This window comes from Nuphar pumila, chromosome 11 (genome assembly GCF_984573655.1).
Source record: "Nuphar pumila chromosome 11, dmNupPumi1.hap1.1, whole genome shotgun sequence".
Classification (NCBI taxonomy): Eukaryota; Viridiplantae; Streptophyta; class Magnoliopsida; order Nymphaeales; family Nymphaeaceae; genus Nuphar; species Nuphar pumila.
Window position 1 is genome coordinate 48,357,430 of NC_143259.1, and position 144,179 is coordinate 48,501,608.

The following is a 144,179-nucleotide window of genomic DNA, read 5'->3' on the forward strand; positions in this document are numbered from 1 at the left end:
AAGCTCATTAAAAATCAACAATGGAATTCAGTAAAAATCTGTAAGTAACAATCAGTGAAAAATATGAAAATTCTCTAAAAACCATTGCTAACATTAATCCAATCAGCTGGAAATTACATCAGCAATTCAGAAATCATTAACAGCAACAGAGATAGTAGTTTAGACATTTAACTTGAATCCAGCTATCCGGTTATACCAATCCACAACCCATTAACACATAAATGAACTGCTGTTACCAGATTACCATTTCACGGCAAAAATGAGATGCCGATAGATCAAAATGGACATAATAATTTCCAGAATTTCAGTCATGAATCAGAACTCCACTCCATACTGAGGCTCCATAGAACAAGTGATCAGAATGTTTCTTCACCCAAGCAAAGAAAAAAAATCTGCTGATCCGATTATTGCCAGAATCTCTAGATTATTGCCGGACATTTTATCATTGCCGGAACAATGCTCATCAATCATATGCCATTGATAATCAGATTATTTGCAAATACAACTCTATCTTTCAGAACAAATGTTTTCAACAAAAATTAACCTCTGTAGCTGGAACAATATCCAATGGATTAATATGAGAAAACTATGATAATCGATCAGATGATCGATTAATCTCCACACAAATTACTGAGAAAACAGATTCAGTGCTCGATCATTCAATCCGATTTATCCGTTTCAGCTTATGATGATGTTGATGCTGATCATTAAACTAAAATGTATATAAAAAATCAAGAACAGGATGACATTTAGAATCAACAACAATTATTCTAATAGAATCCCCTTTTTTTTATTTTGATTTTAAGCAACCGATCGATTACTGTAATGAACAATGGAAAAAAAAATTAGGAAAAGAAGATTAGGGGAAGAAAAGAAGATGCAGAAGAAAGGAGAAGAAGATCTGAAGGAGAAGAAGAAGAATCAGAAGAAGAATTGAAGAAGAAGAGAAGGAAACGAAACTTACCGTGATGAAGAAGAAGTTGAAGAAGAGGTGGCGGCCTCCTCCACCACCGCTGTCACCGGACTGAAGATCCACCACTGCTGCCGGCTGGAATGTAGATAGAGAAAGAGGAAGAGATAGAAATTAGGGAAAAAGAGAGCCACCGGCAATGGTGGAGAAAGGAGAGAAGAGAGGAATTAGAGGGAAAGAGGGGAAAGAAAGCTTCAGGCGTGAATGGAAGGAGGCGCCCTTTCTTTCCCTGTGTTTGGGGTTTTTAAAAACAACAAACCGGCTGGAACCGGTTTGAAACAAATGCAAACCGGTTCAAGCCGGTTTGTTTATTTATTTTTTTTAAAAAGCAAACCGGGTGAACCGGTTTGTGTTTATTTTTTTTTTTGCAATTTTCAAAAATCAAAAACTAAATACCAGTTTATTATAAAATTTTCAAAGATTTAAAAACAAAACTTATTTATGAAGAACTAAAAAAAACTATTCTAAATTTTTTTCTCTTTTTTTTAAAAAAAACAAACACTTAAAATGAAAAAAATATTTTTCTATATTATTATTATTTTTTATTTCATTTTTAATTGCAAACTAAAACTAAACTACTATGAATATAACAAAAACTAAAATATGCATAAAATTGTAAAATAAAACTATTTTTCATGCATTTTCTATTTTTTAAATCATTTTAGCACATTTACTCAAAAACTAACATAAAATTGGGTTTTTGAAACATTATTTCATAAAATCATGCATATTTAAATGTTAATAAACCCTGAATTATATGCATGATCAAATACCCCCATGCTTATGTTTTGCTAGTCCTCGAGCAAACTAGAAAAATGCAAGAAATCAAACTATCACCTAACTCACTTTTGTAGGAATCACGGTTGCATTTAGCTCATGCAACAAGCCCTTTCAACCCCTGGGTTACCCTAGTGGACGAGTAAGGTCTCGTGAGGGTTTGCAGTGATGCTACCCACAAACATCTCTGTCATGTATGCATAATCTTACACATCCTTACAAGCAGTAGGTAATCAAAGACTTTATTTTCACAAATATTTCTTATTATTTCAAAATCAAAATATAATTAGAGTCTTTTATATACCACCACAGAAAAGAATTTCTTTCACTTTTCTAAATATCACAATTATTTATGTTTTATTCTTAGAAAATCCAATAAAAACATATTATTATTTACTTATCCTCACTCATATGTTTTCTGCACAGGTTTTCTTAATTACACTTCTAAGCACTGAACTTTTCTTTCTTTTTAAGCTCTTTTCTCTCTCTTTTTTTTTTCTTTTCACGCTTTTTCTTTTTGCACACTTATTTTTCTCATATAGCTTGCGTGTGGTCTGCTTTTGTGCCTTGTGCAATGTCAATATCTTTTATACTTTTTTTCAATACATATCAAAAGATATCAACTAAGACATAAAAGTGACTTCCTTCATTCACCCTTATAACATGAGAGTCAAACATTTCAACTTGTATCTGTTCTCAGTTACTTAGGATCATGAAGTTTTCCACTCTCCTTTTCGAAAATGGAATTAAAAGTTTCAACTTACATCTAAGTTCCATCTACTAAGAATTATGGAATTATCCAAACAACCTAACGCATGCTATATTTTTTCTTTTTAGCTCATTTTTTACGCTTTTGTTCATTTGCTTAGTTTTTCAAAAATAGAACTGTGCATATTCATATTTATGATTCAAAATAAATTCTAACATGTATCTATCATCATTTTTTGAAATCCGCATAAACAACCATAATTTTTAGATCTATGTCAGAAAAATTTTTTGTGGGCCTTAAAAATCCTCTAAAAACATCAGATTTGAAATAACATTCATATAAGTTCAAATTCTTTCTTTAAAAATCTACTTTTCATGAGAGATGTGTAAACATGTGCAAGAACGTAAACAAAAATATCCATGTGTGCATTCTACACCCTCCCCCATGCTTGAATGACACTGTCCCAGTGGCATTCCCCCATGCTTGAATGAAACTAAGTGAATGCACATGAGAGAAATAAATGAGGGAAAAGAGTAGAATAACCTGACATGAATTAAAAATGCACATTCTATGAATGTAATGAATGCAATGTATACATGACAAAACATGAAAACCATGAATGAAACAAAAAGAACATGAAAAACTCATGAATAAAACTAAAAAGTAAAAACAAAATAAAATCTATAAATTCTAAGCAAATCTAATAATATACAAGATATGGGTTGCCTCCCATAAGCGCTAAGTTTCACGTCCCCAGCCAGACGGATCCCTAGAAAAATCTTCATCGTCCATGAGATCAATGGACATGAAGTCAGACTCAACCGGGCTCTATATAGAAAAGAGTGTCATCTGTGACACTACGCACTGTGTTTCCATCCCTTCTACCTCCAACTGTATGATCATAACTCTCTCGACGTGAAGAACGAAGATTAGTCTCATCTGAGAGACTGGTCAAGAATCGAGAGTCTAGGACCGACCGAGTATCAATGAATGCAACTTCAGACAAGTGGTGAATATGATCAGGCTTGACTTGGTCAAGCACCTTCTGCATCTGCACCTCTTGCTTACTCAAAATTGGTGATCCTGAAGGCTGAGAAAATGGGGCTTTATATGATGAAAATGTATTTTGTGAGTAAGGCCCCTTCTGTTGAGGTATCATGGAGATCGACTCGTCAGTAGAAATGATATGGGGTTCATGAGTCGATTTCTGAGTGGGGTGACACGCCTTCCCATACGGAAGGGATGTAACAGATTTGACTGGCTCATGATGTGAAGTAGGTTGCAAGTCAAATGACATGGAATCCTCTCCCTTTGAGACAACAGACTGACTATGAATGTTCCCCTGGCTTTGCCTAGTGAAAGTCTCAACCAACTGTCCCATCTGAGTCTCTAGCTTGGCTATTGACTGCGTATGTGAACTCAAAAGTTGTAATATCCTATCTTGGAAGGATTGACTAAATGAATGCTCATGAAGATGGGGTTGAGTATAAGCATGTTGGGTTGGGGGATGAACCTGTGGAAAAATGGGATGTGAGTAACCTTGTGAAGGGTTACTGGGTCTATACTGTGTCTGGGAGGGCTGATGGGATAAGGAAATAAACTGGTTTCGCCAACCTGAGTTATATGAGGATGTAAATGAATCGGGCATGGGTTTAGCGAAACCTTGGGAAGCATTCACCTGCTCCTGAACGAATTCAGGATATAATGACGCTGTCGGACAATCCGCAACACAGTGTGCAGGGCTAGCACATAGCTCGCACACTCTTTCTACTTGATTTCTCGAAGAATTGGCTAAGAAGTGATCTAACTTCCTAGTCAACTGGTCAACCTTGGTACGCAATTCTAACTCGGACCCAACTTTGGAAATCCCAACTTTCCTAGGACCACTAGACAGAGAAGTAGTCCTATCGAGTCGTGAAGACAAAGCATGATGCATCGTGTTTTCACTCAAGGTCTCGAATAGAGACCACGCTTCGTCCTCACTTTTGAGCATAAAAGTGCCCCTACAAGACGAATCAACCATTTGACGATGCTTTTCAGTAAGCCCGTCATAAAAATACTGCACCAACTGCCAACGAGGCACCTGGTGATGGGGACACTTGCGGAGAAGATCTTTCAATCTCTCCCAAGACTCGTGAAATTTTTCTCCCTCAATTTGAGAAAAACTGGTTATAGCTTTACGCAACTGATTCGTTTTACTAATTAGGAAATATTTTTTTAAAAATTCTTTTTGCATTCCTTCCCAAGTAGTAATACGAACCTTCTCAAGAGATTTTAACCAGTGCTTGGCTTTATCTTTGAGAGAGAACGGAAACAAAGTTAACCTCATAGCATCATCTCCAAAGTTATTGATTCGCACAGTCGAGCAAATTTCAAGGAATTCGTCGAGATGACGATATGGGTCCTCATTGCTAAGGCCATAAAACGAAGGTAGCATTTGAATCACACTGGCCTTAATCTCAAAATGGCTCGCTCCTACATCAGGTTTCGTGATGCAGGAGGTGGGAGTGTACGTATTTGGCATGAAGAACTCCCTCAAAGGACGGATCAAATGATGATCGTCAGCCATTGCGTACACCTTAGAGTAGACCGGTGTAGCACACGTCCTAACTTTGGGTTTTCTACCTAACTAACGCACTAAGCGGCCAAACCACGCAAACCACAAAGCGAGTGAACTAAAAACAGCAAAAACTAAACAAACACCACGCAGTTACACATAACAGAGATTATGCATGAGAAATATAAACTCTATGTGTACGGTACCAATCGTACACAGTCACCTCTAAGGGGGTCCTAGTAGGTGGGCTATGCAGAAAAATAAGCTCTTCTCTAAGATATGCACATACGTGGTTCTAAACCTAAATGCACACAAACACTAGGCAATAAAGCGAATACTAATATTACGCCGTTCCCCGGCAACGGCGCCAAAAATTTGATGTCTTCTTTTAAATCGTTGTAATTTTGAAAAGATTTTTAAATGTAAAACATGTGAAAACCAGACATCAAATAATAAAAACCGGTTCTCACTAGTGGATGAGACCGGGTCGAACTCAGGGAACGGGAATATTTCGTATTCAAGTACACAATTCTAAACTATTCTTTATTGCCGAATTATTTGAAATGTAAAATGTACGAGAAAATTAAAAACAACTAACTATTACAACAAATGAATACCCTTCGCAGAGGGCGTAAAGTGCAATATTTACAAACCCAATTAAAATTCTAAATCTAAACTAAAAAGTAAAAAGACTTTATTCTTCGTACTTCGTGTCACGTAATCGCTTCCGCTCCAATCCTGTGCTATCCTGCACAAGTCAAACGAGACACGAGCAGTACACAATAAAAGAATAAAACTATACTACAAGAATTATAAAATCTAAATGACTCCCCTAAGTAAAAATGATTACTAACTACTAATTGATATGAACTAAAATGCTAACTATTACAAAAGATGTTAATCAAGTCTACTACTAACTAATTGAAGTCTACTACTAACTAATTGATTAACTATTGTTATATTAACTAAACAACTACAAGCTAATGAATTACTAATTTGTAAGATGAAACATCAACAATCAATTCTCAACAATTCTTAGTGAAACTCAAATTTTGCTCCAGCTAATACTTAATGAACATATGCAATGAAGCTCATTAAAAATCAACAATGGAATTCAGTAAAAATCTGTAAGTAACAATCAGTGAAAAATATGAAAATTCTCTAAAAACCATTGCTAACATTAATCCAATCAGCTGGAAATTACATCAGCAATTCAGAAATCATTAACAGCAACAGAGATAGTAGTTTAGACATTTAACTTGAATCCAGCTATCCGGTTATACCAATCCACAACCCATTAACACATAAATGAACTGCTGTTACCAGATTACCATTTCACGGCAAAAATGAGATGCCGATAGATCAAAATGGACATAATAATTTCCAGAATTTCAGTCATGAATCAGAACTCCACTCCATACTGAGGCTCCATAGAACAAGTGATCAGAATGTTTCTTCACCCAAGCAAAGAAAAAAAATCTGCTGATCCGATTATTGCCAGAATCTCCAGATTATTGCTGGACATTTTATCATTGCCGGAACAATGCTCATCAATCATATGCCATTGATAATCAGATTATTTGCAAATACAACTCTATCTTTCAGAACAAATGTTTTCAACAAAAATTAACCTCTGTAGCTGGAACAATATCCAATGGATTAATATGAGAAAACTATGATAATCGATCAGATGATCGATTAATCTCCACACAAATTGCTAAGAAAACAGATTCAGTGCTCGATCATTCAATCTGATTTATCCGTTTCAGCTTATGATGATGTTGATGCTGATCATTAAACTAAAATGTATATAAAAAATCAAGAACAGGATGACATTTAGAATCAACAACAATTATTCTAATAGAATCCCCTTTTTTTTATTTTGATTTTAAGCAACCGATCGATTACTGTAATGAACAATGGAAAAAAAAATTAGGAAAAGAAGATTAGGGGAAGAAAAGAAGATGCAGAAGAAAGGAGAAGAAGATCTGAAGGAGAAGAAGAAGAATCAGAAGAAGAACTGAAGAAGAAGAGAAGGAAACGGAACTTACCGTGATGAAGAAGAAGTTGAAGAAGAGGTGGCGGCCTCCTCCACCACCGCTGTCACCGGACTGAAGATCCACCACTGCTGCCGGCTGGAATGTAGATAGAGAAAGAGGAAGAGATAGAAATTAGGGAAAAAGAGAGCCACCGGCAATGGTGGAGAGAGGAGAGAAGAGAGGAATTAGAGGGAAAGAGGGGAAAGAAAACTTCAGGCGTGAATGGAAGGAGGCGCCCTTTCTTTCCTTGTGTTTGGGGTTTTTAAAAACAACAAACCGGCTGGAACCGGTTTGAAACAAATGCAAACCGGTTCAAGCCGGTTTGTTTATTTAATTTTTTTAAAAAGCAAACCGGTGAACCAATTTGTGTTTATTTTTTTTTTTGCAATTTTCAAAAATCAAAAACTAAATACCAGTTTATTATAAAATTTTCAAAGATTTAAAAACAAAACTTATTTATGAAGAACTAAAAAAAACTATTCTAAATTTTTTTCTCTTTTTTTTTAAAAAAAACAAACACTTAAAATGAAATTTTTTTTTCTATATTATTATTATTTTTTATTTCATTTTTAATTGCAAACTAAAACTAAACTATTATGAATATAACAAAAACTAAAATATGCATAAAATTGTAAAATAAAACTATTTTTCATGCATTTTCTATTTTTTAAATCATTTTAGGACATTTACTCAAAAACTAACATAAAATTGGGTTTTTGAAACATTATTTCATAAAATCATGCATATTTAAATGTTAATAAACCCTGAATTATATGCATGATCACTAAGCTTGGTTGGTGGGGCGTCAACCCTCCACGCCATTTCTTGGAATTTTCGGACCTGCTGCAGCCTTGTGCAGTTGTTGGGCTGCAACTGGGTGAAGGCAGCGGGCCTGCACCCCTTTCCCTTTGGGGCTGGCTGAGCCAGCCTGGGTCTGGACACTCGGTCCAGACCGTGCTCTAGCTTAAGCACGCCCTCCATGGTCTGGACCAATCGGTCCATACCTGGACCAGGTTTTGGGTGGCTGAGCCACATCTGGTTTGGACGCCCAGTCCAGACTTCCCTGCTATTTGGGCCAGCCCGGCGTGTGTCTGGACTAAGTAGTCCAGATCCGGGGCTGTTCTTCGTTTGCTGAGATCCGCACCGTGGCCCTTTCTTGGACCGAACCCATTCGGTCCAGGGTGTTTGGCTCTTGCGGGTTGCGTGACAGCACAGCCTGCTATTTTCATCTTTGGATCGGTTCCAGTGACTTTGTGACAGCATAGCTAGTTGTCTCCTCTTCGGTTCAGCAGCGCTGCCCAAGTCAGGCCTGCTGTGTGCGCATGGTAACCCATGGCACCGGGTGGCCGGTGGTCACAGCAGCTGGATAATTTTCCCTCCCATCATTGCTCGTTTAAGCGTTGTTAGAACACCTCCGAACTGCAACCTATGGGTCTGCAAGCGTGCTTATGATGCGGGATCCAATATCCCAATAAATACATGAAGTATTTTGACTAGTTACAACTTGTACGATGAGTGTGCGTGGTCCAATGCAAAGTTACGTAAATATGGTTATGTATGCGCAATAATGTGATAAACCCATAAATACGGGTAATGTGGATGCCTACTCTTGTGCGTATGTTTGCTTGGCATAGAACACAAAATATTTACAAATGATACCTTGTTAAATGCCTTCAAGTAAAATAGGGTTTTTGCATAACTACGAAACCTAGATGCATGTCATCAAATGAACATAGTCACATGGTTGTGCTTGTTATATTTGATTGCACGAATCACTCTGGCAGATTCGATGTATTTTCCCTAAGTACGAAGGGATTCTCGAGATACATGTTTGGGATTATGGTCCTATCAGACTTATGCGATAATTGGAACTCCTTGGCGAGTTTTGTTGTGGGCGATGGACCCACCTCGCAAGATGAGCTCGCTTATGATAAAGATACAAGTTTGTATGCCTTTGCATGTTTCATGATTCGTTGCTAGAAATGCTTTACCGTGGCAAAATGTTTCTAACTGTCTCATCGAGATGCTCAGTGTTTCGTATTGTCATACTGTTGATACACGTACTTGTTGCATGATGTACATGCTTGTTCACTTATATTTTTGCACAGTCCATGATAACTTATCTGTTCTACATAACATATTGGTTAATTATGTTCCTTGATGCATACCATGTTATTGCGAGTAATTGTCATTTATTGCTCCATGTGTAGATTTGTCACTCTTGTATACTTGCTCCTGTTTTAACTGTTCAATTATTATAAATAAGCATGCTATGTGTTTCATGATAAATTGTGCTTTCGTTTTCCACATATTGGTATATTGTGAATGGTTTGTCTCACCAGCTCGAAAGAGTACTGACCCCGTTCTATGGGGATACGGGTGCTTATTTCTAGGCGTGTGATGGAGCTCGATGTGCGGCAGCGAACATGAACCCACACTTCTAGCACTTCGAGATCTTGGCAGATGTTGTGGTTGTGTGAAAGAGGATGATTTGTACTATTTTGTAAAATGTATTTAATAAAAGCTGTTGCACTTCACTGTTGTTTCACTCCTGCGACCCGCCCAGAGTTCGCCGCTTGTTTTCTCCTTTTTTGTACTTCCGCACTTGCGCAAATGTTTTCAAATGTTTCAAAAAAAAAGTTTACCCAAAATTCCAAAGGATTTTTAAGGATTTTACAAGTCTGGAATTCTGGGGGCGTCGCAATGGGAGTGTGCTGTGACAAATCTGTACCAATAGTTGTGACTCCATCTTTGGCCGTGGTGTTCTTGCCGAGTTGGAACAAAATAATATCCCTATTGTTTGTGTTATTGGTGTTGCTATGAACCCTTCAAGTTGACTATAACCCTTTCTCTTTGTCTACAAATCTGGTTTGATTAAACTTCCTTCTGTTTAAACTTGTTTATGTATCTTGCCTGCTCAAAAAGATTATCTTCTAAGCATTGAATCTTGAACAAAATTTTTTTGCTAGATTGTTTGGTACTTGTGGTTTGTTTATTAATCCTTGCATAGACTAACTAGAGTTGGGGTAAGGTGGAAAGGCTATTCACATTATAGAAATCATCATTGAAGTGTCTGTGTGTGCAGGTTGAACAATAAACTCTCAAAACTAAAAGTGGTTTACTAATCTATTATTTAGAAAGTGTATGACTTTGAGTTTAATTTGTGAAACTCTGTTTGACAGAACCAGTCTACGTTGTTTGCATTATAACTTGTGGTACCAATATCAAAACCTTGTATGTAATAGCTCACTGGAAATCTATTGCACACACCTACAAGTTTGATGTTTAGTGATTTTTTTGATTCCATGACCTTGTCGGGCAAAAAATGTCTCGAAACAGGGAGAACAGTTCTGCGGGTGACTGTTCAGGACTATACCAGTCTAATTCATTTATTACGTTCTTCAATTTACTTGATTTTTGTTTCTCTGCATTCAAAATTAAATTATCTAAAACTTTTGTGTTTGGACCTTTGACCAAATTTGCATGGATTAACTTTGTTCTGGTTTATCCCAATTGAACAGTTCTAGTGATTCCAGCTTGTGGAAACTAGTCCTCTATTATGGTGTTCTTTCTGTTTCTTGACCACCTATGGTCAGAAAATTACAAATATAGATTCGTTGGAAGGGCGAGATCGTCCATACAAATTTCATGTTGACACCTTCTGTCAGTTAGGAACGTAACTGGGTCAAAATGACCCCATACTAAAACTTGTCAGAATCCAAATATTATATCTTTATCTTTCACGCGTGAAGATCCGATTGAATCATGGATCGACCCATTGTTGGATCTAAATTATTTTAGGATTAAAGCTTTATAGTACGATCTATTCTTATTCTAAAGTATCCTTAGGTTTATTTTTTCCATGTCTGTATGATTGAGTTGTCGTGGTCGAGGTGAGCCTAACCTCGAAAATGAAAATCGAGACCTTAGATATGAGAAGCACAACTTGTGGTGACATGTCGAAGAATTAAATAGGAGAATAAAATAATTTACTAGAGAGAAAGGCGATCTAAACATAGCATGTACAAATTTTGAGGAAGTTATGACACTCACATGTATCATTCAAATAGTGAGTTTAACACCGATAGGCAAGCACATGTCGACAAAAATATGAACCAGCCTAGAAGGTCGAATTGAAAATCCAGACTTAAGTTTGAAATTATGGAGTTTAAGGGATCAAGTACCCTTGAAGGATTCTTAGATTGGATTAATGAAGTTAAGAAAATACTTGAATTCAAGTAAGTGCCCGAAGAAAAGCGAGCTCGGTTAGTCGCCCTTAAGTTAAAAGGTAGAGCTACAACCTGGTGGAGGCAACTCAAGCAGAAATACAGGGATCAAGGTCGTGCACCTATCGAGCATTGGGAGCATATGAAACAAAAGTTGTGATCTCAGTTCCTTCCTCTCAATTATCATCGAGAGTTATATCAGAAATACTAGAACTTAACGCATGGTATGAAGTCAGTTGACTAGTACACTGAAAAGTTTCATGATTTAATTGCTCAAAATGATATATGAGAGAGCGAAGAGCAATTAGTGTCCAAATACATTAGTGGACTAAGTTTTCATCTATAGGACATGTTAAATTTTGTTGAGTATTGGGATTGTGCCAGAAGCTTATCAACGAGCAAGACAATGGGAAAAGTCTTCACAAAGGAACACTGTAGCTAGGGTTGGTCGACCAGTATATAAAGACCACTACCTGTGCACCAGTGGTCAGAATAGTAAAACTATCCTACCCTACTGACACCCCAATGCCACTTCACAGTCTAGGATTGCAAGCTAAAATGTGATAGTTTCATCCTAGTCTAGGCTATCTAGTTCAGATATCCCCATTAAGTGTTATACTTGTGGGAAACCCAATGATAAATCCACAGAATGTCATGAGAAAGCTCTATTTACTAAACATATTCATGAGGAAGAAGACTTGGGATTTGATCAAGAGTCTGATCCTGTACATGACATAGAGAACAAAGAATTTGAAGTAAAGGTTGAAGAGGATGAGGATTTGTTGTTGCCCGATAAAGGAGAGACACTTATCTTGAGAAGAGTGTGTTTAACCCCTCGATAGGAAGCAAATGATAGATGACTTAGCACACACATCTTTGAGTCTGCCTATACCATTATTGGTAAGGTTTGTAGATTCATTATAGATTCAGGATGTTGCAAAAATGTTATTTTTATAGAAGCCGTGTCAAAATTAAAGTTGGGTACTAGGACTCATCCTAGACCTTATCAAATGTCGTGGCTCCAAAAGAGACCAGATGTCCTAGTTGACCGACAATGCTTGGTCAAATTCTTGATAGGAAACACCTACTTTGACCAAGTTTGATGTGATGTGCTTCGCATGAATGTGAGTCATCTTATCTTTGGGAGACCCTGGCAGTATGATAGATTGGTCATTCATAATGGTAGGTCTAATACATATTCCTTCACATATGAGTGAAAGAAGATACAATTGTTACCCTCTATGGATTTACCCCCATTGTGTTCGACCTCATCATCATCTGCAGTATCTACTTCTACATCTTCGGTTTCATCTGCCACCCCCAAATCCTACCCTACTTCCACTAAGAGTTATGCGACTAAGATTAAGTTATCTAGTGCGTTCATGGTGAGACATGAACTTCAGAAAGCCTTAGAACAGACCAGTGTCTCTTATGTTTTATTATATGTAGATATACCTTATAATGAGCTTAGTCCTTCTTGTCATCCTTGTTGGAAGAATTCTATGATATTTTTCTTGAAAAGCTTTTAGTTGGGCTACCCCCACTTAGAGATATACAACACCATATAGATTTTCAATCAGGAGCGATCTTACCTCATTATCCACATTATAGAATGAGTCTTACGGAATATGAAGAACTTCGTAGACAAGTAGAAGGACTTTTAGCTAAGGGACATGTTAGAGAAAGTCTTAGTCCTTGTACTGTCCATGTCTTGTTGGTACTAAAGAAAAATGATATTTGAAGAATTTGTATTGATAGTCGAGCTATCAATAAGATCACTGTCAAGTATAGGTTTTCAATTTCTAGGTTAGATGATCTGTTAGACTAATTGATAGGATGTTTTTATAATGATAAACTTTTGATGTTTTTTTAATTATTGATTATCGAATCGTCAGAAAATCCTACATACCCATCATATTTTTACAATTCAAACGATGATCTTTACTTGAGATCATGCGGATGATATTTCTACACTTCAAACAATGATGCAAGTTGTTTTGATCAAATCATGACACAATAAATGTGATCTACATGATTTATTTAGTACATATTGGAGTTTGGATTGAGAGAGTCCGACTTATGCTTTAAAAATAAGAATATTAAAAAAATACAATCCAAAGGCAGATTCTTATCAAATTGAGTAAATTGACCATGCTGAAACCATTTAATAGTCGCATTTAATCATGACCAATGTTGTAAGAATAAGCTGGGACCTTGAGTTGATTTTCAAATCCATTCAGCACAATTTCGATCCAGGATTAAATCGCTTTGAATCAGTAACTTTTAATCACACACATGTAAAAAATATTAGAATAATATTAAAATTATTTTAAAAATACTAAAAAAATATTTTAAGATTTATTTGAAAATTAGACGGTTCAAGTCGGTTTGTTATCGATTTTCTGTCAATATGGCATGAATCCGCCGATTAAGGCCTATACCCAACGATACTGACAACTTTGAGTTAAATCCCGTATAACGGAGGGTGGTGTATGTTCACCCTTGATGATTCACTGAATCCCACATCTGTGTTTGGGGGGTCGAATGAGCACCACGTATTTAGGCACATGGGGCTCGTATTCCCGTGTATGATGACATAACTTTGCATCAGACTCTGGTGCTGTTGCAAAGAATTAATCACCCTTACTTGCGTTTCTTGCCCTGAAATGACGGTTCGAGGAAATGACAAAAATATCCCGCATTCAAAAGTTGGGAAAATACGGTTCGAGCAAAGGACAAAAAACTCCTCCATCCAGAAAGTTTGATGTTAACTATTTAAAGTGGAGACGTTCCCTATTCATGAAACTCCTGCGCCATCTGCTGTAACAGTAGCTTCCATTATCAACCCAAACTTTGCCTTCGTCTCCAGTCGAGGTTTCCGCCTTATTTTTTATCCTGTTTTACAACACATTGTCGCCTTCTCGTGCCTGCCTTGTGTTACAAAATATTCCTGTGTTTTCTCTTCATTTTGTGTTGTCGTTAGGCATTATGAAAGAAAGCAATGATGCACAAACATTCCAACCAGTGCCATTAAGGCAGCGTGAGTAGCTTTCCATCTCATCATGCTATCGATGAAGAAGGCATGTCGTCTTGTGTGCCATTAAGGCATTGTTTGGTTATTGCAGGTAGCTCTTGTTCTTACGATGGTTGGAAACTTATCGATATTTGTAAGACGCTGGGACCTGTTGACAAGAATGCTAGTTTACAAATGCTAAGAAGGGCCTCTACCCCATCAGGTATCCTACATTCACTCATTATATGCATTGTATCTCAAACCACTGTAATAGTAACATACTTCTGTTTTTGTGAGATATATCTTTGTTAGTTAATATTGATTTGTTTGCTATTTTGCTCGATTTCTTCCGTATCGATTTGTAATTTATTGTGCGATATATTTATCGACCTTTTAGATATTATGGTTTTGTATTGTCGAGTTGTAAGTTATTATGCTGAACTGCCGTATCGATTTTCAATATATTATTCGATATTCATATCGCTTTGTAAGATATTATATGTTTTGTAAGATGTATTTCTAAGATATTTGTACATAGACTTTGAAAACGTGTGCATGCAGAAACACATCGTTACATGATTGCGGGGGCGATTTTCGCATTCATACCGCTTCTCTGTCAGCGATTTCTATTGAACTCGCTTTATAACATCGTGGATATAATGAGAGCGTTATCGTCAACACACATGTACGACATGTATCTTTTATTGGTATGGTAAGTAACAACTCGATGGTCAGTATAAGCAAATATCAAACCACACTTGCTTGGATATTGTCATACATTAAGTCGTTGATTTGACTTGCTTAACCTTATGGGTATCTGTTGTTATATGCATCCTGATTAAATCGCAGTAAACGTATGTGCTTGCTAACGCAAATTGATATATTGCTTACAAAATATTCCACTTTCTTCTCTTCTTTTTTGTTGTTGTTAGGCATTATGGAAGAAAGCAATGATGCACAAACATTTCAACCAGTGCCATTAAGGCGGCGTGAGTAGCTTTCCATCTCATCATGCTATCGATGAAGAAGGCATGTCGTCTTGTGTGCCATTAAGGCATTGTTTGGTTATTGCAGGTAGATCTTGTTCTTACGATGGTTGGAAACTTATCGATATTTGTAAGACGCTGGGACCTGTTGACAAGAATGCTTGTTTACAAATGCTAGGAAGGGCCTCTACCCCATCAAGTATCCTACATTCACTCAATATATGCATTGTATCTCAAACCCCTGTATTAGTAACATACTCCCGTTTTTTGTGAGATATATTTTTGTTAGTTAATATCGATTTGTTTGCTATTTTGTTGCAAACACCAATTGATATATTGCTTAAAACTTTGTTGAGCTTATCATCAGGTTGTAATAAAGATGATGTAGCTCAATCAATTGAAAGATCTGGAGAATTGAACATCTGTACTAATGACGCAATTGAAGAATTGAACATCTGTACTAATGATCCACATGAAAAGAAAGGTGCAGGCATTAGACCCACTATTGACTTGAATGTTCCAGTAGAAGAAATGCAATTCAATAATGAGGTAGATTACCATGACAATACACATAATAAAAGAGTAGGCACCAGGAATTTAAATGGAAGCACACTAGACTTGAATGTTCTAGTAGTGGAAATGCAATTCAATAATGAGGTAGATTTTGATGTCAGTACACATAATAAAAGTGTAGGAACTGAGAATGTACATTGAACTACACTTGACTTTGTTCCTGTAGAAGGAATGCAGTTTAATAGCGAGAAAATTGCATATAAATTTTACAATGATTATGCCTTAAAAGTTGGCTTCAATGTGAGAATGTTTTCTTGGTCAAAAAATACACTGGGTGTCTTGGTTAGAAAGACGTATGTTTGTTCCAAGCAAGGTTGGAAGAAATTAATGGGAAATCCAACAAGGAGCATGCCAGAATCAAGACGTGGATGTCAAGCGAGAATGGTTTTGAGAAGACATCTAAATGAGAAATTTGTAGTTCGTACTTTAATTAGTGATCATAATCATGATTTATCTGCATCATTTATGACTCCTATGCTAAGGTCACATCGTAAAGTAACTGTAGCGCATGCTGCAATGGCTGAAATAGCCGATAGCGCCGACATTGCACCAAGAAAGACATACAATTTGTTTGCCCACATCGACGGTGGTCGCGATAATGTGCCATTCACACCTTTGGATCTAAGAAACAACTTGAGAAGGAAGAGGACAAATAACATGAAGAAAGGAGAAATATGTTCTTTGGTTGATTACTTACAGAATAAATCAAGCAATGAACATGGTTTCTTTAGTGCAATGCAAGTGGACAAAGATGGATATGCTGTGAATATGTTTTGGGCAGATTCAAAGTCAAGAGTAGATTATGAATGCTTCAATGATGTGCTTGTATTTGATACTACAGTAAAGATTAATACTGAACAGTGGCCATTTGCGCAGTTTGTCGAAGTGAACCATCACGCACATAGTTGTATATTAGGCGGGGCGTTTTTGTATGACCAGACCAAGGAAAGCTTTGAGTGGTTGTTCAGAGTATTTACACAGACAATGAACGAGAAGCAACCTAAAGCTGTACTTACAGATGGTGATCACATAATTGCGACTGCAGTGCTTCACGTGTGGCCAAATGCACATCATCGCCTATGTTTGTGACATATCTTTCAAAATGCAACAAAGAACATAGGACACAGACGAGATCACCTTTATGTCTGATTGGGAGGAAATGATTCAGACATACGACCTTCAAGATTGTCTGTAGTTACAAAATTTATATGCAGAAAAGGAAAAGTGGGCATTGGCATATGGAAGACAATACTTTTGTGCTGATATGATAAGCACACAAAGAGCTGAATCTATGCATGCCACGCTGAAGAAAACCCTATATTCATGTTTGACAATGTTTCGTTTCATGGAACAATATGAATTATTTATAGACGGTCTAAGATAGAATGAGCTTGAACAAGACGTGAAATGCTTCAACACACAACCTCTAACTTTTGGCATGAAAATATTGATGTGACCTTCAGCTCTGTATACACTAACTGTATTTGAATGGATCAAGAAAGAGGTGTTACATGTCATGAATTGCAAAATAGGACTCGTGCAAACCAAGAATATGCACAAATACCATATTTTATGGCAGGGCAAAAAACATCATGAAAGGCGAAAAGCACATGTCATGTACAATGTTGACAACAGAAGAGTTGAATGTTCGTGCAAAATGTATGAATTCAAAGGTATTTTATACTGTCATGCATTAAAGGCACTCAATCAAGAGAAGATACAAGAAATACCTGAGTCCTACGTAATGCGAAGATTGAAGAGACGTGCAAGGATTGAAACGATTGTTATGGACAATGTGAGTAAATCTGGTGTTGACGAGAAGTGCCACATAGCCTTCCGTTACCAACAACGGTGTAGGTCATTTATGCATGTTGCTGATTTGGCATCGAGAAGTGAAGAAGGCTATTTATGCGTGAGAAAAGCTTCAATGCAGTTACTTGAAAACTTGAAGTTAATTCACCTTAAGTCCGTTGCAGCCAATGAATACCAGTCGAAGATAATGGGATCGAACAACGTAGGTGAAAATCATGTTTCGCTCGACACTTTTGATAAGTTGCGCCGAAGCGTAAACATTATCTTCAACAAGTCAGTAGTGAACATTGTTGATTATGATGGACATATTTATGAAGCGAAGGGTATGAAAAGAAAACAGGCCTCTGATCGCAGTCGTCGGAGGGCAAAGGGTGCACTAGAATTGGTTGGCAAGAAAAGGACTAAGAAACAACCAAGCTGTAATAAAAAACAACAAAGCCCTTCGAATAAACAGGTATTTAAGACATTATATTGCTTTCCATTACGTGAAGCTTGTCAATATCTAACTCGTGTAATGTCCAACATGTAGCAATACCCTATAGAAGTAACACCAAACGTTGAAACCTTCATTCCTCCCGACCAGATTTTCGGCAACGATAGCTTCAATTTTACAAGTCTTTTGGTATGTAATCAATGTTGGGAGAAGGTTTGCATTTCTTGTGAAACTTAATGCAGTGTCTTATATTTTCTATTTCATGACAGGCTCTGATGCATTCTACAGATAGGTATGGGACACAGGAATCTCGTGTGGGCTATTAATTTAGCTGTCATGCCTCTTTGCATGACCCGATTTCCACATTGTCGGATTTGTTAAGAGTTTATAGTGATTTGTCAGTGAAGACTTGTGGTCCGTGGTTGGATTTGCTTAAACTGATAGATAGCGATTTGTGGCTTCTGCAGGAAGTTGATTCATGACATCACTGAATGACGATTTGTGGTTATCGTTGAATAGCGATTTGTGGCATCGCAACATAGTGATTTGCGGGTATTGTTAGAGTGTCAATCCAAGTGGGTTGAGAAGGGTTGTTTCAGTAAGCTTTTTTGGGGCATTGATCATGGTTGCGCTTAATTTTATGATGTAAGAAAGCTTTCACCTGCGTTTTCCAGCTAAGTGGTTGCACAATGTTGGACTTGTGTAATGATAATAAAACGAAATCATTTTATGATCTGAGTTTTTGTGGTTGATTTAAACAAGTCCTTTATTTATTGAATTGTGATTTACATCCAATAAATACAATGTGTCCCAACATAGCTGCCAATCTACTTCCAAGATAGTGTCATGTCCACATGCTACGAGTGCCCTTCTTTTTCTTTATACTTGTGCGTATAAACATCTTGTAAAATTGATTATTATTTTATATATCGTAAATTGTGCTTTAGAAGTCTTTTGGTATATAATCAATGTTAGGAGGAGGTTTGCATTTCCTGTGAAACTTGTAGTATGTGTCTTATGTTTTCTATTTTAATGTTGGAAGTAGATTGGCAGCTATGTTGCGACACATTCTATTTATTGGATGTAAATCACAATTCAATAAATAAAGAACTTGTTTAAATCAACCAAAAAAACTCAGATCATAAAATGATTTCCATTTATTATCATTACTCAAGTCCAACATTATGCAACCACTTACCTGAAAAACGTAGGTGAAAGCTTACTCAGATCATAAAATGAATCACAACCTTGATCAATGCCCCAAAAAAGCTTATTTGAACAACCCTTCTCAGCCCGCTTAGATTGACATTCGAAGGACAACCGCAAATCACTATGCTGCGATGTCGCAAATCGCTATTCAACGATAACCATAAATCGCCATTCAGTGATGCCATGAATCGACTTCCTGCATAAGCCACAAATCGCTATCCGGCTCACAGCACAAACTATCCAGCAATGGGTGTGCCATCCTTCTATCGGCGGCTTGTTGACAAGTATCAAAAGATAGTTGTGGCTGTTAAAGAGGAGAGGACAACAAAGGATGAAAATGGAGTTGAGTTCATAGACACAGACAGACCACTACTATAAATCGTCATTCAGCTGATGATCACTACTACAAATCATTGTCCAGCGAATAGGAAGGACAACCTCAACATGATCAGGCGACACACTTGGAATTCTGCTGCGGAATTGAATAAGAAGGGAAACCAGTCACAAACAACTTTGAATGTAACACCATAATTGTTTTCCATTAGGCGTTGCGTACGGACAACAAAGGATGTCTCGTAAGTTTTTTGATTATTCGTACATTATTCATTTATCACGGTGGTTGAGCAGTAGATCTTTTGGCTCATATATAGTCGCACAAGCACTGGACGGTGTGATTATCTTCTACTTCATGAACCAGCAATAGTCAAATCGACGATACCTTTATAAACCTGGTGTTCTTCCCTCGAACATCTGAGGCAAAGGAAGACAGCTACACGACCAACAATGGTGAATCAATACGATATTGTCTACACATCGTCTCCATTTTCATCAAAATCCGTCTCCATGCCATATTTGCGCTTTGTGTTGTGTACTCTATAATGTAATTTCAATACCGTTCATTGCAATGTGCTTGTTCATTTCAGTAGAACATCCACCGACGAAGTTGGGCGATAACTTAGTCAATCACTCATGCAGGACATCAAAAGAATGCACAATGAATTCGCACAGTGCAACATGATCAGTAATTTTGTTCATATGAAAGTAGTAGGAGTTGTCTATATACGTAAGCCATGTGTACGTACGTTAACAACAACATATTTGCTGCAAACAGACTATATCCAATTTCGTCAGTTATATTAAAAACAACGCTCCAAGCAAGACTATAAGCATCGTCAGCCCGTATTTCATGGTATATCAGTTGTATTTTATGTTGCTTTTGGTTATTGATTTAGTCCAGTTGATTCGTATGTTAACATTGCTGTTAATAAAGTTTTGGCTTGCAGACTATCTTACGCCGTTTGCCATACTCCAGTGGATTTAAAGACGGCCTACCTTATTGGGTTAACGGTAATCATTGCGGAGACCTTTTGTCTAATGAAAAAGTAAGTAAACACCCCTAAAGTGCAAGGTCACAGCATAACAGTGCTAACATCATTTTTTACGATCCATTTGCAAATATTGATTCCTACACTCTGGCATGCTGAAAAGCATTGGGTCTTATACGTGATGGATTTACATGAAAAACAACTATGGTGTTACAATTCATTGGAAGTCGACAGTGGTTTACGGCTTGACATTTCCCATCTCGTAAGATTCAATCTATATGAGTATCGTGTCATGTACTGGGGTCATGAATTTACTTTCGGCCGCTTTATTCTCAGATCGGTTTCGTCAAAGCCATTTTGGAAGTCGACGTTAGCGAGTGGATCTATCGCACTGCATACCATGCTCCTTTACAAAATGATGGCATTGATTGCGGCATATTTGTAATGAAGTACATTAAAGCGATATACAATGGTGCAGAACTCTGTTTCGACGTTGTATGCCATTTCTTGGCCTCTGTTATTAGTGATTAAATGCATGTCTATTGGTTACACATTACAATTTATTTTTGCTGGTTGATACACATGGATTCCGCGAAGAACTCTGCCAAATATTGACGTCTTTTCTAATTGCGGAGTCGAAACTAACCGAGCCGCCACGAGGATGTAAAAGGCAACAACCAGCGGTGCCCAACCCGCATGATTGATAGTCGCAGAATTAGATTGCGATGTATGCAATGAACGAAGCCTTGTAATGTTCGAAATGATAATAGTCAACATCGTTATGAAATGTTTGATGTTTAAACATCGCCTTATTGCTGACACGCACAGAATGAAAATCACAGAAGCGATTCAAGATGAATGCGGTGAACAAGAGCCATTAATGTTGCTTTCGTAATTACAAATAGTACACAACGATAAGGCAGGTTTGTTGTTCAGAAATGGTGGTCTAACGTCAGCTTCACCACTACTACCATGAAATCTTGTGTAAGAATTTGAATTTTTTTTGAATTTTAAACGACTTTTCCTTTAATTATGATATTGCATACATATGAAAAGAGTCTACACGGATACAACAACTGCGTCGAAGCACCTATACACTCGATTCAAGAATAAGTCGCTTTTGTAGGAATTGTCGGTTTGTCGGTTCCTTATTCGCGAAACAAAGTGAAACACATCCTTAACCTGTGTGATGTGTCATTCAAATATTAATGAAACGTCCTATCACCCTCCGTCACTTTTCAAATAAATACGACAGTTTTAATAAACAAAGAGCAAATCTCAAATAAAATACCCTCTGCATTAATGAAATTGAACAATGGGATGTCAGAGAGCTATTCTCAAAACTAATCAATGCGATGAGACCTGGTAGTTCAAATCACGGTAGCACGTAGCGTGTGAGTTTGATTGTAGAAATATTTTTTGGCCTTATATAAATCCACAACTTTGTTTAAAGCGAACATTACGTGCCTTTGTTACTAGGAATCACGGAAATTCATTTCCGCACTTTTCGTTCACGTAATGCGAGCTATACAACGATTTTGGAACAACTACAAAATATCTTTCGCTGTACAATATTTTCAATTACCGAAGAGCAGCATTACCAGCATTGGTTAAGCGCATACAACACAAAACTATGTCTCGATACGATTTAGTTTTCGTAAATGAAGCAGTACAACGATTTACAAGAGTGTGTGGTAATGTTCAAATTATATTTCAACGGAGACAGATTTACAAAATTTGTAGTCTTACAAAATTTGCCTACCGGAAGTCCTCCTATATATCTCCAGTCTATCTCTATTTGTATGTGTCTGTCTCTCTGATTGTGTTGATACCAGTAACCAGACGATTCATATACCGACGAGATGAACCCCCATCACCGAAACGATCGCTCCTCTGAAACCTCCTCCTCGCGAGGGGGAGGAAGAGGATGCGGTGTAGCTCCTGTTGGCCACCCTCAGCGCGCCGACCGCGTCCCTCGCCACCGCTGACGACCGCAAATTAAATGCCCGTGACTGCACCGCTGGCAGTTCCACGTCAGCCAACTCCGCCTCCATCGACCGCTCATCACCATGTTGCGACTGCACCGCCAGAGTTGGGTGAGAACGGTGACGGCAGAGCTCGTTAGGTTGTACAGACAGAGCAATCGATAGGTTTCGTGATGTCTTCTTTTAAATCGTTGTAATTTTGAAAAGATTTTTATATGTAAAACATGTGAAAACCAGACATCAAATAATAAAAATCGGTTCTCACTAGTGAATGAGACCGGGTCGAACTCAGGGAACGAAAATATTTTTTCTTCAAACACACAATTCTAAACTATTTTTTATTGCTGAATTATTAAATGGAAAATGTTTGAGAAAAGTAAAAACAACTAACTATTACAACAAATGAATACCCTTCACAGAGGGCGTAAAAAGCGATATTTACAAACCCAAAATTAAATTCGTAATTCTAAAAATAAAGCAAAAAATCTTCTATCTTCGTACTTCGTGTCACACAATTGCTTCTGCTCCACTTCTGTGCTATCCTGCACAAATCAAATGAACACGAGCAGTACCAGAGATAGAAATATGGAAACTATACTAATCAAATATACAAAATAAATGCTAAAACAAGGAAAGATAATGTGAAAGACATGCGATGACAAAATTGAATGAAAATGATTACTAATTGCTAAATGACAAGTAATAAAATGTTAATGCTAATGTATGCAAGTTAACTACTAACAACATCAAACACTAAGTAATACTATTAACTATATTAAACCTAATGACAAATCACTAATTAAACCTAAGTACTTAATGTAATTTCAAAGCAACTAACAACTAGTTTTAATATCAAAGAATCAATTAATCAATCAACTAAGTAACCTATTATCAACACACTAAGCAATCTACCTACTAAGTAATATCTAAGAAATCAGCTAATTATTAACATCTGATCCAACCATTCAATCAGACATCAGTAATTCAGTAGCTCAAACCGGATCCAGGTATCCAATTAATCTGGTTCAGCCACACAACACCCTTGCCGAAAAAACAGATAGGTTTGGCTTCAAGTATCAAACCAGAAATCAATTAATCGATTTTCTGAACTCCCTCACTCAACAATTAAACAGTTACACACTGGAGAATTGTAAAGGCACGACAATGGGACTTGAAACACATATCCGATCAACTTTTCACCGCAAGGGGTAAAATAAGTTCCGGCAGATCAAGAGAGCTCAGGCAGGAGAATGTCAGATTCCTGGTTTTCAAGGTAAATGTGAAGGGCGTCTGGCTGAAGCAAATCAGGGTTATGATAAACTAGAAATCAGATGTTAATCCAAACTTTTGGCTGATTAAAATCAGATAAACAATAAAAAAAAATTGGATTCAATCTTGATCGCCGGAATCTGATTGATCGGAAGCATACATTTGATTTTCGGACTTCAGTCATTCAGTCCAGAGATCAAGCATTCGATCAATCTGTTGTATCATGATTCAGAGGAAATGTAGCATATCAAGCTCTGTTTGTTCTGATGAACAACAAATCAATCTATGTTGGACCGTTGTAGAGTACTTCACGGCAAAACAAGAAATTCTGGTAAATAAAGAGAAATTCCGTCGGATGAATGATGCTATGATTATGTTTTCACAATTTCTCTAGATTCAATGCAAATAAACTGATCAGATTCGATGATCACAATCAACTTTTTATTAAACTAAAGATCTATGAAAAAAAACACATGTAATAGGATGAAATCAGATAATACAATGAGATAAAATGTAATCTACTGAAAACAAGATATGCGATGAAGAATTTCTGAACATAAGATGCAATAAAAAAAATACAGATCTAACAGAATTAAAATATGTGAGGTATTGATGCACAAAACATAAAATGTCTAACTGATGCTGAATTAAAAAAAACATATAACTCACACTAAATAAAAAAAAAAACAAAAATGAAACTAAAGAACGAAGGGGAAAAAGAACGAAGGAAAAAATTAAGAAGATATGAAGATGCATCAACAGAAGAAGAAGAAGATGATGAAGAAGAATGATTGAGAGATGGACTTACCGTAACTTAAGAGGGATTAGAAGAGAGGTGGCCTTCCACCTTCACGCCATTGCCGAATTGAAAAATCCTCCACCAGAAAAGAGAAGAGAGAAATAGGGAGAAGGGGAAGAAGGAGGGAAGAATGAAGTGGAGGGAAAGGGTTAGGGAAAGATGGCTCTGGCGCACAAGAGGGAGACAATTTTCATTTTTCCCCATTTTCGATTTTTAAAGATGTGCAAACCGGTTTGAACCGGTTTGTTTTATTTTTTCAAAAATTAAAAAAAACTATTTAAAGAATTTTGATTTACTAAAAACCTCAAAACTAACTAAACTACTCTAATCTAAAGATTACTTCTAAAAAATATTTACAATAAACCTCATTTCACTTATGTTTTAAAACTAACTATATTCTCATTTTTGTTATTTTTATTTTATTTAAAAACTAACCTACTACATTTAAGCCAAAAACTAAAAATATGCCTAAAAATATAAAAATAAAGCTATTTTTCATACATTTTCTATTTTGAAATCATTTTAGCTTATTTAACGAAAACTAACATAAGCTTGGGTTTTTAAAACATTTTTTCATAAAATCATGCATATTTTAATGTTAATTCACCTTGAAATATATGCATGATCATTTCGCATTACATATTTTGTCTCCTGTTCTTTTTAAACTCAATCAAATTTCCGCATATTTCCTCGCGTAATTCTGGTATATCTTCCTGCAACAAAAATATGTAATGTGAAACCAATATATAACAGGAATCCCCAATAACAGCGGATACAAAACTCATTCAGCGTCGAAAAAAGGTTCTTCTCCTTTGTATATTGCTTCAATATGCTTCATTACGAATATGCCACAATCGACCCCATTACTTTGTATAGGAGCATCGTCAGCACAGAGCAACATCCACTCGGCAATGTCGACACCCACATAGTCGTTCAGGAATCCCGCCTGTGATAAAGGGAAAATATAGTACAGTCTGGTCCACCTCAAATAGCTACACTTTACCTATGGGCGGAAGCTTACCAAATGCATAGCGTCACGTTCTACACCACTGTGGCAGTCCAATGAGTTGTAGCACCATAGTTGTTTTTTTCACAAAATTCATCTCGTATAAGACCCAATGTTCTGGATTTTGCCACAGCGTAGGAAGTAAAATCTGCGAATCGATACAATAATTTATAATTCCATAGACAGATCCTGATGGGGATGTAACGACTAAACCTTGAAGAAGAGGTTTGTTCACTTACCTTATCAAAATTCGCAAAGTCTACGAACTCTTCACCGCTGTTCCAACAAAATAGTGTATCTGGGAATCCACTGGTGTATGGCTTTCGCCGGACGTACATCTGTTGCACTAAATAGTAAGGTTTAACCACCAAGAAAAGTGAGTAAGTCATAAAAGCAAATAAAACAATGGTAGACCAGACATACCATGAAATAAGGGGTGATGATGCGTATTGTATTGCTCGTTGCGTTGCTTTGAATATAATTGACAAAATCACACATTGTCTGGTTGCAAAAATTTACAAACTTCAAAACATACAAACCGAAGACCTAGAAAATAATAGTGGTTACGTACGTACAAAATTACTGATAGTGTTCCCATCTGCAAATTCATCTTGCATCTGCTCGATGTCATCTACGACCTCGTTAGGGCATTGCCGCCCACCCTTATCTGTGGATGTTGCACTGAGTGCACCATGAGCGTAGTATTCAGAATTCAACATTGAAATTATTTTCTACAATAAACAACAAAAGTAGAAATACGACATGAAAAGGCAAAAATATATGTCTTAAGCGCTAAAGCTGGTACTGTGGGAGTGGTTGTCTTCTTCTTCGGTGTCGTGCCTGGTCGTATTGCTCCCATCGTGCTCTTCTTTGGTGCCATGACTGGTCGTATTGCTCTAATCGTCCTCTGCTTTGGCGCCATGCCTGGTCGTATTGCTCCCATAGTCCTCTTCTTTGGCGCCATGCCTGGTCGTATTGCTCCCATAGTCCTCTTCTTTGGCGCCATGCCTGGACAAAGATATCAATGCCACCTTTGCAACGTAGATACGGAATCGACGTCGTCAGTCAAATATAAAGGAAACATCCTTTAATATGCCACCCTTTTTCGAAAACCGTCCGCAAATTAAATGATTGCATTTTAAATAATTAATAATACATCATTTCACATGTCGCCCTTGCTCGATAAACGCCCACAAATTAAATGATTGCGTTTTAAATAATACAAAATATGTCTTTTCCTATGTCGCCCTTTTTCGAAAACAACTCGCTAATTGAATGATTTCATTTTAAATAATAAAAAAACTGTCGTTTTGAATACCGTCCTTTATCGAAGACAACTCACAACTTAAATGATTGGGTTTTAAATAATTAAAAAACCATCGTTTCGACTTCATATTATAACAATGGTTGAGTGGGAGATTGACCCGAACCGAACAAACCCGTTTTTCAGGTATGAATAATCTTTGACGATTATTCAATTGATTATCAAACATGGATACATCGATATATTCATGCCACATATCTTAGCCCTTATCGGTTTTTAACAACAAACATTCATTGTCGCTTTATACTAGTATCATTTAACACCGCAAATCCTTGTTGACTTACAACATTTATAAAGGGACAAGCCATTGCCGTTTGCGTTGTTGACCTCATGAATTGCAATCCTATTTCGCGGTTTGCATTGAAGGTGTCCCCGCAAATGAATGATTTTTGACAGGGAACAATATCGTACCAATTTTGGCTGACCGGCATCCTATTGCGCGATTGCAATTTACTTACAATTTACTTATGATCATCACTAGCAATTTCTGAACATCAAACTTCTCTGATCGCTATTCACTGATATTATTTACGACTTCAGAACTCGTTAAATTATTGTTCACGACCTACATCGCAAATCCTTTTTGCGATGTATTTTCGAGGGGGAGACAAATACAGCGATTGCTGGGCAGAAATGCTCTATCATAACGATGGCGACCTTATTCAATGCCACGAATTCTGAACAACAGACATCTATTTTCGATTAAAGTTTATTTATTTACGAGATTCACAGACGAAACATGTCTGTTACATGTAATAATAAAGAATTAAACAATAAAAGAATGTCAAGTTACGACAATTAATTATACAATTACAACAAATAGCTATCGTGATAAAAAAGAATGCCTAGGGTTTATTACTAGGCACTTGACGAATCAGAGGAAATATCATACACTTGTCTCTTTGTTTTTATTGGTGGACCGTCTATCTTGGGTGGCCTCTGGGTTGTGTCCATCTTACTAAAAAAGCTGGTCATCATCTCTACCACTGAGTTCAATTGTATCCCCATATTGCTAACTTTTGTCCTTAATTTCTTATTCTCCCTCTCCATAAGATCGAACCTTGCGGCAGAGACAATGTTTTCTTTTGTAGCAAGTGTTCGCTCTTTATCAAGCTTTGTTACTGAGGGAATCATTATTGTACCCAGAGAGAGACGATGTTTTGGTTGTAGAGGCTGATCTGCAACATGAGAGGGGGCAGTTGGGAGGCATGGGTTCCCAATTTTATCAATCACCAGATTTTGGTGCATTGGTTACCAATACCTTTCGAAATAGAATGGATCAAATTGTCTTCCATTAGAATCATACGATACGACAGGAAAACCACCTGAGTTCCAAATGAATAATTCGTCCCTGTAGCGTTCGCGCCAATTCACGTTCCTGCACCCACCACTATTCATCTTCCTTCTCACTTCCAAAGGCTTATTTGTGATAGACTGTCCCAAGCCAGATTGCAGAAGAACTCGACTACCATGCTGCAACTCAGCTTCATAATTGCAAAACAGCCACAAATCGCGGTCAGACAATCTAGCAGCCTCTGCAACAACGTCTTGGTTATCGTCCTCCCCATCTCCATAAGGTCACTACAAAACCTGTACATTGGTAATTCTTTTTAATAACGAGTGACAAATATATTACAATTTACTTAAGCATGATATGGCGACAACGATATATACTACGAAAGACAATCCTGCAGCAATGATTACTTAAGAATGCTAAACATTACAACGATTTATAATACTCAATAATAAATGCTGACACGATTGTAAACAATTTGAGAACGTTTACCTCATTTAGTTGCAGCCCATCTAAAATGGACTTAGCATTATAAACTGTGACATTTATTCTAGCCCAGCGACTGATCTTTGAAAAACCACAACTCGTAGGGGCACCACGTGGACGCAATGGGATAATATGTTCCCACGCCCAAGCCTAACAAAAACAATATTATTAGTAATACTACAACCTTCAATGAAATTAGTCTACAATTACTAATTATGCAATCAACAAATACCTGAACAAATTGTCAAAATTCCCCAACTGTTTTCGTACCATTACTCGCACGGTAGAGTTGACTGTACAAGTGCGCGAGCATAGCGGCACCCCAAGCATAGTTGTCGACTTCGTCTAAGTCTGTCAGGTACTGCAGCCACATGGAACTTATTCTCGAACCAGAACAATCGGAAAATAATATAAGACCAAAAAAATAAAGAAGGAAGCCGCACAACTCTTGGTCAGCTGTTTCAGATGCACAAGTAGCGGAGCGACCTTCCCATTTATTATGGAAAAATGAAACTTTCATTGATGTGGACTTCATTCCACCAGAAATACATTGACTCCATTCGTCCATCGATATTCCTAAAAGGGTCGTGCATTCTTCCCTTGCGTTATAGTTTGAATGCCGTAATAGGACAGTACTGCCATCGCACTTAAGACCAGTGATCCTCGCTACATCTTCTAGAGTCATGGTGATCTCAAAAGAATCAAACCAGAATGTGTTATTCTTATCATTCCACTTATTTACCAGGTGGGTCATGGTATTCCAGCAAGTTTCAAAATATTGCTAGTCCAAAAGGGCACCGAAGTGCATATTTCGTAATCGGTCCTTCTGAAATGCACTCAGCTGACCATACCACGACAGAACTACAGACCATTGACACCGACCTCCGAGTTTTTCACCTGGTGCTCTACTTCTCCTGTGACCTCCCTGTAACACAAAATAACATATTATTCCTACCAATTGTCAATTAGTTCCATTTGTACTTATAAATACTATTCTACTAACTGCTATAAATAATATTGGTTGCACACAGACTACCACAATAATTGCTATACCAAAATCGCTAAACATATTATTAAATCTTCAAAGACAAGACGAATTTATTTACCTTGGTCGCTCTTTTCTCCTGTTCTCTCTCCAACCTAAACCTTTCTGGTGGGTCCACTGCCTCCAACTGCCTTTCTCTTTCCTTCTCTACCGGCTGCACCATCGCCTTCCTTTCTCTCTCCTTCTTTTTCTCGTCTTCCTTCTCCTTCCTTATTCTCTCCTTCCTTTTCTCGTGCTCCTTCTCCTTTTTTTCTCTCTCCTTCCTTTTCTCGTCCTCCTTCTCCTTCCTTATTCTCTCATTCCTTTTCTCATGCTCCTTCTCCTTCCTTTCTCTCTCCTTCCTTTCCTCGAACTCCTTCTCCTTCCTTTCTCTCTGCTTTCTCTCCTCCTCCTTCTCCTTCCTTTCTCTCTCATTTTTCTCCTCCTCCTTCTCCTTCCTTTCTCTCTCCTTCTTCTCATCGTCCTCCTTCTCCTTCTTTTCTCTCTACTTCTGTGCCTTCTCCTTCCTTTCTCTCTCCTTTTTCGCCTCCTCCTTCTCCTTCCTTTCTCTCTCCTTTTTCTCGTCCTCCTCCTTCCGCCGCCTTTCTTTCTCTTCCAAATATTGTTTCTTTCTTTCCAGCACTTCCTCCTCCTGCTTCTTCTTTTCTCTTTCCTTTTCTTCCTCCTCCTCCTTCTTCTGTCACCTTTCTTACTCCTGCTTCTTTCTTTCTCTTTCTTTTTCTTCCTCCTCCACCTTCTCCTTTCGCCGCCTTTCTTCCTCCTGCTTCTTCCTTTCTCTTTCCTTTTCTTCCTCCTCCTCCTTCTCCTTCCACCGTCTTTCTTCCTCTTCCAAGTCTTGTTTCCTTTTTTCCTACACTTCCTCCTCCTGCTTCTTCATTTCTCTTTCCTTTTGTTCCTCCTTGTAACACCCCAGCTTTTTATAGTAAAAATTTTGGAGTAAAATTTTTTTTTTGAAATAGCGGAAGTGCGAAAAACACAAGTCGGGTGCATTATAGGGTAAAACAGAGAAGTACTAAACATACCATTCATTAATTGAAACATTAATCTCATTAATTACATCTCATAACAAAAATGTAAATCTACTAATCAGAGTTCAAGCAGTAAACACTGAAAAACTGAGATCTCTTGACTAATTCCATACGCGATGCCAACGATGCTCCGATTTAATTACTACCTGAAAAATATTTAAAGCAGAAGGGTCAGACTCCCCTGTCTGCGTAAGAAGCATTATATTTATATATGGTGCTCAGTGTCATGTGTACAATTATGTGCAACAACTATAGATATAACCAGCATGAAAATTTATATCATTCTAAGAAAATGATTATGCTTTCTAATTCATGATACAGTGCAAAAGATAACTGAACTAAAGATACATTTATTCACAATAGCATAAGCCGTAGATTCTACAAGTTTTACGAAAGTCATATCAACAGTTCACGATTCTTCAAGAAGGAGTATTTCATTTAACTTAATTTACTTAATGTTTATCTTACTCTTACCCTGTGGGTAAGCACAGGCATAGACCTCGTAGTGGACCGAGACCATACGGGGGTCTATTGTTTAATAACCCGTATGACTAGCCGTACGGATATCCAAAGGGGACGGTCAATGACCGAGAGAGAACTCCCCAGTGGCTAGAACAAGAATTAGGATGCACCCTGTACTTCTACAAAAGACTTGGATCTACCACCTAGGACGCATTGGTAGTCCTGGTCCCCTAACTTCGTGGACTGGGGACCTGGTGAGACGCCTAGCTCTCACGAAAACAAGAATGTCCACGAAGCTTGTACCACCTACCCTCTCTAAGGTAGACCATGGGTCCAGTAACATACACCATCTTTCAGGTGTACCTAGAGCCCAGAGAATCCGGTAACATATACCATCTTTCAGGTATACCCAGAGTCTCAAAGGTTTTATTTGATATTTTTATTTAACCTCTTCTTTATAACTAAGTGCGAGCTATCGCACTACGAGGGGTCCGGTAACATATACCGTCTTTCAGGTATACCCAGAACCACCAAATTTTATATTTCACATTCTTTTCGTTGTTTTTTTTTTCCTGTACGAGTCATCGCACCACAGGGGATTTCCAAAATCCCAAACCCGACATCGGGTTTACACATATTGTCCGCATCTTATAGTCAGGGTGACTTATCCACCACCAAAGAGGGAACCCCCCCCCCCCCCCCAAGCTCAGCTCGACTTAGAGCGCTCATTTATATTTATGTCTTGACCAAGGGTGTACGCACTCATTCCCGCAATATGTCATTCTCGTGGTATGGGTCTCTTAATATATGTATATATATATTGTTTTTTTTTTTTTACAAACCCCCAATGTCCGTGGTGTATTGCCACCCGCAATACCGCAAGTCGTGGTAACGCCCTGGGGTCAATTAATGCCTTCCAATGGCCTGCTCCACCACTACAGCCCATCCACATATGCAGCCCTTTGCTTGACTGACGTTGATCCACCAGAGGCCACGAACCGACTCCTGATAGCCAGGAGTAGTCGGCCAATAGGTTTGACTTGACTCTCGCCCATGGATGTAACCTATTGGCTATAACAGGACCCATACACCCTTGCAACCTGAATTATTAGTGTTCTCTGATGGGGTCCATAGTCTGGCCGTAGTACCTGCATCATCGAAAAAAAATGGTGATTCCCTATTTTGCTTCAACCGCTCTTCATTATCGGTAGCAGGTAGTGTCTTAGCCAAAGCCTATGGTGCCAACATTGTTGGACCTCACGGTCCACCCCAGTCTGACAAGGTGAACTGGTAACTAACTGGGACCAGATTGAACCCAATACGTGTGTTGGGGTTCACTACAAAAAGGGACGGACGAGTCAGCCCCAGAATAACCTTGCACTCATGTGCAGGTCCATTTTGATTTTTAGCAGCAACTATACATCAGCAAAACAATCAAGTTTTTATTTAAAATATTTTTTTTCTTGCAAGTCATGTAACAATAGTGTGTGTGTAACCCATCTGTGTGTTATCATTTAAACCTTTCCTAGTAGTCCGTGTATCAAGGTGACATCTAGGCATATGATAATATGTCTTCTTAGCCATGATTTAGTTATCAGAGTACTTGGAAATGCTATATATTACTCTTACCTCAAGCAAGTAAATAAGATTGGAGATTATATGACCTCTTCAAGCACGTTGGATACCCATCCATCTCAGCCGCAGAGATCACCCATACATGTTACTAATTCCCGTTTTCATATTTTGAACATGGTAAATAAAAGAAAACAATAATAACAGACCATTTTCCTCTATTGATTTGTAGGTAGATTTATCTTCATGGCTGAACCCTATTCTAAATGCATTGATGTAAACTGAGTGCCATGTGTGATGTTTTAATATTCAGTCCATGCACAATACAGTCATGCATCCGATGCATACTTTATTTCCATGCAGTTAACACTCAACATCTACAAGTGTTGGGGGTGCATAGTTCTCATTCCAGTTTTCCTTTATTTTTTACAGCTATTTAATCATACTCAACCACATCAACACAACTAACGTTTTTTTCCTTAGTTACAAGTGATTTACAGGTTTGACATGTATGCAGGATATACAATTTATTTTATGCATGAAACCATGGGTATGTAACCATTCTGTCATTACAAATCATGTGCCCATTTACGTTGTATGATACTTAGCATGTAAAAGTTTTACTATGAGTTAGAGATGAACCCATTATGTGCATTAAATCCCCATTCCAGACCATGTTGGTGGTGATGGTGAACACACTACCTATGCTGGTGGTGCCATCAAAGGAAAATGATGGGGGTGTGAACCATATTTGGGGTCACAAAAACCCTGATCAACCACACACGAATAAAATGCCACTTACCTGTTCGAAGCTTCAACTGGCAAAAATGTTGGTTTCTTCTTCCTGTTGGAGCCGTCACCCACACACCTTGATAATGGGAGTTTACGCCGTCCAACAATGGGGGTCGACCACCACCGTGAGAGAGGGAAAGGAAAAACGTTGAGAGAGAGAGAAATCTGAAACTCTTTCTCTTCCTCCACCTTTAATTCCTTCTCTCCCCCACGTAGGGGAGTTTTGGTTTTCAAAAACCCAACTTCCAGCCCACCTTTTTAGTGGGTCCTTGGAAGTCCCAACTTTGCCCCTCCCTCACATTGGCAAATGTATCTTCAACTTCCCATCTTTTTTTCTTTTGTGGTACCCTCCCCCATTTGGTGGGATTTTTTTTTCTTGTTTCTTGAAAAAAAAGAGGAGCCAAAACCACTCCAGCACGTTTTTGGTGGGAGGTGGTTATGAGGTAGAGTTTATTTATTATTTTTTTTTCATCATCCTCTTTTGGTGCAAAAATGAAAAATCCATGCACAGGGGGTTTTGAACCAGGGTCATCAATCTACAAGGTAACGAGCCCCACCACTTGTGCTACACTATTTTTCGTTGCAAAGTGTGTGAATTAAAGTGTATTTAACTCTTTTAGTCTTGTTTCGGATTTTATGAAAAAAAACAATGTTTTTCATTTCTACGTGGGCACACCGGGGTTTTGAACTTTGGGTTGTGGCTCCCCACAACCATACATCCTACCACTACACCACACCATCACTTGGTGTTTACTTTTGCAAGAAAATTCTATTTATGTCATATTTGAACATTTTTTTTTCTTGTCGATGGATTTCTTCCATTTTCAGGTGGATTTTTCACCCGTTGGTTCAAAACTTGCCCTCTCTTACCTTAAATGTGTTTCGGATCTCACGCTATTATCCCGAAACCATTTAATTTATCATTGGGTCCTGTGAACCGGGTCAGATTATCGAATCTTGCCAAGATCTGGATCCAAATACCACCTTTGAGAGTTTGTTACAGGTTTCGTTCTAGAAACCACAAGTCATAAAAAAATTGTACTGCCTAACTTAAAATCTTACTATTTCACACTCCTCCTCCTTCTCCTTCCGTTGCCTTTTCTTCTTTTCCTCATCTTCCTTCTGCCTTTGCATTTCCTTACCTTCCTCAAACTCCTTCTCCCTCCTTCGCCTTTCCTTTTCTTCCTCATCCTGAGTCTTATTCCGTTCCTTCTCTTCCTCCTCCTTATTCATTTGCCTTTGTCTCTCCTTCGCCTCCTTCAGTAGCTTTGCCTTGTTTCGTCTTGCTTTATTCTCCAAGATCCCCTTATTAATTTTCGCCCTTGACTCCATCATTACCTTGTTAAAATACCTTTGCCAATCCTCCTTATTCTTTTTTTGCCTTTCCCTAAGCTCTGCCTCCTTCCTCCGCCTTCTCTTCTCATTCTCCTCCTTATTTCTTTGCTTTGTCTTCTCTTCGTCATCCTTCTTCTACATCTTTCGTTCTTCAACATTCTTCCTTTGGTCCGCAACCTCGATATCTGAGGGATAATCCTCCGCATAATACAATTCCAAGGCTTTCTCTCTGTCTTCATCGTTCTCAATCTTAAGTATATTTTGGTACCTCTCAAGAACCTTAGATAGATGAGACTGACAGATCACTTCTCTAATACACAAACCATAGAACGACGGGGCATCTCTTCTCTGATGAGACGCAGACATTGCTAACCTGCACAACACATTAAACGATCATCATGGTTTCAAATCGTCGCAATATTTGGGTTCATAAGTATACATCTTTGTAAGATTTCTCAAACTTACAAGTCGTTGTATAAGAAGCAACCTACAGATAGAATAACGAAACCTTACACGAAACTCACCGAAACGATAGGATTTTGGATATTCCAACTATAGAGTAAGCAACAGTAACAATTAATACGCAACAGAAGGTGGCAACGATGCTGCGACTGTGCGTAAGATGGAAACGAATGCTCTGGAACAAAAGAAAGGATGCTCCGTTGTACACATATGAAAGCAAAATATGCTTCGGTAGAATTTTCTAATTAGAGCGAGAATGAATTGTTTTGAACTATTTAAATCCTACAACATACAACTTGCTGCATACGCAAACTTTGCGGAACGTTTTGGCACGATAACGATGGAGGGCAGTTTTGTTCTTTTCACAAACCGCCGATTCAGTTTTCTAGATAGAGGGCATTTATGTTCATTCAAGGAAGAAGAAGAGAATGACGATAAAGGGTACTTAAGTCTTTGCGACAACACCAAATTATGATGCAATATGATGCGTACACACATCTTATACGTGGCACTCTTTGGGAACACCCGAACATGAGATAGAGTACCGGCCCTGTTCGAGGGGCTGGGGGGAGACATATAACCTGCTTCGCCGTGTAGAGCCCGCATTTTGGTAAAAAACAAGCCAAACTTTGCAGGAGAGAGAGAGAGAGAGAGGCAAGAAAAAAAGAAATTGAGATGTCGATGGCGGAGCCTTATCCCGGGCGAGACGAAGAAATCAAGGCCTTCGACGACAGCAAGGCCGGCGTCAAAGGCCTTGTCGATTCAGGCATAACCACCATCCCAAGATTCTTCATCGACCCGCCGGGAAACTCACCGAACCAGTCGGCTTCCTACCAACCCCCCCTGATTGACATGCTTGGTGTGCAGGGAGGCCGGCGAGAAGAGTTAGCGCGAGAGGTTCTCAGGGCATCTGAGGAGTGGGGTTTCTTTGAGGTGGTGAACCATGGAATTCCCCTAGAAACAATGGAAGAGGTGATCAGGGGAATTCGCAGGTTTAATGAACAAGAGGTGCAGGAGAAGATGGAGTTTTATGTGAGGGATACAGGCAAGAAGGCCAGGTTTTCCAGCAACTTTGATCTCTTCCGGACCAAGAAGGCCAACTGGAGAGACACTCTCTTCTGCTTGATGGCCCCAGAGACACCGGCCGCTGAAGAGTTGCCTTCTGCTTGTAGGTGGGTTGACGTCTTTTAACTCTTTTCTAATTCTTACTAGCTAATCTTTGTTGGGATCCGTTTTGAGAGTTCTGTTTCTTTCCTTTTCCTGGTTCGTCTCTCTGGTTTGTCTCTCTCAGTGGTGTTTTAGAAAATTGAAGCGGTTTGAAAGTATAGAATTAAGAGAGAAATTGCCGTTTACAAATCATTTTATTCCCTCATTCCAGGTCCTAGAATGAAGAGATGATTCCAAATCTTTTTTTTTTTTTGAATTGCCTCAACTAAAATCCCATATATTTTCTGCTGCACTAATTTCTTCTCTCTCAACTTTTCGACCCACACCATTTATTTCATCTTTTCTCTCAGTTGGAAAGAATTCTGTCAAACAGAATTAGAGTATTTGAGAAGAATTGGTAGTTGGAACGAAGGAATTTTGAACACTTTCAAAGAAAGCTAAAATTCTTTAATTCTTTCGAGAGACAGTATTTGCTACCATCGTGGGTAAGAATCCTAGGGAAAGGCTGTTTTGACTAAATCAAGCTTCGTGGATGCGTTGAGCATGGTCAAAATAAGTAGGAATCTGACATTGGATCTTGAAAATGTGTTTTTTGAAGTTCAGAAATTTGGTACATTGTAGGCTATTGATTTTTGAATCATCATAAAATTTAACATATACGTCATAAAAACATGATCCAAAAATCACATTCCACTAAACTTAATACTACTTCACATCTGAAAGGTCAAATGTGCAAAAGAACTAAAAATAATAATATTATATTTTTTTTACTAAGAAGTTCCTTACCCACTATGTTAGCAAATGTTAGCAAACATTACCCCTTTCCTAAAAATTCATGTTTCCTAGTTTATTAAATCAGTTTCACTGATTCTTTCCGAATATTTCCTCTCAAATAGGGCTTTTAATTGAATTTGAGTTAATCATATAGGGCAGTTCTAAACTGAAGTGAAAGAGATGGGGTACTGTCAATCAAATGTAAATCAGATTAGTTCCCTGATCGATATGGACAGTCAAATCTGAAATATACAAGTCACGAGTGTATGTTGACATCTTTTTCTTTTTTTGTTGACCCATGTCATGTTAGTATCTATCCATGTAAAACCACAATGTCCTTTTTTTTAAGGCAAGCTGAGGTTAGGCAAATCCCTACCAGTTATACAACTGTACCATTGGGTTTTGAACCTGCAACTTCCCAACACAAGGTGAGGCTCACTAGCTGCTCCTACCAGACAAGTGGAGCCCAGTTGGTAAACCCCAATGTCCTCATTGCCATCAGGGAGTACACCTAATTTCGGAGGGCAGATCAGGTGCAATCACATTACACAGTTTGGTTGGGTGTGCTGCTGCAACTGACCCACCATCTCTAGGATACAGCCTGTCTGCTGTGCGGCTCAACAGAAAATGGAGGGCGGATCAGGTTCAGCGGCACACTAAAGTGTGCAATGTGATTGCACTTTATCCACGCTCTCTCGTTTCATCCTTGCAGCAAGGGACGCGCACTGCAGGTTTTGAAGTCGTGACCTCACTCTTGCTCACAACTTTGTACGCCAGGCAATGGGCCAAATAGATGCAAAACCGCCAAATCCCTCTTGCCCATTCCCTCCTTTTTCAATTATCTGTACTTATTCTCTAAGAGTATGAATGCCATTTTAATCCCTGTATAAGCTTTAGTGTGCCAACATATTGTCCATAGTACTATGCTACATAAAAAATCTGCATTACCACATACTGCAATCTGCAAATGTCCCCAAGGGCCCCCCGTTTGCATGCAAAGATGCCCGCATTTTGTACCCGAGAGTCGGGTCCAACTCTGGTATCCCCATTTTTTGAGAGTAGCTGCAGCGGGAGCCATTTGTTGTGTTTTGCAAATGCGGGACAACCTGCCAGCAGGGACCATTGTGTTCCTGGGCGAGTTCTGTTCTGTGTTTGGAATGCTGCCTAAAGGTCAGCCACACTGATCTGCACCTAACAAGATTGGACTTGGACCTTTCTTTACAATATTGAGGATTCTCTGAGTGCACCAACAAACCATAACTTGCCAATCTTTTATATTGTTACTAATTATATGAATCTAAAGCTGTAAAAATTGGAGGTATTTGATCGTCTCAAACTTATATCAATGTTCTATTTAAATTAAAAAGAAAAACTTATGTCAATGGCATAAAAAAAATTCAAATTTGGGGGTGTTATAGATGCACCACCTTCTCCAGGAAAGTGGGATGGGTACTGATAAAGTCAAAATGCATGTTAACAGTCATTTTTCCAATATTAAAATTTCTGAAGTTCCATTTGTATTTCTCTTTTCTTTTTGTATTACAGGGATATACTGCTGGAGTACTCAAAAGAAGTTGAGAAACTAGGAAGGACACTGTTCGAGATAGTCTCCGAGGGCCTTGGGCTAAGCCCCGGCTATCTCAACGATATAGACTGCTCCAAGGGTCATGCTTTTGCTTGTCACTACTACCCACCTTGCCCTCAGCCAGAACTCACATTGGGGGCCAGCAAGCATGCGGACCCCACCTTTCTCACTATCCTCCTTCAAGACCAGATTGCTGGCCTCCAAGTTCTTCACCAGGGACAATGGGTCAATGTTACAGCAAAACCAGGTGCCTTGATTATAAACATTGGTGACCTTCTACAGGTACTTTCTGTGTCTTATCTTTTTTTATGACATGGCTCCAAGTGATAAGCATCACCAACTCGCACGCACACACATGGCATGGATTCAATCCTTTTGTTGCATGGACTACATGTGTTTGTGGGGTCCTACATGGATTTGCATGTGCTGCATGTGCATGCTGCACAATGTGTATGATATGGTCTGTTCAGTGCACACGGCATTGATCCTAAATCCTAAATCTTATAATTTACAAAAGCAGAAGCAGAAGCAGAAGCAGGGTTTTTGAGGCCCAAAATGTGTTTTTTTTGTAACTTTTTTCTAAGAGCACGTTTGAAAGCAAGAAAAACTCTCATAGAAAAAGGAAATTTTGCCTATGAAAAGTTTTGATATAATATTTTTTCTAAATGAAAAATTTTCATGAAATTTTTTCACTTGTTTCCGCAGCATGAGAAAAATAAAATGAAAAATCTTAAAAAGAGAGAGAGAGAGAAGAGGTGGGGGTGGTGGAGCTTCTCTGGTACATTTTTTTGAGAGGTGGATGATGGTCGGTGGCGGTGGAAAATCATCATGGGTGGTGGTGGTGGAGCTTCTCCGACATGGTTTCCAGGGAGCTGGGCGATGATGGGTGATAGTGGTGGTGGTGATGGATGGTGGCAAAATCATCATGGAAAGGGCAGTTTTTCAGGAGGTGGGGTGATGATGGTGGTGGTGAAAAATCATCCTGGGGGTGGTGATGGTGGTGGTGGTGATGGTGGTGGTGGAGCTTCTCCAACATAGTTTTTGGGAGGTGAGTGATGGTGGGTGGTAGTAGTGGTGGTGATGGATGGTGTGTGGGGAGGCCATTTTTTCGAGAGGTGGGTGATGGTGGATGTTGGTGAGATGGATGGTGGTGGTGAAGATAGATGGTGGTGGGTGGTGAGATGGAGAGAGAGCGACCACAAAATTTGCAAACATTCGATTACGTTCCTATGAAAGAATGTTTCCTATCAAAAAGTGTACTTTTTTAGAAAAACTCTCCCAGAGAAAAAATTTCTCTTGTTTGGAACCATACGAATTTTTCAATTTATATCACTTTTCCTAAATCTTTTCCACTTCCAAACGTGCCCTAAGGGTGTATTTGATGGCACCGGAGAAATTCTCTCCCACGAAAAAACTTTTGGCTTTCAGTGGGGCCCATGTGTGCTATCAATAGCGGGAGAAGCTTCCCCCTTTTTGGGCAATTTTGAGGTGTTAATATGCCCAAAAAGCAAGTCACGCAACTTTTTCTAACCACGGTGTCAAACCCTCCCTAAGGCCATTGATTGTAGGACAAAGTTTTGGAAGAACAAAAAACTTGTTCAAAAAAGGTGGGACCCGTGCAATTCTCCATGTTTCTAGCAAACATGGAAAAACTTTATTCAGAACTTTTTAATCAGGTTTGGCTCATTTATCTGAAAAAAAAAGTCTAGGAACATCAGGCTTTTTTTCCATAAAAGTTTTATCCTAGTCATCTTGTCTTCTAAATATTTTTTTAGCATGCAAAAGAGGCCAAAATGATATCTTAGGGCATGTTTGGAAGCAAGAAAAGTTCTCATGGGAAAATAAAATTTTACCTGTGAGAAGTTTTGATATGATAACCTTTCCAAATAACAAAATTTGCTTGTTTGTGTAGCATGAGAAAAATGGAGTAAAAAAATGTAAGAGAAACAAGAGAGAGAAAGAGACTCGATCAACCTCTCCCCGAAGAGAGAGAGAGAGAGAGAGAGAACCCGGCCGTAAGAAAGGGTGGATTCCACAATAGGGCTTTGAGGCCGGCTAAACTCACCCTCTTAAGGGGCCGGTTTTTGTAGTTGAGTTCTAAGTTATCTGAATTAAAAAAGGGTTCAGGAAAATTGAGGGGGCAACTGACCTAGCATGGTTTCCAAGAGGGAACATCTGGGGCTGTTTGAGGGCAGAACGTCTCCAGGGCAAGAGGGAGACAATCAGTCATGCCAGATTGCGTGAGATGAAAGGGCATGTGGAGGGACAAACTCAATCCCTCAAGCAAAACATGGACCACATAGTGAAAAATAGGATTTCTCTCAATAAACTTCTCTGAATCTTATTCAAATGGTGAACATATTTATAGAACCTAACTAAGAGTTCTACACACATTAATAAACCAAATAGGAAAAAGTCCTATGCTAATCAATTCAAGAGAGAAAAAGAAGCTCAAGTGGGGAAGGACTCCCATAAGGAGGGCGTCCTCCAAAGTCTTGCTCACGTGGGAAAGCCTCTCCTGGTAGGGACTTTGAGGGGTGTCCCTCTCTGGACAGATTCTGGATATGGATCACAGGTCATAGGGGTTTGGTCCTCAACAATTCACCCCTCTAAAACTCGCCTTGTCCTCAAGGCGAGAACTCTGAAAAAAATGAATCAAAATCTCATCTTTTTCCTCCCATGTCGCTTCATCTACCCCGCTTCTGTTCCACTACACAAGCATCTTCGTGACCAGATGTCTATCCTGTCTGTGTCTTCTTTTTTCCAATATACGAGTGGACTAGGGTTATGACACCTTCCCTAGATCAGGCGGGTCCCAAGGTATATTCGTTGGCTCACCCTTATAGGGTTTTAAACATGAGACATGGAACATCGGATGGATCTAACTCCTACTGGCAGATCCAAATGATAGGCCACTATATCGATTTGCTCCATGACCAGGAAGGGACAATAGAACCACAATACTAACTTGTGATGGGGAACACATCAGACGGTGCCTTGTCGGTAGGATGGCAGTTGAAGGAGTACATGATCGCTTACATGGAACTGGCATATCCAATGTGATAGTCTAGGTCGTGTAGGGATGGGCCACCACCACGAAGTGGTTGTATTTGGTCATCCACCACCACCACGGCTAGCTACCAAAATCGTTGACTTTCCCTGGACGAACGAAAGCTCATTGATGAAGTCCATCGAAATGTCTTCCCAAATGCGGTCAGATATAGAAGGGGCTGCAATAACCCAAATGGAGATGTTGCCTTATATTCGACTCTTTGGCAAACATCATATTGTTCGACGACCCATTGTACCTGCTTCTTCATCCCTGCCCATGTGAATTTTTGATTTAATCACTGATATATCCTTTGTACCCCCTTGTATCCGACTGAAGGCATGGCGTGGTACTGCTCTATCAAGACCCTCATCAAGTTTGACTCATGTGGAATGGCTATCCATCCTCGATGCATCATCAGGTCCCCTCGAATCACGTATCTGTCGTCAGCCTCTCCTCGCCGAATCCTCGACGAAGAAGTCATGCACCTTATACTCTCGACAAAGATCATCCAGTAACAAAAAAGTTACGGTTAGTGTTATTAAAAGCGCGCTTCAAAGTGCAAAAAGTGTGCCTCGCCTCAAGGCGAGGGCCTTTGTGCCTTAAGGCACAAGCATAAAGTGCAAATGCCCCAAGGCATGCGCCTCATACGCCTTGAGGCGCACGCCTTGGGGCGAGGCGCTCCTCAAGGTCATGAGGCGTATACGCCTCTCACTTTTAATCTTATTTATTCATCCATTCATTCAGAGAGAGAGAAAGACCTGCTGGAGCATGCCGCGGACGGTGGGGGTGTTCCATCGCATGAGGCAGAGGGCCTCGAGGGTCCGCCGGTGGAGCTTTCGGGTCCCTGACAGCCCTCTCACCAGCGTTATGTACAGGTGGGGGCTCCACTCGATACCCACCCTCGCCTTGAACGCATTGAACGCGTTGTTCATCTCTCTCTCTGTGTGTGTGTGTGTGAAAACAACCAAGGTGAAGAGGGAAAGGAGTTGAGGTTGAGGGGTCATGCCAAAATGATTAAAAGTGGGATGTGAAAATGAAAGAACACAAAGGTCAAAACGTGACACGTTAAATTTATTAAATTAATATTAAAATAATAAATTTAAGTATTTTTTATATTTATTAAAAAATAACCGATTCAGGGTAAAAGGTATCTATTTTCTGCCGATACGATACGACAACCTTCTTTTAAGAGAGTTGGCAAACCAACTGCTAAGTGAGCTCGGAAAACAAGACTGAGCAACTCATGTAGTACGAGCCTAGTTGAACACCCACTGTTCAGCTTGACTTAAACTTATTTAGGATTGTCTAAATGAGCATACGTAATACAAAAAACAATATGTTGGCTCAATTAGTTGGTCGGTATTCTTGTAGCCAATGGGTCATGGTTCCATTCTCATCACGGACCTTTAAAAAATTCAGTTATTTAAACTAAATGAGCTAGCACGAGCTGAGCTCAAACTCAACTTGAATCATCTGAGCCAGAATTAAGGGTGTCAAGAGGTCGGGTTTTGTTGGATTCAAGTGTGTTCAAACCCAAATTTGATTTATGATACTGGTATCGGGTCCAGATTCTGGTTCAGTGAGACCTACCACAAGAATTCATAGTCGAACCATATAGGAATTGCATAATCAAACTCTAACCATAACCAGTAAAATAATATCATTTTATATTTTTTACATTGAAAAGTTGTGGATCTTAGTCGAAACAGGGGTCAGGTCCCATGAAATTTTATAAACCATACCTAGCTCTATATATTAGTCAGTGCTTTTGAATTTGACCCAGGTTCTAATCGGACCTCCTTGTTTATCACCATACCTTGACCCTATAGGGTTTGGTACAGGTGTTGGTGCAGGAAAGATGCATCATGTTTTTCATGTATATTATTTTGTCATCAGTGAAATTACTGATTTTACGATGGTTGTTGCTTTATCAATAAAGCAATTTTTATTTATTTATAATTTTAAATATTTTTTTATAGTTTTTTTAATTAATTTTTTTTTGAGGCTTACGCTTTACGCCTCGCCTCAGATTTTGGTGGAGCACCTCGCTACGCCTCAACGCTTTTCACAACACTGGTCACGGCTGTCATGCTGAAGCATGACAACTCATCCTCGTGGTCTCTTTACAAAAGCGCATCCACGAGTTAATTGAAGACGCCCTTGCAGTACTGGATCATACCCGAGGAGTTTAGAGACCTACTTCTACTAGGTCAGGTGCTCACTCTCTGCTTAAGCATGTACTTGAGGTTTCGGTTGTCCGTTCGCACCACGAAGTGTCGGCCAATCAGATAGGGTTGCCACTTGTCCATGGCAAGTATAATGACCACGAACTCCTTCTTATAGGTCGAGAGTCTGTGCTTCTCGATGATGATAACCCTACTAAAGTATGCCAACAAGTGCTCTTCCTAGGCAAGGACAACCCCTTTCTCCAACCCATACGAGTCTGTCTCCACCATAAAAGTCTTCATCAAGTTAGGTAGACCAACACGGGGGCCCGTGTCATGGCATCCTTCAAGGACTCGAAGGCTCGAGTAGCTTCCTTAGTCCAACTGAATGCCCCTTCTTTAGCCGTGTGTTCAAGGGCTGGGCGATCTGGGCATATCCCCGCACAAATTTGTGGTAATACCTAGTGAGGCAAAGGAATCCCCCTAAGGACTTGGGAGTCTGGGGTATTGGCCAGTCCTACATGGCCTCGATCTTATCACAGTCCATCTCAACTCCCTGTCCCAAAATCACGTGTCCAAAATATTGGACACATGTTTGCTCGAAACTGCACTTGGAGCACTGAGTGTACAAGTGGTACTCGCAAAGGGTGTCTAGGGCAATCCTCAAGTGCTACAAGTGGTCTTCTCTGGTAGGGCTATATATCAAGATATCATCGAAGAAGACCAATATAAATCTCCGTAGATATGGCCTAAAGATGTCATTCATGAGTCCCTAGAATGTAGCAGGGGTGTTGGTGAGACTGAAGGGCATCCCCAAGAACTCATAGTGACAGTCGTGAGTCCAGAATGCTATTTTTTGGGCTTCTTATGGGATCATACAGATTTGGTGATAGCCCGACCGCAAGTCCAGCTTCAAAAAATAGTGTGCCCCATGCAACTCATCTAGGATCTCATCTATCATAGGGATCAAATACTTGTCCTTAAGGGCCCTCTAGTTTATGCAAAACTATCAGGATCTTTCTTTCTTCTTTACTAGTAGTACCAAAGAAGAGTATGAACTTTTTCTGGCATGCATGATCTCGTCCTTGAGCATCTCTCTCACTTGATGCTCGATCTCCAACTTCTGTGCATGAGCATACTCGTACAGCCGGACGTTAGCCGGTTTGGATCCTAGCAGGACGGTCACGGTGTGGTCGTGAGGCCGTGGGGGAGGAAGGCCCTTTGGCTCTCCAAAGATGGCGCTGAACTCCTTGAATAGCCGTTCCAAATCCACTCTGATATGCTTCAGCACTGGGGCCGTCCCCTCCACCACCATTATCAGGTAAATCTGGCATACTCCCTAGCTTACCACCTTGGCGAGTTGTTTCAACTCAGCCATAGTGGGAGGGGCTCGTGGGAGTGTGCGAAACTCCATGGGCCTCCCATCAAACTCAACCTACATTGTCATATCCTTAAAGTTCCAACAGACGGAACCTAAGTACTGCAACTACTGCATGCCAAGCACGTATGGGCCCTTCATAAGTAGGACATACATGTCTGTAGATAGGAGCGTTCCTTGAATCTCCAAGCATACTATAGGACAGAGAGTGGTACACCGTAGCTTGCTATTGTTCCGCACTACCACCTCGAAGGGGTGCTAAGGCATCGTTTCACACTTGGCTCTCTTGGTAGTTTGCGTGCAGCTTGAACGCTTAGGTCAAGGACGTAGGCCTTGATGCTTGAATCTCAATCTGCAGGTCCATCTTGAGCCCAACAAGGAACATTCCCATAAGCGACTCTTGGGACCAGTTTGTCACCAGGTTACTCAACCGCTCAAACTTGACCCGATATTCCATGATGATGCCTTGTTGATGGATCTTGGACAACATCACATGGTGGTTGGCATATGCAAAGAGCCCAAAACTTATTACCAGAGCCTAGTAAAAGGCTTCTTAGGGAAGGGTACTTATTGAGGTCTCGAGCCGGTGATACTAACGTATGGCCTCGTCTTCCAGATGGATAGAGGCAAAGGCGACTCGGTCTTCCTCATGTGTTCTAGCGATCCAGAAGTATTGCTCGGCACAGAAAACCCAACTGGTAGGATCATCATCGATGAACTTAGAGAAGTCCAACCGGGGCTGGCGTGCAATAATGGATCCCTACGTGGATCCATTGTCTGAGTCGTGACCACCTGAACCTTCGGGATGGCCAAAGCCACTTCCTTGCACCTCATAGTTTTGGATACTGTCCAAAATTTGGAGGACTTGCTAGAATTGCTCATCAAACTTCTTGTTCAAGGCTCTGATCTCGTCCTGCATCACGTTGAATCTGTCGTTGACATGTCTTTCATGGCGCTAGATCTTTGCACAGAGCTGCTCAATCTATTCTTGATCTCTCGTCATCATGCAAATTCAAGATCGGTATTGGGGAGTCAGTGAGAATCACAAGAACGAAGTTGGATCACCCCTGGTCGAAAAAGTGAAGGGTGCGGGCCCTTGCTGGTGTAGAAAAGAATCCGATGAAGCACCAAGAATGCAAATCTTAACGATCTTGGTCTGCATGGAAAATATCGATATGGTACCAAATGTCTGAACCTGGACCTAAGAAAGGGCAAATTTCACAATAAGGCTCTGGGCTGGCTAAACTCACTCTCTTAAGGGGCCAATTTTAGCAGTTGAGCTCTGAGTTGTCTAAATCAAAAGAGGGTTAGGGAAAATGGAGAGGGCGACTGACTTGATGCATGTTGAAATTATAAGCTAGACTCTTCGTATTTCTCCCTCAATTTTGGGAAACTCATTTTACTTTAAGGCCTGTTGGAATTATAAGCTAGACTCTTCGTATTCCTCCCTCATTTTTGGGAAACTCATTTTACTTTAAGGTTTATTGGAATTATAAGCTAGACTCTTCGTATTCCTCTCTCATTTTGGGAACTCGTTTTACATTAAGGCTATTTGCAGTTTTCTATGCAACTCTTTGGGTTCCTCTCCCATTTATTTCTTTTCCTTGAAAATGTAATAGTCTTTTAGTTTTTCTATGGTAGAAATTTATTATGTAATTAAATTCTGGTTGGGCTTGAATGCTATATATAGCAGCCATGTATCCTTATTTGGACAAGTCATTGGAATGTATTGAAGCCTTTTGTAGCCTTCTCTTTCTCTTGCACCATTTCTGTGTGTTTTTTATTCTAGAGAACAATCTTCTTATCTAGTTTGTTGCTTTATTTCCAACATAGTGGTATCAGAGCTAGGATGGCTTCCAACAATATGGTGCAACCACAAGTTCCTTGCTTTGCTGGGAAAAATTACAACAAGTGGAGTATTCAAATGAAGGGATTCTTTGGTTCTCAAGATCTATGGGACATCGTTGAAAGTGGCTTCGATGAGATGGACAATGTGGAGGGCATCACTCAACGACAACAAACTGAGTTGAAGGAAAACCGGAAGAAGAACAATAAGGCTTTGTTCTATATTTATCAAGCTGTTGATGAAGCCATTTTCGAAAGGATATCCTCGGCGAAGTCGGCAAAGCTAGCATGGGATACTCTCTATACAACATACAAAGGAGAAGACAAGGTAAAAATGGTGAGACTCCAAACTCTAAGAAGTGAATTTGATTCTTTAAGAATGAAAGAATCTGAAACGATTGAAGTTTTTTTCAATCGAGTCTTCTCCATTGTTAATCAAATGCGAGTAAATGGTGAAAAACTTGAAGATCAAAGAGTTGTTGAAAAAATATTGAGGAGCTTAACTCGCAAGTTTGAACATATTGTTGTTGCTATAGAAGAATCCAAAGACTTATCCACCTTGTCCATTGATAGTTTAATGGGATCACTTCAATCTCATGAACTTCGTATAAAGCAATTTGATTCTCCTTCAATCGAACAAGCTTTTCAGACACAACTCTCTATTCGTGGTGATGCTCGAGGACGAAGAGGAAGAGGATATGGAGGTGGTAGAAATCAAGAAACGAAAGAAGATGCTTGTGATTCATCTTATTCTATGCAAGGAAGAGGTCAAGGTAGAGGTCGAGGTCGTGGTCGCTCTCTCTCACAAGTTCAATGCTTTCATTGTCAGAAGTATGGTCACACCATAAAGTTCTATAAAAAGAGATTGGCAGAAGAAAACCAAAAGGAGGTAACTTTCATGCATGAGAAAAATGAAATTCTTGATGATGATATTCTCTTTCTTGCTTGTGATACCAAAGAAGAAACACATGATGAAGTATGGTATATTGATAGTGGTTGTAGTAACCACATGACTGAAAACAAAAAATTATTTATGGACTTAAATGAAATGGTTCAAACTGAAGTTAGAACAGGTGATGATAATAGGCTTGCTGTCAAGGGACGTGGTGATATTCTTGTTAAAACTAACCACGGCAGCAAGCACGTCACCGATGTTTTCTATGTTCCAGGCCTCAAACACAATCTTTTGAGTGTTGGGCAACTTATTTTAAAAGGATATGATCTTCATTTCAAAGGAGAAATTTGTGAAATTAAGGATAAGAAGAATGCTCTCATAGCCGAGGTGAAAATGACTCAAAACAAAATGTTTCCATTTATATTTCAAAATGCTGCTCTTCCTTGCTTCAATACTATTATTAAAGATCCATCATGGTTGTGGCATCTTCGATATGGACATTTGAACTTCAGTTCTTTATCTCTTATGTGCAAAAAACATATGGTCAGAGGCATGCCTAACATTCATCAACAAGACAAAATTTGTGAAGGTTGTGTTCTTGGAAAACATCACAGAGACTCTTTCCCTGGTGGCAAATCTTGCCGAGCATCAAAACCACTTGAGTTGGTTCATTCTGATCTATGCGGCCCTATGCGCACCACATCTATTGGAGGTAATCGTTATTTTTTAACATTCATTGATGACTTCAGTCGAAAGACATGGATTTATTTTCTAAAAGAAAAATCTGAGGTGTTCAAATATTTTAAGCAATTTATGACATTTGTTGAAAAGCAAAGTGATCTTTCTATTAAAACCTTGTGTACTGATCGTGGGGCTGAATATATGTCCAATGAGTTCGAGGAATTCTTGAAAAAGAAGGGCATCCGTCATCAGTTGACTACTCGGTACACACCTCAACAAAACGGCGTTGCGGAAAGGAAGAATCACACGATCATGGAGATGGCAAGAAGTATGTTGAAATCTAAAGGCATGCCTAACATATTCTGGGCTGAATCAGTGGCATGTGCTATCTATCTTCTTAATCGTGCCCCCACTAAAAGTGTTCAAGACCTAACTCCTCAAGAAGCTTGGAGTGGGCAAAAACCATGTGTTGCTCACTTGAAAGTATTTGGCAGCATATGTTATTCTCATATTCCTGATGAACGAAGGAGCAAGCTTGAAGATAAATCTGAAAAATGTATCCTCGTTGGGTACAGTGAATGCTCAAAGGCTTATAAGCTTTACAATCCAATCACCAAGAAAATTATCATAAGCAGAGATGTAAAATTCAATAAAGAAGAATCTTGGAATTGGGATGGAGAGAATGAAAATAAAAATTCACATTTCATTAATAAGGAGGAGAGTCATGAACCAAGTGGTGATGGAGATACTTCACTTTCCTCTCTATCTACGCATTTATCATCATCTTCCTCATCTTCAAGGAGTTCTGAATCTCCCCCTATGAAGACAAGAAGTCTTAAAGAAATTTATGAAACAACAAGAAGAAATCTTGAGGAAGACTTGGTGAATTTTGCTTTATTTGCGGACGCCGATCCAATTACTTATGAAGAAGCATCTCAAGAAGAGAAGTGGAGAATTGCTATGAATCAAGAAATGAACTCCATTGAAAGAAATCATACTTGGGAGTTGACTGAGCTCCCAAATGGACACAAATCTATTGGCGTCAAGTGGGTATATAAAACAAAATTCAACTCAAATGGAGAAGTTGAAAAATGCAAAGCTTGGCTGGTGGTAAAAGGTTACAAGCAAAGGTATGGCGTTGATTTTAATGAAGTCTTTGCTCATGTGGCTCGCCTTGAAACAATTCGCATGGTGTTAGCTTTGGCTGCTCAAAGAAAATGGAAGGTCTTTCAAATGGATGTAAAATCGGCATTCTTGAATGGTCTCCTTGAAGAAGAAGTGTATATTGATCAACCTCCGGGTTATGTAAAGAAGGGTGAAGAAAACAAAGTGTGTCGATTGAAGAAGGCTTTATATGGGCTGAAACAAGCACCAAGGGCTTGGTATAGTCGCATTGATGGATACTTCTTAAGGAATGGATTCAAACGGTGTCCTTTTGAGCATACTCTGTTCATCAAAGAAGGCAATCAAGGAGAATTCTTAGTCATATGCTTATATGTTGATGATTTAATAATTACCGGCACTAGTGCAAGCATGTGTGAAAATTTCAAGAAGGATATGATGCACGAATTCGAAATGACTGACATGGGGCTTCTCCATTTTTTTCTGGGCATTGAAGTAAAGCAAGTTGAAGATGAAATATTTATATATCAAAAAAGGTATGCTGAAAATATATTAAAGAAATTTAGAATGGAGGGTGTCACACCTCTTAATACTCCCATGGAAGTTGGCTTGAAACTTAACAAAAATAATGGTGAGAGAAAGATCGATGCAACTCTCTATAGAAGCCTTGTTGGTAGTCTTATGTACTTGACTGCTACAAGACCTGATCTTATGTTTGCTGTCAGCATGATTAGCAGATTTATGGAATCTCCTTCTAATATTCATTGGGACATAGGCAAAAGAATCTTGAGATATGTGTGTGACACTATCAATTATGGAATTCATTATAAATGTGTCGAAGATTCAAAATTGGTGGGTTTTTGTGATAGTGATTGGGGTGGCAATAGAGATGATAGTAAAAACACTTCAGGTTTCGTTTTTCACATTGGCTCAGGTGCAATTTCGTGGGCATCGAAGAAGCAAGCAGTTGTGGCTCTCTCCACAACCGAAGCTGAGTATATTTCATTGGCTCTTTCTAGTTGTCAAGCTCTCTGGCTAAGGTGGATTCTTCATGAGCTGAAGCATCCTCAATGGGAGAGCACTCCTTTGTTTTGTGACAATAGTTCAGCCATAGCACTCACCAAAAATCCAGTTTTTCATGGCAAAAGCAAGCATATTTGAATCAAGTATCATTTCATTAGAGACTTGGTCAAAGATGGAGATGTCAATGTCAAGTTTTGCAAGACCCAAGACCAAGTGACTGATATCTTTACAAAAGCATTGAAGAATGAAACTTTCAATAAATTGAGAGAGAAATTAGGTGTCGTTATAGTCTAGCTTAAGAGGGGCTGTTGAAATTATAAGCTAGACTCTTCGTATTCCTCCCTCAATTTTGGGAAACTCATTTTACTTTAAGGCCTGTTGGAATTATAAGCTAGACTCTTCGTATTCCTCCCTCATTTTTGGGAAACTCATTTTACTTTAAGGCTTGTTGGAATTATAAGCTAGACTCTTTGTATTCCTCCCTCATTTTGGGAACTCATTTTACATTAAGGCTATTTGCAGTTTTCTATGCAACTCTTTGGGTTCCTCTCCCATTTATTTCTTTTCCTTGAAAATGTAATAGTCTTTTAGTTTTTCTATGGTAGAAATTTATTATGTAATTAAATTCTGGTTGGGCTTGAATGCTATATATATAGCAGTCATGTATCCTCATTTGGACAAGTCATTGGAATGTATTGAAGCCTTTTGTAGCCTTCTCCTTCTCTTGCACCATTTCTGTGTGTTTTTCATTCTAGAGAACAATCTTCTTCTCTAGTTTGTTGCTTTATTTCCAACAATGCAATTCTCAAGAGGGGACGTCTGGGGTCGTTCCAGGGCAGAATGTCTGCAGGAGGGAGGCAATCAATTCTATCGGTCTGTGTGAGATGAAAGGGTGTGTGGAGGGAGAAACTCAAACCCTCATGCAAAACGTGTACCACAGAGCGAAGAATAAGATTTCTTTCAATAAACTTCATTGAATCTTATTCAAAACGGTGAACCTATTTATAGAACCTAACTAAAAGTCTTAAAACACATTAATAAACCAAATAAAGAAGAGTCTTATGCCAATCAATTCAAGAGAGAGAAAGAAGCTCAAGTGGGGAAGGACTCCCACAAGGAGGGCGTCCTTCAGAGTCATGCTCACGTGAGAATCTAAGAAGCCTCTCCTGGTAGGGACTTTGAGGGACATCCCTCTCTAGACAGTCTGGTCCTTAGGTACAAAGGACAGAGAGAAGTGCAATGACCACATTGAGAGAGAGAGAGGTGTGGTCTGACCATATCAAAGAGAGAGAGAGAGGTGGAACAACTACACCAATTGAGAGAGAGGGTTGAAAATGGTAGTGGGTGAGAGGAAGATGAAGATAGAGAAAGCTCTTGTTGTGGTAGCGTATGAAATGAGGTGTTGTGGGTGAATGGTGGCCCTAATGCAAAATGAAATTTTGACAGAAAAAATTCTTCCACCTTGGGGAGGCGGTGGACGGATTTTTCTTATTAAAAATCATACTTTTTAGAAAAACTTTCCTTTCGAAAAATCTCTCGGTTGGAACATTTGGAAAAATTATATATATTTTTTCCTACTTTCACATTTTCTCACTTCCAAACATGCCTTTAGTCAAACAAATGTTTCTATCCATTTAACTTGGGTTTTAATTAACTCAAGTTGTGTTTTGAAGGTAAATTTACTAATTTACCCATAAACTCAAGTTTTATTATTTTGTGTGCGTCGAAACTGCATTTCATGCTATTTCATTAAAGCATATTGTCCATCTTTAATTAGAGATTGTTGATGGTTAAATCTCAATGCCTCCTCCCCTCTCCCTTTTCCTTTTTGCAATGTTGTTTTTGTCTTGTGAGTTGTGAGCGAGGGGATTGATTGGCTATTGTATATGTTTTCTTGTCACTCAAAGTAGCCTGACCGCCATCCTTTGGATGTAGTAGCTTGACAGGATAGGATGCTGGCAGGATATAGGATAATGGCGTAAAAAATAATGGAGAAAACAGAGCATGCATGTTATTTTGGATAACCCATCTGCCAATGGCAATTAATATATAAAATGGGTTGGGTCAGGCTTTTTTTTTTTTTTTTGAAAGCCAAGCTGGGGTTAGGCAGACCCCCACCAGTTATTTTTCAACGTACCATGGAATTTGATCAGGACATAAAGTCCTTTTTAACCTTATTAGGTTTTCTTAATGAAAATCTTAATATGAAATATGATCCTTGGATAGACACCGCACAGTAAGTTGGACTGATACTTTAATATTATAGAATGTATCAATCTTCTTTGGGGCATCAAACCCTTTTGCTTTTTGCTTTTTTCTTGAGCAAATATTCATTTGAAATTGTAAACATTCCATTTTTTTCTTAGATTGCTTGCCCAATGCATGCATTGGATTAATATTTTGAAATTTTCCTCTTGTAGCTTATAACTAATGACAAGCTAGTAAGTGTAGAGCATAGAGTGTTAGCGAACCATGTTGGGCCAAGGATCTCAGTGGCATGCTTTTTCACCACGGGCTTGTATCCAAATACCACACTCTATGGTCCCATAAAGCAGTTGTTATCTAATGATAATCCCCCAAAATACAAAGAAGTACTTGTTAGTGAGTATGCTTTGCATTATTACACCAAAGGCTTTGATGGAAGGTCAGCTCTTGACCACCTACGGTGTTGAGGAGCCAAGATGATACTGGTCCGAAATTTAGCATGTTAGATTTGACCGTTTGTGGTAACTGCAAGCTCCTATTATTGATCGATCTTATGTATCTGCATTTTGAGTGTTTTCATTGTTAACCAAAACGATAATGATCCTATTATTGTGGTTGCTTTTTTATTGAAACAATGCTGAATCATATTTGTCATCTTGGAATTGTGCTAAATAGAGCCATCCAAACCCTAAAGTTGTTTAATTCTTAGCTTCTCTTTTCCTTAATGTAAGACTAGTTTAGTCTAAGTTCCTCAAAGCTACCATACTCTTCCGTAAAAAGTAGAGCTGTACAATGAGAGAGCCTTTCGCAAAAGGCTCGGGCTCGATTTGAGCTTGCCAACTTATATAAATGGACCGAGTTCAAACCTCGATCTAGGCACAAGGCTCATGTGGCTTGTAGGTCAAGTCCAAACAGCTTAATGAGCTTGATTTAGCTCGTTTAAGTTGAGTATTTTTGTGTCATATAATTTATTTGTATTGCTGACAAAGACATAGATGGCACTCACTTTTGGCACTATTATTTGTTCTAACCAAGACCGAAAAAATATAACATTCTGACCATTTTTTTTTTTATGGTTTTACCCTTGTGTTGCCTGAAAAATTAAGCACCTTGATCAAATCACGTCTAAATTGTAACCTAAAAAATTGCGCGTCATGTAAGTTGTCGCTTAGAAAAATCAGACACTAGGCAAGTTTTTGGAATAATCCAATGGAAAAAAGAAAGAAACGCCATCACCAACCGCACATTGGCCCCTTAGGTCCCCCTGCCCAACATGGAGTACACCCAACTTGGACCTTCTGATAAAGGACACCACCCATGGGTTTCTAACTTGGGGTGTCCCGTCAACTTGGTGGCATTGCGCCCCCTACAAGATGAGCAAAACCCTTTTTGTGGGCAGGCGTCATGTAAGTTGTCACCTAAAAAACTTAGGTTCCATGATTTCAATAAAACAAAAAAGCAAAAATGTCAAGAAAACAATAAATTGGCCATGTTTGTTATATTCTCTAGTTGATGAGCAGGTGTGATATCTTGCCAAAAGTTAGTGTGGTCTAGCTAGTCCTTTAGTACCATTATCAAACAATATTTTATTACATATAATTCTCTCTCTCTCTCTAACCTCCCCCGCATTCCACTAGGGATGGCAGTGGACCGGGGGAAAGCGGGGCCCCACCCCGCCTCACCCCATTTGGACTGGGGATGAAGGGTATGAAACGGGGATGGAGGCGGGGGTGGAGGATAAAATCCATCCCCGCCGCGGAGGCGGGGCGGGGGTGGACGTGCACTTTTCCCCGCCCCGCCCTGTGCCCGCCTAATCCCCGCCCCAACGCCGCCCCGACCACTTTTCCCTGCAATATCCCCGCCCCGCCCCGCCTCATCCCTGTTTGGACCGGGGATGAAAGGTATGAAACGGGGATGGAGGCGGGGGTGGAGGATAAAATCCATCCCCACCGCGGAGGCGGGGCAGGGGTGGTGGATAAAATTTTGAGGTGGGGCCGGAGTGGAAACATTGTCCCCCGCCCAGCCCCGCCCCACTGCCATCCCTACATTCCACCCATCTGTCTTTTTCTCGATTGGTTTCAAAACAAGTTTTTTAATTAATAAACCACGTTTAACATATCTGCAAGGTTTGAATAAATAATGCCTGCAACTTTTGACTTTCCAGGTGCTATTAATAATAGTAAAAGTAAGGTTATATATTTTATAATTTATATAATTCATGTACATAAATGAGTTGAACATGATCAACCTGATGGTACGGACTTGCCAAACATTTACAATAACCGCATATCCATGTTTCTTATATAGATGTCTAAACCACGATGATCCACGTCGTTACTGATGGATACGGCATGGCTGGTTAAATCACATGTATCCTGTCCATTCTCAACCAATGAAAGTTAGAATTAATTAAAAAAGCCGCCTTAGATGAATAGCAAATGGAGCCTTTCAAATGCAAAAGCATTGCTTTTTTGAAAATTAGGGGTGGGCATCACGGGCCGACACGGCCCGGCTCAGCCCGTGTATATATATTGTATACATTATATATAATGTATTATATATAACATAATATATATTATAATACATTATATAACATAATATATATTATATATTGTATATTTTATATTATACAAAAGGCCGTGGTCCAGGGTTTTTCCAACAGGCTGGTCGTTGACCTGGCTGGCCCAGTCCATTAGTGGGCCGGGCCGAACTGATGCCCACCCCTAATGAAATGATCACTTCTAAAGATTCATATGGAATGAAATAGCATATAACAACTTGCAGCTTTTTTAAAAAAGGGCAGAGAGAAGATGACTATAATAAAAAAATTTGTAAAATGTTTGAAAAAAATACAAAACTTTTTCATAATAAAAACTGAGTAAAATTTACATAAAATGATTGTACTGCCCTTGTCCTTGCAAAAATGGTGTGTTTCTTGAAATACCTAGCAATTTGACAAAATCTTTTTTATATCCAAAATTTTGATTTTTTAAGATATTTTTGCCTTTCATACATTTGAACCTACTGGGGTTCACGCAATATTTAGCTATATTATAGGAAGTTCGCAACCCTTCAATAAAAAGGAGATTTTTGCAAATATTCTCAAATACAATAACGGTATTCTCAAATATGGTTTCAAATTCGCATATTCTAATGTGTGAATGTCATCCAATTGACAAAGTTAACTTCTCGATTGCAAATGTGGTCATATATTTGTTGATGTGAAGGCATTCACTCATTATTTTCATGTCGATATCACAACTCTCAAAGATGGACATCTACAAATATGTGACGACAATCACAAATAAAGTTTCAGGTTTGCACATTCTGACGTGTGAATGTCATCCAATTGATAAGGTTAACTCTTCAATTCTGAATATTTATGAATGTGAGGACCTTCACACATTATTTGATGTAGATCTTGCAAGTCTTTAAGATAGACATCCACAAATATGGTTTTAGGCTTGCACATTCGGATGTACGAATATCATTCAATTGGTAACGTTAACTCCTTAACATTCTAGATCTGCATAAAAATAATATATGAATGTCAAGACATTTGGCCTTTAGCGGTGCTTCAAAATGCAGCTAAAACTAAACGAAAAAATGATGAGTACGTTCCCACAAGAGATTTTAGCATTGTTTTGAAGCTTCGCAAAAGGTCCCAGCTAAACTAGGACCTTTAGCAATGCTTAAAAAGTTTAGCTAAAACATCATTTTTTTTGTTTTAAAGCGCTTTTCCACATTTTTTGCTTGTTTTTGCACACGGATCATTCATTGGTCAACTCACGTACGTTTAGATAGATATGGATTAAGCAAATACAACTTTTTTTTTTCAAATGTGAGAGTATTTTGTTAAAGGAGATTCACACATTTTGGGTTGCAAAGGTCCCAAGTTCGTACATTTTGGGGACCTTCACAACCATGAGTCCCAAAAGTCCCCAAAATGTTTGCAAAGGTCTCCAAAATGTGTGAACCACCTTCAACTAAATAATCTCACATTTGTGAACGTCCTCATAAAAAAATGGCACAAGCAAGAGGACATTCACAAATGCAATACAACATTCACCACTCATAGTTGTGAAGATCGTACTGTATTTGCAAATATCCTCTTGTGCCTTTTTTACGGAGCTTCGCACATTTTTGGGGACATTCGCAAGAGTTGTGATGATCATACTGTATTTGTGCAGCGGTAAAAATGTCTTAAAAAATCGAGAATCAAAATTTTGGATATGCATTGGATTTTGTAAAATTGCTGGGTATTTCGAGAAACATGCCATTTTGCTACTCCTTCCAACCTCACCAATTTCATACAATAGCCAGATACATTTTTAAATAAATATTGATACAATTCTTAAAACTGGTACAAGTTTCTGAAAATTTTATATGAATATGTTTTCATAAATATACATATGTATTAAAATATTTAGGTATGCATATTTAGTCAATCATTGTCGTATTTTAATGTCTTGATAAGTCATAATATTTAAAAGACTCAATTAAAATAGTGTTTTTGCAGTAATGACATTGTTATTTATATGTAGTGATGTTGACAGAAACAGTAATTGATACTCCTATTTATTGTTTTTATAGATATGCTTGGTATGTGATACGCTAGCGTTACACATTACCAATGCAACTATAGCCCGGCAGTGTGGTGGAAAAACCAACATTGCAAACTATAAAGTTTATGTTTCCACATTAAAGTAAACCAAAATTTTAATATGAAAATGATCTTATAAACCAGGCTTAATGAGTCCGGCTAACAATTTGACATTTTTACTGGAGAATATATTTTTTGGCTATCCAATTCTTTTTGCTTAACTTCTTATGAGCACACTTGTTTAAACTTACAAACTTTGAATGTAATTTTACATTGAATGCCAATGCATGCAGCAGACTAATAGTTTGAATTTTTCCTTTTGTAGCTTATAACTAATGACAAGCTAGTAAGTATGGAGCATAGAGTGTTGGCGAACCACGTTGGGCCAAGGATCTCAGTAGCATGGTTTTTTACCACGGACTTTCTTCCAAGTACCAGCCTATATAGTCCCATCAAGGAGTTGTTATCACATGATAATCCCCCAAAATATAGGGACATACATATTAGTGAGTATGCTTTGAATTTTGAAACTAAAGGTCTTGATGGAAGGTCAGCTCTTGATCACTTTCGACTTTAAAGAGGCAAGGAGTTGGCTCTTATTGGTGCTAGAGAGTTTGAAGGAACATCGTAAGTCTAGGAGGCAGTGGTGGAGCCAGAAGTTTTTCGTTGGGTGGGCAAACTTCGGGTCTTGGGGACAATACTATGGTCTTGAAGGATGATCCATTTATTCGGACCAGTGGCAGAGCCAGAATTTTTTTGCCCACCCATCGTGAGAAGAAATTTTGGTTGTGCATGGTAGATCTGACATGCTCTTCTAGAAGCGGCCTCCCTGGCCGGAGAAGGCGATGGCCATCAAGTTGATGGTACCATCTGGTTTCATCATTCTGAGGGCCTTCATGGCATCGGCCTGCCCTTGGCTAGGCTATAACAACACACTTTCAATCCCTCTTTTCCTCCGTTTAGTGAAGCAAGCATAGTGTTTTGCATGGCACCCATAACCACATTTAAGTTCCAGTCATCCATATCACCATTCCTGTCATTCAGATCTCATCGATGCAAGTTGTTTTCATCAAATTGGACCCTATGTATGTGATCTGCATCATCCATTTAGTGAAGATCGACATTTGAATAGACAGAATCCGACTTATGTGGAGGACTTTTTGCTGATTCAAAAATCAATAACCATTAATAAAAAAAACATGTTTTTTTTTTTGTTAAAGAACACTGTCAAAATAAATTGAAAATCATGTTTTTTTTGTGTTAAAGAACACTAGTAAAAGATTGATTTCTATGTGCTAAACCCATCGATAGGGACATATTGATCAAAATGACATAGTACCAATGAGATCCCAGAGGGAGTTATGATCACAGAGGATGATATAGGGATGAGTGGAGCCGGGTTCCCCATAAACGTAGGTTACACGGTTTCACAAAGAACAAACAACAAAAGAAGTTGGAGGAAAAACACACAGATCTTCGTTGAATATTCACAAAGAGAGAACTCCAACTCCCACGAACTAATAACCTGTCTCTTCTCTTCTACGGTTTTTACACAATTCAATAAGGTGAAAAAAATTAAGGGAAAAGATTAGCACTACCATCGTCAGAATAAAACACACATGGACGCATATTCTTTCTTTAACATAGTCAGAAAAAAAAATCTGGTTTCTAATTCTGGGGTGGGCGACCGCCCACCCATGCCCACCCTTGGCTCCGCCAGTTCTAGGAGGAAGTATAGTTTTGGATTGTCATCTCTTGGTATGGGTGTAGAGGCTTTGGTCTCAGGATTCTCACTTTAGTTTTTCGAGTAATATTTCTACACAGTCTAGAGTTTTACACATGCTACTACTGCCTTTGTCTTAATAAAAGTTTTCTTTCTTTCAAAAGCGGGAAAAAAAGGTTGGCCCTTGTTATATGTTTTCTGCTTTTGCTCCTTTTTTCTTTCCAAGCTGGCATTTTGATTTAATCATTTAAGTGCGTTAAGGCCTTAATGATCAAAATGATTTTGTAGATCTCAACCAAAATGGTGGTGAACAATAATCTCCATACTCGTTTATTTCATTTATATTGATATGCATAATCATCATCTAATAAAACATAGATTCTAATTGGATGTTATTTCAAACAGAAAATGATTTTTTCTGAAATGCTCTATAATTTTAGTGATTTTCTTTATGTCCAAAATCGTAAATATCTAATTTTAAAAAGACCTTTTTACCCTTCACACGCGATTTCTTAAATATATACAAATTTTCATTCAAATATGTGACTTTTTTAACATAATATTCTCTATTCTTAGATTTGTATCTCTCTAATCCAACATTAAAAACTTGCATTTTTATAGTCGTTGGAAAGCTGAGACATAGAGCTATAACTTTTATGTTTTGAGTCAGGACAGAAAACCCATCTTGGGTTCCCGTTTCTGCATTCCAAAATCGGAATAGAAGCATGCTCTGCAGTCTAGAATAGGTGCAACTGCACATTTTTTGTCTGTTCTATGCTATTTTTCAACCACATGCGCTAAAAATCGAGAAAAAAAAGAACAAAAATAGATCAGAACGTTAGTTTTTCAACTCCACCAAGATCACCTTGATCTAATGAGTGGTTGGGGAGAAACGTCATATGGAAAATAGCTTTTTCAATTGTTTAAGTCTGCAGAGTATACTTCTATTGTAGTTTTGAAACTAAAAAATGAGAACCCTAGAGAGGTTTTCATCTCTAACTCAAAATAAGAAAGTTATAAGCTTATGTCCCAGCTTTTCAACTACGATAAAAACGTAGATTTTTGACATCGAAGATGAAAGATAAAGAACTTAGAACAAAGACTCTTCTGTAAAAAATATATATGCATTTTTTGCACATATTTTTTTATTTTCTCTTAAATATATGCAGAGTTCCTCCTATATATATATATATATATGATTTTCTCCTATATATGTGATTTTTTTCCATGTGATTTCTTCTTAAATATATATGATTTTTTTAGTATATATGCAAATTTCCTTCTTTAAGTGCAATTTTTTCTCAAATATGCTATTTTCTCCTAAATATATATGATTTACTCCTATACATGTGATTTTTCTCCTAAACATGTGATTTTCTCTTAAATATATGCAAATTTTATTTTATATATGCAATTTTTCTCTTATATATATGATTTTTCTCTTTTATATGTGATTTTTTTCCTAAATATAAATGATTTTCATGAAAAAAATTACACATATAAGAGAAAGTCTGTATATGTTTAGGAAGAAATAACATATATTTAGGAGGAAAGCGCATATATAGGAGAAAAATTACACACACACACACACACACACACACACACACACACACACACACACACACACATATATATATATATATATATAAAAGAAACTCTGCATATATTTAAGAGAAAATCATAAAAAATATATGCAAATATCACATGTTTAGGAGGAAAATAGCATATATAGAAGAAATTACACATATATTTAAGAGAAAATCGTAAACAATATATGCAAAAATTGCATATTTGGAAGAAAATCACATATAATAGATAAAATTCACATATATTTAGGAAAAAAAATCACATATTTAGGAAAAAAATGCATATATTTAAGAGAAAATTGCATGTTTAGGAGAAAAAACTTATATATAAGAGAAAATCACATATATTGAGGAGAAAATCATATATATATATATATATATATATATATATATATATATGAGGAACTCCATATATATTTAAGAGAAAATCATAAAAAATATATGTGAAAATTGCATATACATTTTTTACAAAACAATATCTGTCCTCAGGTCTGTATCTCTCTTCTTCGATGTCAAAAACCTATATTTTTAGTTGTTGGAAAGATGAGACATAGGCCTTTAACTTTTCAATTTATGTTAGAGACGAAAACCCTTCTAAGGTTCCCATTTTTTAGCTCCAAAACTAGAATAAAAGCATGCTCTGGAGACTGGAAAAACCGAAAAGTCTATCTTTCAGAGGATGTTTTTCTCCAACCGCTCATCAGATCAAGGCGATCACTACAAGAATTCTGTGGATTAGCGACGGACGCTATCTGACGATAATCCATGGCAAATCCATTTAGCGACAGATTGGTGACGACTTAGTGATGGATAGCGTCTGTCGTAATTTTTCGGTCGCTAATTAGCGACAGAACTGATCTATCGCTAATTAGTGACAAATTAATGAATGTCATGATTCGTCGTTAATCCATCGCTAAATAAGGACTGATTTGGTTTTGCGATGAATACATATATGTCGATAATCCGTCGCTAAAACTTAACGACGGATACGTATCCGTCACTAAATTTTGTCGCCAATTTATCGATGGATTCTCGACGGATTACATTCATCACAAAACATCGACTGATTTAGTTTTTGAGACAGATAAATACCCGACGCTAAATTCATGACGGATATTAGCGATGGATATTATCTGTCGCTAATTTTAAAAAAATAAAAAAAAAATTGTTTGAAATATAAATATCGAGAAAAAAATTTCTCGTTATATAATTTATATAACCTGTGTATAAAAAATAAAGTACACATAAAAAATACATATACAAAGCAGGTGAAACAAATTTAACACAAGTTATAAGTGAAACAAATTTAACAACCCACTATAATCCTCGCCAAGTTCTAATTAGTTACAAGGGAACATATACAAAGAGTTTTGTTTGAAACAATAAGTACGTGAAACAAATTTAACACATGAATCTAATCATCACCAAGATTAGAAGCATCATCCTCTTCATTGTCTCAATCTGCCCCTTCATCCATGCCTCCATCAGCTCCTCTACGCTGATTATCTCCAACATCCTACAAGAGAACTGAAATGTTAGTATTGATAAACAAAATATAATGAAATAAATTATATGCAATGCACGTAATCTAAGGCAATCAAAGTAACATGGCTGAATGACACATCAATAAGGTGAAGAATATTAACAAAATTCAGATATGTGTTCTAAGGCTGACAAAAAAAATTCATAGTGATTCAATCATGCAAATATGTGTTCTAAGGTTGTCAAAAAAATGTCATAGTGATTCAAGCATGCATATATGGTTTATAAGGCTATCAAATAAATGTGTTATGTGTCACAATCATGCATATATGTGTTATAAAGAAGTAAACAAACTTTTATAGTGATGAAATCATGCTTATATGTGTTCTAAGGTTGTCAAAAAACTTTCATAGTGATTCAATCATGCATATATATTTTATAAGGCAGTCAAAAAATTTCATAGTGTTTCAATCATGCACATATGTGTTATAAGGCAGTCAAAAAATTTCATAGTGATGAAATCATGCTTATATGTTCCTAGGTTGTCAAAAAACTTTCATAGTGATTCAATCATGTATATATGTGTTATAAGACAGTCAAAAAACTTTATAGCAATGAAATCATGCTTATATGTGTTTTAAGGTTGTCAAAAAACTTTCATAGTGATTCAATCATGCGTATATGTGTTATAAGGCAGTAAAAAAACTTTCATAGTGATAAAATCATGCTTATATGTGTTCTAAGGTTGTCAAATAAATGTTTTATGTATCATAATCATGCATATATGTGTTATAAGGCAGTCAAAAAACTTTCATAGTGATGAAATCATGCTTATATGTGTTCTAAGGTTGTCAAAAAACTTTCATAGTGATTCAATCATGCATATATGTGTTATAAGGTAGTCAAACAATTTCATAGTGATGAAATCATGCTTATATGTGTTCTAAGGTTGTCAAAAAACTTTCATAGTGATTCAATCATGCATATATGTGTTCTAAGGTTGTCAAAAAACTTTCATAGTGATTCAATCATTCATATATGTGTCATAAGGCAGTAAAAAAACTTTCATAGTGAGGAAATCATGCTTATATATGTTCTAAGGTTGTCAAAAAACTTTCATAGTGATTCAATCATGCATATATGTGTTATAAGGCAGTAAAAAAACTTTCATAGTGATAAAATCATGCTTATATGTGTTCTAAGGTTGTAAAAAAACTTTCATAGTGATTCAATCATGCATATATGTGTTATAAGGCAGTCAAACAATTTCATAGTGATAGAATCATGCTTATATGTGTTCTAAGGTTGTCAAAAAACTTTCATAGTGATTCAATCATGCATATATGTGTTCTAAGGTTGTCAAAAAACTTTCATACTGATTCAATCATGCATATATGTGTTATAAGGCAGTAAAAAAACTTTTATAGTGAGGAAATCATTCTTATATATGTTCTAAGGTTGTCAAAAAACTTTCCTAGTGATTCGATCATGCATATTTGTGTTATAAGGCAGTCAAAATTTTTTATAGTGATGAAATCATGCTTATATGTGTTCTAAGGTTGTCAAAAAACTTTCATAGTGATTCAATCATGCATATATGTGTTATAAGGCAGTAAAAAAACTTTCATAGTAATGAAATAATGCTAATATGTGTTCTAAGGTTGTCAAAAAACTTTCATAGTGATTCAATCATGCATATGTGTTATAAGGTAGTCAAAAAAATTTATAGTGATTCAATCATGCATATATGTGTTATAAGGCAGTCAAAAAATTTCATAGTGATGAAATGATGCTTATATGTGTTCTTAGTCAAAAAACTTTCATGGTGATTCAATCATGCATATATTTGTTATAAGGCAGTCAAAAAACATTCATAGTGATGAAATCATGCACATATATGTTCTAAGGTTGTCAAAAAACTTTCATAGTGATTCAATCTGACATATATGTGTTATAAGGCAGTAAAAAAATTTCATAGTGATTCAATCATGCATATATGTGTTATAAGGTTGTCAAAAAAACTTTCATAGTGATTCAATCATGCTTATATGTGTTATAAGGCTGTAAAAAAACTTTCATATTGATTCAATCATGCTTATATGTGTTCTAAGGTTGTCAAAAATTTTTATATTGATGAAATCATGCTTATATGTGTTCTAAGGTTGTAGAAAAGCTTTCGTAGTGATTCAATCATGCATATATGTGTTATAAGGTAGTCAAAAAATTTTATAGTAATGAAATTATGCTTATATGTGTTCTAAGGTTGTCAAAAAACTTTCATAGTGATTCAATCATGGTTATATGTGTTCTAAGGTTGTCAAAAAACTTTCATAGTGATTCAATCATGCATATATGTGTTGTAAGGTTGTCAAAAAAATTTATAGTGATTCAATCATGCATATATGTGTTCTAAGACCGTCATAAAATTGTATAGTGATTCAATCATACATATATGTGTTCTAAAGGTGTCAAAAAAATTCATAGTGATTCAAACATGCATATATGTATTCAATCATGCATATACTAGCTTGAAATCTAACGACATGAAGCAAATGACATGAAACTTTATACCTGACGGGCACCAGAGCTCGTGTTGAATACAGACGAAGTTCCCCTGTCCCAAAAAAAGTTGCACAACTCATTATGGACAAGGTTGTGAATGACTTCATGTAAAAAGTCACGCATTGTGTTGTGAAGAAGCTGACAGACACCATCCCAAGAAATAACAGGGTGAATCGGACGGTGGGAGTTGATGCTGGCGAGAGAACTTTGAGAACCCTGGCTGTAGGAGGCAATGACTGGTGTGGTGTTCATGTTACTCTCAAACCTAAACACACGACCCATTTTGGGCTCACCGGTTGCAGTCACCCATGCTGCAAGATAAAAAAGCGGATGCTGAGTGGAGTCATCGCCGTATTGCTCTATCATCTGCTGCTCGTATGACTCCTGCAAAGTAATGATTACAATGTGAATTAATAATTAAGAATTACAATGTTTATGATAATGTAATTCATGGTAACTTGTATATTACAATGTTTATTAATACAATAAATACATACCGTTGTCGCTCTCGCCTTCTCTTATACGAACTCTCCCGTGCTCTTACGTTTATGTGTTTCAACAAACATATTCTTATAAGGCACAATGCCTCATTTTTCTGCTTCGTATAAGGTTAAATGATAAAAAAATTAATTAAAAAATCTGTAGAAATACTTATAAATTTGATAATATATATATTGATGAATTACCATTTTCTTATGGTGGCTCCCAAAAGTCCTTGATCCACTTGTGTGTAGATGGGCATTGGGCATCTTCGCACAGTTTTATGCAGCCTTTGCTGAGCGGTTTTAAAATTCATGGCTCGCCCACTTGTCGCATATTGCATCCCAATAATCTGACCTGATAGTAGAAAGGTCATGACCTGATAGTAGAAAGGTCATGACCTTTCCACTGCAGTAGATCATCTATCCCACCAGATACTTTTATTGTTGCAGTCTTCATATTGTGCACCATGTCGGCAAATCGACTGACAGCCACCTTCTGCCACACTAGCCTCGCGTCCTGCTTCTCCTTCGCAATCGCGAAGCGATTCGAAGCCTACAAATAATTTTAGAAAGTTAGTGCACATGACTATACCAAAAAATTAAATATGAAACATATTAGCTATGATAAACGATTGTATACCATGAATGAGGACCATAATCTGTCCAACACCTCTTTCAGATACTCTTTCCATTGAGCAACCGATCCTGAAAGATGTTGAACTAATGACTTCTTAATTTCTTGTATTACTTCTTGTGGCTCGAACCTCGCGCTACACATGAATTGGTACACATTAACAATCGACTATCGATATACACTATTTATAAGATAATTATTTGATAAGTGACAATGAAATACTTACGGTCGACTATCGATATATACTATTTGAATGAGTCATCGTATGTCAGAGTCATAAGACCCTGCATCCGGCGTTGTCTTGTGATGTGCATGAGTAGTTGGTGTAGGTGGGTCATGTGCAGGCGAAACATCATCTATAGAACAATGAGTTTGAAATTCACACAATGCACATTTAAACTAATCAAGTATATAATTATTTAAATGATATACCTATCGAAGCATTACATGAAGACAAAGGCTGAGACTGACTATCATGACCTCCATTGGGTGCTCAACCACTGTGACCCCCACGAACCATATTCTAATAAATAAAAATGTTATTTAGATCAGTTATATAACTCTTGATCTTAGCATGAACATGACATATACATGAATGTAAAGATTTAAAGCTCCTATATGAATCAGTTTTATAACTATGCATGAACTGTGCATGTACATGCTAAGTATGCATGAAATGTAACATGATATGCAATTTCATGAACATGGATACATAATTAAATCGAAAATAACTTCATGCAAGCATGGATACAGTCACATAAAACATTGCAATACATTCAAATCATTCATATCACAACAATGTCAAACATGTACCTGCAACAAACACACTCCAATATTCCGCTAACTACAACCATGACTAGCATGGTTTCTAAACTACAAACATAAGAGCATATGAGAAAGTGATGTGGTATGTATTACAAGATGTATTTCACTAGCTCGAGTATGCTTCCTCATCACTTGTTTGACTTTCATATTCTTCCTCTTCCTCCTCCTCCTCTTTGTCCTCTTCGTCTTCTTCTTTATTGAGCGCCCATCCACTTGGTATATCATTTGAATCACATTGTTCCATACGTGTGTCATCAGACAATAGAGATGTGACATGCAAACCATGTGTGACATCGTGACCATAAGAGAAGTCATACATATCATCTGATTGATAGTAATTAACCGCTTCAACAATCTTGTCTTCCTGTAACTGATTATACTCAGGGTATAGTTTAGACTTTACCTTGCAAACCGTCCACCATTCATTTCTATCTAACTTCCTTATATTCAGATATGAAGTATAGTAAACTTGTTGAGCTTGCGATGCTAATATGAATGGTTCATATGTTCCAAACCTTGATTTATGATTCACCACCACAATGCCTGAGGCTTTGTCGACTCTTGTTGTTGTGGGATCAAACCAATGACACTTGAATAAAGTTACCCTGTTATTTATGCCTAAGTAAGTCAACTCCATTATTTCTCCTATAACACTGTAGTAGTCAAGTTTATTTTCACCATAACTGCTACCCTTGACACACATGCCACTATTTATCATTGACTTGTTTACACCATAGTCTTTTGTATGAAATCGATAACCATTTACGCTGTACCCGTTCCGTTGTAACATTGCACAACTTTGGTCAGACCATTTTGTAAATCACATATTCCTTGGTCATTAACATCACCATGACGGACCTACAAGCATAAACAATGACTGTAATCATGACCAATTAAGTAACATATTATTGTTTACACAGAAAGAATGCATGTCATCGTCCTTACCAACTCTTTCAACCATGCCACAAACTTATTTTCACGTTCTTTCTATACTTCTGAATCAGTGAGATGTGAAAGTTCTCTTCGCAACTTCAGATCAAATCGTCTATACTTAACAAATAATTATATTACCGAACCATGTATGTACGTATAGAACATAGTGTAACATATTAAGTATACTTACTCGATGTAGGGGTCGATCGCTGAGCAATTAAAAAGGATATAAATTTGTGTTGCGTCTTGCTCTCAATTTTCTAAAAGTCTTGACAGGCAACTGCCAAAGGCATACCCAAGTGGTTTAAATATCCATAGTTTATCAGCCACAATAACTTGTTCTCCATCATCATTACGAGGTGGGCAAGTATAACGTGTTGGAATGTGAGGTTCAAAGTACATAGATGAGAAATTTAAAATCTCTTCTAAAGTGTACGCCTCACAAATTGAACCCGCCACTCTTGCTTTATTCTGAACCTTTTTTTTTAGGTCAAACATGCATTTGTCAACAATATACATCTCGTAATACAATAAATTCATAATAGCATTAGAGAAAAAAATATAAATAAAAATATATCTTTCAAATGGGTATATCCACCGATATTGTACATGACCACCAACCCTAACTTCATATGGCAAATGTATGATCACATGTTCCATAACATCGAAAAATGCTGGCAGAAATATCTTCTCTAGCTAACAAATAGTAGTGATGACAGAATTCTCGAGATTCTTTACCTCAGTTACTACAACTTTCAATGCACACAATGTTCTAAAAAATCTACTCAACTCGGATAATACCCTCCATATAGGTTTGTCTAACATATCATGGAATGCAAGGGGAATCAACTGTTGCATAATGACATGACAATCATGGCTCTTCAACCCATATAATTGTTCCTCGTCTATCTTCACAGCCCGAGCAATGTTAGAGACATATCCATCTGGAAATCTCAATTGTCTCAACCACTGACATACCTGCTTTACTTGATCTAGTCCAAACATGTACCTTGCCTTTGGTTTCAGTACTTTGCCATTGTATATTTGGAGTTCAAATTTTGGTCTTTTATATATTACTTTTAAATCTATACGGGCCTTCAGATTATCCTTCATTTTTTCTTTGACATTCATTATCGTATTGAACACATTATCAAACACATTTTTCTCCACATGCATCACATCCAAATTATGTCGTATTAATAAGGTCTGCCAATATGGTAGTTTCCAAAATATAGATTTCTTTGTCTAATTATGATCCTTCTTAAATTCAAGGAAGGGCATCGAACTACGGACATATGTTAGTCCATATGAAAAGTATCGTAATCGTCTTAAAATCTCTATGCCAGACAACCGTGTAGTAGGTGGACCTTCGATTTCAGTTGTGTCTGCTTGGAACACATTCCTTTATCGTCGGAACAGACGGTCGCTGAGTAGAAATCGACGGTGACAATCAAACCAACATGGCTTCCTTCCATGCGTCAATCTAAAAGATTTTGTATCCTCCATGCAGTACAGACATGCCAACCTCCCATGTGTGTTCCAACTAGATAACATATCATATGCAAGAAAGTCACTAATTGTCCATAGAACAATAACCTTCATATTGAAGTTTTGTTTTTTGTGGGCATCGTACGTGAGAACACTGTCATCCCACAATATTTTTAGTTCATCAATAAATGACTTTAAATATCTATCAAGATTTTGGCCTGGAGACGTCAGACTAGGGATCAATAGATACAAGAAAAGATTTTGATGCTTCATACACAAGTTTGGAAGAAGGTTGTATAGGGTGACAAATACTGGCCAACACGAGTATGAGGTTGATCTACCCCCAAATGGATTAAATCCATTTGTACATAAACCAAGCCTAACATTTCTCACTTCCATTGTGAAGGTCTGATGAGTACGATCAAAGTGCTTCCAAGCTTTTGCGTCAACAGAATGCGTGATATTGTTTTCATTATGTCAAACTTTATTTGCATTCCATCTCATGTGTTTAGCTGTCCTCGAAGACATATACAATCGTTGTAATCTAGGATGAGAGAAAAGTAACATAGTGACTTCTATGACACTTCATTTAACCTCGTGCTAGCATTGCCTCTTGTCTTTGGCTTGAACCGAGGATGCCCACATGATGAACATGATCTCCTATTATCTTGATCTTTTAAATACAACATATAATGATTTAGACAAGCATCTATCTTTTGATACCCCATACCGAGAGCGTTGACCATAACCTTCGCACAGTAAAAATTTTATGACAATTTCTTATCTTTGGGCAACATAGTATTCACAATAGAACACAGACGGTCAAAACATGATTGACTCAAATTATACGCTGACTTCAAATTCAGTTTTGAAAGACTGCAAACAAGATAGTGTGATTCTCACAACCATTCCACATTGGCTTATCAACATCTCTAAGTAAGTCATAAAATCTACTAGCTGTATCGTTTGCTGCTTCTTCCACTACCCCAGTTGGTACATCACTAGGACCCATAACAGAACCCAGTTCTGGTCCTGCGGCATCAAATATCAAATTCATATATGGATTATCGTGCACCACATCCACATGTGCATCAAATTTGTTCCAAAATTCTTCACCATGAAGCATCAAATTCTGATAACCACTCATAAATCCCTTCCTATATAGGTGATGTCTAACACCATGAGGTTCTACAAATCGATTGTTCTTACACATCATACATGGGCACCTGATCCGACTGGTGGGATCCACTGTACTGACACTTGTCGTTGTAAATTCAATAAAACTATCAACACCATCCATATATTCAAGCAACACCTCATTATCAACTATCCTATGGTACATCCATTCATGGTTTGCAGCCATTTTATCCTATAATGTTACAAATATTATCTTCACCAGTTAAAAGAGAATCATAATAATGCGTCGATGAAGAAAATATCTAATTTATCATACTAATGATTTGATATATATATCACAAGGATATTTAGAAAGATAAAATCACATTCATAAACACGATACATTCAATTTAAGCATGTTTTCATGATACAATTTTACATGGAATGCATAATCAAATAAAAAATAACTTCATGCAAGCATGGATAGTCATGTCAAACATTGCAATACATTTAATCATTCATATCACAATAATTTCAAACATGTACTTGCAGCAAATACAGTCCAATATCCCGCTAACTACTACCATGACTAACATGAAATCCGAACTACAAAATTAAGAGCATTTCTATTCTCATACATTCAAATCATACTCAGCATGATCTCCAAACTCTAACAAAACAGTCCTAGAGATCCATAACTAAGTGAGTGTGTGAGAAGGAAAGTGTTGCATCCAAGAAAGTAAATAACATGTGATGCGCTTGTATCACTTACTCACCACGGGTATTTACCCAATTTGCATGCTTTTTGCATTTGCATTTTTCTTGTTTCTTTTTGCATGACATTTTAAGCCACATGCGATGCTTAGCATTAAGCATCGTGCATTTTGCTCTGCTACGCACCTGCAATGCACATTTATATACGAGCTAAAGGTGTATATTTTACTTAGCATTCTGATACACACTTTCTCCTACCTTGGAGGTTTCGGGGGTTGCACACGTCTCGAGTATACGAGCTAAAGGTCTCAGACAGCGGGGCGCGTGCGGCTCCATCATGCGAGCTGCGAAGGCACAACATATTAGCATGCTAAATAATAAAAATGAAAGAAGAAGAAGGGGCAGGGGACACACCCTTGTCAGACAAGGAAATGAAAAGGGGCAAGGGGCAAAGCCCTCGTGCCGAAAACCCAAAGGCAGCAGAGGGCCTCGCCCCTGCCTGCCGAAGGGATAACAAGGGCAGGGGCTAGGTCCCTGCCTATCGAAAATCAGACCAGGTAGGGGATGTGCCCCTGCCAATTTGACCAAGTCGATGGCAGGGGCTTCGCCCTTGCCTGACAGAATATAGAGAGGCAGGGGCGAATCCCCTGCCCTGTTAGAACTCTGAAATGGTAGGGGCTTCGCCCCTTCCTGACGAAAACTTAAGATGAATAGCCGAGGTCGGATGCCCGATGAGGCTGCTGGAGGGGGAGGGTGGGGTTGCCGTCGAGCTGCAGGCCAACACGAGTGAAAGGGGCGACAGAGGGAGGGTGGGGTTACCCGACGAGGCTGCCGAAGAGGGAGGGTGGGGTTGCCCAACGAGGCTGCCGAAGAGGAAGGATGGGGTTGCCAACGAGCTGCAGGCCAACACGAGGATGGAGAAGAGAGACAAGAGACAAGAGACAAGAAGAAAGAAGATGAAGAAGAAGACAATAGAGAGGGGGGAAGAGAACACCTGAGAGGATTGGACGCAGAGTGGGGGTCGCCGACGTTGAGCGGCAGGAATACGACGAGCGGGAGAGAGGACTCACCTGAGGGAAAGGGGCGACAGAGGGGGAATGATCGAGGGAGGAGAACGGGAGGTGGCTGGCAAGGTCTCCAGAGGGAGTTGTCGGTGGGTCATCGGAGAGCAGGGCCGGAGATGGCGAGCAGTGCGGGGGTGATCGACGAAAGAGGTGTGAGAGAGAGCAGAGTTAATTTTGTGCCCTAGATGGGCCGTTTTACATCAAAAATTAGTGACAAAAAAATTCTGTCTTAAAATCCATCGCTAATTAGCGACGAAAATTTTTTGATGCTCATCCGTCGCGAAGTTGCGACGGAGTTTGAGACAGAATGTTTCCGTCACAAATTCATCGCTAATTAGCAATGAATTTTGAGACAGAATTTGTCCGTCGCAAATTCTGCAACTAATTCCAATTTTAAGGATGACTAATTTTCTCTTGTTAATTCGTCGCAAAATTACGACGGATTATTTTCGTCGCAAATTTCTGTCGCTAATTAACAATTTTCTTATAGTGGATGTTGGTTGCATTGGAAAGTTAGCATCCTGATTTATCTCTGTCATTTTTTCTATTTTGCTTAATTTTCAGCACATGTAGCTAAAAAATAACATAGAATAGACAGAAAAAACATGGTTACACTTGTTCTAATCTGTAGAACATGCTTCTATTTCAGTTTCGGAACTTAAAAACGGGAACCTTATAACGGCGATAATTATGTCATCATTATTGACCTTTAACGATAATATCTATTGGTCAGAGAATATCACCTTTATAGATCAATAACAATGAGAGCCAAATCTCACCGTTATATGGTGATGACACTTATATCGCTGTTATAGAGTGACATATGTAATAAGGCTCATCGGGCCCTTATATATATAGTTGCTTTTCTTCCCCCTCTCAAACACTCACTTCTTACTTGCTAATTTTGCTCCTCTTCCATCCTCTGGAATTCTGACGAGTCAAAACACTAGCATTCCTCTCTTTCTCAATCATCATATTGCGGGCTTCATTGAAGCGATTATTGGAGTTCTGAGGTGCATTATTTTCTCTTTCTCTGTGTCTCTTTCTAGTTTTCCCTTGCTCGCTTTGTAATCTGATACACATTTTTCCTCTTTTTGTGTATTGCAAGAAACGCTCGTCCAAGACAGGGAGAAAGGTGTAAACTCTGTGTGTTTTTTCTTTCACTTTGTGAAATATTGAGTTTTTTGTATTCTTCTTCGCATGTCTTTGTTGAAGGGGCTAAAAGGCATTTGCGCTCTTTCTGTCTTTGATTTCTCTTCTTGCTTCTCATTTTTCTTGTAATTTTCTGTGGGAAATCATAAATTCTAGTCTATTTTGGCCTCTAGTTGGTTTGAATCGAACTCCTCATTTTTTTAAGTGTGCATTTTCTTTGTAGGTATTGCTTCCTTTTTCTGTCATTAAATGTCTTCAATTTTATGTCGCGACCAATGCCTTTTATCATATGCTCCTGGGCAATAATCATTTTATGTCGTAGTAACTATGACAATTGATCACTCTCTAGCAGCAATGCTTCCACAACATCCGCTCGGGCAGCGCCACCAATGTACTCTGCAATGGTTTGAGGGGACCTACCATACACGACCTGAAATAGAGTTGCCTATATCGCTGAATGAGAGGTCGTGTTGTATGACCATTCTCCCTAGGGCAAAAACCTCACCTAGGCCCTGGGTTGGTCACCCACTAACGCACAAAGGTAGTCCTCCAAACAATGATTCAACACCTCTGTCTGATCGTTCATCTAGGGATAATATGCGGTACTCATTGCTAGCTTCATCCCTTATAAGCAGAAAATTGTAGCCAAAATATGTTGATGAATAAGGGATCATGATCACTAACTATAGTGTGTGGCATATCGTGCAGACAAAACACCTCTCATACAAATATCTCGGTTATGGTCTTGGTAGTATAGGGATGGGACACGATGAGGAAGTGCCCATACTTGGACAAACAATCCACTACCACCAAAATCATGGACTTCTCTTGGATGGATGGGAGCCCATCGATGAAGTCCATCGAGATGTTTTCCCATATGAGATCGGTCACTGATAGGGGCTGCAGTAATCATGCGGGTGAGGCTGCCTCGCATTTGATCCTCTAACATACGTCACACTACCCCACTACCTGTTACACTTACTTTTCATGCCTGGCCACATGAACTCTCGGCTCAATCGCTAGTACATCTGCTGAACTCCCTCATGTCCTGCTGACAAGGTGGTGTGGGACTACTTAATCAGTAATCTCGTAAGGCCTGATTCATAAAGGATTACTATCCGCCCGCAATGCATCACCAAGTTTCCCCGAATCTCAAACCTGGGAGCCTCCCCCTTTAGAATCTGCGTGCAGATAGTGGAGAGGAAGTCATGTGCCTGGTATTTCCATCGGAGGTTATCCAAGAATGGGAACATTACTGCCGTCATGTTGAAGCACGAGAGCTCGTCTTCATGGTCGCATCGCGAAAGCGCATCTGCCACCTGATTGTTCGTGCCCTTGCAATACTAGATATCAAAGTCATAGTCAAGGAGCTTCAAGATCCAATTTTGCTGCGTAGGGGTACTCACCCTATTCTCAAGCATGTATTTGAAGCTCTGATGGTTGGTTCGTACTACGATATAGTACGACCACCACTTGTTCACAACGAGAATAATGGCCAAGAACTCATTATCATACATCGAGAGTTTGTGCTTTCTCTCTGCAATCACCCTGCTGAAATAGGCTAATGGGTGCTCCTCCTGCATGAGGATAACTCTCACACCCAGCCCATACGCGTCCGTCTCAACCACAAAGGTCTTTATAAAATCTGGTATGGCCAACACGGGGGCTCAATTCATGGTATCCTTCAAGGACTCAAAGGTCCTGGCAGCCTCTTAGTTCTAGCAAAAGGCCCCCTTCTTCAATAGAGTATTCAAGGGCTGAGCGATCTGCATGTACCCTTGTATAAACTTGCAGTAATGCCCGGTAAGGCCAAGGAAGCCCCGCAGTCCCTTGGGAGTCTAAGGTACCAGCCATCTTCGCATGACCTTAATCTTGTCACGGTCAACTCTCACCCCTGGCCGAAGATGACATGTCCTAAGTACTGGACATATGTTTGCTCAAAGCTGCACTTGGAGCATCGAGCGTACAAGCGATACTCAATGAGGTTGTCCAGGGTGACGTGCATGTGCTGCAAGTAGTCTTCCAGAGTAAGACTGCAGATCAGGATGTCATAAAAAAAACCAATATAAATTGACGAAGATAGGATAAGAAGATGTCGTTCATGAGACCTTGAATTGTGTCGGGGGTATTAGTGAGTACCAGAAACTCATAGTGTTCATCGTGGGTTCACAATGTCATCTTCTGAGCATCTCCTATCTGATGATAGCCAAACCTGAAATCCAACTTCTAAAAACAATGCACCCCATGCAACTCGTCCAACAACTCATCAATCATAGGAATCGAGTACTTATCCTTAACCGTAATATGATTAAGGGTCATGTAATTTATGCAGAACTGCTAAGATCTGTCATTCTTCTTCACTAACAAAACCAGAGAAGAGTATGAACTCTTGCTGGCCTGAATGATAACGTCTTTGAGTATCTCCCTCACCAGGCGCTCAGTCTCCAACTTCTGGACATGTGTGTACTGATATGGTTGGACGTTGGTTGGTTTGGCTCCTGACACAATGAAAATTAAAATTATGTGATCATGTGACTGTGAAGGAGGAAGACCTTTCGGCTCCTCAAACACGATGCCGAACTCCTAGAGCAGGGATTCTAGATCTACTCGGGTTTGTTCAGGAGCCGTGGGCATCCCATTCACTACCATTATCACGTACATTTGGGATTAAAAATAATAATAATAATAAAATAAATCATATTATGTGTCATGACCAGATTTATTAAAAGCAATCTTTATGATTGACCATGTTGAATATATGATTTAACTTTCAAAAGAAATTATTTAATTTAATTAAATAAGATTGATAGGTTATTAATCGATTCTAACCTTCCACATTTCCAATATTGGTATTAGAGCTTACATTAATAACCTATAGAAAATTGTCTTGGATACGTCATGGTGTCCAGTGGTAATTCAAGTATCTTGGTCGGTCTATTGAAAGAGGATAAGTCGAATAAAGACAATTTTCCTATATGGCATTACAAGATTTGGTTTTTCCTCAACTCCAAAGATTTGGAGTTTATCTTGGACACTCCTACTCATGTTTTTCCTGAGCCTGAAGATGACACTTGGTGGAACAAAAATAATATACGATTGTTTATTCTGATTTTGATGGAGGATCGTCTCATACCATCTTTTGAGTATTATAGAACTAGTAAGGATCTTTTGGATGCCCTCAAGGCCAAATATGAGAGAGATACTACTGTTATAGTTGTAAATCTTCACAAGAAATTGTTTAGTATGAAAATGAGTGAGGATACAAAAATCAGAAATCAGATTCTTGAATTCAATAAGACTCTGAATCATCTGGTCATTGCTGAAAAACCTATCGATGAGGATAGGTAGGTCACAACCCTTTTTATGTCTTTGCCATCATCGTAGCATAATTTCATTGGGCTTCTTTCTACCCAAAGAGCTCAGTATGGCATTGGCTTCGTGAAACTCTGCAATAGGCTAGAAAGTGAAGAGATGTGTAATGCAAACAAGTCCAATCATGTGCATCTTAAAACCCAATTCCATGGATCCACCTACTTTCAACATAAAGGGAAAGAATAATAAGAGGTTCAATAAACCTAAGAAATTTAGGCTCTGTTTGGGAGCTCACAGTTGAAGGTAGCTAGGAAGGCAACTAGGAAATCCATGAATGTTGTGGACTTGACATTTCTATGTTACCTGTTTGGGAGAACCTCTACAAATTCCGGTAAAGGATTTAAAATATCTATCATCAGTTGTTTGGGTTGAAATATGGAGTTTGCAATTACTTCCTTAGATACTGGTTCCCAAACGACTGTTTTGGGCTTGGATTATGCTTTGTTCAAAGAATATGGAGTTTGACAGAGGGGATATAATTTGAAGACACAACGATATAGGGAGAACAAAAATAATATTGTGAAAACCCATAAAATTACAAATAAAAGAGAAATATAAAGGAAAGGACTGTGGAACAAGAAACTATAACAGATTTAAACCCAGTTTACATTCATAAACATTTGTTCAAACACTTGCAAGGCAAGCAAAATGGAAAACCAAAATCCACATGTATACAGTCACATTTGGGCTTATATCAACAGTGTAGATGGAGTTCTGAGGATGCAGTTTGGATTTTATTAGCAAGGTACCCAAAAAACACAACCTAAAATAGGGATTTACAACAAAACACTTCAAAACAGAGAATAAAACAAAAAAAATGTAAGGGAGGAACCCGTTTCATTGGAATGTACCAGCAAATAGGATGTCTTTTTCGAACATACGTAAGAGGGGGATGGACCGGCTTTATAGGAGTTGCACATGCAGAATAGACTGAGAACAGGATGTCAGCAAGAAACAAATGCAGAATAGGAGTTGCACATCATGAAAATTCGGTGATGCACAATTCCTTCTCCTGAATGGCAAGATTGTGATCACTGTTAAGTCTATGTAATGATAGGAAATAAGGTAAAATATGATCACCTTGGCAGAATCCTGTAAAACTTGAGTGAAAGCACTAGTACCACATGACAAAAGTCTGGTTTCACAAGAGCAGCATGACTATTTTCTGTTTATGGTCTAGAGAGAGAGAGAGAGAAGACAAATACCCCAGGTGAACAGTGCAAAAACCCACCTTGTTCATATTCTATCCATCTTCAGGACACTTAAACCATGGATATATTGTTATCAGTAAGCCATAATTTTGGATTTTTGACTCTTCTACCATGAGTTATAATTCGGAACATACAAGAAATTCAGAATTTTGCAGGTTTCAAAATATTTTATGTTGGTGATCAATAATGGTGTTATTGTTGAGAAAAAGAGAATTATATTATTAAGAAGGGTTAAGGGTTTACCCAATGCGAGATATCATATTGTTCGAAGAACCTAGATGCCGTCAACAAGGGTGTTCTAGTGCGTTGTAGATTCTTATCCAAGAAATGTATCATTTGATGATGATGCCATGTAAATCACTAGAAACATGTGACGATATGGCTAACACAACCCTTCTCCCCTTGCTCCAAGAGCTGAAAGAGCCTCTTTTCATTCAATAATAGTTAAGCCTTTTCCTAATCCTGCTTCCCTTCTCCCAAGAGTTGAAGAAAAGGCTACCAATGTCTTTTTATACATTGGCACAGATGACTGTCCCTTGGGCACCGATGGACCAACTCATCTATCAACCAAATTTCTCGATTAACAGCATTGAGTACTTGCACTTCAAATCTTGTGACTTGACCTGTAGATGGTGATAAAGCCTCTAAGGAAAACAAAAAGTGGATTTTTTCTTCGAAGAGGAGGTTTCCCTGTTGACCAGAAAGAAGGTTTCTACTCTTTAGAAAGAAAGTAGGCGAGCCTTTCTTTGAAAGAGCTTTTTTTCAAGGTTTGTAACTCACTATAGACATGGGAAATAAAGAGAAGATGCATACAAATGAGATACCCAGCAACAAAAAGTACAAAAAGGATTGAATATTGGAACTGCTAAGCAGTTGGTGATCTCAGACGTGTCCATTTCAATGGAACGGCTGACATGACATTATTTCGATGAATCATTTCTTCAGGCAGAAGAAGATTCTGCAAAAGAATTGACCATGATATATCTGAATAAACTGGAGCAGACAACACTGGCGATAAGAAATCACCTGTAACCTGTATTAAGCAGATATAAACCTTCAAACAGAGGTAGAGGTCAAGCAAAAAAATCAGCAGAAAAGGTTGTTGTGCTGTTTCAAAAGAAATCAACACAGTTAGCAGAATGATGTAATCTGAAACTGTTGCTGCTGCTGGTGTAGATTTTGTTGTGGCAGCACCATGCATTCCTAAACTGCTTACAGCAGCATGAATAAAAGGGTAGGCCCATCTACTACTAATGAAGGCGCAGCAGTGAATGCACTATATAGATGTAGTTCAAAATGTAAATTGATGCAGCGGCTGCCATAGTTGCTGCTAATGCATGAAAACACCTTGACTACCTGATGTTAGAAAGCAACATTGTGACCCACTCTGCTACATGGTTCTAAAAGAGACAGAAAAGCTAGTTCTCTCCGTGTCTATCCCAAGTCCAGCCATTGTAAGCTGGAATTAAACTCAGAGCCAATTGTTGCTTGCTGCCCACGGCCCTTACAACCAAACAACATAGCTGAAAAAGCACAAAGACCCATTCACCTGCAGTAGATCATGTTTGTATCTTCCTATGTTCAGTACCTATCACAGCTTATCTACTTTCTGAATTCTCCCTGAACTTCAATCCTGCCATCTAGAAGAATCTCAAAAATACCTCCCCATATTTTGCATACTGAAGCTGATTGTGTTGCAGTCCAATCCAAGACAGGCTTTAACCCCACCATATGTTTGCATCCTAGAATAGATTGGAAGATCAGTACGCCTTTATATGATTGGAACTAAAATGACTAGATTTGTCCTAAAAAAATCTAGCATTTCTACCACCATGCTTGGTAAAACTACCAACTCCACACCTTTAATTAAATTTTACCCATATTTCTTTTCTACCATAATTAATTTTCTCATCGAATTTTAAGAATTGAAAATATCAACACACCCAGAAGAGGTGCAAGGTATACATTTCCTCTGAAAGTAGGGATGGACAACGAGCCGAGCTAGCTCGGACTCGACCCGTTTAAGCTCGGCTCAAACTCGTTAAAAATAAATAAATGGGACGAGCTTGAACAAGGGTTCAGAATTAGTAGACATACAAGCCGAGCATGAACAGGCAGTCCAACTCGGATAAGCTTGGTAAGCCTGATTAAGCTCGGCTCACATAGTTATATAAAGAAATTAGATGTTATATATGTATGCACTGTGTTCATAATGTGGCCACAAAGAGAGGTCTTACCTTAATGGGTAAGTCATTGGTCACCTTTGGAAGTGGTGTGGATTCAAATCCCACCATTTTCCTCTCTTTGAAAGAAGTTTTTTACACAAATTTCAAAAACTTTGAAAACTTTTTTAAATTAAAGGTGCTCAGCTTGAGCCAAGCCGAGCTTTGCTTGAGCTCGACTCGAGCCGAGCTTCGACTCGAGCCGAGCTTCGACTCGAGCCGAGCTTCAACTCGAGCTGATCTTCGACTCGAGCTGATCTAGAGCCGATCCCGAGCAAAGGTTGTTCAAGCTCGGCTCAAGCTTGAGCCAAGCTTGAACGACCAGATTTTCTTCTCGAGCCGAGCCGAGCCCTCGAACCTGGCTAGTGTGCATCCCTACTTGAAAGCTTAAAGGTCATTTACTGAAAATTACCACACCCCTTTTTTAGGCTCCAATTGCATTGGAGCTATACTAACCATGCAAAAAGAGTAGCCTGTGGTGATAGAGCCCAAACCCCCATATAGTTTTCAAAGGGGAAGAATTGTGGGTTCATAAGCAGAAAAGCTCTACTGCATAGCTTTACTGTTAATAACCCTTACTAGAGTGTCTCCATCATAGGCAATCCCCCCCCTTCAATAGAAGTCCTAACTGCCAACTTGGCCATTAAATCCAATCATTGCTTGAATTCAGTATAATTAGGATTCCTTTAAAGGGCTATACTCCACCCCCCATCTTTCCCAAAACAGGCAGATTGTCCATAGACCTCATGATGTCCATTCAGATATTTTTTCCTTCACAGGATGAAAAAGCTAGAGACAATAGACCCCTGAGTTGGTGCTATCAAGGCATTCTTCATATGTTTCTCTACATCATCACAACATTAGATGAGTTCAGTTCAAATGATGTGGCATCAAGGTTCAAAACATAAAACTTTTTCTGAAAGGAACTCAGTGACTGCATACTGCAAACAGTGAACAAATATATTGTTTGGATCTGTTATAATAATGGATCATGATACACCACTAGAAAGAAATAACCAAGAACTCTATTTAACTTTTAGGAGATTATTGAAATAAAAATGTATGGCAGCGGTTCAGTTCATCCTAGGCTGGATGATGCAAGAGTTCAAGAGTTGTTCTAGCCATTCTTTTCAAATAAAAGAAAAAATGCATTCAACCATGTGGTTTTTTACTATACCATGAAATTCTTGTCAATTAATTTTCATGATATGATTGTCTCTGTGCTAGATCTCGATGAAACATTATGACTCTAACATGATAATCTGCACTTGGATGCATCTGTTTATCGGAATAATTTAATAAATTGGGGAATTGCATCTGGAGAAAGTTCGCATTATCCAAGTTTATATATTATTCCATATATTTGGTGCTTCCAAATGGCCACAATGAACTCGAGCTAATGCATTCTGGATCATGGATTTTATGCCCCTTCACGAAATAGAACTCATCATGTTTCAGACGTTAGCCACCAAGTATGATCACGGTCCATCCCAATAATATGTTCACGGTCATTCAACATTTTAAAATTGGATAAGGATACAGTGCATACCAGGATTATGCTATGCTAACCGGAAGTGAGGGAAAAAGGAAAAAAAAACAAGTCAATTTGGAAATTTTCTGCAGTACCAACTCCTAATGTTGCCAATGTGAACACAGTCATTGAACAGTCACCTGACCAACAAAAGAATTTTGACTGCAACCACCTTCTTGAAATTAACAGAACGAACCCCTCAAAACAGTCGAGAAAAGAAGGGATATGGGAAAAATTATTGTAAGACAGATGCCTTAATTGCATGTTTCTGTATGAAAAAATTCACATTAATTCATCTGATCCTCTTGGACATTTCACAACACCTCCCATGGAACATCATGTATAGATATTACAAAAAGGAACCTGCCTTGTACATGAACTAAAGCTACAACCACCATCCTTCTCATCTTACTGGATATTATATCTAAACTGCAGGAAATGACTATGAGTCCCTTCAAGCACATACATAGAGAATAAAGATACTGTTTAATTTTGTCAAGTATATAACTAAAACCAAACATACATGAGGTAGTTATACATAAAAAAGAGCAGCACCAAGGGAGGGTTTTTGAGAGTATATGGATTAGCACCAACCTTGAGGCCATCGGTTCCGAGGGTCCAACTTAGGAATCCTGAACCACTTCTTACTATGGTTAGAACCCTCAGAGTCTCCCTTGTCCTTTTTCACAGGGTGGTCCTGAGTTTTCTCTTCCTCTTGGGGAGGCTTGGGGGCCACGTAGGGAGCCGGTGGCACCAACAGTTCGTCGATGGGTCGGACGACATCGAGCTTTTCATATGCGATCTCAAGGGACTCTGGTGGTATGTTGTGGGATAGCAGAGGGGAGGCCCCTCCCCAATTGTTTGATGGCAGGGAAGGGTGGTGCTCTGGTTTCTTTTGGATCTTGGCTGCAATTGAAGGGAAGTACGGGCTCTGTGGTGTCACAGTTTCCACCTTTCGTTGCTGCTGGTGCGGTGGTGCCGTTTCCTCCTTGTCTTCCATCTCTCTCTCTTCTCTTCTCCTCTTCTTTTCTCTCTCTCTGGTTGAATGATGTGTGAACGCAGAAATTGACAGAGGCATACCTGGATTTAAATTGGAACGCAATAGAGGTGCATAATGACAGAAACCCACGGCGTTAAAAAATTGCCAGAGATATTTGCTTTGGAAAGATGGATTGGCTGTGGGAGACATGCTGCTTTTGGAATAGGGTGGATGATATTATTGACTTTGACTGTCACATGGACCTAGAAATGCCTTTGGATCTAGAAAAGTTTACCCACCCCTATGGAGCTCATGTGGGCAGCAAGAGTAAGAATGGTCTGTTGCCATACCCTCTGTCAGCCTGATGCCTTCATTCTTAAGCTCTTAATTTATCCAAGGCAGCCTACAACTCCAGCCAGAGAGAGAGAAGGTTGAGTTGTCTTTACTCTTTTTAAGCATTTGGTTTTCTTTTCTTTTCTGTTTTAATGTTGCCAGTTTTATGAAGACCATTTTTTTTTTGGAAATGCTGTGTTATCTTCAAAAGAAATCAAATTGCAAATAAACTATGATGTGTTTATAATCCTAACAAAAAAAACAAAATGCAGAAGCACGGAACAATGGTGCACACATTTGAAAATTTGTCACATGGACACCGTTAATAGGACATCTGACACCATTCTTGTGAGATTTTTCATTAAGAAAAGAAAGGTAATTATGTTGGAGTATTTCTGTGACAAAGCTGAAAATCCTAATTTTTTCCATTTTGTTTAATAGAGAAATATCACATAAGGAGTGTTTGTAAGAGATGTTAAGGAGGGGGATGTGCTTCCCCATGGAGAAAGGGTAAAACACATTTTGATGGTAAAAATGTTATTTTGCATTTATTATATGGGCCCACCACTTATTTCTCATGGAGATGTTTGTTCCACCCTTTTTTTTTTATGAAAGATGTCATCTTTCTTACGGAAAACAACTTGTTTTCATAAGAAAAAGCATGAAACATATGTTCGTTAGTGAACCTGATAAGTGAGTTAAAATAAAAAGAAGAAAACCTGGATCATCTTCTTTTAGAATTAATGCCTACACGGCACAATGGCACACCATAGAGACAATTGTCCACAAAAAAAAATATGATTATAGTCCAATGAGGAGAAAGTGAGCGTCATATTTTCATTTATTGTTCGTTTATTATCATTATTATACACCATTGATTACTTTCTTCTTGCCCTCTTCAGATAGTCTAGAAATTTGGTTGCACGTGAGGCAACGAGGCCTCCTCAATCTTGACAACTTGCAAAGGTCTTGAGTATGGCATTAGGAGCCACATTGCACGCACGACCATGCACAAGCCCCCGATCCACCGTGTCTCAATGACTGTGCTGCCAGGAATTACCACTGCTCCCTTTTACTGACATCATTCTTTGCTTTGACCGTTATATATATATAACATTTATCATTCATCATTACCGAAATACATCCAACCTAATATTAATATTGGATGAGAGAGGAACATAAGAGTAAGACAGTCATCATCTAGATGGTGATGGTGCACCGTTCAGAGTACAAGTAGATCCAAACCACCGTCTCTACTATGTAATTTAAGAGTAAGATGTACATCTCAAACATAACCAGTTGATGTAGCCTTCCAAAATTGAATTTGATGCTCCTGAAAAAGATATTGTTTCTTTCCGTCCATATCACCCATCATACTGAAAACAACCATACCCGCCACAATAATCTTCCTTTTTTTTTGTTTCGTAAACTCATGGGACCAAACAAGAGGTCCCGAATAACAGAATATATATATATATGTATATATATATATATATATATATATATATATATATATATATATAGAGAGAGAGAGAGAGAGTAATGGGTCCCTGCTAAATCCATTTGGTGCTAAACTGCGTGTTAAATGGATTTTTCGGGATTCTTCAGTGTTTTTTATTTAGTTCCGGCCCCATAAATGTGTTGGGCATGGTCGAGGTTGATTTACTAAGAATCCACACCTGGATCATGTGTTTTCGATTAAAAAAAATGATGTTTGGATCCTTGAAAAATTACAAAGATTTTGGACCGTTGATTTTTTGACCTTTATAAAAACCCACTCATGTATTGGAATCAAACACTTCAAGAGACATAGATCACATCTATAGGGTTAAAATTTTAAAATAAAATAAAAAAAGCCCGAAAAGCCTATTTAACATGCTGTTTAGCACCAAATGGGTTTAGCACGAATTCATTACTCTCTCTCTTTATATATATATATATATATATATATATATATATATATTCTGATGTGAGTTTGGATCTCGCAAAGAACTCGGGAAGATTAATAACTTTTGAAGTTCCTGCTATTATAGAGGAAAGTTGGGAGAACTTGGAGATTCTTGATAGTTTGTGCAGATGAAATGATAATCTTCAATGCCACAAAAATCCAGAATTTCTTAAACCTTTGCATGTCTTCTAGTCTTAGAAGACCAATAATACTCCATTTTTCTGCGAATTTCTTTGTTTCTACTTTATCAGAATCCCAGCTGGCTGATTAAGATATTATAATATCCTTAACCCTCAAAAAAAAAATGAGAAAAAATTTGTACCCATTATGATGCAAACTTCTAAGGGTACATTTGCTGAAAGAGGTGGGTAAAGGATTTTTGCCGGTTTCACCATGGCTATGCAAACACTGTTCTCTCTTTCTCTGTGAAAAGAGAGAGAAAGAGAGAGCTGTTTTCAACGTTATCCCCCTCTTTCCGTTGAAGCTGAAGAAGACTCCACATAAACTCTTGAGCCAAGGCTTCTTTCACTGCACAGGAACGACTCATATAACAGTAAGAAAAGTGCTACGAGGAAAACCGCAGACGTCTGAATTTACAAATGGCATGGCCAGTGTTGATTGCCATCGGTGATCAAGACTCTTTCACCAAATGTTGAGGTCAAATGCCAAATCCAAAGATTATCCACGACGAAAACTACAATGAAGATCTCACCTTGATGTGACAATCTTACAGGTAACGTTCAATAAAAAGCTGTAATGTTCAATAAAAAAAGTCCCCAGCTGTGATGTTCAGTAAAAAAGCTTTGTTTGACATCAATAAATGAAAGTATAAGGTCAGGAGAGACTTGCACGTCCTAGTCTGTGTCTCACAGTTTTAAGAATTTTAAAGCCAGGCACGTTCTCTATATACAATAGATTTTCCCTCAAAAACAAGTTATTTATATACAAAAGATGTGCGACTTATTTACATTTAAACCCATCGGGTTTCAAATATTGAAGATATTGCCTGGATGCCTGAGTTGCTTGTTCTCTCTATAATTACTTATCCTCAAGTATAGGGTTTCAAAAGTGGACATTAAACAAGTTGAAAAAAAAGCTTAAATTTTCATTTTCGAGAGTTAATTGGAGTTAGGTGAATAAAAAGGCAACTGGGTAGGTGTTTTTATGAAAATATTTAAAAATCATAGTCATCTAATTTAATATTTGAAACTTGAAGTGACTAAACATAAATTTACCATAGGGCACGACGCCTGCTTTAAGGTGCTTGTGCTACATGTTTGATGGGTTTTTCTGCTCTTTCTGTATTTTTTTGGTAGTTCTGATCCCATAAATGTGTTAGGCATAATCGATTTATGAGGAATCCACATCTGGATTATGTGTTTTCGATCGAAAAAATGATATTTAAAGCCTAAAAAAATTTACAAAGATTTTGGACCATTGATTTTTAGAACCTTATAAAAGCTCACTCGTGTGTCCGAATCGAACACTTCAAGAGCTGATCCCTACTGTACGGTCAGAATTTAAAAATAAAACAAAAAAAACCTATCAAACACGTATCACAAGCACCTACGCTCTAATATATATATATATATATATAATGAGAAGGGGATGGTCTTACCATTTTTTTCCTTAGCTCCTGTTAGGACCTTCCAAAAATTGCACTTTCAAACATTTTTTACTTGATCTAAACTGTTAGATGTGTTTATCATTGTTTACTTAATATAGAACATGTATCTGATTAAGATTTTTATACTCAGATGTATATTTTAAAAAGGTAAAAAAAGTCAATGGTGGATATCATACTAAAATTTGATGATAAAATATTTACATTTTTGCATCAAAAAAATTTAAAATAAAGTTTGTTTAAATAAGCAACGATAAACACATCTAATTGTTCAGATCGAGGTAAATTTCTTGAAAATTATGACTTTTAGAGGGTCCTAAGTGGACCTAACGAAAAAGGGGTAGCTAGGACCATCCCCCCCCTCTCTCTCTCTCTCTCTCTATATATATATATATATATATATATAAAGAGAGAGAGACCCCAATAGAAGCATGATTGCAGCTCCACTAGTGCTCATATATACTAGGTGTACCAACCGTACCATTGCTAGCCTTGGTGTATTTGAAATAACAGGATCCAATGTAGTTCATCTATATTAGCCAAGCTGAGATTGTCATCCTTTGTGAATCACTAATAATCCAAGCAAAGATGAGTCAAGTTTGGCATGTTGACTCCTTAGGCAATTGTGATTGATTAGGAGCTAATAGAGGTGCATCTGAATGTTCCTAATCTCGGCCTTCAAGGTCAGATCTGGCATTTGACCCACGCGAAATCCATTGTTAATGCAGATGGGGATCTCAGATCCGAGGATTTGATATCACCAAAATCTCAAAATATACGGCTTCGTGGCTGGATAGAGTGAGGAGGGAGGGGTGTGGGGGTGGTTGGGGGGCAGGGATTCTTGAATTTGAGTTCTTAGCCTCAGGATCTCATATTGCTTCTGATTTGAGAGCCGAGACAATCAAACACACACTCAATTGGCCAAATTAGCAAAATGCACATTTTTTAGCAATAAAAAAATCCTAATAAATAAATAAAACAAATAAGATGATGTAAGGATACTCCTAAAATTAGAGGCATGTTATGGTTTTAATTAGGTCACAGAATTGGAGGCACTCACATTACTTATTTCATTTGGTCTTTTTACATGACTGTATGATGCTTTGAAATAAAAAATAATGTCTCATTTGGATCACTCGGCATGTTCTATAAGTTACATGCCAAGATGCAAGATTGGTAAACAGGCTAAACGAACCGAAAAGAGGATATTCAAGATTGGCTCGTTTCTTGTGTCAAGCCAACCTGAGCTCGAGCTCATAAAAAGTCTGAGCTAAATGAGCCAAGCACGAGCTAGCTCATTTAAATTTTTTTTTTTTTGTAGTTGAAAATAATAGATTTTGGACCTAAACTTACTAAGCAAAGCTCAAACTGGCTCATTTACAAAATAAATAATTGTTTCAAACTTGTAAGCAATAGGATTAAAACTTTAAACTTATAGCTTACAAACCAAACACTTCAACCATCTTCACTCTATGATATAAAATGCATATATAGTATATTTAAGCTGAATAGAACATTGGTTGTTCATGCTTGAGCTTGCCAAGCCTATTTAATGAGTTCAAATGAGCTCTTTACGAGCTGAACAAGAGCCGAGCTATACGAGCTGCTCATCTCCTTTTTCAGCCCTACCAAGATGTGACGATTTCTCTCCAGCCACAATCCAATGTAATGTTCATCAAGTTATTCAGATATGGTCCTTAGTGTTCTCATTAAAAAAAAAGTGCTAAATTGAGCTCACCAACCTTGTAATAACTATCAATTACTACATTTTCATGGCTTTAGTGCTCTTTGGCATTTTATAACCAAATGTTTGGCAAATAGAAACCTCTCATCTTAAACTTTTCACACATCAAGCAATACAGTTGGACTGTTAGTGCATAGCTGTCATCCTCAAAGTAGTATATAAATGTAAAAACTTGAGATTTTTCTTTGATAATTAAAATAAATAAATGATAAATTATTGATGCATTTATGACTATAATTGTAAATTCTTGATTATCTTGATTTTGATTAATTATGAATCTTTGTCTCAAGTTATGAATAATATTTTAAGAATAAGTGAGGAAGACTGAGTATGAAGACTTTTTGAGTGGTGTGGTTTTAGACTTTTGACTTCGGTTCTGGATCCAAAATTGCCATTTGGATCCAATATGGATCTAAAGATTGTTGGGTTGGATCCAAATTTAAAATATTATTTGGACCCAAAGGTTATGGATTGGACCCATAGAGGACGTCCTATGTGGACCCCCATTTGGATCTAGAAGTCGATCTAAATTAAAATATTATCTGGTTTTAAATTTAGACAAATTTTTTTAATAAAGATAAAAGTGATGATTAAGATTTTTAATATTAAAATTTATTTAAAATAATAATTTAAAGGAATTAAGAGGGTGAGATGTCCCACACCTCTAGAAGAGCCCATATTAGTTAGAATTTTAAGAGTTTGTTGTTGAATAGTCAAACCTAATAATCCTACTTAAATAAAATTAAAAAAAATCAAATAATTAAAAAGATAGGAGTCTAGAAGTTAGATTTTTTTTTCTAAAAAGGACTCACTATAAGAAAAATGCCAAGTAGCGACGGACGCTATCCATTGCTAATCCGTCGCCAATTCCGTCGCTAACGTGTTTAGCGACAGATTAGCGATGGATAGCATCTGTCGTATAATTATGGTCGCTAAATCCTGATGAACTTTATCTGTCGCCAGGTTGTTGCTAATTAGCGATGAATTTGTGATGACTTATTTTCATCTCAAATCCGTCGCTAAGTAGCGACAAACTTGCGACATAGTATATCTGGATAAATTTCGTCGCTAACTTTTCATCGAGAAGTTAGCGACGGAGTTGCAACAGAATATAATCCGTCACAAAACATATCATCACTGAAAATTAGCGATGGATAATATCTGTCGCTAATCTATCACAAAATTTATTTTTTATTTTTAAAAAAAAGAGCCTCGAGGCGTGCGCCTCATATGCCTTGAGGCGCTCCTCAAGCCGAGGCGTGCGCCTCATGCGCCGCAGCTGCATGATCATTGAACTTGTTTGATATTCACCAATGTTCTTTTTGAGTCATTCCATATGCAGATATAGATGTGGCTTTACAACTGAAAACGTATTTGGTCAAACCAAGAGTATTTACTGAAAAGTTCCAGTACTAAAGCTTTTTTCTTTCTGCAGGATTTGAATCAAGTGCAATTTTTTGGGGATAAAAAGTACAGTCCATGGAACCACTCACAGATTCAACAAGATAGCCAAAGGTTATATGCATGAGAACCAAATCTGGAGAACTCTAACAATATAACAACAAACAAACAAGAAAAGAATGAGAAACATGTAGCTGCAAGTTACAAAACCATTTAAGGTGAACAAAAGAGAAACTGCGAACAAAACTTTCTAAAGCACATAAAGTACAAAAATGAAAAAATATTAACCCAATGACAGTGAATAATGCTACTCCATGATGGTAAGACAACATACCAAGAATCATGACCGTACTTGAAACCAAGACCCAGAAAAAACAAAAAACAAAATGTAACATTATTAAAAGATAAGATATTAATAGAAAAATGAAACAATGAACTATCAACTAACTTTATATTGAACAAACTATTGTTTATCAGATGCAAGTGGAAAAATACCATACCGTTGACAGCTCCAACTCAAATGTGAAACCAAAAACATCATAGACATACTTTATAAAATCCAAGACAGACCCAACTTCATCTTTTATCTGAAAAAGATCAATACATGACAACACATAATAAAAACATTAGCAAAGAGTCCAGAGAATATCTCATTTGGGATTAAAGAATGAATGCCACTACTATCATTTTGCAGAGGTGAAACAATAACATCGCTCAAAAATATAAAAGTACAATAAGCTCATGATTAAACAAGTTATCATGGATTTTTCCATGGCATGTTAACAAAATATTCTAATAGTATACATGATACTGACAATTATTTCTGAACATTTTGTGACAAGGTCTAGTAACAACCAATATATGTATGGTAATTGAGATTTGTGAATCAACTCCATTATGACAGTTTAATTATGTCATTTTATTTTTATGATAAACTGATTATGAGCATATTTGTAAGTGCAAAGTATATGGGAGATGAATATGAATATATTGATTTTATTATATATTGGTCATATGTGCCGTTTCAAAATAATTCATATTTGTGATATTATTGCATGCTTATTTTTTAATATTGAAAATATTATGATATTGCATGAATAAATTATTAAATAACATGTTGACATGAATCCTTGTTATGAGAATGCATGTTATGCTTTGAGATCCAGTATTTGTTAAATGCATGCAGGATGAAAGAAATCCCACAGGGTTGTAAGGGCACTTGGAGTGCTTGATAAAATAATAAATTATGGTTCTGGAGAGGGAACAATGAGATGGCAGTACAATAGCCTAAATGGTAGTTGCATTTACCTATAACCTAATTGATAAAAATAACCCTATGATATATTTTCGGGTATGCCTTTACTAAGGAATGCTGAACTGGAAAGACTGGTTTGGTCTACCTTAGAGAGGGTAGACTGTATGAACTTTCTAGGCACTATTCTTTTTATGTTGCGAGGGGCAATGCTTTGATGGTCTCTTAGCCTAGGAAATTTAGGGGAGACCAGGACTACTTCTTATATCATAGGTAGGCATGTCCATAAAGTACTTCTACAGAAATGGGTGATCATGATCATCATTGTGGTAGATTTCATGCCCCCAAGTAAATTGCTCTCGAAGTATGCCGTTACTTCTCGCAGCCTCTAACTCTACTCTTGGGAGATAAAATTCAGTAGCTACTTGGGAAAATTAAAATACATGGCATAACAAATACCTGGGTAGTCTAATTTATTTTGTGTTGGTCCTACGTCATACCCAGGTAAGCCTTGGTAATCAAGTGAAACATAAAATACTTGCTCACATTACTTAACTACACTTTTATTTGTGATCATGTGATTATGTGGATTCATGCATATTAATAAATGTCTTGATTTGACTTGAAATAAAGTTATAGATGCTTGAAATTGTTATATCATACTTGTGTATGTTTTTCCTGAATCTTGAATGCATAAATGTCCTGTGAAGTCGTTTATTCTGCCTATTAGATAGTTGATGCATTTCTTTAGTTATTGATGCATATTATGCAAGTTTTATATATTATATCTTGCATTAGTTGTGTGAATTTTATTGACTTTTTAAAGTCTCATGCTTTTAAAATAAAATATTTTTCAGGTAATATATGATCTATGGAGCGAGTGCAGGATGCTAGAGGGTGCTATGAGGGCTAATGATTTTTATGATCCTAAGAGTTACTTTATTTCTTTTAAATTTCACAATCTTTGACTATTTAATTGTTTACATTTGAACAATTGCTTTAGTGGGTTGATATTTAAATGAGACTATTTCGTGTTCAGTTAATTTCTCTTAGTAGCATGTGTTGACAATGTTTTTAAAATGTAATGTGTCTGGAAGATTTAACCAAAAATCCAGTTTATAAAATTGATTTTCAAAATCAATAATTTTTGTTGTGTTTACTCACATAAGTAATAACTTAAGGATTTTGTCATTTGAATGCTTTATTTTTTAACTTTGTTCCAATGAGTTATTAAACATCAGTGCATGCGTAGGCAGACACCTTAGAACTTATTTTGGTTAGGGCAATGCCAATGATGAAAGATTTAAATTAATAATTTTTTCTATGTAACAGTTCAATTGAATTTGTTAACAAAGGTTTCATATTGAATCTGGTAATAGAAAGCTAAGTCACGCTCGCTCTTGCGCTCAGGTGAGGCATTTAGTACTTGACACAATTGAAACGAGTCTGTTAATGAAACCATTGCATTATTACATTAAAAAAAAAAGAGAATCAATAAGATGTTAATAAAAAAAATTATCTGATATTTTTGGGTTGAAATCTATCAAACCATTACAATAAAAAAGAGATTACTTCCTACTTTCCTCTGTGCCATCTTCCTTTTTCAGATAGTCAAGAAAATTAAAAAGATATAGATATAGTTAGGTTAACAAACGATTGGATTCTCCACCACAATATTTTTCATGAAACCAAAGAAAAGAATGCACGACTTAGATGCTCATCTCCATCTTTTTACTGTCTTGCATAAAGGGACCACAAAAACCAGAAACCTCAAAACTAAGATCTGTTTACCATGCAACTAAAATGCCATTTCAGCCGCACTTGCTAGTTTAAGATTAAAAAAAGATATTTGTGTTAAGAAAAACATCCATTTTATGGTAGTGTCGTAATATTTATAGATGAAAATTAGCATTGAACTAATTATTTATATAAAGAAAATCCTTAAAATCTTGTCCAAAGGCCTTTAAAAACTTCTTGTGGCATGAAGGCAGTGGTATGAAGTTGTTGAATGGAAACCAGGTAACCCTACTAGTGAAACTCAGGGGATAAAAAGTTAGATATATAAATGATTCTTATAAAGCTGTATGGCCGAAATGATTGGTGTTGCTAAATACTGAGAGAGAGACCCTTTTTTATTGGGTCCCTTGTTGGGACCCTTCAAACTCATAGTTTGAGGTAGTTTTTGTATGATCTGAACTGGAAGATATGTTTTATCACAATTTATTTAGAAAACATGTAATTGATAAGTACTTTTCACGTTCAAATGTCTCACTAAAACTTGATATCTCACTAAAACTTGATGACAAAATATTCTAAATTCATTAAATTAATTTGATTCAAAACATTGTTGTTTTTAGTAAAGAAGATGATAAACAAACATGCATGAGGGCTGCACTCATCTGGCAAAGTTGAAGAGACGTCAGGAGTTTAAAACTCACTGTAAACACACCATGAGAGGTCAAACCTGAGTGTACTCCTTATGGGGGGGGCTGAGATTTGATATTGATAGAAGTTGCAAATAGAGTAGGAGATAAAAATTCAAATTAGGGTGGGCACAAATGTGTACGTGGGGAAGAGATCAGGTCATGCTGAACATGAGTTTTTTTGCTCATGGCCGTGCAATTTTGAAAAGTTAAAAAGTCAAAAGAACAGTTATATCCTACGTAGAATTCATCCAGAATGCAAACAGACGGCCACGATGTTGGCATGAGCAAAAAGCTCATGTTCAGCATTATTTGCTTTCCAAGGTCTCCAAGCATTGTCATGGGTGCAAGTACAATAGTCATAATCACCAACCAACGCTGATGAGAGGGTGGTGTATGTTCTCCCCGATGATTCATTGAATTCCACGTCTGTGTTTAGGGGGGCGAATGAGCGCCACATATTTATGCACATGGGGCTTGTATTCCCGTCTATGTTGACATAACTTTGCATCGGACTCTGGTACTTTTGCAAAGACTTAATCACCCTTACTTGCTTTTCTTGCTCTGAAATGACGATTCGAGGAAATAACAAAAATATTCTCCATTCAAAAGTTGGGAAACTAAGGTTTGAGAAAAGGACAAAAAAGTCCTCCATCCAGAAAGTTTGATTTTAACTATTTAAGGTGTATACGTTCGCTATTCATTAAACTCTTGCGCCATCTGCTGTAACAGTAGCTCTCATTGTCAACGCAAACTTTGCCTTCGTCTCCAGTCGAGATTTTTGCCTTGTTTTGTATCCTGTTTTACAACACATTGTCGCCTTCTCATGCCTGCCTTGTGTTACAAAACATTCCCGTGTCTTCACTTCATTTTCGTTGTCGTTAGGCATTATGGAAGAAATCAATGATGCACAAACATTCCAACCAGTGCTATTAAGGCGTCGTGAGTAGCTTTCCATCTCATCATGCTATCGATGAAGAACGCATGTCGTCTTGTGTGCCATTAAGGCATTGTTTTGTTACTGCAGGTAGATCTTGTTCTTACGATGGTTGGAAACTTATCGATATTTGTAAGATGCTCAGACCTGTTGACAAGAATGCTTGTTTACAAATGCTAGGAAGGGCCTCCACCCCATCAGGTATCCTACATTCACTCATTATATGCATTGTATCTCAAACCGCTGTATTAGTAATATACTACCGATTTGTGAGATATTGTTTTGTTAGTTAATATCGATTTGTTTGCTATTATGCTCAATTTTATCTGCATCGATTGGTAATTTATTGTGCGATATATTTATCGACCTTTTAGATATTATGGTTTTATATTGTCGATTTGTAAGTTATTATGCTGAACTGTCGTATCGATTTTCAATATATTATTCGATATGTATATCGATTTGTAAGATATTATATGTTTTGTAATATGTATTCATAAGATATTTGTACACAGACTTTGAAAACGTGTGCGTATATAAACACATCGTTACACACATTCAAATCGCTGCTCTGTCAGCGATTTGTATTGAACTCGTTTCACAGCCTCCTGGATCTACTGACAGCGTTATCATCAACACACATGTACGATACTTCATGTCTTTTATTGGCATGGTAAGTGACAACTCGATGCTCAGTATAAGCAAATATCAAACCACACTTGCTTTTATACTGTCATTCATTAAATTAATTATTTGACTTGCTAACCCTTATCGGTATCTGTTGTTATACGCATCCTGATTAAATCATAGTAAACGTATGTGCTTGCTAACGCAACATGATATATTGCTTACAAAACATTCCCGTGTCTTCTCTTCTTTTGCGTTGTCGTTAGGCATTATGGACGAAAGCAATGGCGCACAAATATTCCGACCAGTGCCATTAAAGTGTCCTGAGTAACTTTCCATCTCATCATGCTGTCGATGAAGAACACATGTCGTCTTGTGTGCCATTAAGGCATTGTTTTGTTACTGCAGGTAGATCTTGTTCTTACGATGGTTGGAAACTTATCGATATTTGTAAGACACTGGGACCTGTTGACAAGAATGCTTGTTTACAAATGCTAGGAAGGGCCACTACCCCATAAGGTATCCTACATTCACTCATTATATGCATTGTATCTCAAACCACTATATTAGTAATATACTACCAATTTGTAAGATATTGTTTTTGTTAGTTAATATCGATTTGTTTGCTATTTTGCTGGCAACCCAAACTGATATATTGCTTATAACATTGTTGAGTTTATCATCAGGTTGTAATGAAGATGATCTAGCTCAATCAATTGAAAGTTATGGAGAATTGAACATATATACTAATGACACAACTGAAGAATTGAACATCTGCACTAATGATGCACATGATAAGAAGGGTGCAGGCATTAAACCCACTCTTGACTTGAATGTTCCAGTAGAAAAAATGCAATTCAATAATGAGGTAGATTATCATGACAGTACACATAATGAAAGTGTAGGCACTGCGAATGAACATGGAAGTACACTTGACTATGTTTCAGTAGAAGGAATGCAGTTTAATAATGAGGAAGCTGCATATAAATTTTACAATGATTATGCCTTAAAAGTTGGCTTCAGTGTGAGAAGGTTTTCTTGGTCAAAAAATGCATAGGGTGTCATGGTGAGAAAGACATATGTTTGTTCCAAGCAAGGTTAGAAGAAATCAATGGAAAATCCAACAAGGAGCATGCCAGAATCAAGATGTGGATGTCAAGCGAGAATGGTTTTGAGAAGACATCCGAATGAGAAATTTCTAGTTCGTACTTTAATCAGTGATCATAATCATGATTTATTTGTATCATTTATGACTCCTATGTTAAGGTCACATCGTAAAGTAACTGTAGCGCATGCTGCAATGGCTGAAATAATTGATAGCACCAACATTTCATCAAGGAAGACATACATTTTGTTTGCCCACGTAGACGGTGGTCGCGATAATGTGCCATTCACACCTTTGGATCTAAGAAACCACTTGAGAAGGAAGATGACAGATAACATGAAGAATGGAGAAATATGTTCTTTCATTGATTACTTACAGAAGAAATCAAGCAATGACCCTGGTTTCTTTAGTGCAATGCAACTGGATGAAGATGGATATGTTGTGAATATGTTTTGGGCTGATTCAAAGTCAGTAGTAGATTATGAATTATTCAATGATGTGCTTGTATTTGATACTACAATAAAGATTAATACTGAACAGTGGCCATTTGTGCAGTTTGTCGGAGTGAACCATCACTCACAGAGTTGTATATTAGGCGACACATTTTTGTATGACCAGACCAAGGAAAGCTTTGAGTGGTTGTTCAAAGTATTTACACAGGCAATGAACGAGAAGCAACCTGAAGCTGTACTTACAGATGATGATCATGCAATTGCGGCTGCAGTGCTTCATGTGTGGCCAGATGCACATCATCAACTATGTTTGTGGCATATCTTTCAAAATGCAGCAAAGAACATAGGACACATATTTAATCAGAAGACAGAGCTTGATAAAAAGTTTACTAGGTGTGTACTTGAGAGCATAGACGAGATCACCTTTATGTCTGATTGGGAGAAAATGATTCAGACATACGACCTTAAAGATTATCTGTGGTTACAAAATTTATATGCAGAAAAAGAGAAGTGGGCATTGGCATATGAAAGACAATACTTTTGTGCAGGTATGATAAGCACACAAAGAGCTGAATCTATGCATGCCACGCTAAAGAAAACTTTGTATTCATGTTTAACAATGTTTCGCTTCATGAAACAATATGAATTATTTATAGACGGTCTAAGACAGAATGAGCTTGAACAAGACGTGAAATGGTTCAATACACGACCTCCAACTTTTGGCATGAAAATATTGATGCCACCTGCAGATCTGTATACACTAACTGTATTTGAATGAATCAAGAAAGAGGTGTTTCATGTCATGAATTGCAATATAGAAGGACCCATGCAAACCGAGAATATGCGCAAATACCATATTTTATGGGAGGGTAAAAAGCATCACAAAAGACAAGAAGCACATGTCATGTACAATATGGACAATGGAAGAGTTGAATATTCGTGCAAAATGTATGAATTCAAAGGTATTTTATGTTGTCATGTATTAAAAGCACTTAATCAAAAGAAGATACAAGAAATACCGGAGTCTTATGTAATGCGAAGATGGAGAAGACAAGCAAAGATTAAAATGCTTGGCATGGACAATGTGAGTAAATCTGGTGTCAACGAGAAGTGCCACATAGCCTCCCGTTACCAACAATTGTGTAGGTCATTTATGCATGTTGCTGATTTGGCATCAAGAAGTGAAGAAGGCTATGTATGCATGAGAAAAGCGTCAAGGAAGTTACTTGAAAACGTGCAGTTAATTAACCTTCAGTCCGTTACAGCGAATGAATACCAGTCGAAGATAATGGGATCAAACAATGTAGGTGAAAATCATGCTTCGCTTGACACTCCTGAGAAGTTGCGTTATAGCCTAAACATCATCTTCAACAAGTCAGTAGTGAATGTTGTTGATTATGATGGACATATTCATGAAGCAAAGGGTATCAAAAGAAAACCTGCCTCTGATCGCAGTCGTCGGAGGACAAAGGGTGCACTAGAATTGGTTAACAAGAAAAAGTCTAAGAGACAACCAACCTCTAATCAAAAGCAACAAAGCCCTTCTCATGAACATGTATGTAAGACATATTGCTTCTCATTACGTGAAGCTTGTCAATATATAACTCGTGTAATGTCCAACATGCAACAATACCCTAAAGACGTAATACCCAATGTGCTAACCTTCATTCCTCTCGACTAGATTTCCGGCAACGATAGCTTCAATTTTACAAGTCTTTTGGTATGTAATCAATGTTGGGATGATGTTTGCATTTCTTGTGAGACTTAAGGCAGTGTTTTATATTTTGTGTTTCATGACAGGCTATGATGAATTCGCAAGAGAAAACTAGTACACATGAATCTCATTTGGGCTATTAATTAAGTTGTCATGCCTCTTTGCATGACCCGATTTCCATATTGTCGGATTTGTTAAGAGTTTAGGGTTTCCAGCAGAGCTCGTTTACTGAGAAATTGTTGGGTTTTCCTTCTTATTCGGACCGCAGCAGAACTCCTAGGAGGTCCACTGATCTTGCTAAGGAAGTCTTTCGTATTCGCTGGATTTTGATTTGTCGGTGATGATTTGTGGTCCGTGCTTGGTGGTGCGTGAATCAATTTCGTATTCACTGTATAGCGATTTGTGTAGGCATCCGGCTTCGATTTGTATGAAAAATCTATAACAGTCATTCGTATACGCTTAATACATATTTACAACGATTCGTAGTTCAAATACTGTGCATCAATTTTATGAGAAATTTATAACAAAGTAACGATTTCAATACATAAATCGATGTATGTATAGCATAAACAAATCGAGACGAAAATTGAACATGAAGCCTCAACCCGATTGCCTATAACATAAACACTATACCCTAAACTGAATGAACATCAGAGAACACATTGCTATTTATACACAGGCATGTAATCGACGTTCAAAAATGATAAAAATAAATATCGATAAGAAATGATTGACGTTCACAAATCGTTGTAATTCTCTACCTCCTATACTGAAAATCGCAAAATAAATTTGCGTTGTATACTGTCAAAAAAACATGGTAATGTTCTCTGTTGAATGATAATAGTCAGCAGCGATAAGGTACGTTTGTCGTTCTGAAATCATAATTTTCGTCGTCGTCATTGAATGTAAATCGTAGGACACATATGTGATTCATACGGACAACAAAGGATGTATCAACAAATTTTTCATTGATTGTACATTATTCATTGATCACGGTGGTTGAGCAGTAGATCTTTTAGCTCATAAATAGTCACACAAGTACTGGACAATGTGATTATCTTCTACCTCGTGAACCAACAACAGTCAAACCGACGGTTCTTTTATAAACCTGGAGTTCGTCACTCAAACATGTAACCAGCTACATAGCAAATTATGGTCGATGAGGCAGACGAAGACAGCTACACGACCAACGATGGTGAATCAGGTGTATATTGTCTACACATCGTCTCCATTTTCATCAAAATCCGTCTCTTTCATGTCGTTTTTGCGATTTGTGTTATGTATTGTATAATGTAATTTCAATATCGTTCATTGCAAATTCCTTATTCATTTCAGTAGAACATCCATCGGCGAAGTTGGGCGAAAACTCAGTCAATCACTCCTGGAGGACATCAAATGAATGCACGACGAATTTGCACAATGCAACATGATCAGTAATTTTGTTCGTATAAAACTAGTAAGAGTTATCTATAAACGTAAGCTATGTGTACGTCCGTTAACAACATCATATTTGCTGCAAACAAACTATATCTGATTTCGTCAGTTATAATAAAAGCAACGCAACAAGCAAAACTATAAGCATCGACAACCCTTATTTTATGGTATATCGGTTGTAATTTATGTTGTTTTTGGTTATTGATTTAGTTCAGTTGATTTGTATTTGAACATTATTGTTAACAATGTTTCGGTTTGCAGACTATCTTACGTCGTTTGCCATACTCCAGTGGATTTAAAGATGACCTACCTTACTGGGTTAACGGTAATCATTGCAGAGACCTTTTGTCAAGTGAAAAAGTAAGTAAACAAACCTAGAGTATAAGGTTACAACATAATAGTGCTAACAACTTTTTTACGATCCATTTGCAGATATTGATTCCTACACTGTGGCAATCTGAAAAGCATTGGGTCTTATACGTGATGGATTTACATGAAAAACAACTATGGTGTTATAATTCGTTGGATGTTGACAGTGGTTTACGGCTTGACATTTTCCATCTCGTAAGATTTCATCTATATGAGTATTGTGTCATGTACTGGGGTCATGAATTTACTTTCGGCCGTATTATTTTCAGATCAGTTTCGTCAAAGGCATTTTGGGAGTCGATGTTAGCGAGTGTATCTATTGCACGACATACCATGCTCCTTTACAAAATAATGGCGTTGATTACGGCATATTTGTAATGAAGTACATTGAAGCGATATACAATGGTGCAGAACCCTGTTTCGACGCTGTATGCCATTTCTTGGCTTCTGTTATTGGGGATTAAATGCATGTCTATTGGTTCCACATTACAGTTTTATTTGTAGGTTGATATACCTGGATTCCACGAAGAACTCTGTAAAAAATTGACGACCTTTCTAATTACGGAGCAGAAACTAACACAGCCGCCACGAGAATCTAAAAGGCAACGAACAACGGTGCCCACCACGCCAGAGTAATTTCACGTTCGTCTATTTCAAGTAGATTTTAGAGACGGTACAACCAACTTGTGTGTAATCAATCCTATTTCGATGAAATATTACAAGCCGTTGTTGACCACATGAATCACAATCCTATTTCGCGGTTTGCATTTAAAGTGTCTCAGCAAAAGAGCGATTTCTGATCAGCAAACATATCTTACCGCTTTTGACCTTTACCATGAGCACATATCTTATAACAAACATGATTTATGCATGCTCTAAAAAAACATGTATATGTTCGCCCTAAAATAATAATACTCAACAGCGATAAGGAACGTTTGTTGTTCTGAAAACACAATATTCTTCGCCGTCATTGAATGCAAATTGCAAGAAAAATATGCGATTTATACAGTTAACATGCGCAAGTAATGAAATCTTTTAATTGATAAAAGATGTGCGCTCAACCCGCATGATTGACAATCACAAAATTAGATTGCTATGTATGTAATCAACCAAGGCTTCTAATGTTCGAAATGATAATAGTCAACATCGATAAGAAATGCTTGATGTTTACACATCGCTTTATTGCTCACACTCACAGAATGAAAATCACATAAGAGTATCGCAATTAATGCGGTCAACAAGAGCCATTAATGTCGATTTCGTAATTAGAAATAGTACACAACGATAAGACAAGTTTGTTGTTCATAAATCATGGTCTAACGTCATCTTGATTGCTACTACCATGAAATCTTGTGTAATAATTTAAAATTTTTTGGACTGTGAAATGGCGTTTCCTTTAATTATGAGTTTGCTGACATCTGAAAAAAGTCTAGACGGATACCTCAATTGCGACGAAGCTGGTTATACACTCGATTCAAGAACAAGTCATTTATGCAGGAATTGTCGGTTTGTCAGTTCTTTATTCACGAAGCAAAGTGAAAGACATCCTTAACCTGTGTGATGTGTCATTCATATATAAATGAAACGTCCTATCACCCTCCACCAATTTTCGAATAAATAGGACAATTTTAAAAAACACTAAGCAAATCTCAAATAAAATACACTCTGCATTAATGAAATTAAACAATGTTATTTTATACAGCTGTATACAAAACTAATCAATGCGATTGGACATAGTAGTTCAAATCACGGTAGCATATATTGTGTGGGTTTGATTTTAGAAATATTTTTTGGTCTTATATAAATCCACAACTTTGTCCACCCTCGTCCCAACAAATCGCCTTAGGTGTAGATTATGGATTTACACCTCGACAATGGGTCGGCCCGAGTCACTCTCCCAACTAATCCCTTCACAGAAAACGAGACATTGTTCAGACTGGTTCACCATTTGCAATTTTAATTCAATGACATTGAGCAATAGAACAATTTTTAAGCATCGAGCATCTCTTCTAGCTATGCACTATTTTCGTTCACGATGGGGCATATATATTACGATTTTCATTCTCGTAAGTTCAGCAATACAACTATTTTTGAGGAACAAACTTTTCTTATTGATAATTACTTCGTCATTTGTTAAGGGCAAACATTACGTGCCTTTGTGGACTACATAAAGCAAAAATCTATTTCCACAATTTTCGTTCACGGAGTGTGAGTTATACAAAGATTTCGGAACAAGAACAAAATATCTTTCGTTGTGCAGTATTTTTAATTACTGAAGAGCAGCATTACTAGCATTGGTTCACTGCATACATCACAAAACTATTTTTCGTTACAATTTAATTTTTGTAGCTGAAGCAGTACAACGATTTACAAGCGTGTTTAGTAAAGTTCAAATTATATTTCAACCAAGACAGATTTACAAAATTTGTAGTCTTACAAAATTTGCCTACGGAAATTGGTGTAGACAGTCTCCAAAATCTGTTAGAAATCTATTTACATCCTTTTAAACTTTTCTGGATCATGCCATTTGTTTCCTTTGTAAGTAGTCTTGTTGGCTGATTATTTATGTCTGTCGACTTTTTAAACTCAATCAAATTTTGGCATAGTTTATTGTGTACTTTCGATATATCTTCCTGCAACAAAATATATAATGTGAAACCAATATATAAAAGGATTCTCCAATAACAGCGGATACAAAGCTCATATAGCATCAAAACAAGGTTCTTCTCTATTGTATATTGCTTCAATATGCTTCATTACGAATATGCCAAAATCAACCCCATTAGTTTGTAAAAGAGCATCGTCAGCACAGAGCAACATCCACTCGGCAATGTCGACACCCAAAAGGTCTTTTAGGAATCATGCCTGTGATAAATGGAGAATATAGTAAAATCTGGTCCACCGCAAATAGCTATGATTCACCTATGGACAGAAGCTTACCAAATGCACAACGTCACGTTCTACACCACTGTGACAGTCCAATGAGTTGTAGCACCGTCGTTGTTTTTCCCGTAAATCCATCTCGTATAAGACCCAATGTTCAGGATTTTGCCAGAGTGTAGGAAGTAAAATCTGCAAATCAATATAATATTTTATAAATCCAAAGACATATCGTGATGGAGATGTTAGGAATAAACCTTGAAGAAGAGGTTTGTTCACTTACCTTTTCAAAAGTCAAAAAGTCTACGTAGTGATCATCAGTATTCCAACAAGGTAGTGCATCTACGAATCCACTGGTGTATGGCTTTCATCGGGCGTACGTCTGTTGCACAAAATAGTAAGGTTTAACCACCAAGAAACGTGAGTAAGTCATAAAAGCAAATAAAACAATAGCATAATAGACATACCATGAAATAAGGGGTGATGATGCATACGATATTGCTTATTGCGTTGCTTTGAATATAATTGACGAAATCACACATTGTCTGGTTGCAAAAATTTATGAACTTCAAAATATACTAAACGATGACCTAGAAAATGATAGTGGTTACATACGTACAAAATTACTAATAGTGTTCCCGTCTGCAAATTCATCTTGCATCTGATTGATGTTCTCTTCAAACTCTTTAGGGCGTTGTCACCCACCCTTGTCTGTGGATGTTGCACTGAGTGCACCATGAACATAGTATTCAGAATTCAACATTGAAATTATTTTCTACAATAAGCAACACAAATCAAATATACGACATAAAAAGGCAAATGTTGCCTAAACCGGTCATGAGGTTCAAAAAATATACGCCTTAAGCGCTATTGCTGGTCCTGTAGATGTGGTTCTCTTCTTCTTCGTCGACGCTGACTGTCTATCTGTTGTCATCTTCTTCGGCGCCATGCCTGGTCATATTGCTCCCAGCGTCCTCTTCTTCGGCACCATGCTTGGACGAAGATATCGATGACCCCTTTGCGACGCTGCTACGGAATCAACAACGCCAGTCAAATATAAAGGAAACGTCGTTTCACATACAGCCATTTTTTAAAAAACCGCCCGCAAATTAATTGATTGCGTTTTAAATAAATAAAAAACGTCATTTCGACTACATATTATAACAATAGTTGAGTGGGAGATTGACCCGACCCGACCAAACCCGATGTCTAGGTATGTATAATCTTTGATGATTATTGTATTGATTATCATATATGGATACATCGATATATTCATGCAACATACTTTCCTTATCGGTTTTTTAACAACAAACGTTCATTATCGCTTTAGACTATTATCATTTAACACCAGCAAAATTGTTCCGTCTTGTTGTCCGCATACATCGCAAATCGATGTTGACTTACACCATTTACAAAGGGCGATTATTACAAGCCATTGGCGATTGCATGAATTGCTAACCTATTACTCGGCCAAATATTAGTAACCTTTGTTAATTGCATACAATTAAAATTAACGTGTACAACGATTGTTGAAAATATACGTCACATTCAAGGAGGTTGAGCTAATGGATCCATTTTTGGCTCCATTAATTGCGTATGAGTTTTGCGGTTTTATTCATTGGCAACAAGGAAAATTGCGATTTCTAAACAACAGACGTTTAATTTCCTACATGGCCAGCCTATTGATTACCTATATCCCTTTCCACTTAGTGTACTCTAGAACATGCGAGGCGTGTCAGTAGTACGACGATTGGATGAAAATGCCTTATGACCTCGATTAATGCTTTGTGCACGTTGTTCAACAATACATCCATTTGCGATCAACAAAATCTTCTTACAGATGATTTCGTTTACGAAAGCCGAATATTATAAGGCGTTGTTGACCTCATGAATTGCAATCCTATTCCGCGGTTTGCATTTAAGGTGTCCCTGCAAATGAGCGATTTCTGAGCAGGAACCATATCGTACTGCTTTTGGCCGACAACCTATTGCGCAATTTGAATTTACTGATGATTATCAATAGCGATTTCTAAGCATCAAACTTTTCTTATCGCTATTGACTGTTATCATTTACGACGTAAGAACTTGTTCAATTTTTGTTCACGACATACATCACAAATTATTTTTGCGATTTTCTATCAAAACAGAGACAAATACAACGATTGATGATCAGAAATTATCTATTATATCGATGTTGACCTTAATCATTTCCTAACGTCAATTATGGGACCTTGTTGACCACATAAATCACATGTGTTCTGCGATTTTCATTCAAAAATGATAAGTTATATTGTGATTTGTGAACAATATTACTCGTGCCAATCAGACATCTATTGCGATTTTCATTGCGATTATATTGTGATTCTCATTCAATCGAGGAGGTTAGGCAATGACACGATTTTTGAACAATAGACATCTATTTTCGATTACAGTTTATTTATTTACGAGATCCATAAACAAAACATGTCTGTTAGATGTAATAAAAAAGAATTAAACAATAAAAGAATGTCACGTTATGACAATTACTTATAGAATTACAACAAATAACTATCGTGATAAAAAAAATAGCTAGGGTTTATTCCGTGGTACTTGATGAATCAGATGAAATATGATAGAGAACTCGTCTCTTTCTTTTTCTTGGTGGACTGTCTATCCTCGGTGGCCTCTTGGTTGCATCCATCTGATTAAAAAAACTGGTCATCATCTCTACCACTGAGTTCAATTGTCTCTCCATATTGCTTACATCCGTCCTTAATTTCTTATTCTCCCTCTCCATCAGTTCGAACCTTGCGGCAGAGACAACGTTCTCTTCTGTAACAAGTGTTCGCTCTTCATCACGATTTGTTACTGAGGGAATCGTTGTTGTAACCGGAGGGGGACAACAGACGGGTTGTAGATGCTGGGATGCAACATGAAAGGGGGCAGTTGGGAGGCTGTCTTCGTCGCAAAATTTTTCCCGTCTTCCCTTCCTTGCGGAAGAGAGAGGGAAACACTTTCGCGATTCAAACTTGACCGGATTTTGGAAAATGTTTTGAAATACTCGCCTCCGTTTTTAAAATTATGGGAAAATCCATGGGATGGGGCTCGACCTGTCGGTACGAGGTTCGACCGTTCCTGCCGCCTTTAACAGGGGTAATCGAACCAAGGACCAAAATTGTGCTTGACTTAGTTAAATCATCGAAATTATGTTCTATCCTAAATGCACAGAGAATTCAGGCATGTGCTATGAGATTTTGGAAAATGTAAGTTGGAAAACATGATGTATGCTCAGAAAACCTTTGGAGTTGAAAGATATTTCACAGGGAAAAGGTGATATCAATTTCTCAGGAAACTCAGATGAAAAGGATTTAAAATCTCGAGAAAATTTACGAAGATTTAGGAAAATCATGAATGGTTGAAAATCCTGGGAAAATAGAAGTGATTCTTGAGAAAAAGGTGAACATTGGAAGGGAAAATGCTTGTCAGGAAAAGCTTCAAGTTTTTGAAAGCTTTCTTTGGAAAATGGTTGAGATTCATTGGAAAATTCTTTAAAGAGGGAGAATTGAAACTCAGGAAACTGAAATCCTGAGAATCTTAGCCTTGAAACACTTGGAAATCGATTTTGATCTTTGAGAAAGATTGGGAAAGGTGAGAGACTTCTTTTAAAAATCTTGAGAAAATAACCTTTTTCCATGGAAAACTGTGGAAAAACTTGACTTGGGAAAACCGATTTTGAAAAATTCTCAGAGTTTCTTGAGAAATCGATTTTTTTGAGAATGAAGTTTTCTTAAGAAAATCATGGGAAAACCAAGGATTTCATGATGCAAATGATATGAGTAAATGAATGCATTTTGAAATAATTTCTAAGAAATTTGTTGGAAAAATGTGTATTAAGTCAAAATAAATCCTTCACATATTTTGACTATGGCTATGAATATGTTCAGAGTTTAGTTGATTTAATGCACAATGCTTTGAAAATAATGGAAATATGATGTGCATTTTTAAGATAGCCTAAGAGTGTAGGCTCAATGTGACTAGTAGAAAGATGATGGATCTGGGTCTCGTCCATATTCCGACTAGGGCGGTAAATATAGACTCCACCGAGTTCATCAACTCCCTAAGAGATGGTGCACGTGTCATTCATGTACATCCATAGTGCTTTTGAAATAAAATGCATGAATCATATAAACAGGATATTGCATTAATTCAAACTATATGATATGCATCCTAGTCTAAGCAGAAAATTAAATCTCTTATTCCAAAATTTACATTATTACATCACTAAATAAATGAAATAAAAGGAAATTGTAGACTTCAGCTCCTTCTTTTGAATGTCCCTGTCAAAATTGAAATAAGGTTAGCTCAAATATGTGGTTTTTTCCAAGATTTTCCAATAATATTATGAAATTATTGGATTTAATTGGATATAAACCCTATCATCATGCTTCCTTGATACTTGAAATGATGAAAATGCAAGAAATTTAGTAGGAAATAGTTTGAAATTCGGAATTGGGGTCAAAATGACCAAAATACCCCTAATATTAAAGTTATACCTTTAAAATCAGGGTTTTTTGAAGGAAAACTTGGTAAAATTGAGATTTTGAAATTCAAATTGAATGAAATGATGATGAAATGCAGTATGGGGCATGATGACATGCTTATAAACACATTAGGACTGTAAAATCAGAATTTGGCATTTTGCAATTCGTCAAAAATAATGAATTTCGCTTGTTTTTCGCTTGGATTCGGGTCCCGCGGGGCCCTATTTTGATGATGTGGCTAAATCAAGCCTCAAATGGATTCCAAATTACACCAAATTCGATATGAAGCATCTACATACTCTGATAAACAGCCTATAATGCTAAAATTCACGAAATGATATGATTTGAATGCTAAAATTTAAAGAAAGTCCTAAAAAGGGTGGATTTCACCTATGGACCCGAACCAAATGCAATGCTTAATATGATAATGAAAAATTTACACCATAAAAACTTCTGATATTTTTTAGACTGCTAAAGGACCCGAAATGGAACATTTTTGGTTTTTACAGCCTCGGGATTTGAGCCATGGTGAGTTCGGTAACAGGGATTTGGTTCTGACGGAGGTAAAATCAACCTAATCTAATGTAAAATGCTAAAAAAATAGAAAACGGTCATGGAAATTTCTGATATTTAACAGAGCTACTCAAGACACCTACAGGACAACTTTCATGTTCATGACTTTGGCATTTAATCAACATAAATACAGATAACAATATAACTTTGCATTCCTAAATCGACAAAACAGACAAATGTGACCAAACAGGTGACTGACAAGAAAAATCCGAAACAGATGTCTCAACTGTTCTAAAAATCACAGGCTTTCAGATGCAAACATAGGACATCTCGGACATAACATTCACTTTTTACAGATTTGGATTTAGATCAATACCCAAAGAGAACTCATCGACCTAAGTCGATCCAAAGTCTCAGAAGCCCAAATCAGGCTCTGAGACGTGTCCCGCACTCTCGGATTTTTTTCAGACATAAAAAAAAATTAGAAACATTTGAGAAAAATAGGTTAAAGACTAGACATCCTCCCAAATTTATAACATCTTTTGGATTGAAAATCGGATCTCCCATAAGGGAGATCTTGATTTTATAAGTCGGAAATGACATTTAAAAATGCATCCCGGGTAATAAAACCGGACTCACCTTTTTGAACGTTTACCGTAGTAAACGAATTCAAATCTCTCCTAATTTTTGGCACATTTCTAGGAATACCTAAGGGCACATTCCATGATTTCTTTATAATTTTTAACAAAAAATAAACACATAAAATGACGTGTGGACTGACTGACAAAAACAGAGAACTACTGAAACTGGGCAGAATGGAAATAAATGCTAAATTAATCCTAATTAACTCATGAAGCATGCTAAATTAACAAAATAAAATGAAAATTAAAGCTAGCTAAATGCATGAATCCTAAAAATCATCAAGGAAGCATAATTAAGTATTTTTATATTTGTCATTTTATGAGAATAGCTCAATCCATTCCTCGGATGAGCTCTTTCTTCAAACGACACATGAATCAAATCATGATGTTATGAAATCAAGAGGAAAAGGGGTGCACCTTGCTTCGTTATGCGGATTTGAAACTCTTGAAAGGGACGGCTACCAATGGCTTCGTTCGTCTTTCGATCCGGGCTTCGGATGATTCACCAAGATCGCCCTATGCTTGAATCGACTTGACCACTGCACGAGCACTGTAAGTACTTCACTGCACCTTCTCCACTGAGCCCAAGGGGGGCATGAATTTCAAGGTTCAAAAATCGGGTTCTGAAGAAAGTCTAGGTTGAATTTCAAAGTCCAAAAGAAGCTCTCCTAGGCTGGGTGTGGAGCCCTGTTTTTATAGAATTTTTCTGAAAATTTTGAATTTCAAACAGGCTCAATCTGAGCCCTCCATGTGGTGCCATCTTAGGGGGTGCTATTTGGGAGTTTGAAATTCAAATTCCTAATTTTCTGAAGCTTCTCAAATGGTGCCACCTCAGGGGGGCTATTTTTATTAAAAATATAAAATAAATAAAAGAAATGAAGCCAAGTGGGGCTCTGGAATGGCGCCACCTCAAAAGGAGGTTTGAGGTGTAAAGCTGGAAACAGTAGGAGCATGCCATGTGGCGCCACCTCTGGAAGCTCTTGACACATGTCAGAAGGACATGAGTGGAAGAAGCAGGCTGTGCCACCTCAGAGGAATTCAAATTCTACTTTTCTGCAGGAAAGGAGAGGCTGACATGTGGCGCCACCTCCAAGTTGCTCCACACTGCCATGTGGCAGGAGAACAGGGATGGAAGAAGCAAAATGCGCCACCTCAAAGGGGGGGGGTTCTACTTTTTCTGATACAGGGAGGTTTGGACATGTGGCAGACAAGTGTCAGCTGTCTGGAGAAGCCTTCTCAAATGGCGCCACCTCAGAAGGTGATTTGAATTTCAAATGGGGGGTTGGCTCTGGAGGAATGGAGGATGGACATGTGGCAGTTCCTCAGAGTGGCTCCTACAATGCCATGTGGCAGGAGGGAAAAGCAAGGAACATGTGGCGCCTTCATAGACAAAGTAGAAAAAGGTAGAACTCTAGGATTTGCGCCACCTAGCTTTTGTCTGAAAATTTTTGAATGGTTGCTTTTCTGAAGAAAGCCAAGAGTGACATGTGTTTTCTACTTTTTCTGAAGGAAGCTAGGCATGACATGTGTCATCTACTTTTCTGAGAAAAGTAGGGGAAAGACGTGTCATCCTGCTTTTTCTGAAAGAAGCAGAGATTGACACGTGGTAGAGGGAAGAGAATGAGGTCCAAGCCATGTGGCGCCATCTCAGACAAAATGGAAAAGGTGAAGTTCAGGATTTGCGCCACCTCTGGAGAGATTTGAATATTTGAATTTTAGTTTTTCTGAAGAGAGCAGGAAATGACACGTGGCATCTACTTTTTCTGAGAAGAGCAGAGAATGACACATGTCACCTGCTTTTTTTGTGGAAAGCAGGGAATGACATGTGGCATTTGCTTTTTCTGAGAAGGGCAGAGAATGACATGTGTCATTTGCTTTTTCTGAGAAGAGCAGAGAATGCCATGTGTCATTTGATTTTCTGAGAAAAGCAGAAGGTGACATGTGTCAGTCTGCTTTTTCTGAAGGAGGGAGAGATTGACACATGTCCTCTACAGGAGACACACTTCAACTGGTGCCACCTCAGGGGAGACAAGCTTTACTTTTTCTGAACAGGACAACACATGACACGTGGCATCTCATGGTAGCCTTGGAATGACACATGGCACTGACACGTGGCATGGAATGAAGAGGATGTCTAATGACATGTGGCGGCATCTTAAGGTGGCCCCACACTGACACGTGTCAAAGGATGGCAGAAGAGAGAAGGTGACATGTTGCACCACCTCTAGGTGAACCCTATGCTGACACATGGCAGGTAAATGGGAGGAGAGAGAAAGGACAAGTGGCGCCAATCTAGGGGACAAGGCTCCTATATTTTTGGGTTTTTTAAAGTTCAGGTTTTTCAAAAGAAAAGCCTGTGTGACACCATCTCAGTGTGGGTCCGACATTGCTTCTTTATTGACATAAGGACAAGACAACAACCGCTTTTTGGAATTTTCATAAAATCTGGACTAATTGGTAAAACAGAAATTTTTGGAAAGAGTTGGCCCCTGTAGGGCAATTTTGTAAAAAAATGATAGTTGAAATAGCTGACAAAAGGGCAAAATCTGAGGTGAAGTGATTGAAATCCATATTAAAAACTATCCAGATTGTTTTCCTGAGGAAATATTTTAAAATTCAGAGTCCTGGGGGTAAAATGGGAAGAACTGATAATTCTAAAAACCCAGGGTTTTGAAATCAATTTTGAAAACAGTTGAAATTTTAATCTGGATTGAAAATTTTGAAATCAAGAGTTCTAGACCTCGAAATGACATGCTGTGCAGTGCAGTGATATGAAATGCTCATGCAATGATATGCAATGTCATGTCTTATGCAATATAATCTTGGACCAAGACTTGGAGATTCCTGTCTTCTGTCAGGAATAAAATTTTGAACATCTGAGCTAAAAATAGAGAAATTTTGAGAGTTGCAGATAAAATTTAGACTTTTGCAAGGTCCGAGCTCAGAAAATGACCATTTTGCCCTCCAGAGATTTCAAAGGCTGGATGATGATGTTTGGTGAAAATGTCGGGGAGGTGAGTGAAAATTTGGGGTGTTTACAGATGCCCCTTTTTGCTACTAAGCTGGCTTGTGGCCGAGCTTAGTGGCAAAGAAAAACACACCAAATTTGGGCTATACATAAAAAAATGCCTGAGTTAGAAGGATCTGACTGGGTGTGAAGAAATTAGCCCAAGGGAGATGGTAGATATGAAATGGAGAATGAAGAGGAAAGACTCATTCTGTGAGAGTGAAATTCAGGTTTTATGCCCTTAACCTGGATGAGACAGAAATACCTCACTTGGAACGAAGCTCAGGTTTGACCCTTAACCTGATTGGGGAATGGAATATCTCATCAAAATGAGACTCAGGTTTGTACCCTTAACCTGATCGGGCGGAAGATAAAATACCTCTTTGATTGAGGCTCAGGTTTATACCCTTAACCTGATTGGGCGGAAAATGAAATACCTCATCGAAGGAGGCTCAAGTTTATACCCTTATCCTGATCGGGCGAAAAATGGAATACCTCATCAAAGGAGGCTCAGGTTTGTACCCTTATCCTGATCGGGCGGAAAATGGAATACCTCATCAAAGGAGGCTCAGGTTTGTACCCTTATCCTGATCGGGCGGAAGATGAAATACCTCTTTGAATGAGGCTCAGGTTTGTACCCTTATCCTGATCGGGTGGAAGATGAAATACCTCTTTGAATGAGGCTCAGGTTTGTACCCTTATCCTGATCGGGCGGAAAATGAAATACCTTTTTGAATGAGGCTCAGGTTTGTACCCTTATCCTGATCGGGCGGAAAATGGAATATTTGGAAGGTGAATAAGACAACTTTTCTTGAAGAGGAACGATGCGATGGAAATGGAATTGTAAGAGTGAATCTTGGAAGATGATCAAGACGATCTAGTGAATTTTTCATCAGTGTGAAATATGAATATGGTAAGGAGTAAGACGACTCTTTCGACAACGCGAAAGATGGATATGGCAATCTTTTGATAAGGTAACTCTTTCGGCAACGCGAAAGACAGACAAGGCAAACTCTTTCAGAGAAGAGTAAGGCAACTCTTTTGACAACGCAAAAGATAAATAAAGCAATTTTTCCAACAAAGAATAAGGCAACTCTTTCGGCAATGCGAAAGACAGACAAGGCGAACTCTTTTAGAGAAGAGTAAGGCAACTCTTTTGACAACGCAAAAGATGACAAGGTAATCCAAAGGAATAAGGCGATTCTTTCGACAACGTGAAAGATGACAAAGGCAATCCAAAGGAACAAGGCGATTCTTTCGACAACGCGAAAGATGACAAGGCAATCCAAAGGAATAAGGCGATTCTTTCGACAACACGAAAGATGACAAAGGCAACTTAAATGAACAAGGCGATTCTTTTGACAACGCGAAAAATGATAAAGGGCAATCCAATCGGAGCAAGGCGATTCTTTCGACAACGTGAAAGTTGACAAAAGGCAATCCAAAGGAGCAAGGCAATTCTTTCGACAACGCGAAAGATGACGAAGGTAATCCAATGGAATAAGGTGATTCTTTCGACAATGCGAAAGATGACAAAAGGTAATCCAAAGGAACAAGGCGCTTCTTTCGACAATAAGAAAGATGACAAAGGCAATCCAAAGGAACAAGGCGATTCTTTCGACAATGCGAAAGATGACAAAGGTAATCCAAAGGAACAAGGCGATTTTTTCGACAACGCGAAAGATGACAAGGCCATCCAAAGGAATAAGGCGATTCTTTCGACAATGCGAAAGATGACAAGGCAATCCAAAGGAATAAGGCAATTCTTTCGACAACGCGAAAGATGACAAAGGTAATCCAAAGGAACAAGGCGATTCTTTCGACAACGCGAAAGATGACAAAGGCAACTTAAAGGAACACGGCGATTCTTTCGACAACATGAAAGATGACAAAGGCAATCCAAAGGAGCAAGGCGATTCTTTCGACAATGCGAAAGATGACAAAGGTAATCCAAAGGAACAAGGCTATTCTTTCGACAACGCGAAAGATGACAAAGGTAATCCAAAGGAATAAGGCGAGTCTTTCGACAATGCGAAAGATGACAAAGGCAATCCAAAGGAGCAAGGCGATTCTTTCGACAACGCGAAAGATGACAAAGGTAATCCAAAGGAACAAGGCGATTCTTTCGACAACGCGAAAGATGACAAGGCAATCCAAAGGAACAAGGTGATTCTTTCGACAATGCGAAAGATGATAAAGGCAGTCCATTCGGAGAGAATTCTTTCAACAACGTGAAAGGCGACAAAGGAAAATCTCTCGAAGAGGTCAAGATACATCAATATGGACATCAAGCTCTCACTTAACGTCAGGATAGCTAGAAAATATTGTCAAAATGTTGAAAATTTTGTTGATTCAAAATAATTGAAATGATGCTCATTGTTGTGAAAATATTCCTTCTTTTCTACCTGAAGTATTACCTCCAAACAGAATTGACTTCATAGAATCAAGATTTTGAATCCAAATTGCTTGCGATTGACCTTCTTCAAAGAAGTTATCAATTTCCTTGATATGAACAGGAAAGTGCGAATTTAATATTATGAAAGCAATTGATGAAAGAGTATTGATAATAGAATTTCACAAATTTAAAGAAGATTCTTGATAGATTTGGCAGTTTGATATCTTGGGAGCTTCTCTCATGATAATCTTTCTGCACTCTTTTGGCTCTCTGGTGTTTTGGCTACATTCTCCTTCATTTTGGAGATGTTCTGACTTTTTCTCTCTTTCTTTTTCCTCTCTTGCTCTCTTTTGGGAAGGGTACATCACAAACTCCTTCAACTTAGAGATGTTTCGATCCTTCTTTGACGGTATTGGCTCATGGGTTAGAGATCTTTGGATGATAGCTGAAATTAAATATCTTTTAGGGATTGTCGAGAGGTTCATCGCATCTGCCTTCATCTCGACAGTGCTTTGGACTTTCCCTGGAAGGATCCATCACAAACTCCGTCATCTTGGAGATGTTTCAAATCTTCTTTGGCCCCGGGGGTCTACTCGCTTAATTCGCCTTTATTTGACGACAATTGAGAGATCCCTTTTGCGGATATTTAATTGCAGCTTAGGTGATTTTGAGGAGACAGGGCTTGGATGAATTCTCTTTTTCTAGCGCTCTGGATATTTCCACTGCCTCATCTTTATAAGAATAATCTTTAGAGATGTGCCATTGACTGCGATCAATATCAATCATCTTATGGCTTTGCAAAACATTGAATCTTCTTTTCTGGCCATATCGAGGATTTATCCTTCATCCCTTTGGTTGGCCAATAGAAAGAATTTGAAGTTTGAATCTCTTTCTTCATAAAAGCTTTGCCTTTTTGGAAGTGATACTGAAGGTAAACTAAGGTAAAAAAAAAATTGTGCAATAAAATTCTGAAATCAACAGGTAATTGATTGACAAATTGACAAAGTGTTCTTGAAATCCTTAGTAAAAGAGATCGCTTGACATCCGAGTTGACACATCCCTGACGATGGTACTCAATTTCGAAGGTAAATCCAATACGAAGTTGGAATTTTGAAGGTAAGTCCTGGCATAATGCTGGATTTTGAAGGTAAGCCTAACTCAAAAGTTGGTTTTAAAATACCATTCGAATCAGGACTCAGGTTTTACAGGGAAAGCTGGAAGATTCGAGTCAAAACTCGAGCCTTCGAAGGAAACTAGGAAGTTTGGTTTCTAAGGAGAGAAAGTTCGGGTCGAAACCCAAATCTTAAAATGGAAAACTATGCCAATTCAGATTTTTGAGTCGAAACTCAGATATTCAAAGGAAAGTTGGAAAGTTCGAGTCGGGGCTCGAATCTCAAAGGAAAACTGGGAAGTTTAGATTTTGAAGGAAAGAAAACTTGAGTTAAAACTCAAATCTTCGAAGGAAAGTAGTAAAGTTCGAGTCAGGGCTCGAATCTCAAAAAAAAACTGGAAAGTTTAGATTTTGAAGGAAAGAAAACTTGAGTTAAAACTCAAATATTCGAAGGAAAGCAGGAAAGTTAGAGTCAGGGCTCGAATCTCAAAGAAAAACTGAGAAGTTCAGATTTTGAAGGAAAGAAAACTTGAGTTAAAACTCAAATCTTCGAAGGAAAGCAGGAAAGTTCGAGTCAGAGCTCGAATCTCAAAAGGAATCTAGAAAGTTCAGAGTTTGAAGGAAAGAAAACTTGAGTTAAAACCCAAATCTTCGAAGGAAAGCAGGAAAGTTCGAGTCGGGGCTCGAATCTCGAAAGGAAACTGGAAAGTTTAGATTTTGAAGGAAAGAACACTTGAGTTAAAACTCAAATCTTTAAAGGAAAGCTGGAAAGTTCGAGTCAGGGCTCGAATCTTAAAGGAAAATGGAAAGTTTAGATTTTCAAGGAAAGAAAACTTGAGTTAAAACTCAAATCTTCGAAGGAAAGCTGGAAAGTTTGAGTCAGGGCTCGAATCTCAAAAGGAAACTGAAAAGTTTAGATTTTGAAGGAAAGAAAACTTGAGTTAAAACTCAAATCTTCGAAGGAAAGCAGGAAAGTTCGAGTCAGGGCTCAAATCTTAAAGAAAAATCTTTAATCAGAAGATTAAATTTTTGAAAATCGATAGTGCGAGATCTGGGATTGAAAGTTTTGAGAATGGCCAGTTTGAGGACTGGATTATTTGACTTGCAATGAAAAGACCATCATATTTAGATGTATGTGGTCTGATTTTCAGGATTAACCCCTTATCCTGAATGGGGATATGAATAGAAATTGGAAAATCATGGAAAATGATTCAGGTTTATCCCTTAACCTGAAGGGGAAGAAAATAGATGCAGAATTAATGCAAAATAAAATGCTAATGCACATGAAATGTAAATGAATGCAAAATTAATGCAAGTGGGTGCATATGTATGCAAAATGAGAGATTGGTTTATCCTGCCTGCATACAAGATGTTTTGAGGTAAAGATAGATTTTTTAAAAATGCCCCAGTGTAACTAGAGAGGAAAATTTTGAATAAAAGAAGGATAACTGAGGAATAAGGTGACAGGCTTCTTGATTGAGAGACATCCTCAAGGTCATTTCTCACAAGAGACATATTGTGAAAAGGAAAGAGACACAAATAAAATGGTGCCAAACTATTGGCAAATTTAATAATTTTATTGATGCTTTAAAAATCGAGGAAAGGAAACAAAATTATGTTATCCCTTTGAAATGATAAAAGCAAAATGAGAAGTGAGAAAGTGTTTGCACATGGGATCTTTAAAATAAAAGGAGAATGTTATTTTGAAAGTGAGAAATCATTTTGGGAAGGAAATCAACTGTAAGGTTGATTTTGAAGAATGATCAGCGTGAGAGCTGATTTTTGAAAGGGGAATCAACACGAGGGTTGATTTTGAAGAGAGATCATCATGAGGGTTGATTTTGAAAACGAATTGGTTTAACAATAATTTTGGAGAAGAAAATCAACACAAGGGTTGATTTTTAAAGATAATGGTTCGAAACCAATTTAAGAAAAGAAAATCACCGTGATGGTTGATTTTTGAAAAAGATTGGACCGAAATATTAAACTTTTGGTGATCATAACGAAGATGTTTATAGAAAATTTTCAGAAATTTCATGATTTTTGAAAAACCCTCATAGATAATTTCATTTCTCTCATGAACGATGTTGGGATTGCCCCTCATCTTGAAAAGAATAGGCAAAGGAGATTCTTTAAAACGAAAACAGGTGCCCTAATGGGGCAAAAGAAAGAAGTATTGGATGAAGAAAATTGACATTTTATTGATAAGCAAAACTGATAAAAAGACTGTCTATTTATAAGCACTCGACCAAAAGGTTGCAAAACTGGGCGGACTTGCCCCTACGAGGTGCCTGGCAAAACGAAAGGAAGAAGGCAGGAAACTTTGGCATTATCAACTTTCTGAATGATCTGGGAAAGGATTGGTTAGGATGGCCATCTCGTCTTCTTGTTCATCTTCAGCAAGGAGGCTCTTGTCAATGCAATCCTGAACAATATTTTTGAAGACAAAACAATGATCGATGTCATGCCCCACTGCCCGATGGAACTTGCAAAACTGATTCATGAACCTTCCCATGATGGTGGGAGGAGTTGTGGCCTTTGGGAGCTTCACTAATCCCTTAGTCAGCATGAATTCAAGGGCTTCTTCGAGTGTTTGTTTGAGAGGAGTGAACACACGATCATTACTCCAACCTTCACGCTTTATCTTTTCCTTTTGTGTAAAGTTGGGCTGAGATAGCTTGCTATTCTGTCTTTCCTCTCGATCCGCATGGTTGCCCTTACTACTTTTGTTATCATTGCGGCTGATATTGGCGGAGGAGGTGAAATTTGCCTTTTTCTTTGGATCTAGATTGTTCTTGATGAGGGTGATACCATCGTAGACACCGTTTTCCAACCCCATCTCGAGCCACTCGGCTCGTTCAGTAAGCTCTATGAAAGACTTGGAAGGCGAGGTGGAGATAAGACTTCTCAAAGGTTGTGAGAAGTTGTTCAGGATCAGCGATAAGGCATGCCTCTCTGATATAGGATCCCTCATTTTGTTGCAGGTCACTCTTCATCTGCGAATGAAGTCCCTGGCTTTTTCACTATCTCCCTGCTTCAGATTACAGAGGTGATTTAACGTTGGTAGTGCTTCAGTATTGCACAAGAATCGTTCAACGAACAAATTCACAACTTTGTCGAACTCTTTCAGTTCTATAGGATTGATATGTTCCGCGTACCATTTGGCCGCGACTCCTTCCAGGCTGCGGGGAAAACATAAAAATAGTGCTCTGTTATCTTTCTTGAACCTTGAGCACTCAGCAAAGAATGTGGCGAGATGTGCTTTTGGGTCGCCAGAACCATCGAACTTGATGAACTTTCGGGGAAGGTTCTCCAGGTCTTCATCACCTTCTAAACCATCATAAAAGTCCTCACTAGTGAAGACTTTCTTGGCCTTGTCGCGAGCTTGCAGGTCTTTAACAACTTTGGCCATTTCTTTGAACTGTGTCTGCAAAAGCTTTTCTGCAACTTGACCTTTTGATTTGTGACTCCTCCTCTGTTCTTGGCTATGTTTCTGAAGTGCCGGAGGTACCTCATATTCTTCCTCAGTGTTTTCAGTTGAGTCTGATTCATCTGAAGTTTCCTCTGGCTGAACTTGCTTCTTGGAAGTCTTCTTATCTTGGTGACTATGGAACTTCTCCCTGAATGGATTTTTTTCTGAACTGGTCCCAGCCTGTTCACCCATCATTTTGGTCATCATTTTCTAGAACATGGCATACATCTGTGGATCTATGCCATCGTCCTCTTGTTGCTGCTCTTGACTCCTCTCGGACCGAGGGGAACCCATCTCTTCTTCTGAGGTTGAGGAGTACTGAGGTGATGTTGTTTTTCTGCCTGATCTTGTCCAAACCATCAGATGCTGTGAAGGCTCTCTGCAGGATAAAGTCTTGATTAGACTCTGAAGAAATTTTTGGATTGGGAAGAAAATTATATGGTGGACAATTGGAAAAATATCCCATTACTAGGGATGGAGTCGCCACTGAAATCACGACAATTGTGTTGTCATTCTTTGTAAGATAAATGAACAACGAAAAATGTGCCTTGTTACCTAGGCGAGGTCGTCAACCATGAGGAAAATACCATTTTGAAGGAAAAAGATATCATTTGGAAAAACAATCCGAAAATGGATTTAGAATAAGGAGAAGGCAAGTGGGTAAACAATTTCCACCACAATAATCAAGGTATGCATGAGGAAAATAAGATGAAGAATTTTGCAAATAGACAAAAGAATTGAAAATTCAATAAGAGAAAACATATGATTTTGAAAAATTGCAGGCAAGATAAAATGCAGCTGGAAATTCGAGATCCAGTAGAAAGGGAGAATGTAAAATCACCTGGAATTTTGAAGGAAATTGGATATTTTGAGAAGTCATTCAGGGTTTGAGAAAGTAAAGGGAAAGGATGAGAATATGGAAATTTGAAAATATTTTTGGGAGCATACAAACTCACATCCTGCACAAACATTTATGCACATTCAGCACTCGCTAAAAGGCTGACTCTAAATGCATCATTTTGAAAACAGCTGTAGGACCCTAATTCTAACTCTAGGTTCAGATCATCTTTGTCCAATACAGTTATGCCGATATACCCGAATTGAAATCCGAGGTACGTGGCATATAATTTCAACTCCGATTCTAAGGTAAAGTTTTCCAACATCCTTGAGCGCCTACCGATATACTTCGGATTGTGGCCCGCGGTATGTGGTAGGGGGGCGTTAACCCAAATAAGTGGCCCAGTTGTGAGGCTCTGTCCCGAACTAGGGTTCTGGAAGAGAGCCCAGCAACGTGAAGACCGGGTAATAGTAGGTAAGAGAGATTTTGAAAAATGATCACATGTAAGAAATAGAGGGCTCTAAATCCTAGAGAGATAGATTTTGAAAACTTTGAAGAAGCATACATTGTTTGCATTCATATCCTAAATTGAGGAGAGTTGTGTTTAGACCTAAGTCTATGTGAACATGAAAATTTCTCCTCAATATGGTCCTACCCAACCATGCCTAAGCTATATGCACTCAATGTCAGCTAGGTCAGAATCTAGGCTCCTAGGTTTGCATGATATCAAAAATAAAAGAGCTGACATTTTGTGAACATAATTTTGATAATTAAACTAAGTCAAGCACAATTTTGGTCAAACAAGGACAGGTCCCATCACGGTCGCCAAACCTGTCTTCGTCGCAAAATTTTTCCCGTCTTCCCTTCCTTGCGGAAGAGAGAGGGAAACGCTTTCGCGATTCAAACTTGATCGGATTTTGGAAAATGTTTTGAAATACTCGCCTCCATTTTTAAAATTGCGGGAAAATCCATGGGATGGGGCTCGACCTGTCGGTACGAGGTTCGACCGTTCCTGCCGCCTTTAACAGGGGTAATCGAACCAAGGACCAAAATTGTGCTTGACTTAGTTAAATCATCGAAATTATGTTCTATCTTAAATGCACAGAGAATTCAGGCATGTGCTATGAGATTTTGGAAAATGTAAGTTGGAAAACATGATGTATGCTCAGAAAACCTTTGGAGTTGAAAGATATTTCTCAGAGAAAAGGTGATATCAATTTCTCACGAAACTCAGATGAAAAGGATTTGAAATCTCGAGAAAATTTACGAAGATTTAGGAAAATCATGAATGGTTGAAAATCCTGGGAAAATAGAAGTGATTCTTGAGAAAAAGGTGAACATTGGAAGGGAAAATGCTTGTCAGGAAAAGCTTCAAGTTTTTGAAAGCTTTCTTTGGAAAATGGTTGAGATTCATTGGAAAATTCTTTGGAGAGGGAGAATTGAAACTCGGGAAACTGAAATCCTAAGAATCTTAGCCTTGAAACACTTGAAAATCGATTTTGATCTTTGAGAAAGATTGGGAAAGGTGAGAGACTTCTTTTAAAAATCTTGAGAAAATAACCTTTTTCCATGGAAAACTGTGGAAAAACTTGACTTGGGAAAACCGATTTCGAAAAATTCTCAGAGTTTCTTGAGAAATCGATTTTTTTGAGAATGAAGTTTTCTTAAGAAAATCATGGGAAAACCAAGGATTTCATGATGCAAATGATATGAGTGAATGAATGCATTTTGAAATATTTTCTAAGAAATTTGTTGGAAAAATGTGTATTAAGTCAAAATAAATCCTTTACATATTTTGACTGTGGCCATGAATATATTCATAGTTTAGTTGATTTAATGCACAATGCTTTGAAAATATTGGAAATATGATGTGCATTTTTAAGATAGCCTAAGAGTGTAGGCTCAATGTGACTAGTAGAAAGATGACGGATCTGGGTCTCGTCCATATTCTGACTAGGGCCGTAAATATGGACTCCACCGAGTTCATCAACTCCCTAAGAGTTGGTGCACGTGTCATTCGTGTACATCCATAGTGCTTTTGAAATAAAATGCATGAATCATATAAACAAGATATTGCATGAATTCAAACTATATGATATGCATCCTAGTCTAAGCAGGAAATTAAATCTCTTATTCCAAAATTTACATTATTACATCACTAAATAAATGAAATAAAAGGAAATTGCACACTTCAGCTCCTTCTTTTGAATGTCTCGGTCAAACTTGAAATAAGGTTAGCTCAAATATGTGGGTTTTTCCAAGATTTTCCAATAATATTATGAAATTATTGGATTTAATTGGATATAAACCCTATCATCATGCTTACTTGATATTTGAAATGATGAAAATGCAAGAAATTTATTAGGAAATAGTTTGAAATTCGGAATTAGGGTCAAAATAACCAAAATACCCCTAATATTAAAGTTATACCTTTAAAATCAGGGTTTTTTGAAGGAAAACTTGGTAAAATTGAGATTTCGAAATTCAAATTGAATCAAATGATGATGAAATTCAGTATGGAGCATGATGACATGCTGCTAAACACATTAGGTCTGTAAAATCAGAATTTGGCATTTTGTAATTCGTCAAAAATAATGAATTTCGCTTGTTTTTCGCTTGGATCCGGGTCCCGCGGGGCCCTATTTTGATGATGTGGCTAAATCAAGCCTCAAATGGATTCCAAATTACACCAAATTCGGTATGAAGCATCTACATACTCTGATAAACAGCCTAGAATGCTAAAATTCACGAAATGATATGATTTGAATGCTAAAATTCAAAGAAAGTCCTAAAAAGGGTGGATTTTGCCTATGGACCCGAACCAAATGCAATGCTTAATATGATAATGAAAAATTTACACCATAAAAACTTCTGATATTTTTCAGATTTCTAAAGGACCCAAAATGGAACATTTTTGGTTTTTACAAAGTCGGGATTTGAGCCATGGTGAGTTTGGTAACAGGGATTTGGTTGTGACGGAGGTAAAATCAACTTAATCTAATGTAAAATGCTAAAAAAATAGAAAACAGCCATGGAAATTTCTGATATTTAACAGAGCTACTCAAGACACCGACAGGGACAACTTTCATGTTCATGACTTTGGCATTTAATCAACAGAAACACATATAAAAATATAACTTTGCATTCCTAAATCGACAGAACAGACAAATGTGATGAAACAAGTGACTGACAAGAAAAATCCAAAACAGATGTCCCAACTATTCTAAAAATCACAGGCTTTCAGAGGCAAACAGAGGACATCTTGGACATAACATTCATTTTTTACAGATTTAGATTTGGATCAATACCCAAAGAGAACCCATCGACCTAAGTCGATCCAAAGTCTCAAAGGCCCAAATCAGGCTCTGACACATGTCCCGCACTCTCGGATTTTTGTCAGACATAAAAAAAAACTAGAAACATTAGAGAAAATCAGGTTAAAAACTAGACATCCTCTCGAATTCATAACATCTTTTGGATCGAAAATCGGATCTCCCATGAGGGAGATCTCGATTTTATAAGTCGGAAATGACATTTAAAAATGCATCCCGGGTAATAAAACCTGACTCACCTTTTTGAACGTTTACCGCAGTAAACGAACTCAAATCTCTTCTAATTTTTGGCACATTTCTAGGGACACCTAAGGGCGCATTCCATGCTTTTTTTATAATTTTAACAAAAAATAAACGCATAAAATGACGTGTGGATTGACTGACAAAAACAGAGAACTACTGAAACTGGGCAGAATGGAAATAAATGCTAAATTAATCCTAATTAACTCATGAAGGATGCTAAATTAACGAAATAAAATGCAAATTAAATCTAGTTAAATGTATGAATGCTAAAAATCATCAAGGAAGCATAATTAGGTATTTTTATATTTGTCGTTTTATGAGAATAGCTCAATCCATTCATCGGATGAGCTCTTTCTTCAAACAACACATGAATCAAATCATGATATTATGAGATCAAGAGGAAAAGGGGTGCACCTTGCTTTGTTATGCAGCTTTGAAGCTCTTGAAAGGGACGACTACCAATGGCTTCGTTCGTCCTTCGATCCGGGCTTTGGATGATTCACCAAGATCGACCCATGCTTGAATCGACTTGACCACTGCACGAGCACTGTAAGTACTTCACTGCACCTTCTCCACTGAGCCCAAAGGGGGCGTGAATTTCAAGGTTCAAAAATCGGGTTCTAAAGAAAGTCTAGGTCGAATTTCAAAGTCCAAAAGAAGCTCTCCTAGGCTGGGCGTGGAGCCCTGTTTTTATAGAATTTTTCTGAAAATTTTGAATTTCAAACAGGCTCAATCTGAGCCCTCCATGTGGCGCCATCTCAGAGGGTGCTATTTGGGAGTTTGAAATTCAAATTCCTAATTTTCTGAAGCTTCTCAAATGGCGCCACCTCAGGGGGCTATTTTTATTAAAAATATAAAATAAATAAAAGAAATGAAGCCAAGTGGGGCTCTGGAATGGCCCCACCTCAAAAGGAGGTTTGAGGTGTAAAGCTGGAAACAGTAGGAGCATGCCATTTGGCGCCACCTCTGAAAGCTCTTGACACATGTCAGAAGGACAGGAGTGGAAGAAGCAGGTGTGCCACCTCAGAGGAATTCAAAATCTACTTTTCTGCAGGAAAGGAGAGGCTGACATGTGGCACCATCTCCAAGTTGCTCCACACTGCCATGTGGCAGGAGAACAGGGATGGAAGAAGCAAAATGCGCCACCTCAGAGGGGGGGGGGGGGTTCTACTTTTTCTGATGCAGTGAGGTTTGGACATGTGGCAGACAAGTGTCAGCTGTCTGGAGAAGCCTTCTCAAATGGCGCCACCTCAGAAGGTGATTTGAATTTCAAATGGGGGGTTGGCTCTGGAGGAATGGAGGATGGACATGTGGCTGTTCCTCAGAGTGGCTCCTACAATGCCATGTGGCAGGAGGGAAAAGCAAGGAACATGTGGCGCCTTCATAGACAAAGTAAAAAAAGGTAGAACTCCAGGATTTGCGCCACCTAGCTCATGTCTGAAAATTTTTGAATGGTTGCTTTTCTGAAGAAAGCCAAGAATGACATGTGTTTTCTACTTTTTCTGAAGGAAGCTAGGCATGACATGTGTCATCTACTTTTCTGAGAAAAGTAGGGGAAAGACATGTGTCATCCTGCTTTTTCTGAAAGAAGCAGAGATTGACACGTGGCAGAGGGAAGAGAATAAGGTTCAAGCCATGTGGCACCATCTCAGATAAAATGAAAAAGGTGAAGTTCAGGATTTGCGCCACCTCTGGAGAGATTTGAATATTTGAATTCCAGTTTTTCTGAAGAGAGCAGGAAATGACACGTGGCATCTACTTTTTTTGAGAAGAGCAGAGAATGACACATGTCACCTGCTTTTTCTGAGGAAAGCAAAGAATGACATGTGGCATTTGCTTTTTCTGAGAAGGGCAGAGAATGACATGTGTCATTTGCTTTTTCTGAGAAGAGCAGAGAATGACATGTGTCATTTGCTTTTTTGAGAAAAGCAGAAGGTGACATGATGTCTTCTTTTAAATCGTTGTAATTTTGAAAAGATTTTTATATGAAAAACATGTGAAAACCAGACATCAAAAAATAAAAACCGGTTCTCACTAGTGGATGAGACCGGGTCGAACTCAAGGAACGGGAATATGTTGTATTCAAACACACAAGTCTAAACTATTCTTTATTGTCGAATTATTGAAATGTAAAGTGTTCAAGAAAAGTAAAAACAACTAACTATTACAACAAATGAATACCCTTTCGCAGAGGGCGTAAAGTGCAATATTTACAAACCCAATTAAATGCCTAACTTCTAAAATAAAAGAAAAGAAAAGAAATCTTCTATCTTTATGTGCTTCGTGTCATAGGTGCACTTCAGCTTCACTCCTTTGCGATCCTGCACAAGTCCAACGAAACACAAGCAGTACACAATACAAGAATAAAACTAGAATGATGCTATCTAAAATGCACGAAATGAATGTTGAAAATTATATTGATATAAGCAATGATAATACTACACGAATGTAAGTATGACTAGGCATGCATTGTTTACTAAATGAAATTTTTATGCTAAATTGAACATATACTAATGAAATCAAATGTTCTTAACCTAAATGCTAAACACTAATGTAATTGGTTGAAAACTAAACACTAAGAAATCATTTTAACAATTCATCAATTCAATTAACAAAGCAATTACTAGAAAGTAACTAATAGCTAAACAGAAAAATCATTATATGATACCCGAACACCAAAATGGATTTCCATTACATTACAATCCATTTCCAGCAACACACTCTAGAGATCAGCAATCAAACAATGGATTTTCATTACAGCAACACAAACAAATAAATTCTGATCAATCAAACAAAGAACACTAGGAAATCCAGTAACGCAAATTGGATTTTCATTACAGCAAAAATGGATTTCCACGGCATTACAAATGGATTCTGATCAGTCTTGCTTCACCAGAGATCAGATAATCTATTGCTGAAAAAAAAACAGAGATGCCGGAAAAAGAAAACACGCTGATCAAAGATTAGAAACAAATGTATTGATTTGTTTTGTTAATCGATTGGAAATATCTCAATCCGGCTTCTTCAATTGATCAAACAAGGCTCACTCATGCTGGAATTTCTTAAACATCATTCGGTTAATCAATCCAGATTTTGATTATCAAAGAATTACTCACCGGAAAACAATAGCCGCACGGTGATTAGAATTCAGAAATTCTGATTACAATATTTCTATCGGATTCAGATATCCGATTGATTTTTCACAATTAATCACTGAAAATTCAATTAATAGACACTTCATGGAACTCAGCCAGATCAGTCATCAACAATTGCAGATCATCACAGCATTCCAGCAACATCCTCGTTCATCACCGGAGTTCTTTACAGAAACTTTTTTTTTCTTTTTATGTTTCTTTTTTTTTTTTTTCAAATTGAGATTCAGCAGATTATCATTCAGAAAGAATTAAAAACGAAGAAGAAGAAGAAGAAGAAGAAGAAGTAAGAAGAAGAAGAAGGAATAGATGACTTACCGAGAATTGAAGGAAGAGGTGGCTTCCACTTCATGCGCCGCCATCGATTGAAGAATTCCTTGCCACCGGATGATGAAGATCGGCTGCTGGAAGAAGAAGAAGAAGAAGAAGAAGAAGAAGTAAGAAATCCGGTAACTGGAAAAGGATAGCAAAGGGCGAAAATCAGAGAGGGAGGGAAAGAAATTTTGGCGCACAGAAAAATGAAAAGCCCCCTTCCGATTCTGCTTTACGCCCTTTTTAAAAGGTTTCAAACCGGTTTGTAACAACTGTTTATTTTCAAAACTTCCAAACCGGTTCCAGCCGGTTTGGTTTTCAATTTCATCTTTTTAGAAATACAAACCGGTTCCAACCGGTTTGTATTATTATTTATAATTTTTTCTCAATAATTTCAAAAATTACAAACCACAAAATGGTTTGTTTTTATTATTATTTTTATTTTTATTCTTTACAAAAGTAAAGAAAACCGTATGAATCGATTAATTATGAAAATTTTCAAAAACAAAACTATTTATAAAAGAAACTTCAAAAACTAATCTACTATATATTTTTTCTTTTCTAAAAAAAAACAAACACTTAAAATGAATATAAAACTATTTTTCTCCATTTTTTTTTTCTTTTTACTAAAAACTAAAACCAACTGAAAAAACTAAAATAGGCATAAGAATGTAAAATACAACTATTTTTCATGCATTTTCTAATTTTAAATCATTTTAGAACTTTTACTCAAAAACTAACATAAAATTGGGTTTTTGAAACATTATTTCATAAAATCATGCATATTTAAATGTTAATAAACCCTGAATTATATGCATGATCAAATACCCCCATGCTTATGTTCTGCTAGTCCTCGAGCAAACTAGAAAAATGCAAGAAATCAAACTATCACCTAACTCACTTTCGTAGGAATCACGGTTGCATTTAGCTCATGCAACAAGCCCTTTCAACCCATGGGTTACCCTAGTGGACGAGTAAGGTCTCGTGAGGGTTTGCAGTGATGCTACCCACAAACATCTCTGTCATGTATGCATAATATTACACATCCTCACAATCAGTAGATAATCAAAGACTTTATTTTCACAAATATTTCCTGTTATTTCAAAATCATAATATAATTAGAATCTTTTATGTACCACCACAGAAAAAGAATTTCTTTCACTTTTCTAAAAATCACAATTATTTATGTTTTATTCTTAGAAAATCCAATAAAAACATATTATTATTTACTTATTCTCACTCATATGTTTTCTGCACAGGTTTTCTCAATCATACTTCTAAGCATTGAACTTTTCTTTCTTTTTTTTTTTAAGCTCTTTTCTCTCTTTTTTTTCTTTTCACGCTTTTTCTTTTTGCGCACTTATTTTTCTCATATAGCTTGCGTGTGGTCTGCTTTTATGCCTTGTGCAATGTCAATATCTTCTATACTTTTTCAATACATACCAAAAGATATCAACTAAGACATAAAAGTGACTTCCTTCATTCACCTTTATAACATGAGAGTCAAATATTTCAACTTGTATCTGTTCTCAGTTACTTAGGATCACGAAGTTTTCCACTCTCCTTTTCGAAAATGGAATTAAAAGTTTCAACTTACATCTAAATTCCATCTACTAAGGATTGTGGAATTATCCAAACAACCTAACACATGCTATATTTTTTTCTTTTGAGCTCAATTTTTTACGCTTTTGTTCATTTGCTTAGTTTTTCAAAAATAAAACTTTGCATATTCATATTTATGATTCAAAATAAACTCTAACATGTATTTATCATCATTTCTTTGAAATCCACATAAACAACCATAATTTTTTAGATCTATGTCAGAAAAATTTTTCGTGGGGCTTAAAAATCCTCTAAAAACATTAGATTTGAAATAACATTCATATAAGTTCAAACTCTTTCTTTAAAAATCTACTTTTCATGAGATATGTGTAAACATGTGCAAGAATGTAGACAAAAATATTCTGGTGAGCTACTACACCCTCCCCCATGCTTGAATTACACTATCCCAGTGGCATTCCCCCATGCTTATGTGAAACTAAGTGAATGCACATGAGATAAAATCAATGAGGGAAAGAAAGTAAACTCAATGAAATCTAAAATGTGAAAATATGCCTACCCTGATCATGGTTTATGAATTATGCACATGAACTATATGAAAGTACTCTTAAAAAAAATTTGTTTTTCTATGAATATTTACAAAATTTTAAAATATATACAAACATGTGTGAGTCCTAAACTTCTAAAAGATCAACATCCTCAATGTCTTGTCCTGTCACAGTATCTGAGATATAAGGCTTCAGCCGTTGCCCATTTACTTTAAAAATAACACCCGTACGAGGGTCAAAAAGATCTATCGCTCCATATGGAAACACCCTATGCACAACAAATGGACCATTCCATCTTGACTTCAACTTACCTGGAAAAAGATGAAGACGTGAATGATAAAGCCATACCTTTTGCCCAGGCTCGAACTGTTTCCTAACAATATATCGATCATGAAAATGCTTAGTTCGATCCTTGTAAATCTTTGCACTCTCATAGGCCTCATTACGCAATTCCTCTAGCTCACTCAACTGTAATTTTCTCTCGACTCCAGCTTGGGTCATGTTGAAATTGAATTTTTTTATAGCCCAATATGCTCTATGTTCTAACTCAACAGGAAGATGGCAAGGTTTCCCGAAAACTAATCGAAATGGTGACATACCAATCGGGGTCTTGAAAGCAGTCCTATAAGCCCACAAGGCATCATCAAGGCGCTGAGACCAATCCTTGCGGTCTGGTCTGACTGTCTTTTCAAGAATCCTCTTTATCTCCCTGTTAGATACCTCAACTTGGCCACTTGTTTGTGGGTGATAAGGTGTAGCAATCCTATGATGCACAGAATATTTCCTAAGTAAGGAAGCTACCTGCACATTACGAAAGTGCGTACCACCATCACTGATGATCACTCTAGGAACTCCGAACCGACTAAAAATGTTGTGCTTGATAAATCGAAGCACCTCTTTATGATCATTGGTCCGGGTGGCCACAGCCTCGACCCATTTTGAAACATAATCAATCGCCACTAAAATATATGTAAATCCAAATGATGACGGAAAAGGACCCATGAAATCAATGCCCCAAACATCAAAAATTTCCACAATCAGAATCGGTAAAAGAGGCATCATGTCGCACTTGGTAATGCGACCTGTTTGCTGACATCGCAAACACTTCCTACAGAATTCGTGAGCATCTCTATGAAGTGTGGGCCACCAAAATCCAGACTGAAGGACCTTTGCAGCGGTCTTCCGACTAGAAAAATGACCTCCACAAGCTAAAGAATGACAAAAGGACAAAATGGAATGATACTCTTCTTCGGGCACACATCTCCGAATCATCTGGTCCGGGCATGATCTAAATAATTCTGGTTCCTCCCAAAAATAATGTTTCACTTGCGCAAAAAATCTATCTTTCTCATTCTGGTTCCAGTGCGCAGGATACTCTCTAGTGACCAGAAAATTTACGATATCCGCGAACCAGGGTAAACGCTTGACATGAAATAACTGCTCATCCAGAAAAGAATCAACAATCTGTCCTTGATCAATAGATGAATCTATAGTCAGTCTAGACAGATGATCTGCTACAAGATTCTTACATCCACTCTTATCTCGAATTTCAATATCAAATTCTTGTAACAGAAGAATCCAACGAATGAGACGCGGTTTAGCATCCTTTTTACTCATCAAATATCTCAATGCAGCATGATCTGAGTAAATGATAACTTTGGAGCCTAACAAATATGATCGAAACTTATCAAGTGCAAATACAACGGCTAGTAACTCCTTCTCAGTGGTAGTATAATGCATTTGTGTGTCAGAAAGAGTCCTACTAGCATAATGAATAACATGAGATCGTTTCTCAATCTTCTGTCCTAAAATTGCTCCAACCGCATAATCTGAAGCGTCACACATAATCTCAAAAGGCATTGACCACTCAGGAGATCTGAGAATAGGAGCAGTGGTCAATGCTTCCTTTAGGGCTAAAAATGCCTTCAGACAGGCATCATCAAACACAAACGACTGATCTTTCGACAACAGGTTACACAACGGTCTAGAAATCTGACTAAAATCCTTAATGAACCGTCTATAGAAACCTGCATGCCCTAAAAATGAACGCACTTGCCTCACAGAGGTCGGTGGAGCTAATTTGACAATGGTCTCCACTTTGGCCTTATCGACCTCAATACCTTTCTCAGACACAATATGTCCAAGAACAATCCCCTGCTGTACCATGAAATGACTCTTTTCCCAACTCAACACTAGATTTGTCTCCCTACAACGCTGAAGTACACGAGATAATTTTTGGAGACAATCATCAAAAGAAGAGCCATAAACCGAGAAATCGTACATGAAAATCTCAAGGACATCATCCATCATGTCAGAGAAAATCGCCATCATACATCTCTGAAATGTCGCCGGGGTATTACAAAGCCCAAACGGCATCCTCCTATACGCAAATGTACCATAGGGACAGGTAAATGTCGTCTTATCCTGATCCTCGGGATGAACGGCCACCTGGTTATATCCTGATCTGTTTACGTTCTTGCACATGTTTACACATCTCTCATGAAAAGTAGATTTTTAAAGAATGAGTTTGAACTTATATGAATGTTATTTCAAATCTGATGTTTTTAGAGGATTTTTAAGCCCCACGAAAATTTTTCTGACATAGATCTAAAAATTATGGTTGTTTATGCTGATTTCGAAGAAATGATGATAGATACATGTTAGAATTTATTTTGAATCATAAATATGAATATGCACAGTTCTATTTTTGAAAAACTAAGCAAATGAACAAAAGCATAAAAATGAGCTCAAAAAGTGAGAAAAAGCATGCGTTAGGTTGTTTGGATAATTTCACAATCCTTAGTAGATGGAACTTAGATGTAAGTTGAAACTTTTAATTCCATTTTCGAAAAGGAGAGTGAAAAACTTCGTGATCCTAAGTAACTGAGAACAGATACAAGTTGAAATGTTTGACTCTCATGTTATAAGGGTGAATGAAGGAAGTCACTTTTATGTCTTAGTTGATATCTTTTGGTCTGAAAAAGTATAGAAGATATTGACATTGCACAAGGCATAGAAGCAGACCACACGCAAGCTATATGAGAAAAATAAGTGCGCAAAAAGAAAAAAAGCGTGAAAAGAAAAAAAAAGAGAAAAGAGCTGAAAAAGAGAGAAAAGTTCAGTGCTTAGAAGTGTGATTGAGAAAACCTATGCAGAAAACATATGAGTGAGGATAAGTAAATAATAATATGTTTTTATTGGATTTTCTAAGAATAAAACATAAATAATTGTGATATTTAGAAAGTGAAATAAATTCTTTTTGTGTGGTGGTATATAAAAGATTCTAATTATATTTTGATTTTGAAATAACAGGAAATATTTGTGAAAACAAAGTCTTTAATTACCTACTGCTTGTGAGGATGTGTAATATTATGCATACATGACAGAGATGTTTGTGGGTAGCATCACTGCAAACCCTCACGAGACCTTACTCGTCCACTGGGGTAACCCAGGGGTTGAAAGGGCTTGTTGCATGAGCTAAATGCAATCGTGATTCCTACGAAAGTGAGTTAGGTGATAGTTTGATTTCTTGCATTTTTCTAGTTTGCTCGAGGACTAGCAAAACATAAGCATGGGGGTATTTGATCATGCATATAATTCAGGGTTTATTAACATTAAAATATGCATGATTTTATGAAATAATGTTTCAAAAACCCAATTTTATGTTAGTTTTCGAGTAAATGTGCTAAAATGATTTAAAAAATAGAAAATGCATGAAAAATAGTTTTATTTTACAATTTTATACATATTTTAGTTTTTGTTATAATCATAGTAGTTAGTTTTAGTTTTTTTTAATAAAAATAAAAAATATATATAGAGTAAATAGTTTTATATTCATTTTAAGTATTTGTTTTTAGAAAAGAAGAAAAAATTTAGTAGAATAGTTTTTATTTTCCTTATAAATGAAATAAAGTTTTTGAAAATTTTTCTAAACCGGTTTACACGGTTTTTGACTTAAAACTGAAAAAAAATATAATAGCAAACCGGCTGGAACCGGTTTGCATTTTTTTTAAAAGCTGAAAAAAAATCTGTTACAAACCGGTTCAAACCGGTATGTTGTTTTTAAAACAAACAGAAACAAACCGGTGAACCGGTTTGTTTGCTGTTAAAAACCCAAAAACATGAAAAAACCATCGTCTTCACCCTGTGCGCCAAACCCAATCCTCTTTCCCCTCTGTTCCCTCTCTTTTCCCCCTTCTCCATCATCGGATTCTCTTTTCCCATCTTTTCCCTCTCTTGTTTCCTCCTTCTCCTTTTCCCTATTATCTTCCTCAATCCGGTGGTGGATCTTCAGTCCGGCGGCGGCGGCGGCGGCGTGAATGGTGGAGGCCACCTCTTCCTCGATCTTCTTCCTTTCCCGGTAAGTCGTTCTTCTTCTTTTTCTTCTTCTTCTTCTTTTTCTTCTTCCAATTAGTTTTCTTCTTCTTCGTTTTAATTTTTTTCTTAATGATAATCTGCTGAATCTCAATTTGGAAAATAAAAAAAAAATATATAAAAAGAAAACATAAAAAGAAAAAAAGAAATTCTGTGAAGAATCCGGCGATTGACAAATATTCTGTCGGAATATTGTTTTGATGAATAAGTTTCTGATCTGATCGAAAATTTTGATCTAGATCCAGTGGATTAAATTCAGCATATTGGAAAGAAAAAAAATTCTGTTCTAAGATCGATCCCAGTGTTATCCGGTGAAATTTGTGTTTTGAATTTTCCGGCAGCCATCAAATATCTCTGGTGCATTATCCTTTGATTAACAAACTGAAGACTGTTTTAATTCATATCTGACAAGGATTGAGGAAGCTTTGATCCAGCAACTAGCTGCTGGAATGCTGTGTACAAATTGAAGAATCATGATCTTCTGTAAAAAAAATTCATGGTGAAATGGCCGGACTTATTTTTCTTGCTGGAAGCTCTTGCTTATTCTGAAATATTCTGCTACAGTCCATCAAAAAGAAATTTGATATTCATCTGAAGAAAAGAAAATTAAGTTGCTTCATTATATCTGATGCATGAGCAACTAGAATCCAGCAAATGAATACTGGATTTCTGAAGTAAATGACTGAATTTTTTTTAAGAATCCGATTACATGTATTGTGAATTTTCGTTCTGAAAGATATTGAATATCTACTTGAATTTCTTTGAATTTCTGTTTTGTTGTTCTGTTCTCAATTAGATCATTTCTGTTTTTTTTCTTTTTCATTCAGTTCAGTTTTTTCTTTTAAATTCCTTTTCTTTTCATTTTGATAAAATCCTGTTTTTTTTTTTTAGTAAATTCATATTCATATTTTCTGTTTTGCAACATCCTGTTTCTGTTTTACATTTTATTTTCTATATTTTTAGTTGACATAGGTCGATTTGCTGTTTGTTTTTTTTTCAAGGATTTCTCTTGTTTTGCTTTAGTCAATATCTTTTACAAATTTGTTTCTTTTGCTATGTCTGTGTAAGTTTTCAGCTTGTTTTTCATTAAGTCATTCCTTGATGATTAAAATTCTTGATATTGTAAGTGCATAGCTTGTTAATAAAGTGTTAATTGTCTTTACTGTTCATTAATTGAAATAATTAGATTTCATAAAGTGGAGTGTTAGTTACTTGTGTTAGTTAAGGTAGTTTCAATTGTCATGGAAGTCTTTTGATAATATTCTTCAGTGTTCTTTAACATTTAGCTAGTTAATATAGGTTTCTATTTCTATCTCTGGTACTGCTCGTGTTCATTTTAATTGTGCAGGATAGCACAGACTGGAGCGGAAATGATTACGTGACACGAAGTACGAAGAATAAAGCTTCTTTTTACTTTTATTTTTATAATTAGGAATTTGATTTTGGGTTTGTAAATATTGCACTTTACGCCCTCTGCGAAGGGTATTCATTTGTTGTAATAGCTAGTTGATTTTACAATTCTTGAACATTTTTATATTTCAAATAATTCGGCAATAAAGAATAGTTTAGAATTGTGTGCTTGAATACGAAATATTCCCGTTCCCTGAGTTCGACCCGGTCTCATCCACTAGTGAGAACCGGTTTTTATTATTTGATGTCTGGTTTTCACATGTTTTACATTTAAAAATATTTTCAAAATTACAACGATTTAAAAGAAGACATCAATATCTAATATCACGAAGTCGACAGGGAAATAACAATCCTCCACCTTGACTAAAACATCTTCAAGTATCCCTCTTGGGATCTTAATCGATCTATCCGCTAATTGAAGCGTCATAGGTGTAGATTTCATCTCTTTCAATTCAAATTTGTCATAGAAGAAACCCGGCAAAATGTTAACACTTGCCCCAAGGTCAAGCAAAGCACGCTCAATAGTAATGTTTCCTATGACACATGAGATGATAGGGGTCCCTGGGTCCTTAAGTTTGGGTGGAGTCTGGTGTTGCAATACTGCACTGATCTGCTCTGTCAAATATATTTTCTTCTGCGCATGGGACCTCAACTTCCTTTTCTGCATACAAAGCTCTTTGAGGAACTTTGCATATGCAGGGACTTGCTGGATGGCATCTAGTAAGGGAAGGTTTATATGGACGTGCTTGAATATCTCAAGCATCTCTTGCATGTTTACTCCCGACTTACCTAATGCTCTCGGTTTCTCTAACGCCTCAGGAAAGGGGGCTTTAGGAATATGGGTTGTGGAAGGCTCAAATGGAAGAACCTTCTCGCTTTCCTGAGGTACAACATTAGGGACAGGCTGCTTCTTACTTATCTTCTCTCTTTCTTCTGCAGCCTCTCTCGAATGGTACTGCTTCCCACTTCTAAGGGTTACTACTGCCTGAGCTTGCTCTTGATGTGTATCTGTCATATGCAAACTTTGCAGAGGTTCTTTACCCCTAGGGTTAACTATAGGCTGACTAGGCAATGCTCCCTCATTTCTCCTGCTAAGTGCTTCAGCGAGCTGCCCCATTTGAGTTTCTAATTTTGAAATCGACTCGGTATGTGAGCTCAAATTCGCCTTAATATCTGAAAATGCTTGTAGCATTTTGTCCTCGAAGGACTGACTATGTGAAGGCTCTTGAAAATGGGTTTGATTATAAGCAGGTTGGGCTGAAGGATCATTGGATCTGTGAAATCCAGGTGTATAACCACCTTGCCTGGATTGATTCTGGGAAGGGTTAGGAGCTTGGGCTTGTGAGTTACGCCATGAGAAATTTGGATGGTTTCGCCAGCCCGGGTTGTAAGTATTGGCAAATGGATTGGGTGCGAGCTTAGCGAAGTTTTGAGCCATCTGAGCTTGCTCTTGGACAAACTCAGGATACTGTGACGCAGCTGGACACTGGAGAACATGGTGTGCAGGACTCGCACACAACGCACACACCTGCATGGCAGGAGAGGGACCCAACAACAATTGATCTAATTTTTGGGACAGTTGGTCTACCTTGTTGCTCAACTCAAGGTTCATCCCTATTTCGAAAATACCTGCCTTCTTAGCACTATCCTGTACAGGTGCAACTCTATCAGACCGTGAAGCTATTGCATGGTGCATCGAATTCTCGCTTAATGTCTCAAAGAGCAACCATGCTTCATCCTCACTCTTGAGCATGAAAGTGCTCCCACATGCGGCATCAACCATTTGACGATTCTTCTCAGTAAGACCGTCATAGAAATATTGCACCAGTTGCCATCGAGGCACCTGGTGGTGGGGACACTTGCGGAGAAGATCCTTCATCCTCTCCCAAGTCTCATGGAACAGTTCCCCCTCTATTTACGTAAAACTGGTGATGGCTTTTCAATACTGATTCGTCTTACCGATTGAGAAATATTTCTTTAAAAATTCTCTTTGCATATGTTCCCATGTGGTAATTCTAACTGTATCTAATGCCTTCAGCCAGTGTTTGGCTTTATCCTTTAGAGAGAAGGGAAACAAGGTCGACCTCATAGCATCATCTCCAAAGTTGTTTATTCTCACTGTCGAACAAATCTCTAAGAATTCGTCGAGATGACGATATGGGTCTTCATTGCTAAGGCCATAAAATGAGGGTAGCATTTGGATTACACTGGCCTTAATCTCAAACTGATTTGCTCCTACATCAGGTCTTGTGATGCAGGAGGCGGGAGTATAGGTGTTAGGCATGAAGTACTCCCTAAGGGGACGAGTAATCTGCTGATTCTCAGCCATTGATGCAGATCTTTGGGCTCTCCTAATAAGGGACTCGGGGTCCTCAATCGGCTCTACCAGCTCAGGGTCAAGTGAGCGTCGCCCTTGCATACACCTCTTACTAGACCGGTGTCGCTCTCGTCCTAACTTTGGGTTTTCTACCTAACTAACGCACTAAGCGTCCAAACCACGCAAACCACAAAGCGAGTAAACTAAAAACAACAAAAACTAAACAAACACCACGCAGTTACACATAACAGAGATTATGCATGAGAAATATAAAATCTATGTGTACGGTACCAATCGTACACAGTCACCTCTAAGGGGATCCTAATAGGTGGGCTGTGCAGAAAAGTAAGCTCGTCTCTAAGATATGCACATACGTGGTTCTAAACCTAAATGCAACGCAAACACTAGGCAATAAAGTGAATACTAATATTACGCCGTTCCCCGGCAACGGCGCCAAAAATTTGATGTCTTCTTTTAAATCGTTGTAATTTTGAAAAGATTTTTATATGAAAAACATGTGAAAACCAGACATCAAATAATAAAAACCGGTTCTCACTAGTGGATGAGACCGGGTCGAACTCAGGGAACGGGAATATGTTGTATTCAAACACACAAGTCTAAACTATTCTTTATTGCTGAATTATTGAAATGTAAAGTGTTCAAGAAAAGTAAAAACAACTAACTATTACAACAAATGAATACCCTTTCGCAGAGGGCGTAAAGTGCAATATTTACAAACCCAATTAAATGCCTAACTTCTAAAATAAAAGAAAAGAAAAGAAATCTTCTATCTTTATGTGCTTCATGTCATAGGTGCACTTCAGCTTCACTCCTTTGCGATCCTGCACAAGTCCAACGAAACACAAGCAGTACACAATACAAGAATAAAACTAGAATGATGCTATCTAAAATGCACGAAATGAATGTTGAAAATTATATTGATATAAGCAATGATAATACTACACGAATGTAAGTATGACTAGGCATGCATTGTTTACTAAATGAAATTTTTAAGCTAAATTGAACATATACTAATGAAATCAAATGCTCTTAACCTAAATGCTAAACACTAATGTAATTGGTTGAAAACTAAACACTAAGAAATCATTTTAACAATTCATCAATTCAATTAACAAAGCAATTACTAGAAAGTAACTAATAGCTAAACAGAAAAATCATTATATGATACCCGAACACCAAAATGGATTTCCATTACATTACAATCCATTTCCAGCAACACACTCTAGAGATCAGCAATCAAACAATGGATTTTCATTACAGCAACACAAACAAATAAATTCTGATCAATCAAACAAAGAACACTAGGAAATCCAGTAACGCAAATTGGATTTTCATTACAGCAAAAATGGATTTCCACGACATTACAAATGGATTCTGATCAGTCTTGCTTCACCAGAGATCAGATAATCTATTGCTGAAAAAAAAACAGAGATGCCAGAAAAAGAAAACACGCTGATCAAAGATTAGAAACAAATGTATTGATTTGTTTTGTTAATCGATTGGAAATATCTCAATCCGGCTTCTTCACTTGATCAAACAAGGCTCACTCATGCTGGAATTTCTTAAACATCATTCGGTTAATCAATCCAGATTTTGATTATCAAAGAATTACTCACCGGAAAACAATAGCCGCACGGTGATTAGAATTCAGAAATTCTGATTACAATATTTCTATCGGATTCAGATATCCGATTGATTTTTCACAATTAATCACTGAAAATTCAATTAATAGACACTTCATGGAACTCAGCCAGATCAGTCATCAACAATTGCAGATCATCACAGCATTCCAGCAACATCCTCGTTCATCACCGGAGTTCTTTACAGAAACTTTTTTTTTTCTTTTTATGTTTCTTTTTTTTTTTCAAATTGAGATTCAGCAGATTATCATTCAGAAAGAATTAAAAACGAAGAAGAAGAAGAAGAAGAAGAAGAAGAAGAAGAAGTAAGAAGAAGAAGAAGGAATAGATGACTTACCAGGAATTGAAGGAAGAGGTGGCTTCCACTTCATGCGCCGCCATCGATTGAAGAATTCCTTGCCACCGGATGATGAAGATCGGCTGCTGGAAGAAGAAGAAGAAGAAGAAGAAGAAGAAGTAAGAAATCCGGTGACTGGAAAAGGATAGCAAAGGGCGAAAATCAGAGAGGGAGGGAAAGAAATTTTGGCGCACAGAAAAATGAAAAGCCCCCTTCTGATTCTGCTTTACGCCCTTTTTAAAAGGTTTCAAACCGGTTGGAACCGGTTTGTAACAACAACTGTTTATTTTCAAAACTTCCAAACCGGTTCCAGCCGGTTTGGTTTTCAATTTCATCTTTTTAGAAATACAAACCGGTTCCAACCGGTTTGTATTATTATTTATAATTTTTTCTCAATAATTTCAAAAATTACAAACCACAAAATGGTTTGTTTTTATTATTATTTTTATTTTTATTCTTTACAAAAGTAAAGAAAACCGTATGAATCGGTTAATTATGAAAATTTTCAAAAACAAAACTATTTATAAAAGAAACTTCAAAAACTAATCTACTATATATTTTTTCTTTTCTAAAAAAAAACAAACACTTAAAATGAATATAAAACTATTTTTCTCCAATTTTTTTTTTCTTTTTACTAAAAACTAAAACCAACTACAAAAACTAAAATAGGCATAAGAATGTAAAATACAACTATTTTCATGCATTTTCTAATTTTAAATCATTTTAGAACTTTTACTCAAAAACTAACATAAAATTGGGTTTTTGAAACATTATTTCATAAAATCATGCATATTTAAATGTTAATAAACCCTGAATTATATGCATGATCATGACATGTGTCAGTCTGCTTTTTCTGAAGGAGGGAGAGATTGACACATGTCCTCTGCAGGAGACACACTTCAACTGGTGCCACCTCAGGGGAGACAAGCTTTACTTTTTCTGAAGAGGACAACACATGACACGTGGCATCTCATGGTGGCCTTGGAATAACACATGGCACTGACACATGGCATGGAATGAAGAGGATGTCTAATGACATGTGGCGGCATCTTAAGGTGGCCCCACACTGACACGTGTCAAAGGATGGCAAAAGAGAGAAGGTGACATGTGGCGCCACCTCTAGGTGAACCTTATGCTGACACATGGCAGGTAAATGGGAGGAGAGAGAAAGGACAAATGGCGCCAATCCACGGGACAAGGCTCCTATATTTTTGGGGTTTTCAAAGTTCAGGTTTTTCAAAAGAAAAGCCTGTGTGACACCATCTCAGTGTGGGTCCCACATTGCTTCTTTATTGACATAAGGACAAGACAACAACCTCTTTTTGGAATTTTCATAAAATCTGGACTAATTGGTAAAACAAAAATTTTTGGAAAGAGTTGGCCCCTGTAGAGCGATTTTGTAAAAGAATGATAGTTGAAATAGCTGACAAAAGGGCAAAATCTGAGGTGAAGTGATTGAAATCCATATTAAAAATTATCCAGATTGTTTTCCTGAGGAAATATTTTAAAATTCAGAGTCTTGGGGGTAAAATGGAAAGAACTGATAATTTTGAAGACCTAGGGTTTTGAAATCGATTTTGAAAAGAGTTGAAATTCTAATCTGGATTGAAAATTTTGAAATCAAGAGTTCTGGACCTCGAAATGACATGCTGTGCAGTGCAGTGATATGAAATGCTCATGCAATGATATGTAATGCCATGTCTTATGCAATATAATCTTGGACCAAGACTTGGAGATTCCTGTCTTCTGTCAGGAATAAATTTTTGAACATCTGAGATAAAAATAGAGAAATTTTGAGAGTTGCAGATAAAATTTAGACTTTTAAATGGTCCGAGCTCAGAAAATGACCATTTTGCCCTCCGGCGATTTCAAAAGCTGGATGATGATGTTTGGTGAAAATGTCGGGGAGGTGAGTGAAAATTTGGGGTGTTTACAGAGGCATGGATTCCCAATTTTCTCAATCTCCAGATTTCGCCGCATAGGTTCCCAATACCTTTGGAAATAAAAAGGATCAAATTGTCGTTATTTATAATCATACAATACGGCACAAACACCACCTGTGTTCCAAATTAATAATTTGTCCCTGTAGTGTTCACGCCAATTCACGTTCCTACCCTGTAAACACCCCAAATTTTCACTCACCTTCTTGACATCACATTTCGGTTCTCCAGAAGCAATGAAGGACAAAATGGTCATTTTCCAAGATTGAACCTTGCAGAAAATCTAAAATTTCATTCTTGAGTCTCAAAATTTTTATATTTAGGTTCAGAGACATCTTCAAACTGCAAATCTTTAAAATCCCTTTCTGGGCAAAAAGCTAGAATTTCTAAGTCCGAGCTCAGAGTGACATTTCATAGAACATGTCTTTGCATAGCATTGCATCACTTCACTACATAGCATGTCATTTTGAGATCCAGAATTCCCGATTTTCAAATAGGACAATCCAGATTTGGTTTCTAAACTTTTCAAAATTGATTTCCAAACCCTGGGTTTTAAAATTATCAATTCTTCCCATTTTACCCCCAGGACCCCGAATTACGAAAAGTTTTCTCAAGAAAACAATCTGGATGGTTTTGACATTTCAAAATCTCGCCAGTTGGAAAGAGGGGGACACAATTTCAAAATTCGTAAGATCTTATTTCAAATTTTTACAAAAAGACTCTGAATTCTTTCAAAATTTTGCCCTGAAGAACCATTTTCTTCCAAAGTTTTGAAATCAAGCCAAATTTTGCTTATGTTTTTCCAAAACTAGCCTACTATTATGAAATTTCCAAAAATTCCACTTGGCTCTTATTTCAAATAAGTGACGTGGGACCCGCCTCAAGGTGGTGTTACACTAGAATTTTCAAATATTTCTTTTATTTTCAAAACAGTGCCCATCTGGAAGTGGAATTCTTTTATTCGATTTAATAAAATATTTAGTGGGCCCACGTAGGTGGCACCCCACTAAGGCTTCTTGCCAAGAAAAGCAGAATTTTGTTTTCTTTTTTTTAAAAAGGTTTTCAAAGTCAGCTGAGGTGGCACCACCACAACAAAATTCATTTTTTTTTTACCTTATTACTTTTTAGCCCCAAGATAGAGCCACCGTGAAACCCTACCCAAGACACCATTTTTCCTAAGTTTCAAAAATCTACTGGAAGAAAGGAGCCGCCCCTCCCAAATGGCGACAATTTTTGAAATGTTTCAAAAATCAGTTTTTAAAACTTATCACAAAAGAGCCCGAGCTTTGGGCTGAAAGGGCGGAACCTCTTTTTTAAAAAGAGGGCTGAAGCCACCCGAAAAGAGGACTTTTTTTCCCTTTTTCCCCTAACTCTCCAGCATTGCCCCTGGGATCTCTTTCCCTCTCGATCAGCAGGAGGCGAACCCCATCGGCGATTCCAGCCCCCCCCCCCCTTTTTCACAAGGCCTGCCTTCATTCCCCTATTAACCGAATAGACCAAGAGGAACTCCCCTTCTCTCGTTGGTTTCCCCTTTCACAAAGAACCAAAGGACTTCAGTGGATTGACAAAGTATACATAAGAAATTTCTTTTTTCCTGCAGTCGGTCCCGAGCGTTGCGCCTCTTCCATTCAATAAACCAGACTCAAAAGGGTGGCTTCCTGAAGGCAAACAGTTCAAGACAGCAGGTGAGAAACCATCTTATATCTACACTCTGCTAATTAGGCCTGGTGTTCAGGTGATATATGCGGTAAATCCATTTTCTTTGAGTGGATGTGGTTTACCTTCACAATGGGTCATGCATTGAGGTTCGAGGACGCCTCTCAATGGCACCATCGACCTCTCCAAAAGTAGGTTAGCTGTATTTGGGGTCTGATTTATTTTAAAAAGATTTTAAGCCCCCACGAAACGATGCTTGTTTTCCAAAAAAAAAAAAAAGTGTCCAAATCAGATTTTCAGGGTGATTTTCCTGGTTTCATTGAGGATTTGGCCTCAAATCAGAAGTGGTAGATGTTTCTTAGAGTAGTCCATATGGGTGCTGCCATCGACTCACAGGAATGGCAGCGAGCTGAGGTCTCTGGATATTTCAATGAATCGCCTTCAGGGTCTATTCCTCCTAAACCCTGTAATTGGCACAACCTCAAGACCTTACCCTGCATATTAACCCCTTTAAGGGGTTCATTTTCATTTCACTAGAAAATATCTTGGCCTGGGACAGTTTTTTTTTTTTTGATGCAGAACAAAGAATTTTTGGCATATCATGGCATCCAACGAGACCCAAAGGGGTTCATCGTACAGCGAAGTGTGCCCTTGACACAAGCACTACATCGGGCATAATTTTTCTTTTCTCTCATTCTTTTCCTTATGGCATTCTATCCCCTCTGGTGTTACAGCAAGAGAATTATTTTTATGCTATTCCCCATTATCACAAGTTGATAGCTTACACATGCATCCTAGCTGTTGACATTCTGTATTGGGGAATCCATTGTCAACGTATTATTACTTTGTTGCTACAGGAGGAGGTTATTCTGAGTTATGGTGAAACCCCTTTAAGAGATCTTGTGAAACCGAAATGTGCTGAATAGTCATAAGCTTTCTTCTTTCTTTTTTTTCTTTTTTTGTTTATAAAAATTGCTAATTTTTTTTCTCACTGTGCTATGTATGATCAATTAGCAGAATCAGTCTGCCATGACCAAATGAATTGGGCATCTTGTCCTAATGAAACATGTGAGATCTATCTACTATCAGATTCAGATGCTCGATCCATGGCATTGATTTTGGGAGCAATTCTAATTTGCGATCTTAGTTGGCTGTACACGTTGGATTAAATTTATTTGATATTCCCTTAAATTTTGTTCAGCTATGATTTCAAGCATTGATTAAACTTAATTAGCTGAGACTACTTGATCATCCCACTGAAATGACAACTTTGCTCATCCCAGCCGATGGTCTATGAATATATATATGTTCTATTAAGTTTTTAGCCATTTGTTCTTCTATGTATTCTGTATTTAGCAATCCTTGTTCTCCTATACATTCTGTATTTTAGCAGGGTACTTATAAACTAGCTTCACAAAGTTCATGTGTCATGAACAGAGTAACATAGGAATAAAAGTTTAAGTTGAGTAATGATTATAGCATGCTGTAAATGATAACAAGTAGGGGTTGTGTTGTAAGAATATTGTGATCCTGCACTA

The 144,179-nt window shown here is 37.6% G+C and overlaps 2 protein-coding genes across 5 annotated transcripts; one reads left to right on the forward strand and one right to left on the reverse strand.

The window, feature by feature from the left end:
- The first annotated feature begins 36,128 nt into the window (after window positions 1-36,128).
- On the forward strand, window positions 36,129-53,861 carry LOC149822348 (1-aminocyclopropane-1-carboxylate oxidase homolog 1-like). Its single transcript, XM_089981205.1, has 3 exons — window positions 36,129-36,660; window positions 38,975-39,296; window positions 53,596-53,861. The coding sequence occupies exons 1-3, from the start codon at window positions 36,164-36,166 to the stop codon at window positions 53,845-53,847; spliced, it is 1,071 nt and encodes a 356-aa protein (XP_089837331.1). The 5' UTR covers window positions 36,129-36,163; the 3' UTR covers window positions 53,848-53,861.
- An 8,839-nt stretch (window positions 53,862-62,700) lies between these two features.
- Window positions 62,701-83,166, reverse strand: LOC149822349 (uncharacterized). 4 transcript variants are annotated; one of them, XR_016425929.1, is made up of 2 exons: window positions 82,675-83,166; window positions 62,701-62,808 (listed from the first exon to the last, which is right to left on the reverse strand). XR_016425929.1 is itself a non-coding variant. In XM_089980706.1 (2 exons), the coding sequence occupies exons 1-2, from the start codon at window positions 83,078-83,080 to the stop codon at window positions 79,350-79,352; spliced, it is 417 nt and encodes a 138-aa protein (XP_089836832.1). In that variant the 5' UTR covers window positions 83,081-83,152; the 3' UTR covers window positions 79,100-79,349. The 4 variants fall into 4 exon arrangements, 1 of the variants encoding a protein (XP_089836832.1); XM_089980706.1 differs by lacking the exon at window positions 62,701-62,808 and adding an exon at window positions 79,100-79,360 and having other exon boundaries at window positions 82,675-83,152; XR_016425930.1 differs by lacking the exon at window positions 62,701-62,808 and adding an exon at window positions 79,367-80,069.
- Window positions 83,167-144,179: the final 61,013 nt, after the last annotated feature.

Bases quoted from the DNA above. Each gene is read 5' to 3' on its own strand.
- LOC149822348 (XM_089981205.1), top strand. From the start codon at position 36,164: ATGTCGATGGCGGAGCCTTATCCCGGGCGAGACGAAGAAATCAAGGCC. The intron at 36,661-38,974 runs GTGGGTTGACGT...TTTGTATTACAG, and splicing joins GAGTTGCCTTCTGCTTGTAG to GGATATACTGCTGGAGTACT. The intron at 39,297-53,595 runs GTACTTTCTGTG...TTCCTCTTGTAG, and splicing joins ACATTGGTGACCTTCTACAG to CTTATAACTAATGACAAGCT.
- LOC149822349 (XM_089980706.1), bottom strand. From the start codon at position 83,080: ATGGAAGACAAGGAGGAAACGGCACCACCGCACCAGCAGCAACGAAAG.